At 31.8% G+C, this 144179-nt stretch overlaps 5 protein-coding genes across 6 annotated transcripts in view; 4 read left to right on the top strand and 1 right to left on the bottom strand.

Annotated features, from left to right (window-relative positions):
• Positions 1–9144: 9144 nt before the first annotated feature.
• LOC137836165 (protein ACCELERATED CELL DEATH 6-like) lies at positions 9145–18067 on the top strand. Its single transcript, XM_068645021.1, has 7 exons — positions 9145–9281; positions 9378–10118; positions 12297–12377; positions 14437–14538; positions 15601–16073; positions 16487–17093; positions 17732–18067. Exons 2-7 carry the CDS (start codon positions 9419–9421, stop codon positions 17761–17763), a joined length of 1995 nt encoding a protein of 664 aa, XP_068501122.1. The 5' UTR covers positions 9145–9281; positions 9378–9418; the 3' UTR covers positions 17764–18067.
• Positions 18068–50502: 32435 nt separating this feature from the next.
• LOC137834967 (ankyrin repeat-containing protein P16F5.05c-like) lies at positions 50503–72586 on the top strand. Of its 2 annotated transcripts, none has more exons than XM_068643242.1 (2): positions 50503–50598; positions 71669–72586. In XM_068643242.1, exon 2 carries the CDS (start codon positions 71723–71725, stop codon positions 72410–72412), a length of 690 nt encoding a protein of 229 aa, XP_068499343.1. In that variant the 5' UTR covers positions 50503–50598; positions 71669–71722; the 3' UTR covers positions 72413–72586. The 2 variants fall into 2 exon arrangements, with proteins under 2 accessions (XP_068499343.1, XP_068499342.1); XM_068643241.1 differs by having other exon boundaries at positions 50517–50598; positions 71762–72586.
• Positions 72587–73289: 703 nt separating this feature from the next.
• On the top strand, positions 73290–76209 carry LOC137836166 (protein ACCELERATED CELL DEATH 6-like). Its single transcript, XM_068645022.1, has 4 exons — positions 73290–73366; positions 74349–74471; positions 74689–75230; positions 75565–76209. The coding sequence occupies exons 2-4, from the start codon at positions 74366–74368 to the stop codon at positions 76207–76209; spliced, it is 1293 nt and encodes a 430-aa protein (XP_068501123.1). The 5' UTR covers positions 73290–73366; positions 74349–74365.
• Positions 76210–115331: 39122 nt separating this feature from the next.
• Positions 115332–117887, bottom strand: LOC137836167 (uncharacterized). The gene is made up of 4 exons (XM_068645023.1): positions 117403–117887; positions 116769–117153; positions 116384–116579; positions 115332–115465 (listed from the first exon to the last, which is right to left on the bottom strand). The coding sequence occupies exons 1-4, from the start codon at positions 117885–117887 to the stop codon at positions 115332–115334; spliced, it is 1200 nt and encodes a 399-aa protein (XP_068501124.1).
• Positions 117888–133528: 15641 nt separating this feature from the next.
• The window catches only part of LOC137834969 (protein ACCELERATED CELL DEATH 6-like), a 15354-nt gene continuing 4703 nt past the window's right edge, over positions 133529–144179 (top strand). Inside the window, exons 1-4 of the mRNA XM_068643246.1 lie at positions 133529–133653; positions 133765–134520; positions 135491–135529; positions 136831–136950. Of these exons, the coding sequence (XP_068499347.1) occupies positions 133833–134520; positions 135491–135529; positions 136831–136950 (847 nt within the window). The 5' untranslated portion in view covers positions 133529–133653; positions 133765–133832. The remainder of the gene's footprint in view (positions 133654–133764; positions 134521–135490; positions 135530–136830; positions 136951–144179) is intronic.

Below are 144179 nucleotides of genomic sequence, written 5' to 3' on the forward strand. Positions count from 1 at the left end.
CTTTTTCCTTTTGGCCTAGAACTACACATCCTTCAGACTGAGTCATATAAATTTCCTCTTCTAGTTCACCATTTAGAAAGGTTGTTTTAACATCCATTTGGTGAATTACTAACTTATGGATAGATGCTAAGACTAGCAACACACGGATAGAGGAAATCCTAGTAACAGGGGCAAAAGTATCAAAGTAATCTATGTTATGTTTTTTAGTAAAACCTTTAGCAACTAATCTTGCCTTATATTTCTCTATGGATCCATCGAGATGGTACTTCTTCTTAAAGATCCTCTTACAACCAATGGGTTTTGCTCCTTTAGGTAGATCTACAAAGGTCAACGTCTTATTTTTCTTAATTGAATCAAACTCAATTTTAATGGCTTTATCCCAATGTTTAGTATCAGGAGCACTAGTAACTTTTAAAAAACCTATTGGATCATTTTCAACTAGATAAGTGTAAAAGTCATCTCCAAATGAGGTTTCCTTTCTTTGTCTTTTACTTCTTCTAACATCCTCACTCATGGCATCACTAGTACTATTTATACGTTGTTCAGATGTACCACTACTCTTTAGAGGAAAGATATGTTCAAAGAACTCAACATTTTTCGTCTTTACTATAGTATTACGCTCAATTATATCACTATTAAGAACTAGAAACCTATAGGCAGCACTATGTTCCACATATCCTAAGAACATGCCATCAGATGTTTTAGAGCCTATTTTCCTTTTCTTAGGATCAGGTAACATCACTTTAGCTAAACATCCCCACACTCTTAGGTATTTCAGATTAGGTTGATAACCTTTCCACAACTCATAGGGTGTTTTACCAGTTTTCCTATGTGGTATCCTATTTTGCAAAAAACACACAGTAAGTAGAGATTCACCCCCATAAATTATTAGGAGCATTAGAACTAATAAGCATGAAATTCATCATTTCTTTAAGAGTCCTATTTTTCCTTTCAACTACTCCATTAGACTTAGGTGAAAACGGTGGGGTTACTTCATGAATAATACCTTCTTTTACACAATAATCATTAAATAAAACATATTCACCACCTCTATCTAATCTAATTCTTTTAATTTGCTTATTCAATTGATTGTCTACTTCCGCTTTATAAGTTAAGAACATGTCAAAAGTTTTATCCTTGTGTTTAATTAAATACACTTTGGTTTATCTAGAAAATTCATCTATAAAAGTTACAAAATAATTATTACCACCTCTAGACATGGTTTATTTTAAATCAGCAAGGTCAGTATGAATTAAACCAAGAAGTTCAGTTTGACGTTCTACAGAGTGACATGTTTTCTTCGTTATTTTAGATTCTAAGCATACATCACATTTACTATTTTGTTTGTCATGCATGTTGATTAATCCTAGTCGTTGCAATTTCATAACAGACGAAGATTTCACATGTCCTAGACTAGCATGCCATATATCATACGAGTCAACAATATAAGCAAAAGATTCAAATTCATTCATAACTTCATAAATGTTCAATACAAATAGACCTTGATCACAATATCTCTTCCCCACAAAAACATTGTTTTTTTGTCATAACAATCTTGTCATATTCAAATGGCACTTTAACCCCAACTTTGCTTAGCAATGCCACAGAGATCAAATTAAATCTAATTGATGGCACATGTAGCACATCACTCAAAGCCAGAGTTTTACCAGATCTGAGCTTCAGAAGAACTTTTCCTTTTCCTAGGACTGGAGTTGTCTTGGAGTCACCGAGATAAACTTTTTCTTCTCCATCCCCCACACTTGTGTAGGAGGTAAACCCAGAGTCTAACACTCATTTGCTCGCATTTGTCACAAGATTTACTTGTGAAACAACTGCCACAATAGTATCTTCCCCTTCGGCTAGATTTTCTTTAGGAGGATAGTCATTTTTGGCCCTATGTTTGCACTGAGGTGCACTGAGCTACCCTTTTCTTGAAAGTGGGGTTATTTCCATTGGGACGAGAGAATTTATTATTATATTTCTTTTTGTGATCATATTTTTTCTCGTACCTTTTTGGAGTTTGTTTGTCTTCTACCACGTTTGCTTTGGCGGACACAGTTTTGGCCTTTGCAGCAATGCACACCTTCATGTTTGTGTCTTCAATGATGATGTGGGTGATCAGATTTGATAGTGAAATTTGTTTGTGTCTGTGCTTCAGTTGTTGTTTGTAATTCGTCCAAGATTGCGGAAGCTTTTAGATCAAGTGTTCGGACACGAATTCATCCGGCAAGGTTATGCTTTTAGTTTTGATATCTTCAAGCAGCTTGTGATATTCGTTTATCTGGATTTTGATGTCTTTTCCTTCAATCATATCCCATCGGTAGTAGTTTTCGATTACGAACCTTTGTCTGACGATGTCTTCGGCAGTCTATTTGAGAATAAGAGAATCCCAAATATCTTTTGCATTCTTATAAGAAGCATAGATATGGAACAGATCGTTAGATAACACACTTGTTGAGCATGAGAGCTTTGATGTTTCAAATCCAAGTTAAATCTTGAAGATGTGCTGCTTTTTGTTTGGGTTTAGATTAGGATGTTTAGAATCTATGTTAAGATCAGACCTTAATCCTTGCACAAAGCTTAACCAATCTGCTTTAAAGAAACAAAGTGTTTTTCCAAGCAAAGGGAAAACAATCGGTTGATTTGTCGAGATAATTGGTTGTTTGTCACTTAGCTGGCTTAAAGGTTTTGAAACTATTTTTTGAATTAGTTATGTAACTACCTGACCCATTCAACCAGTTAAATTGTGGTTTCAATCGATTAAATTTGTGTTTTCATAACAGTTTTTTGAAAACCTTATTTAACTGTTTTTGAATGTGATCAAAACTATTTTAGCTCATTAATGTTGCCTTAAACATCTAGATTTCAAGTGCTATAAATATAACCTTTCTTTTAAAACAAAATAACGAGTTTAACAAGTTTTACATAGAGATTGAGATTTGATTTTGAAAGAAGTTTTCAAAGGTTTTGCAAGATTGATGTTAAAGTTTTGCACTGGTATAAGATCTGATCATAGGGCTTCCTGTGTTGTATAATCTCAACTGTTTTCTATCCCTTTCAAAGTTCTTGTAATTGTTCTTTCATTACAATTGTAAGTGTGTGAAATCCTGGAAAGTCATAGGGTGTTCTGACTTGAGGTGTGTAGTGTTGCAAAGAAGGTGACTGGGTCTTGTCGTTTTCAAGGGCACCTCTTTGTGGTGTGTGTGTAATCTGGATTTGATTACTAGTGGAACTCAGAGGTTGTTCTGAGAACTGGATGTAGCTCAAGGTTGAGTGAACTAGTATAAACCTGTTGTGTAAATTTCTCTTTCTCTAAACTCCTTATAACTGTTTGTGTTAATTCTGTTTATGTTGCTGGTATAAACAACCGATTAAAACGTAATTTCAATCGGTTAAAATTTTGTAACAATTTTTGTATCATTGTTTGATTTCTTTCCTTAAGTGCTTATCTGTGATTGCTTGATAAAGGTTCATTCTTAATCAAGTTTTGCGAAAATCTTTGACAAACAATTCACTTTCTCCCCCCTCTTGTTTAAGCCATATATTCTAACAACATTGAGTAATGTGTGAAGACATATCTTATTTGCATGGATCCAATCATCAAGTTGTTTCCCAGTCGTGCTTGAGTCAAGTTTAGAAGTTGTAAGTGCAAGAGCAACTCCGTACATGTCCAATAGGGTGGACACGCATTCTTGCCAAAGTCGAAAATTCTAACCGGTGATGACTTCATTTTTCGAGACATCTGGAAATGGTTTCGCAAAAATGGTATGCGTTGTGGAAACAACATTTGACGTTTCCGGAGCAATGCTGTTGTTGTCCGTATTTTCAGCCATAAGTTCGTACGATTGTAGTAAATGAGGCTTTAAAAATGAACATAATTGATTTCCCGAGGCGTGAGTAATCATTGTCCGTAAGGACTTATCCGCGGTGTATTGCGCAATTCCCCAAGGATACAACAGGAACTTCCCAGTAATGTCCGAGGATCAGAACTAGCAAGTTACTCTTAAAAGAGTAATACCCAATAGAACCCAAAAATATAATAATAATATAATAAAATAATGAATGAAGAGAGATAAAGAAAAAAGAAAGAAAAAAGGTGAAAATCAGAAGAAAAAGAAAGGGCACGGTGGTGGGTGATGGATTTGTGTCCTCCGGTTTTGGTGATGGTTTGCGGAAGCTCCATGGATTGAAGGTGGAACAAGATACTCCTAAGAATGATGGTGATCTTGAAGGTGCATGAGAAGTAGGATTTGAGAGTGGTGAGGCCAACTCTTCTTGGAAGGTGACAGTTTAGGAAGATTAAGAGCCTAACCTTAAGAGGTTTTTGGCAAAGAGTGAAAATGGCACAAATTTGGTAGCATTTCACTAATGTATTAATCTTGAAATTACATGAGGTAGGCTCCTCCTTTTATAGCAAAGGAGGACCGGAATTGGCCAAAGCAAATGGTGGGAAATTCAAAACCTAAAGGTTTGAATATTGGCGCCTAATTGTAGCTCACATGGGAAGTGTGACTAGGTGTGCTCCATGTGCTTCAATTAGGTCTAAATGACCGGCCATAGTTAGATTAGGTGTTTCTAGAAACCCTAATCTAACTTAGGTTGGTTTTTAGATGCCTACATTCAACCTAATTACAATTTACAAAAAAAAATTCCTATGCTACTTTTGACAAGAATTTAAAGACTATGCTACGCTTGAATTTGGACATTTTGGAACATGTACAGGTAAGTCTCTCTGTCATCAGTAGTAGTGTTTCAATCCTCTTCAAGCCTTTTAGCCATGGCCCTTATGGTTGGCCCAATATGTCTTGATGTTTGGCTCTCCTTTGGGTTGGTGCTTGGCCCTCTTCCATCAGTGGGTTTCAAGAGGATGAAGAACCGTGAGTGAGAGTTGTGTTTTGTGAAGTGGATGGAGCTCTCTTATATAGGGAGAGGAACCAACCAATTTCGCAACCGATTTGAATCTTCAGAAACCGCATTTGAACGTTTCAGGTTCTCAACTGCAGCAACGTTCTTCAACCTCCGAAAGACCCGACAGAGCAGGAGCGGAATGGCTTCTCCACTGCAGCCATGTTTCCAAAAGACCAGTGCAAGGGTGGAAACGGCTTCTCAACTTCCAAAAGACCAGATAAGATGAAGCGAAATGTGCACTTACAACGGTAAATTTTTTGTTTTGTCTTTTGCAATATCTTTCTACGCGTTCGATTAGATTAGGGTTTACAACAAATTTATGGTCCACTTTTTAATAGCATGCTAATATGAGAACTGTAAGTAACTGCTTCTGAAAATTAAGGCAACACTTTTCCATATAATCAAAACTAGTTTACAGTGATCAAAACGTGTTATTGGAGCTCTCTTTTTTTATAAAAAAAAAATGGTGAAAGATCAAGATTGTAGCATCTCTTTACTCATTCCTTGGCGTATTAAATATGATTTTCTCAACCGTTCCTAAATTCAATATTTAAGCCATGGGTTAATAAGTGAGTTTTTGCCCAAAAGGATATTTGATAAGCTTTTGTAGTACATCTTTGTATGCATTATTTTAAACTTATTCAACCTTTGATAGTGTCATATATTGATAAATTAACTATGATTTGTTTTGATGAGTCATATTAATCATAATTATTAGTTTTCATATTTTATTTCTCCTTTTAAGAATCAATCTTACAAATTTTGTATATTCAATTATTACTAAAAAAATTAATTTATATAATGATAAAAACCATAATTTTATTTAACTTTAAAAGAAAGAAAAAAAAATCAATTATAGACTTATTTCAAGAATAAAAGCAAATTTTCTTAAGAAAACTACATAATTTTAAAAAAAAACATTTATTATTATTATAGATTATAAATGCTAAATAGGCTTAAAGTAGCTAAGCTGGAATAGCTCAGTTGGTTAGACCGTGTGGCTGCTAACCACAAGTTTGGGTTCAAGCCCGCTCTCCTCCTAGAGTGTTTGATGATTTTTTTCTAATAAAAAATTTACATTTTTTATCATTTTGCTTTTAGCTATTTCTAATTATTTCATTTTTAATATGTCTATTTAATACTTATTTTAATTTATATTATTTTATTATTCTATATATCTCACCTATAATTTTATTTAATATAAATATATTTACTATATATTACACACATTTTATAAAATGTTATATTTATCAATATATTCACATATTTATATAAATTATATCTATAACACATTTTAATAATTATTATTAACAAAAAAATATTTTAAATTATATTTAATCATTTTTTATTTTTTTCCTTTAAAAATATTTTCACATTTTTTTTCTTAACAATAAATAAATTAAATAAAAATGTTTTCATATATAAAAGAAATGACAATCAACTAACATCATTATATACCAGTACAAGAAAAACATGAAATAGAAAAAAATTTTAGAGACTAAAATAATTAGTTGCAATAGTAACTAAATTAGAAACCATTTTAAAAACTAATAAAAAATCGGTTTCTAAATTAGTTTTTATTATTGTTAAATAGTTTCTAAATTGGTATCTAATTACATCCAAACTTTTATCTACCAATCATGTAGTTTCTAAATTTGGTCTCTAAAACCTTGGTTAATTAGATATCAATTTAGAAACTATTTAACAATAATAGAAATTAATATAAAAACCATTTTTTTAGTTTCTAAAATGGTATCTAATTTAGTTACTATTACAACTAATTATTTTGATCTCTAAAAATTGATTTCAATTTCATGATTTTCTTGTAGTGAAAAAATAATTTTTTTCTTCTTTTGATTTATCTAACAACAAATGAGAGACTCTAAATTATATTTTCTCTAGAAATTTTAAGTTGGCTCAATTAATTTTCAACTGTACTTAGATGTAACATTTTCATCTTTAATATTGTATTATTTAAGCAAATAGTTTAGAATTGTTTTATTTATGTACATTTAAATAAATACACAAGGTCTTAGTTAAAAATTTAAAATTATATTTCACACAAAAAAAATCAAAATTGGTTTACAAGAAAACTTTATATGAAAAAAATATCAATTTATTGATAGAGTCCGTAATCAGATATAAATTTAAAATGCACTAAGGTTTGAATGAAATCAAAGTCATTCTTCAAATAATTCAATTTTGCAAATTCAGAATCTCAGTTTTCAAATGTTGATGGAGAAAGAGAAATGAGAAATGGAAAAACGTGGTTTGTGCATTTATTGTTTCTCAAAATGGTGTTCTCAGTGAATCTTGACGGAGAAAGAGAAAGGGAAAAAAAGTAGTTGTACATTTATTGTTTCACAGAGGATGTCAGTAAAAATAATATAGTAAATATATAACTTTCAAACAATTTCATTAAAATAGTTTCATTATCTTTATAAATAAATTATTTTGAATAAAAAACCAAAATAATTGATTTGATGATGAGGAAAAATTAATCATTTATGAAAATATAAAATATTAGCAAGTTTTTTTTTTTTTTATATAGCTAGAATCACAGTATTATTTTTAAATGAATTTAGTAACATAATTTTTCAATATTTTGTGAGAGAAATTAACATGAAAGAGAACTACATGACTAAACTTGTATATAAATTTTTGAGAAGACAAATTTAAGAAATGAATAAATTAGAAGTAGTGTACTCTAACACAAACCTACCCACCCCAAAATTAAGAAAGCGAACGTTAATAAATAAGTAGTAATTTGATCTTAGGACAATAATCCAAGGCTTTTTACTTTCTCTATCTTTGATTTTTTCCCCTGCATCTATAATTTTTTTTCTTTATTTTTTTTGTTGCATTGTAAAATTTGAAAATCTTTTATATTCAAAACCATTCAAAATAGTAATTCAAATTTTAGTATTATTATACATTATATTTTTTGAATGATTACGCATAGCGTTTCAAATTTTGCAATCCATTTTCAGAATGAAATAATTTATATAATTTAAAACATTATTTTTAAATCACTGATGAGAAAATCCATAAACTATTTTTAAAAAATTTAATCTGAAAAATATAATTATTAATTTCAGATGTAAGAGTCCATAATAGTTTTTTTTTCTTCGAATGTAAAATTTTGTGTTTTAACTTATGAAGAATAACTTGCATGTGCGTGTTCGTGATGGAAGAGGAGTAATCATTTGGTCTGGTCGGCTCAAGTAGGGTTCATCATTTATTTGATGTCCGTTCTTTTTTTATTATACTAACTCCATATCTAAGTAATAAAAAATATTTCTTATTAATTCGTTGAAACATAATTAGCAATCCTCAACTTTAAATCAAGAGTACTGAACTCATAATCCTTCATTTAAAAACTTTCATGTCATTTATTCTATCATTTTTAAATATAAAATTATTGCTATGTTTTCAAATTTTTTAATTATTGTTATTTAAATAATTCTCCAAATTCTATTACTTGTTGGTAGCATTTAAGAAAGGAATTCTTTTATATATTAAGTGTGATTTCACATCAAAATATTAATCGTGCACACTCTCAACTAATTATAACACATCTTTCATATAAATTAAGTAATTTTATAATTAAAAAAAATATGATTTATAAAATTTTCTGCCACACCATATAAAATATATAGATTATTTAGTAAAACAACATCACGATTAAATAAATTATGATTGGTTGATAGTGCATTATGTAACACTCTCCAAACATTTATTTACATTTATTTGTGCATAAAATAAACTTTATTTTTCAAAATTGTTCAAAGATTAATCTAATTTATTTTGGTTCAATTTGATTTATATATTAATAAAAAATTTAATCAAATTTCTCAATTTAAAAACTGTAACAAAATATATTTTAATTAAAATTTTCAATTTTACAGATGTACCGATGTAATTTTTTAAAACTCTATCAAAATATTTTTAATTGACAGGTGGCACCTATATATAACATTGATGACAATTGACTTGACTTCAACTGACAGGTCAGTGGGTAACCTAGTTAATTGCGAGACAGCAAATGGTTATTCATGTTTCATAAATATGTCTCATGTGCAATTATACTTTCACCCCTATATACTACTTCCACTTTAAGATCTATACTTTAATAATATAATAAATTAATATTTTAATTATATTTATTTTATTTTTTAATTTAAAATATTATTATATTAGCATAAGAAGCTGTGAAGTATGTGATTTATAGTATTTGCACTATCAAAGAAAAGTTTTCCTTTTTTTTAACGGTATAACATCCCTCTTCTATAAAAGCTGTTTGTGTATGTTAGATTAGAATCACTGCTAAAACCTTTGAGCTTCGAAGTCTAGTGGAATCTGAAGAGTGGAAGGTAAGTTGAGTGAAGTTTAGAATTTTGTGTTGTGTATATTATGATTTATTTATTTTAATTATTCTATAAAACGGATAGATTGATGTTTGTGTGTAGTTTTGGTATTTTTAGAGACAGAAAAAGAAGTAGGTGGAAGCATGGTGGATTTTCGTGGTGGTGAGGAGATAAGTATGAAGAATGATGACTTGGAAAATAACCTCAAGGAAGGAGAACAGGCTTCAAGCAATGTGATTGAAGAAAACAGAATTGAAAGCTCAGAAGAAGGCAGTGATGAAGTTAAGGCACATGGTTGGTGTTTGTTGCCAAAGAGAACATACGATTCAATTAAACAAAATGAGGATGAATCTTGGAGAGAAATAGATGACCAGAGTTTAAAGCAAGAGAGCCCTAAGGGGAACACGGTGCTGCATGTAGCAGCTCTGTATGGAAATGATAGGTGTGTGGAAAGAATAGTTGAAATTGGTGGAGCAGAGCTTTTGAGAGCAAAAAATAGAAATGGTGACACCCCACTGCATGTTGCTGCAAGAGCTGGCAAGATCTCTACTCTACACAAGTTGGTGGCTCCACTTCTTCGTAATCCAAATTCTGAACAAGCCAAAGAGGCAATCCTAGTAACCAACAACCAAGGAAATACTTTGTTTCATGAAGCCTTCTTGAATGGCCACAAAGATGTAATGAGGATTCTAGATTCTTCACCAGACTTCAGGAACTTGGTTGAGGAAAATGCGTTTATTCTGAAAAACAAAGAAGGCAAATCAGTTTTGCACTTAGCATTTGAGAAAGGCTACGAGGACATTGTTGATGATCTATTGACCAGAATAATTCCACTTAACGAAGGTACAAAGTTGCTACATACCTTTAGACTTCTTCCTATTACTTTTATTCTATACCTTATTTTCTCTAATTTAAGGAATTTTTTAATAAGCTTTTTCGAAAATAATAAAATTATTTTAATTTATAAATAGGTTTATTTTAATTTGTAGAAAATTTAATTTACTATTTTTATAAAAATTTTGTAAGAACCTCATGCATACACACACATGTATAAAATTAAGTTAATCGCATTCATTGCTGAAACACTTGTTAATTCACGGTAAATAAGTTTGTTTAATAACTCTAACTGCTACGACATTTTAACAGGGAGCATTAATAAAATAATTTTTTAATGTGAAATTTATAGATTTAATTTATTTATATTTTAAAAAAATTGCTTATACTTTGAAATTTTACTTAATTAAATAGTTATGTATATTTTATAATTATTTTTTTATTTTAAACAATTAAGATATAAAGCATTTACGTTGAAATAATTTTTTTATTCATATATAATCTCATTTTTAGAAAACTAAAGATCATAATTACTTTTCATAATTTTCTGCTTCTCATGTCAATTTTAATTTGTCTGTTCCATATGTAACACTGACTGACACATATACTAATACGACACAGACTGACACGGAGATTATATATTATGAATAAGACAATGAGACACGAATCTATATATTATATAATTATGAATTATATAAATTAACAATAAAGATTTATGTGTACAAGTATGTTTCAAATTATTTTTTAGAGTATTAAAATGTTTTCATAATTGTTCACAAGAATTTGTTTTTTATTTTCATAATCATAATAATAATTTATACAACAAAGTTTAATATTTTAGAAAATTAATATATTTTTCTTTTTTAAAATTGTGTTAGATATATACTAAAATTGTCAGAAATCTAATAAATACTTTTTGAATTTAACACTTTACAAATAAATATTCTACCGATATCATACGAATGTCATGTCCAATATAAATATCGAATACCACACCATCTAAAAAAAGTGATTGAGTTTCCATCACAATTTTACATAATAATATGTTAAGATATAAAAAAAGTGTTTGATAATTATTTTATTAAAAAATTTATATAAACCTATATTGATAATGCTATATTGCATTACAGATTTATATTCATTCCTAGTCAAAGACGACAAAGCCGACGCAAGATTTGTACGGACGTTTCGAGGATTTAAAAACATTATGAAAACAGGTCTGAAAAAAATTGTTAAAATTTGTCCAATATTTATAGATAAAAAAGTTATAAATTTTTTTCAAAAATAATTTAAATTAATTAATTACAAGTTAGAAGTTTATTTTTTACTTTTACGGTATTTTATTTTTTTAAAAAAATATAATCATTTGACCGGGAGAAGCATAATAGTTAAAAATAAAGATATGAAAAATATTTGGTAAATTTATTAAGGGAAATCTTCCTAAATTAAGAAATTTGGTAAATTTATTAATAAATAAAACATATATTAGTAAAGTTTTTAAAATGATTATTTATGAAATTTAACTTAATAGTTAATTACAAATACTAGTAAGTTAGTCCTTTTCAATTTTGAAATTAATATTTTATTTTGAAATTGTATTTTAAATTAAAATTTCTCAAATGTACAACCTTTTTATTCTTCTCTCTCCATCCAATTAATACACAAATGTTTTTAAAGCATCTAAAAAAAAGGTTCAGGGGAGTTTTCTTAAGATGTAAAAAATTGGAATGTAAATTAATTGTTTAATAACTTTAATTGATACGACATTTTAACGGATGGCATAAATTTCAATGTAAATTTTACAGATATATATAATTTATATATATATATATATATTTATAAATTGAAAAAATTACTAAGTAAATAATTCCAATTCTCTATATTTTAGAAGTATTTTTTTTTTTTAATTTTAAACAACTATATATTAATTATTTACATTAAAATAATATTTTTATTCACATCTATCTCATTGTGGCTAAACTAAAAATCATAATTGCTACTTCATAATTCGGCAGTTCTCATATCAATTATAGTTTGTGCATCTTACATTTTTATATGATAATAATCATAATATGTTCCGATAAAAAAAATTGATATAATAACATTTTTATGAAAAGAAAAATCATCTAAACTTATATTGATATTTATTATGTTTATTTATATATTATTTTGATTTTGGTTACGAAGATGAAAATTTAGATGAAGATTTGGATGAATATGATGATGAAGATGAAGATAAAGATAAAGATAAAATAATAAAGCATGCAGGTTAGATTACTGTGAATATAATAACCGTCTCTAAATGGTATTTCAAATTTGTCCACATCTTTCGGAGTACATATATTTGTTGACAAATTTTCTTGTATGTTTTTTTTGAAAAATTAATTAATTACAGGTTAGAAATTTTTTTATTATTATTGTCTTACTGTATTTCATTTTTTCTAAAAAGTTTATAGTCAAATGAGATAAAAAAAACACTACAAAGACAATCATGAAATAACACTATAAGAAAATCATGAAATAGAAATTATTTAACAAAAATTTGATTGCTAATTAGATATTAATTTAGAAACTATTTAACAATAATAAAAACTAAATTAGAAACCAATTTTTTTTTTTGGTTATGGAATAATATCTAATTTAATAACTATTGCAATTAATTATTTTGGTTTCTAAAATTTGATTTTTATTTTATGATTTTCTTGTAATATAAAATCAATTTTAGAGATAAAACAATAATTAATTATTATATTAAATAAATTAAATATTATTTAGAAATTATAAAGATTATTGATATCTATGTTAGTTTTTATTATTAATAAATAATTTTTAAATTGATATTTAATTAGCTATCAAATTTAAATAATATTAGTAGTTAAAACCTTCATAATTAATTATATATCAATTTATAAATTACTTATCAATAATATCAATTAATTTATATACCAATAACACTTTTAATTTTTAAAATAATATTTAACTTAGTTAATATAATAATTTTTTATTTTTTATTTTTAAAATTAATTTTTATTTAATGATGTTGCATTGAAGAACATAGTGAAAAATGAAAATATGAACAATATTTAAACTTAGAATCTTATAGTTTTCAATTGTTATCTGCAATCATAATTCCGGTTATTGCTATTGGAAAGTTTCCTAACTACGAACTCTTCAATCGATGCATTGGTAATGAAGATGGACATAACTGCAACATACTTTTCCTTCATCTTCTTTTTCATAATAACTTATCCTCCTACTTTATATAGTTTTCCTTCACCTTCTTCTTCATAATAACTTATCCTCCTACTTTATATAGTTTTCCTTCTCCTTCTTCATGATAACTTATCCTCTTATATAGATGTCAGTTGTTTTCATTATTTTTTGTGAAAATATTTTTAGACTTGCCTCATGATAATGGTGCAAAGATAATTTGGTTTAGGGTTTAGGATTTATCCAAGTATACAATGCATAAAATGTTATGTATATTAAGTTTTTTATTGTTATAATACTTATTTAAGTTAATTATGATAAGATGATTTTTTTTATTGGTTGTTAGTGTAAAAGTAATATAAAACTAATATAAGTGAGTACAAATCTTACTTTGTAAATCGATTTTGTGAAGTTAAATTATACTTAAAATTTCTTTCTTAAGAGTTTTTATCATTTTTTACCAAAAGTTTTTATTATTTTTTCACAATATATTTTTGGACTTCTCTCATTATAATTGTACAAAGATAATCGGTCTTTTAATCTTAAAACAAATAATATATATCTTTTAATCTTAAAACAAATAATATATAGTCATTGGTGATGTAAAAGTTAAAGTTATCAAAGTGTTATCTAATCATAAAATTTAAGTTTAGTAAGTTTTTTATTGTTATAATACTTAAGTTAATTATGATAGATGGCTTTTTCAATTGGTCATTAGTGGAAAAGCTTTTACACTCATAAAATGTTAGTGAGCATTGAAATAGTAAACACTTGTTTATCTTTTGTTAACACGTATAACATGGAATTAATGTTGGAAAAATTAAAACTAATTTTTTCACTTTTGTATAGATAAAAAATAATACCAGGAGAAGTAATAAATAGATAAAAATAAAATAGCGTAAAATAGAACAATAACGCTAAGAATGTTTAAAGTGCGAAAACCTCGTCTACTTAATAAATAATGTCTCATAATTTATATATGAATTTAAAAATTATTTTATAATTTTTTATTAATAATAGAAATTATTTTAAATATTAATAATTTTTTAATATATGAAATAATTTTTAATTAATTATTTTAATTTTTAAAATTAATTTTTATTTAATAATTTTGTAGTACTCCTGGATATGGAAATGAGAAGAAGAGTAAGGGGGGAGATAATGCAAAATCAAGGAGTGCGGTCACCAGCCATTGTGGCAATATTAAAACAGAATAAAGGTAATTTTTGTTATATAATTATAAATTTTCTCTTATCATTATTATATTTGTTAACAGGATAGAAACTATTGGAGATCTGAATCACTATTTCTCCACTTTCTTTGCGTATAAATGGAGTAATCAAATTTTAATAAAATTAAATTAATAGGGTGGATCTTGAATTATTTAATAATATTTAATTAGGTCTATACAGTTTTTTAATTAGATGACTCAACTTTTATTTGTCTATGGACATTTTGTTTAACTGTTACGATTGTAAACATATCTCTTCCGATTGATTGAGAATAACAAGTTCAAAAGAATGACCCTTAAAAAGTGAGAATTTTCATAGACATAATAGATTGATAATCCAATGATTATTTCAAATTATAACGGTTAAAACTAAATAAAGAAATTATTTTAATAAATTTTGAAAAAATTATGAATTGGTGTATTTGACTATGTAGTTATTCAACAACATTTTTTTTATATATGTATAAAAATGTCAATATCACATTTGTAAACTATTTAAATATTTGTAGTTACTTTTTTATAACGAAAATTGTACAGAAATACTTAATTAAAAAACAAATAAAAGTTTAAAGATTCAATGAGAAAAATATTTTACAGAACTGATTAGAAACTTTTGTAGCTTAATTGAAATTTATTTTAATTTAAAATAAAATAATTAATTTTTTTTCAGTTTCAAAATTTTGTACTTACATCAAGTGAACGAAATTTTTTTATTATAAAGAAAATCTTTATAATAGAATCTTCAAAAATATGATGAAAGAAAGAGAGAAAATTTGCTATGCTATGGTATGCTTAATATTCAATTTTCTTTAAATTTTCTTTCTCAAGTAGTAGATTTCCTTTAAGAAACTATCAAATGGGATGAGCTCAAGAGAAAAAAAAAATATGTAACTGGTTAACTTGTTTCGTCATCAATATTTATTTATTGAACATGTTTTTTTTTCAATATTTCTTATTTCTTTTAAATAATTCATACATTCGATATTTATTAACGAGATTATGTTTAATTAACGAGATTATGTTTAATTGGTTATTCATAAAATATGACAGGTGTTTTAGAGAAAATAATAAACAAAAAGAAAGAATGGATTCATGTTAAGGATGACATAGGAAGAAATGCTCTTCATTATGCAACATTTACCGGTTACCTACATGGTGTTGAGTACTTGCTTCAAAATTGTCATACTTGCAATATGGAAAGAGACAAAGATGGTTTTTTCCCTCTTCATCTGGCTTCTGCATTTGGACATACAGAAGTGCTAAAGAAATTGCTAGCAGAATGTCCAAATCCCAGAGAAATAGTTGACAACAATGGTCGAAATATTGTTCACATTGCCGCGATAATGGGACGGTTTAATGTGGTAAGGTACATCTTGCAAGATGAAAATGATGGATTTAAAGATATGATAAATGCCAAGGATTACGATGGAAACACTCCGTTGCATTTGGCTGCCTCACACTCTCGTCCAAAAGTTGTGCAAGCCTTGACATGCATGGGACACAAGGGTGAATCCTCATTGCCTTAACAACAACAACCAAACAGCTCTCGATGCCTTTGAGCAATTTAAACAAGAAAATAATCCGCTCTTCCCCCAGGCAAGTATATATAAAATATTGTGTTTGCTAAAAAAAATCAAGATTTAATTATGGTATTTTAGTTTATAGTGATTGCTACTAAAATATATGTTCAACTAGGTTCTTAATTGATAAAAAATCCATCTCAGATGATTATGCTCAAGGAAGGTTTTTTGTTTTATTTCTCATTTACCCTCACTTTTTCTTTCTTTCTTAATTTGTGGTAAATTCCATGCACATAAATTGTCTAAAAATTGAGCATCATCATCGGTGATCTCCTTACACATTTGGACTACTTATTTTTCTACTTATTTTTTTATTGTTGTATTGTTGAATTTGTAACACAAACTTGTATATGCAGCGGCTAACATGGTGCCAACTAAAATCTGCTGGTGTACAAAATGCTAAAAGTGGGTCACACTATATCGAGATCCCTTCCCCTTGCAAACCAAAAGCCCAAAACACAGATTTTTATAAAGACAGAATCAACACCCTTATGTTGGTTTCAACCCTTATAACTACAGTAACATTTGCCACAGGTTTTACTTTGCCTGGTGGAAATAATAGTTCCACTCCAGGACAACAAGGCATGGCTGTTATGCTGAATCATGTGTGGTTTAAACCATTTATTTTTTGCATAGCATCCATGTATGGTGGCATTAGTGTTACTATTATACTCATTTGGGCTCAATTGCAAGATATAACTTTGGCTCTTTTAGCCCTTAATGTAGCAACACCCCTTTTAGGAGTCACTCTCGCAACCCTATCAGTGGCATTCTTGGCTGGTGTCCACCTCGTTATAAGCGATCTCAGTTGGTTGGCCACTACTGTTCTAATTTTGTGTGTGATCTTCATTTTCCTTCTTTTGTTAGTGTACATTCTTCTCTGGTTACCCTCACACTCAAGCAACATAATAATGCGATACATTTCTTTCTATCCTTTTCAGTTTCTCACATGGTTATTTGAAGGTAGGTAAATACGAACACATTCCTGAAGTCTCTACATCTTTGTAGATTTGTTTTCTTCTTTATCCTTTTTGATATGGAGATTGAACTTCGTTTTCATGTGCATCATAGTTGGAGTTCTGCTTCTTATATAATTGCATTCTCCTACTCATCATTTTCATGTGCAAAATCATTTGGCTTTGTGTGCTTTAAACTCCTTTATCGTTGTTTTTATAATAAGTATGTCATAATAATACTCTTAAAGGAGTTTTATATGTACATACATCATTAGAAATAGAAATAAACAATAGTTTTGTTTAAATATTAATAAATATTAAGTCTTGTATGGTGATGATGTACATTTTTTACCAATTAAAAGGATTTTTCTGTTCTGTTAGTCCCAATATTCTTATGTTGTAGCAAGAATGCTAATTCTTCTTGTTCTATAAAGTATACTAGTAACATGCTTATGCTGCAATGCCATGCTTATTTTTTTTTGTTGGTGTGATGAAACTCAATCATATGATTCATTTTTCTATGAATGATTTTCTTTATGTTTTCAAAATGAAGGACATGAATTTCATTAGTTATTATAGTTGGATAACTCTGTTCTTATTCTTTAGTATTTGTTTTTATTGATTATATGTGCTAACTTTTTTCAGATGAGATGAAAGGCCAAGAGTTTGGTGCATGAGTTTGAACTATGAGTTTTGGGCATGAGTTTGGGCTATGAGTTTGGTGCATGTTAATTAGCGTGTTTGATTTGTTATCCGATAGTATGATATTAACAAAATTTAAAGGACCTAATAACACACTCATTTGTTGTGGTATTTTATCTAAGTTATTTGATGTCATCTAGATATTATTATATGTGTTTGTAAGGCCAACATATTTTGAAGGAACACATGTAGTTTTACATAAATGGTTGATCATCTTTATACGTGTAAGATTCTATATTAGTTTGCTATGTATGCATTTATTTGGATAACTTTTTAGAAGATGTATACTTCTCTTAAGGGTGTACCTTTCTTATGTTCGTTCAGTCTAATTGGTACTACATGTTATTAGAAAATTTTCAAAGCAAATTAAATTAACAATTTTTCATTGCTTTCACGGTTACTTACTTGCTTATTTTTTTTATTAGAAGATAATTAATTAATTAATTAGAACACTTCAGAAATATCTCAATTCTTATAAAAAAAACTTACTACTCAACCATCTTATTTACAAGTCCGTAAACATAAACAATACAATCTTCACCAACAAACAAATATCATATCATTTTGAAGTTTATGCTACCCGAAGAATTATGCATTAAATTCTGCATTTAAGTTCTGCATAGTAATAGAACAGTAGGACTTCATGAAGTTGGCCCTTGGTGGTTTGGCATAGTTGCTTACAGAAAGAAACTGTTTTTGCCTAATTCCAGCTTCACATATTGCTATGCCGCATATTTGATGGGAAATTTCATCATTCTAAAATATCTAAATTTATTGAATTTTAAATTCATGTTATTTTAAATTATTTTCTAATTAGATCCACCAGACGAGAAACTCCAGTCGTCGAAAGATAGTATGAATGTGAAAAGTACATTAATAATATCTTAACTTATATATAATTTCTTATTTTTTTAAAATATTTTATTTTAATAAGATAAATTAATTTTTTTAAATTTAATTTATTTATTTGGATAAAGTATATTAAATAGTAAATAATTTAATAATTCAAAAATAGCAACAAGATTTTAGCTATCAATTTCTTTAAATTCTAAAGTTAGTAATAAAATCTTTGTAGTTAATTAAGTACTTAGTAACTAATTTATAAATTTTATTAGTAATATAAATTATTTTAAATACCAATAATTTTTTAATTTTTAAAATAATATTTAATTTAATCAGTGATTAATTATTTTTTTTTTATAATTTTTTTTTATTTAATGTTTGTATTGTATTGAAACCTTTTGAGAATTACCAAACAACTACTTAGTGATCTATGCATGAATTATATTATAAGAAGAAAATAATAATAATTTATAACTATAAAACTCTTTAACAATTTGTTTCCATCAAAATATTAAAGTCATTTAATAAATTTTAAATTAAATAAATAAAGTATTTTTATTTTCTTTAATTTTTTTCTTTAAATGCATTAAACTGAATTATTCAACAAAGCAAATTGAATCGGTCAAAATAAATTTTATGTTTAATTTTGAAGAAAGTGTTTAATTCTTTGGATATAAAGTAACATAGAAGTCAAGTAAATTTTACAAGATAGTTTAGAATTCATGCACTTTCTTTTAAAGATCAAAATAAGTAATGTTTTTTTTAAGAAAACAATCTATTAAAAGTAAGTTTACAATTACAAAATACAATTGAGTACTATTTGGTTAAGTTATTCTTGATTAACACTAAGTATTTTTTACCACTACAAGAAACAGTATATATAGCGTCCGTCAAATATGGACTCAAATGTTGGATTTTGGACGGTAAATGTTTTTAGCGTGGGCATAGCTTGGGTGGGTGAGGGAAAGCTAAAAGGTTGGACGCTAATCTTTATGCGTGGGGTTGCAACTACTGGTGTAGGCTTAACCATCTCTAGTTTGAAGCTAGTAGAGACAACCTAACTCTCATTGTTAGAGTAAGGTTTAGGGTCATTCTCTTCGTCGCTAAGAGCAAGCTTCCTCCTAAAATTCAAAGGGACAAACCCTCACTTAGTCTAACCTAGAGAGGGTTAGACCCTTACTAAATCACAACCCATTATGAACATGCATGGGTTAAGTCCTAGCTATAGCTCATTATGACTTAGAGAGGGCTAAACCCTAGCTATGGTAAAAGTGGACTTGGTGAGGGATTAACCCTCACTCCCATGCATATCATAAAAAAAAGAGTTGAAGTCTCACTACAAGAAAAACTTGGAATTACATACAACCAAAATCCCAAGTCCTTTTAGTGACCAAAAATACATTAACCACTAGATCAGACAAGTTCTTTAGTCATATTATCATTTTTATTATACTTATTATTATTAATATAATTTATACATATTAATAATAATAATAATAATAATAATAATAATATAAATTATATTCATATTATTAATATTATATTCATATTATTAATACTATATTCATACTATTAATATTATTCATACTATTAATATTATTCATATTATTCATATTATTAATATTATTCATATTATTATTATTAATAATAATAATAATAATAAGTATAATAAAAATCATAATAATATTAAAGAATTTGTTTGGGATAGTGGTTAAATTTTCTTTGGTCACTGAAGGAACATGGTGATCATCAAAGTTTTCGGCATAGTGGGGGTGGACCTGACTAGTACTTGTTGAAGTGTTTGCAACATGTTTTTCCATCATCATAGCTAATTGTTGTTGCATCAACCTCACTATGTTCTCTAATTGTGCACTCCTCTTATCAGCCATGTCTGCTTTTGCATTTGCTTCTAAGATTTGTTGTTTAAGTTGTGCATTCTTAGCTAGTTGATCATCATTATCAATACTAGAAGCTAATATAGAGGGTTGAGTGAGGGATGCGGCACCATGGCGGAAGTTAGCAGCCAAATCCCCAGTGCCATAAACTCTACCTCTACTCCTCCCTCCATCAACATCTTTCCACCACTGAAGCTTTATTTTTGCATCAATGGGAGAGATACCAGGAGTTGATCCTTTTGAACTCCCTGATCACATCATCCTCAACCGCTCATGATAGGTTTCCTAAGAGTAAAGGAAATAACAAATGTTAGTAATTTATATTTAAAAAATGAATGAAGTATTAAATTTAAAACAAAATAATTACTTACATAAGTCTCTCGGGAACGACCATCTACCCAATCACCCTTCTTGTTTGTGTGAGTGTCGAGGAATAATTCATCTGGTTCAATTGATCGTCCATATTTACGTTCCTGAGAAAGATATTATGGGTACAAAGAATTTATGTCTTATACATCTGAACTGAATTACATATAATTTCTAACACATAGGGAATGAGTAATATTTACCAGGCCTAATGCAATATCCAAGTGTGATTTTTGGCCACTTGAATGCAATGCTCCACCTTTAACTGAAGATCGATTGATTTTTTTCTGGGATGATTTGTCTTTGAACTTTTGGGTATCCTAATAGTTCAAAAGTTCACCTTATGCTTCTTCTCCTATCGAAGTAGGTCTAGAGCCCTTTGCGCAAGCTTTACTAAGCATGTCACATAGGCGTTTCCTGACTTTTGACTCGTAAATCTTTATAATTTGTTGTGTTCATGACTTTAAAAGGAACTATAAAAATTATACATCACCATATAATAGATTATAGTCAACATATATTTCTTTATTTCATTGTATTTATTGTATATAACAAAAAAAGTGATAATGATTTGATAAAATTACAAAGTGGACTTTAAGCCTAACTCAACCCCATAAAATCGGCTACTGTATTGATTTTCATGATGTTCATGGGTGTTATGGAGTTGGGTTTGGAGGTTAACTAATTTTTCTAGAATGGACTGTAAAGTTTCATCTAGGTCTTTGTTTGGTTTAGGAACCATGACAACTCTCAATGAAAGCACCAATTGATACGCGGTTGCTTAAAAACCAAAAAAGAGAAGACGATTGAACACCTGGGCGATGGACAGGGATGAAGACTCCCTGGAAAACAACTATTAAAATTTAAAACAAAAAACTCCTTGTCCTTTTCTTTTATCAATGGTCTTATAAAGACCATTTCTGGTAGACAGCTGGCCTAAGCTAACAGAATTCCAAAACAACAAAATCTTTTCAGATCCTCACAACCAGACAAAAACATAAATAACCCTAGATGATGGGCTGCTTCTTCCTGCACCTCCATACCTTCTTGTGCCACCCCCATATATTTTTTATATTCCAAAAATACCCTTTATTAATATTCCGGATTACATAATCCAGAAGTTTTTTTCTAGATCCAGAATTATCTTCTGGATTATGTAATCCGGAAGCCTTTTGTGATTAGCTTCCGGATTACATAGTCCGGAAGTCTTTTCTATACATAAAATTAGCTTTCGGATTATGTAATCCGGAAGCCTTTTTTTTCAGAGGAGTGATTAGCTTCTGGATTACATAATCCGGAAGTCTTCTCTAAATATGAGATTGACTTCCGGATTATGTAATCCAGAATATATCCGGATTACATAATCCATAGGCTTATTTCAAATGCAAAAAAGAGTTCCGGATTTTATAAATCTCAAGAACACTTCCGGATTTAAAAACAACTTCTGGATTATGTATGGAGGTGGCACAAAAAAGGAGAGAACCGAATTTTTACATTTAGTATGGGGGTGGCAGAAGAAGGTATGGAGGTGTAGGAAGAAAGAGTCTAGATGATGAAATCTTTTAACCATGTGGGCTTGGATATCTTTCTAATGGGCCTCTGTGGTATAAGGCCACTACCAATTGCTGTCCCCTGAAGATCAACCTTGTCCTCAAGGTTGTTGGACGTGGGTTTATGGCAGGCATTTGGAAGAAGTTGTGGGTCCGTGAAGGGTTCCTTGAGTGTAGAGTGGGGAGGTGTGGTTATTGATAAGTGTCTAATTTCAGTAATATTTCATATTAAAAATATAGGCACTTATGAGGATTTATTGCTAATTTACATATAAAATAATCCCTAATTTATGAATTCATACCTTTTTACATTTTTTATGATCTTTATTTGAATAAGAGTATTTTATTCCCAAATTTGGTGTTAATTGCAGATTTCTAAGGAAGATTGGAGATTTGGATTAAAGATGAATGATTTGAGCTAAAAAGATAAAGATAGAAGGTCCCAGAATGGAAAAGATGCAAAGAAAGATTGGGCCTTTTTTATGTTTTATCATTTAGCCCATTAGCGCGACATAGGAAACAAGCTAACCCTAGAAAACTAGGATAAATAGAGGGCCAGAGGCTCAACCTTAGTGTGCCAGATTGAGAGGAAAACACCATAGAGTGAATTGTAACCCAATTGGGAGAATAGAAGGTGCTAGAAGTATGCGTGGCTAGTTCTACCCTTTGGGGTTGGGAGTAATCTGCTCAAACTCTTATGTATTGAGGTGATATTTTATATATTAATATTCAGTTCTTGATTGATTATTGGTATTGTTTTTTTACTTTTAATTTTCCGTGACAAATTGAGAATCTTAAATCTGACCGGGAGGTATTTTTAGGGTTCGGACCTAAACAACAATACTTAACATATTTGAGTGCTAGGAATAGACTTGAAATGTTAATTGCTATTAAACGTTTGAGCTTCGTTCTAAGTTGTTCTTATAATTATGCGAGGGATCGATAGTTAGGGGACATTCTTAAGGATTTTATATGCGAGGAATCGATATAAATGATTTTTATACGGGCATCAATTTCAATCAAAGAACTTAATATTGACATGCTAATCAAAATACTTGAGAGTGAGAGAGATGAAACTAATCCTTATTTTTCCAATTGAAACAACTAATTCTTTGTTTGTTTTCTTATTGATCAGTGCCAACACAATTAATTCAAAACTCTTTTAATTGTTCTGTTTTTATATTTAGCGATTATTGTACTCGATAATTCACTGTTCCTTGTGGGATCGATATCCGTCCTTAGGGACAATTATTACTTTTGACAAACGCGGTGCACTTGCCGTAAAAAGTCATCAGTTATCAAAGGGCTAGGATTGGATAAGAAACTGTGGTCGGGTGGTGAATTTGGTTGGGCCGTGAGTGAGGAATTCGGAGCGGATGTTGGGATTGAATGTTGTTGGGCCGAGTAAGGTGTATTAGTGGAGGGAGCGTGTGTGGTTGGTGAGGCGGAAGTTGGTTTTGGTGTGGGCTGGATGATGTGAATGTAACTACAAGAACACATGATTCTTGACATTCTTAGGAACAACTTGAGCTGGATTTGAAAGGCACTTTACTTTAGAATTGGATCAATGTTCTAAATTCAAGAACTCACCAAAACTAAGCACCGACCAAGACTCATATTGAAGTCCATGTATTGTCAAATTGAATCAAAACAAAAGGAAAGAAGAACAAGAATTAAAACTGGACAGAATTAAGAAACTAGCTACTGAACCGAAAAAGAAACAAAGCACAAAGCTGGAAAACAGAATGTAAATGGTAGAAAATGAAGGAAACACATTAGGAAATGAAACTACCGAATGGAAAATTGAAGAAAGGAAAGAAGACACTTATATGAAGATGCTTGCTGGATTTTGAGGATTGGAAGAAGCCATTCACGCCACTTGGAACCTTGAACCAAGATAAGTGATGGAGTGCCACCACTTGAAGCTCACCATAGCTCACAAGATAAGGCAAAGAAGAGGAAGACTCAAAACTCACAAATTCTCTCCCAAATTGAGTATAGTCTCTCTACTATAAAATTCCAATCTGAATTGTGAAGGACCTAAGCCCTCCTTTTATAGGAGTAAGGGTTGGTCATTTACATAGCTTATTCCCTAAGCTACCCAAAAAACTCCTAAGATCACACCCCCCTTACTAAGCTCACTCCCCAAGCTTCTAGAATTTGCTAAACTAAAGCCTAAAGATGCTTTTACAAAAGAGGTGTCTCATGTTTCCCTCTAAGCACCTTTCTAAACATTATTCTATATTATTTACAATTTAAAAGAAACTATAAAGAGAGATATTTAATATGAAGCCTATTATTTGAGAGTTTGTAGACTTCTTTATCTTTAGGCTTGATCTTCTCTTTGACTTCTTTTAATTTGTGAGAAGACTAGAAGGAAGAACTTCAAATGTGTAGGTGAAAATCCTCTTCCTTCATTAATAAAATCCTCTCCTAGTGGATATCCATCACGGGACTGGTTTGTTTGAGTGGGTTAGGCTTGCATTAGGGTGGGTTTGGAGTGTTGGAAAGGGAAAATGGGTGACCGTTGTAGCATTAATGCCATATGGGTAGGTATTAATGGGGTGGTTGGCTGATGGGCTTATAGCTTTAGTGGAGTGTGGGTGGATTTTAATGTTCTTCTCTGCTGCATTTATGATATCAGAGGCACGTGGGTGGGTTAGTTGAGATGTGAAAGGTTGTGCGAGGTGGACACGTGTCGCTGGGAGAGGAATATGGCTGTTGTTAGGTGAAGAATCCGTGTGAGGGAGTGAAGTGTTAGAAGGGTTTAAGTTGTTTTGTCAGAGTTCAGAGTTGAGTTCTGAATCGTCTTGAGTGTCAGTAGGTGAGGAAAAATTGGGAGGGTTGGCACTCGGGTGGTGGGAGGTGGTATTTTTGTTGCCTGTGGTAAGGTTTAAGTAGCACGATGTGGAAGACCGGGTGGATTTTAGATGAGGGAGGGAGGTCGATTTCGTAAGCCACTTCTCCTATACGTTTGGTGATGCGGTATGGACCATAGTATTTTCGAGTGAGTTTGTGGTGAGGCTCGGAAGAGAGGGACCATTGTCGGTAAGCTTGGCGTCGCAACAACACCCAATCATTAACGTTGAAGATGTGATGGCGCCGTGATTTGTTTGCGATCTGAGCCATGCGACGTTGAGTTAGAGCAAGGGTGGTCTTCAACCGGTGCATTATCTGTGTGCGTTCTTCTAAGGTGGTGGCAAGAGCTGGTTCAGTTGTTGTGCCCGGAACGTAATCTGGTATGGAAGGTGGAGGTCGCCCATACAGTGCTTGGAAAGGAGTGGTATTGATGGCGGTGTGGTAGGAAGAATTATACCAAAACTCAACAAGGTGTAAGTACTTGTACCATGTCCTCGGATGGTCACTTGCGAAACAACGCAGGTAAATTTCTAATCCTCTGTTTATGACTTCTGTTTGCCCATCTGTTTGGGGATGATAGGCGGTGCTAAATTTCAGTTTGGTGCCTTGTACGTGAAAAAGTTGCTTCCAAAAATTGCTGAGAAAGAGTGGGTCTCTGTCGGAGATGATGGATTTGGGAACGCCATGCAACCTGCAAATCTCAACAGAAAAACGGTTAGCTAATTGGGTTGCGGTGAAGGAGGTGGGTAGTGCTATGAAGTGGGCAGATTTGGATAAACGGTCACATACAACCCATATGACCGTGTGGCCAAAAGATGAAGGTAATTGTGTTATGAAATCTGTGGTGAGCTCATCCCAAATTTGGGTGGGTGGGGGGATGGGTTGTAAAAGGCCTAAGGGTTTGGTGTTGATTGGTTTATTTTGTTGGCAAGGGAGGCATTGTTTGATGAAAGATTTAGCATCTCTATACATTCCAAGCCAGTAGAAGGATGCGGCTAGGCGAGCCATGGTGGCTTTAAGGCCCGAATGTCCAAAAGAAGGTGTGGCATGGAACTCGTGAAGCACGGTGGTCCGCAGAGATCCCAAGGCTGGCAAATAAGGTCTTCGGCCGTGATACAAAAGGTGGTTTTGAAAGGTATAGTCTCTGTTTTGAGTAGTTGTGACTTTCTGAACTTCTTGTTTCCCAGATTCTGATTGGTAATATGTTTTTAATTGCATGAGGATTTATGGGATTGGGGAAGAGATGGCCAAAAAAACAGAAGTGGGTGGCTGAGATAGGAAATCAGTTGCTTGATTGTGGCGGCCTGGGCGGTACAGTATCTCAAAACTATACCCAATGAGTTTGGTGGCCCATTTTTGCTGCTCTGGTGTAGAACATGCCTTGGTAAGTAACCCCTTAAGACTTTGTTGATCTGTGATAATTTGAAAATGAGTACCAATTAGGTAGTGTCTCCATTTTTTTACTGCTTCAGTGATTGCAAGCATTTCTTTGACATACACTGAACTATTCTGCATTTTGGGACAGAGCTTCTTGCTGAAGAAAGCAATGGGATGTCCAACTTGGGAAAGAACCGCGCCTATGGCAGAATTGGAGGCATCCGTTTCAACCACAAACTGAAGAGAGAAATCTGGAAGATGCAGTACAAGAGGTGTAGTTAGGAATTTCTTAAATTGTAAAAAGGCCTTTTGTGCCTCTTCATTCCATGTAAAAACTCTGAATTTTAGTAAATCCGTGAGTGGAGTGGCAAGAGTGGCATAACCGCGTATAAATTTGCGATAAAACTCGGTAATTCCTAAAAAAGCTCGGAGAGTGGTGAGGGAGGTGGGTTTGGGCCAAAGCAGGATGGCCTGGATTTTGTCTGGGTCAGGGGCCACAGTCCCTCCTTGAATGATATGGCCCAAATAGGAAACCCTAGGTGTTGCAAACATGCACTTGGATTCTTTGACAAAAAATTGGTTGTCTTGAAATAATTGGAGAATAATGGTGAGGTGTTGGATATGTTCGGGCATGAATTTTTACTGTAAATCAGAATGTCATCAAAGAAAACTAGCTCAAATTGCCTTAGATGTGGTCTTAAGAGGTCATTCATGGCCGCTTGAAAGGTAGAAGGGGCATTAGAAAGCCCAAACGGCATAACTAGAAACTCATAATGACCATCGAAGGTTCAAAAAGCATTTTTATGGCAATCAGTGGAGTGTACTTGGATCTGGTGATATCCAGACCTTAAATCCAACTTAGTTAACACTCTGGCTTCTCTTAGCTCATCCAGTAATTCATCAATAGTTGGAATGGGAAATCTATCTTTCACTGTAATAGCATTCAAAGCCCTGTAATCAACACAAAATCTCCACGACCCATCTTTTTTTTTATAAGGATAACCGGTGAAGAGAAAGGGCTATTGCTTGGGCGAATAAGCCCTTCTTCTAGCATTTCTTGGATGAGTGAAGTCATGGTATGTTTATGGGCATGTGGGTAACGGTAGGGCTTGATATTTACTGGTGGAGAATTTGGTAGTAGGGGTATTCGGTGGTTGTGTGGGCGGTCTGGGGGTAGGCCGTGGGGAGTGGAAAAAACTGATTGGTAAGTGTGAAGGAGGTTGGTAACGTGAGGGTTGATACTAGATGGTGGTGGAGCATGGGAAGGGGGGTCCGGTTGGAAGACTAAGAGATGAAAAGATGATACGGACTTGGTGTGTAATAGGTGACAAATGTTGGTGGCCGAAACATGGTTATTTAAAAGCTTAGTGGTACCTCGTAGAGTGATGGGGAGGCCATTGTGGGTGAAAGAGAGTTGAGGTGTGGAGAAATCTGCTTGTATGGGTCCCAGAGAACGTAACCAGTCCACGTCAAGGACTACATCAACACCTTCAATAGGGATTAAGTAGAAAGGTATGGAGAAACAATGTTGTTGAATGGAAACGGTGATGTTGGGGCATATAGATGAGCAATGTATTTTCTCACCATTGCCAACCATTATGGAGAAGGGTGTGATTGGGAGAGTATAAAGGTTAAGAAACAAGGCAAGGCGAGGTTGGAGGATATTATGAGAGCTGCCTGTGTCGATTAAGATAGTGACTGGAAGACTGGCAATGTGGCCTTGGAACTTAAATGTGTGTGTTGAAGGTGTACCTGATAATGCTTGAAGAGATAGGTGGATGTGAGAGGCGTCCATGGTTACTTGGTCATTATCTAAGGTGGAAAGGGTATCGGGTGGTGTATCTGATGGGCCTTCATCTCCCAGCAACAACAAAAAACATTTGGTTGCACATTTGTGACCAGGAAAAAACTTTTCATCACAATTGTAACACAGTCCCGCTGCTCTTCTCTCTTGAAGTTGGGCTGAAGTAAGTTTTTTTATAGGTAGAGGTGATGATGTGGATGGTGTAGCTGGTTGAAGAAAAGGGGGTCGGGGTGGGGGTAACAAGTGTTGTGATGGCTGAGGCAGAATGGTTGAGGAGCGTATAAAATGCTTGGTGTCATTATTCTTGGATTCCAAGAGTTTGGCAAGACCCATGGCTTGGGTGATGGAAGTAGGTTGGAGCACCGCTATCTCACGTCTGATTTCTGGAATAAGGCCTGAGATGAAACAGTTTAGGATCATTTCTGGAGTGAGACCTAAAACCCGATTGCATAGCTTTTCAAATGTTCTCTGGTACTCAGTAACAGTGCCATTTTGACGTAATTTGAACAGTTCTGCTTGATGATTAGCATAAGTGGAGGGCCCAAAACGTAGTTCTAGTGCACGGCCGAAGGAAATCCAATCACTGAGTTGGTGATTTTGATACATCCACTTGAACCAACTTAAAGCATCACCACGCATATAAAAAGTCGCCATGTTTAAGCGAGACTCCCAAGCTATGTTATAAAATTGGAAAAACTGATCAGCTTGAAAGAGCCAATCCAGGGGATCTGAGCCATCAAAAAATGAGAGTTGTAATTTGGGTGGTCTAGGCATGGTTGGGAGCAGAGGGGGAGAAGAATGTGGTGGGGGAAAGATGGTTGGAGTGGTAGATGTGGTAACGTTAGAGCCTGATGGTGGGATAGGTGATGTCGTCTCTACAGGAAAAGGTATAGGAGGGTTTGGAGCTTGGTCATTGTGTTGAAAAAGAGTTGTAGGTATGGCAGTTAAGAGGGTGTTGATGGTGTGGGTGAGAGTTTCATGTTTTGTTTCCAAAGCTATTTGGCGGTTTTCTAAGGATTGATGGAGGCTATTGTATTGATTTTCATGATGTTCATGGGTGTTATGGAGTTGGGTTTGGAGGTTAACTAATTTTTCTAGAATGGACTGTAAAGTTTCATCTAGGTCTTTGTTTGGTTTAGGAACCATGGCAACTCTCAATGAAAGCACCAATTGATACGCGGTTGCTTAAAAACCAAAAAAGAGAAGACGATTGAACACCTGGGTGATGGACAGGGATGAAGACTCCCTGGAAAACAACTATTAAAATTTAAAACAAAAAACTCCTTGTCCTTTTCTTTTATCAATGGTCTTATAAAGACCATTTCTGGTAGACAGCTGGCCTAAGCTAACAGAATTCCAAAACAACAAAATCTTTTCAGATCCTCACAACCAGACAAAAACATAAATAACCCTAGATGATGAAATCTTTTAACCATGTGGGCTTGGATATCTTTCCAGCAAGGTACAACTTAGACTAGAACAATAGACACCATTGCCTATGCTCCCCCTTAGTCCTGCACTTTGGCAGCTGCTAAACAACACCTAAGCCACAAAGAACAACAAAAAAACATGAAAACTGCAGCAGCAAAACTGGCTGGAAGAGAAACAAGCTCCCAAAAACAACCCAAAGAAAGAACAGATGCTCCAAAAGCCTCCTTAAAAAAAACTTTGCGCAGCTCACACCAGTTGGCACTCCAAATCATATAGATCCCATTCTGCATATAAGCATTGTTGTTTTGACAGCAAGGACTCAACAAAATAAGCAAGGCAACTGTTGGAAATTCTGTTTTTTTAACTGTATGTTATTCTGTTTTAATTCTGTTTTAATTGTTGATTTAATATTTCTATGTAACTACTCATAAAATTTGTTAAGAGTTTGTTACTGCAGTTATTTTAAATGTAATTGTTAGCAAAGATAATAAAATATCTTCCTCTGAAATATTCTAAAAAACCAACAATTGGTATCAGAGCTATCTTCTTGAGGGATCTGTGAGGTTAGTAGAGTGCATCAATGGAAGGAGGTTTCAATTTTTCAGCTATGGCACCACCTGTCTTTGATGGAGACAATTATCAAATGTGGGCTGTTCGTATGGAGACCTACCTAGAAGCATTGGATTTATGGGAAGCTGTAAAAGAGGAAATTCAGTCCCTTCCAGAAAACCCTACTGTGGCACAAATAAAATCACATAAGGAAAAGAAGATGAAAAGATCAAAGGCAAAAACATGTCTATTTGCAGTTGTATCTCCTATGGTATTCACAAGGATAATGTCCTTGAAGTCAACAAAAGAAATCTGGGATTACCTCAAGGCAGAATATGAAGGTGATGAGAGGATTCGTGGAATGCAAGTGCTGAATCTAATCAGGGAGTTTGAATTGCAGAGAATGGAGGAGTCAGAATCTGTAAAAGAGTACTCTGACAGACTTCTAAGCATTGCCAGCAAAGTGAGGTTGCTTGGATCTGTGTTAAAAGATTCAAGAATTGTGGAAAAACTGCTTGTAACTTTTCCAGAGAGGTTTGAAGCCACCATAACAACCCTAGAGAACACAAAGGACCTATCGAAAATTTCTCTTGCAGAGCTCTTAAATGCTTTACAAGCACAAGAACAAAGAAGAGCCATGAGACAAGATAGAGCAATAGAAGGAGCCTTAATAGCCAATCATAAAGGTGGCTGGAGAAACCAAGGTAGCCAGATCAAGCAGAACCAACAAGAAAATGGAGAAGTTGTTGCACATAATAACCACAAAAGGAGAAATTACCCTCCTTGTAAGCATTGCAACAAGTTAGGTCATCCACCGTTTAAGTGTTGGAGAAGACCTGATGCTAAGTGCAACAAGTGCAATCAACCTAGGCATGAAGCAGTCATTTGTAGAAACCAAAGTGAGCAACAAGAGGTAAACCAAAGTGAGCAACAAGATGTAAATGCTCAATTTGCAAATGAGGAGGAGGATGTACTTTTCGTTGCAACTGGTTTCGCCAACAATATTTCAAGTGCATCTTGGCTAATTGATAGTGGATGCACAAATCACATGACTTATGACAAAAAACTTTTCAAGGAGTTGAAGCCTTCAAAAATCACAAAGGTCAAGATAGGCCATGGGGGTCACATTTCAGTAAAAGGAATAGGAACCATTGCTGTAGCAACACATTCAGGTACTAAAACTATTACTGATGTGTTATATGTACCTAACATAGACCAAAATTTATTGAGTGTTGGTCAGTTGCTACAAAAAGGCTTCAAGGTGTTTTTAGAAGCTGTTTGATCAAGGATGCTATAGGACAAGATTTGTTCAAGGTACAAGTGAGAGGCAAAAGTTTCTCATTAGATCTATTTCAGGAGGAGCCGTCTAATCAAGGACTTCTCAAGATGCAAAAATCTGAAATAGAAGACGATCCACCAATTAAAGGCAATCGATTACTCTCTAACATATATCATAGATGTAACGTTGCAATATGTGAACCTGTGGATCACAAAGAAGCTGCGGATCACAAAGAACCTGTTGATCACAAAGAAGTTATCAATGACCCAAAGGCAGAAAAGGCAATGGAGGAAGAGGTATATATGATTGAGAAGAACAAAACTCGGGAGCTTGTTGACATACCTCGAGATAGAAAGGTACATCAAATGGATGTCAAGTCAACATTCCTAAATGAATTTCTTAAAGAGAAAATTTTTGTTGAGCAACCTAAAGCTTTCATTGTGGAAGGAAAAGAAGACAAAGTTTATAAGTTGTCTAAAGTTATTTATGGCTTAAAAGATGTTCCCAGAACATGGCATAACCGAATTGATGATTATCTTATCAGCTTAGGCTTTGACAAAAGTCTTTTAGAATCTGCACCTTATGTCAAATCAAAAGGTGTTGAATGGAGATTATGCAAAGCGAGGATGAAAAAAATAAAAATTGCAGATTTGTTTACCAAGCCACTTCCAGCCAACAAGTTTGAGTTCTCAAGACAGAAGATTGGAATTTGCAGTTCAAAAAATCAAGGAGGAGTGTTGGAAATTCTGTTTTTTTAACTGTTTGTTATTCTGTTTTAATTCTGTTTTAATTGTTGATTTAATATTTCTATGTAACTACTCATAAAATTTGTTAAGAGTTTGTTACTGCAGTTACTATAAATGTAATTGTTAGAAAAGATAATAAAATATCTTCCTCTGAAATATTCTAAAAAACCAACAGCAACCAAGGCAGAGTTGGCATGGGCTTGACCTGCAGTGTCTACTACTACACCCTGCATCATCCATACTTGTACCACTAGAGAACCTTTTATTTAACCAACCACTTAGAAACCTTCCAAAAGCAACAACATCCTACAAAACCCTTACCAATTACCTACAAAATTTTAATACAGTGTGGTTTAAATTCTATAAAGCAAGAAATTACGCAGATTAGTTACACAAATCTCCTTGTAAAACCAGTGAGGAAGTGCCAAACACCTAGCTTCTATCTACTTAAGTTCCATTTTGCTTAAAGATTCAATTCAATGTTGAATCCATTTATTATAATAATTCAAAATCCATATGGCACTTTTCTATTGACTCCTATTGCACTGAAATCAGATCACATGTTGTGGGCAGACGACTTGTTTGATTTAATTGTTCATATATTGTTGACTCCTTGTGCATTTGCATTTAACTAGAGTTGTTTAGCTTAGTTAAAGTCATATATCATATATTCACAAATTAATTAGGCTTAGCTGAAACTTCATTGGCTAAAGAAGATAGCAAGCCCCAACCACTTCACGGACTATTTCCATTGTCAGACTTAGAATGTATAAAATCCACAGTAAATACAATTGAACTAGCTCAAAATCAGAGCGAACTAAAACCACAAAAATAAACATAAACCTAAATGACAATTAAAAACTCCTAAACTAACCTTTCACTCACTGCGAAAATAGCAAAAGCGCTCTCATCTCAACTTTTACCACCACCGCCACTTCGAAAACCTACGACGCACCATTGAAAGCACAAAGAATGAAAATCAGAGACAATGAGATGAGAAGGATAGTGAAATGAGAGCAAAATTTTCTTACGATTTGCAATGGCACCAACTGAAATGCAAGAGTGAAATACGAGATTGATAGGGATTTAGGAAAAAAAATGAGAGAGTGAAATCAGATAGTGAAATGAGAGAGGGAAAACTTTTGGTAAAGTTAGTTTCAAAACCTGATCATTACGATGACTGTGCGCGTACCACACGCAACCAGTGACAATAAAGCAAGGGCTCAGACGTACCTGCCACCTAAGCTTAGAGACGGTAAAGCCCACTCCCAATGTTGGCTACTCCATTGTCATCGACGACCAAGCCCTTACTCCCTTTCTCAAGCTTCATGTGCACACCGTTGACACGATGGGTGCAGCTACGGTTGTAGAGTCCAATCCACTGTAGAGTCCGTCCAGCACTAGCAAAAACCTCTAGACGTTGGTTGTGCGTGCGTCAACTCCTTCAATTTTTTCTTCTTTGCATCTACTTTTGTCTGATTTGCTTCTCCATGGCCCACTCTTTGATGCATGTCCTTCTCGCATCCCTTTGTGGACGCCATAGTGAAGTCTAATAACGTTTATCACCTAAGGGAGGGACGCTTATATTTGGTCTCTATTTTATTGTTTTCTTGTAGTGCATGTTAGTCACTTATGGCTGAACACATTATTATTGACATTAGTCACTCTTGGTTTAACACTGAGTATTCTTGACACTAATCACTTCTAGGACAACACAGATATAAAATATGAGTGATCAATATATCACATGTTTTCGTTCACTAGAGAGGGTAACGAATTTTGACGTACACAAAGTTTAAGCTCTCTATTAGTAAGTAGGAATGAACACGAGCCATGTTCTTACAAAACTTTAGGGTACACAAAATTATAAGATTTCAACACTTGCAAAAGTATGACTCACTTTCTTAGACGTAGAAGACATTCTATGTTTCTTCAGGATTAAGCTTTGGAATATTTTCCATGTGTGTGTCAACATGAAGTCTTGGTGTGTAGTTATTATCTAAGTGATCTTCAATTAACTTATCAGACGGAGTGGAACTTGGTTTTCACTTCACGTATTGCAAACACTAGGCTTATTATTCTTCATATATTATAAGCATTAGTGATGGAGGACCATCCGGAATTACACATATTGGACCTTTAACTAGGGCCATGACTAGAAGCAGAATGGAAGAAGAAGAAGAAGTTTAGAAAATTCTATTTTTGTCGAGAATTAATTTTTAACTTTTCTTCCAAATTTCCTAGTCTGATAAAATTGTAAAGAATAGTATATGATTTTATTTGGGCTTTTATTTGGGCCATGTATTGGGCCTATTAGAATAGGAAGTAGAGAGTCTAGCTATGGTTATAGTTGGACCTCTTTAAGCTCATTTGCAACCCTAGACCTTTTGGAGAGGGTTCTAAAGAGGCATGAAAGGCAACTACATAGCAAGGGAAGTGTGAAGGGCCAGCTAGACAACCAACATGGGAACCATAACTGCAACATGGTTGCACCTCAATGGAGAGAATCCTCTCCACTCACAAGCCACCACTTGTCACTCCATGAATGGAGAATATTTGCTCCAATTAGAGAGTGCCATTTGTCAAGCTAGGAGTGAAGAGTATTTTTAGATTTTTGGCACCATTTAGGCTATAAATAGAGGTGCTCAACCCATGTCTTTTCTAGCTTTGATTGACTAATGAATTGCTGCATGAATTCAACCTTAATTGTCTCTTAGCTCTCTCCTAGTTAGCACTTTTGTAACAAGGATTCTCTTAGAAGTTTGCCTCACATCTTCTAAGCATATTTTCCCTATTTGATTTCACCTTCATCCATGGTTCAACTTCAACCATAGAACTCATAAATCTGCCCCACCTTCTACAACAAAGAACTAAACTAAAAGAAACAATACAAATCAAGCTAGAATTGCATCAACTAGATTTGTTTTATTTAGCACATAGTCATAATTACAATTAGGTAGACTATTTCCCTCTGGAAGCATATCCTTACACAACTGAAACAATTCCGTGAAGCTTTTGTCAGCCCATCCATTTATTGCCTTCAAATTCATCAATCTTAACACCGTCGACAACCGTGTGAAGTTAGTTGATCCAGGATACAATGGAGTTTCTGCATCACTTGACATACTTGCATATCCACGCGTTTCTACAAAAGACTCAACTCCCACATCACGAATAATGTCCTCTAATCGATCATCATCTACATCATCATGTACTGCATCATCCATGGTGGACCTCGCATATTCTTCAGTTACGGAAACACGTGGTAAATTTAATAATTCACCATGCCATGTCCAAGTTGTATAATATCGAAGAAATCCATCACATAGAAGGTGCTCCCTGATTATCTTAACATCCAATATCCTTCCATTCAAATAGTTAACACACGAACACCTGATCTTTGCTCCATCATGACCACTATTATTCGCGTTATGTTGCGCAAATTGTATAAATTCTTCTACTCCTCTTTTGTGCTCATCACTTATGCGAACAAAATTAATCCAATTTTGATCCATTATATTCTGTAATAGTCATTCATGTGTTTTCTAATAAGTGTTCTATCTCACACGTTTGTGGAGGGTCGAACACCCCCAGACTCAGTACCAGCACGTGTCAATTACCGAGGGTCGAACACCCTCGAACTCAATACCAACACGATAATTCTATTCTAAACTAACAACTAACATAATATAAATTAATAATAAATAGAAATTATAATAAATACTAAATAATATAAATTAAAAAACCTTAAATTAATTATAAATATTAAATAATATAAATCTATCTACCATCTAATGATTTAATAATTCTATTCTAACCTAAAAACCTAAATAATATAAGATTTAAAAAATACAAATTATAATAAATAAATAAAAAAAAATTAATAACATTAAAAAATGTAAAAAATTTAAAACACACAAACCTTGTGCGTGAAGTCAACGGTAGTAGTGAAGAGCGGCGCGGGACAGGCGCAACGACAGAGTAAGACGACAACAACGACGAACAAGGCACAGTAAAACCCAAATAAAAGCTTGCCATTGAAACAATGACCTTTTAGCAATGGTAGCAAACATACAAAAACCAATGGTGAAGAAGAAGACAGGAAGACAATGCTTACCAATGACACAAAGACAATGCACAGAAGAGATGAAGCACAAAATAGAAACGAAGCGCCAGAGAAAGTAAATTATGAAAATGTAAGTGGCGCACTTAAGAGTTAGGGTAAAAAATGTTTTACGAATGAGACTATTTGTAATAGCCGCATTCTTAAATCAAACACTTTGATTTAAGAATGCGGCTATTACAAATAGTCACATTCTTAAATAAAGTTAATTTAAAAAATATCACCGTATTTTGAATGACGGTGTCTGACTGTAAAAATGCATTAAATAAATAGTCATTATTTTTATATTTTGCACTAGTGTGTATTTAAGACATCATATTTTTGTTCTAACAAACTTTATTTATATTGTCATTATTGGTTATGATTCATGATAAAATTTGAGAGGTTGTTTGATTCGATTACAAAATTATTTTAATAATTATATTGTAAATTTTGAGATGTTATGAAAAAAATTTAGAGGTAAATGAAAGACTCACCATACTTTTTTTTTAGATGAATAAAATGAGGACACAAACTGTAATGATGACATTAATCCACTTACACTTTTTGTGTGGAGTATAACCTTTTGATTTTGTTGAATGAGAATTTGTGACTCATAGAGCTTAACTTATTTTTGTGATGTATTTTAAAATTTATTCCTATTTTCACTCTGTTGTAAATTTGCCAGCAAAATTTTCTTGACGTGGGAGATTAATTAGTATTATAATTATGTAAATATGATGTATGTTTTATAGATAAAGAGTAGATCAGTAACAAACTTCAATTTGCTTAGTGAGGATAAGTTATGAGCTTGTGCCTGATAGTCCGACAAATTTATAACATTATATGCTTTCGTCTCTGATGAAGTTTTGTGTTTAATTAACGTAATCTAACGTATATCTTCTTACTACCATAGTACGTATATCTTTTTACTACCATAGTTAATTAAGTTATTTCAATTACTTGTTTAAAATAAATAAAAAATGGAAATTATGATATTAAATACATTAATGACCTATTTTACATTAGTATAAATAAATAAATGTTTAACTCCTCAAATGAAGAATATTTCATGAAAGAAAATAAAATAAAAAACAAAGTTTATGTTTAGATACTATAAGAAATTTTTTATTTATCGACAAAAAGTACTGATAATTTTTTTAACAAATTTATGTTGGATGATAATTCTTTTATTACTGATAGATTTTTGTCCGTCACTAATTACAAATGGATTCTACCAACTGATATAAGAATTAAGAAAAATAAATATAAATTAATATTTATCAATAAAATCCGTTGACAATTGAGTGCGAACACAATTTGTAATATTAACAATATTAATAAAATTAACAATAATATTAATAATTACAATAATAATATTAATTTTAAAAAATATTAATAATAATTATAAATAATAAAGTAATAATAATAAAAGTGATGACAATAACAATAGTAATATTATTAATAATATTAATAATAAAATAATATTAATATTAGTAATAATAACATTAATAATTAAAATAATAATATTAATAGTAATATTATTATAAAGAATATTAAGAATAATAATATTATTATAAATAATTATATTAATAATAATAATAAAATAATAATAATAATAATTATTATTATTATTATTGTAGTAAGTGGACTGAGTTAAATTTTTATTATTTTTTAATAAAAAATTATAATATTAAAATTATAATATTAAATTATTTTTTAAGAAAATAATATATTAAAAGTAAATCTACCACTACGAAATACAATTGAATACTCTTTGATTAATTTATTTTTGGTTAAATATTTAGTATTATTGATATTAGTCATTCTTAACTTAACACAAATACAAAAATTGAATCACAAGTTTTTACTTGTTTGATAGGGTAGCGACTTTTGACATATACACACTAGTTCAAAATAACAATACCATGACCCATACAAAGACGATTAAAAGAAAACCATCGTTAATAAAAAAAGTGGTGGCAAAATTGTAATTATGCAACATTTTTAACGACAGTTATGTTTGGAATCGTTGTTAAAAACTAGTCAGGCTGAAAAATAACGGTGTTGTGCTTGAAATCGTCATTAATAAGCAAACAGATAGACAATTAACGACAATTATGCCCATAACCATCATTAATTATTTGTTTTTAAAATCCCGCCCACGCTTTTTCGTCCTCACTTCTTCATTCTCGGTTTCCTCTTCACTTGTTCACTTCAACTCACTTTTCACTCGCGATTCCGCTGCTATTCACCGCACCACCTCTGTTCTCCTTCAGCACCACTTCGTCACGCTCTCGCTTTGGGTTGCTGTGTTGTTGCACCCACAAAAAACCTACTCCTCCATTGTTGCCCTCGTGCCACTGCTCCTCTCGCACCGCTGCTGCTATTGCGCCATAGATCCAACACCACTCCTCCGCATGCCTCCACGCTTCTCTCACAGACTTCGTGTGCTCCCTGTTTCCCCGCAGCTCCAGCGGCCAACTCTTTTGTGCCTTGGAGCCCTGCACAGTTGCTCCACTAACGACCCAAGTAGTTTGATTTTTTGTTGTTGTTGTTGTTGTTTATTTGCGTTAATGATAACAATTTTTTTATATGTCGTTATAAACAGTTAACTTATAACGTTATCCCAAATAACGACAATTCCCAAACCGTCTTTATATGACCTTTTTGATCGTCGTTAAATCACTTTTCTGTAGTAGTGACAAGGTTTAAGCTCTCTACTAGTAAGCAATAATGAATATGAACAATGTTCTTACAACACTACAAAAAAACGTGTATGTGGTGACAGTTATTTTCGTATATCGTGACATTTATAACCGCCACATTATACATGTGTGGTGGTACCGCGTACCGTCACAGATCTAGCCGTCATAAAGTTTAATGTAGTGGTCAATTGAGAACCATCTTAGAGTTAAGCAGTGTCTAAGATCAAGAGGGGAGGGGTGAATTGAGATTATCAAATTTTTGCAAAACAATCTAGTTTACTGTGTAACAGAGGTGAAAAGAACAGATTGATATTAAATTGAACAAATTGTTTTTACAGATGAATCTAGCACAATTAAAACAAGATCAGCACAATTTAGATCAACCAACAGCAATACCAGAACCAAATTGATTAACTTTCACTGTTTATAAAGTTGCAGTTTAAGGTACATAATTTATCAATTTTTACTTAACATAAGCCATCTAGAGTAATGAACCAAATGTCACAGTTTAGTTAAAGGAACCAGTTCACCCTTCTTATCCTATTACAGATTCACACAGCAGCTTGATTTATGATTAGAGGATTGATTAACAAGTTAGAACAGCAGATCTATCCAGGTCCAGAATTAACAGATTTAGTTTCAATATAACAGATTCCTTTCTTGACAGATTATGTGAAATTACAGAATTAAGTGCAGGATGAGAAAAGAATCACACAAGAATTTTTATACTGGTTCACTCATCAAGAGCTACGTCCAGTTCACCTCACTCCAAGGTGTAATCCACTAAAAACTGATACAATCAATTACAAACACACAACAGTTCTTGAACCCTGCAAGAACATCAACTATCAAGGCTGAAAAACACTATTCCAGCATACCTTGCACTCCAAGAAACCCTATCTAGAGTGACTAACACTTAAAACCAATACAAGAATGAATAAGGAAAAGATTACACCTGAAACAATGTTGCAAGAACATAAACCAGTTGTTCTATTTGCTCCAAGACAGTACCAACACCTTCATCCAGCACAAGGTTCTTCAAGAACAAGCTCACATGTATTTCACTTTTGAAAAACCTTTGCAAAACCTTTCCAATTCACTTTCTCACACACAAAATGTTGTATCTCTGTTAAAACTGTGATTGTTCAGCATCCATTTACGTGAGAAGGGCATTTTATTTTATAGAGAACAGTTTCTAACTTCTTTTCAAAAAACAGTTGAAAAACTGTTACGAAAATAACAGATTCATTTTAAACTGAACAGATTTATTTTATGAAAACTGCCAACTCAGCTAACTGAAATAACTGTCTGAGTTGTACCTTTGGTGCCCTAACTAACTTTCGAAAATCCTTTCAGCAAACCAAAGAATAAACCTGTTCTTTTATAGAGAAACAGATTTATTTTTTGTGCATAGTTCTGATTTTTGAAGAAACCTCCAAAAGGCTTTTGGAAAAACTTTTAACCACTTCAAGTGCTTGATCTAAGCTTGGTTAGGCAACTGGGATAGGTCATGCAGCAAAAGGCAACCTTATACATACACAAGCCTAAATACAAAGATCATCTAAGCCTATTACAAACTTCAAAGCAAGCTAGTTATTTTCTACATCAAACACACACTAAAACTAGGTAGAGATGAGCTTCATCCATCTTCAACAAACCATTGTAGTAAACACTATATAATACATTGTATAAAGTGATGATTTTTTTGAGTGTGTAATTTATGTCAGTTATAAATGTTGTAATTTTGAAACTGGGTAAACCAATTTCAATGTAAATAACAACAGTTTTTAACGTCACTTAATACGGTATAGAATGACGTTTATAATAACCATTACAACTGTCATAATTCGAGTATTAAATATTTAATTTTATTTTTAATATTTGTAATAATTTATTTAATTCTGTTTTATGAGCTCTTCCCGACTTACAAGAAACTCCTTTGTTAGCTAGTTGAAAAACTGATTAATAGAAAAGTTGGATGATTGGTTCTACTTAATTTTGGAAAGTAATGAATTATCTCTTAATCCAATTTTATTTCAATAACCTAGATTACAAATGTTAAGTATTTAAGCTAATTCTATATATTGTTTTTGTTAGAATCGTTGTTGTGGTTGCAAAATGTTGATTGTCAAACATACATGTAAAATCATTTGAGTGTTTAAAGTATTAATTTATGTTATTTTTTATGATGCTGAACTCTTTCTTTTCATTCTATTTATGTTGCTTTTTATTCTGTTTTATGTTTATGTATCCATCCATTCTCTTAGTTTTTTTGTGAAGACAAATAGGGGAGAAATTTGTGGTTTCTTGGTTGTAATTTTGGCTAAACTATGGTGTGTTTAATTCTGTTTAAAACTGTTGCTGCCACACTCTAATATACCATGATTCTCCTACAAATGCCGCCACACTGTTTTGGACTGGTTTTTCTACTTATGGGTTATGCAAAAAACTTATTTTATGTGCCTTGTAAAACTTTTAAATCCTGGTGCTATACTTCCTTTGTATGTGTACAAATTCTATTGTGCAGGACCTCTCAATTTCAAAAACTACAACACAAACAAATCAGGGATTTGTCTTCATCAAATAGGGGGAGATTGTTGAACAAGATGCTTTGATGTCTCCAAATCTATGTGGAAAGCTTGAAGTCCCTGTTGATGTGTGTGTGTTGTGTAGTAGTTTTTAACTTGTTAATTCACTTCCTAAAATGATCCAAGTGCATTTGATCTTTATCTCTTTTGAAAGAAGTGTTTTATTAAAAGTTGATAAATTTTTATTCAGTTGTTTTTCAAATCAACCAGTTGAAAAAGCTGTTACTCAAGGGTTTGAGGCTAAAACAAGTTTTTCAACCTGTTAAATTGTCGAAACATAGTGGTTTTCAAAATGATTTGGAAAAACTTTGTTTACTTTGTCTTTGTTGTCAAATAAAAATAATCGGTTATTTCGATAAAACAACTGGTTGTTTTATGAAAACTTTAACAAAAAAATTATTTCAATCGAGTGTTTTGGAAAACAACTTGTTGTTTTTATAACAAAATTCTGTTAAGTGGTTTGAATTGGTTTTAAATGATTCCAACTACTTTTCGTTTTTGTTCTAACAGTTTTGACCACTTGATTAAGTTTATATAAAGGCTTTTTGATATTCTTTTTAAGACTCTAAGAAATAGAGATTATTAAAAACATTTTTCAAGAAATCAAGAGCTTTGGATCATTTCAAGTGTATGGAATAGGATTGAGTTTTGTATACTTCTGAACTATAGCTTTGTAATACCCTGGTGTATTCTATTCTCTTATTCTTAAACATTGTATTTATGTGTGTTCTTGTATAGGGCAGTTTCAGAAAAGTGTTTCTAAAAACCGTGGTGTCACTACAAGAAAATCATGAAATAGAAACCAATTTTTAGATACCAAAATAATTAGTTGTAATAGTAACTAAATTAGAGACCATTTTAGAATCTAAAAAAAATTGGTTTCTAAATTAGTTTCTATTATTGTTAAATAGTTTCTAAATTGGTATATAATTAGCAACCACGGTTTTAGAGATCAAATTTAGAAACTAAATAATTGGTAGTTAAAATCTTGGTTGCTAATTAGATACTAATTTTGAAACTATTTAACAATAATAGAAACTAATTTAGAAACCAATTTTTTTTTTTAGTTTCTAAATTGGTCTCTAATTTAGTTACTATTGCAACTAATTATTTTGGTCTCTAAAAATTGGTTTCTATTTCATGATTTTCTTGTAGTGTGTTGCCTGTGTGTTTTTGAGGGGTTCAAGGTCATCACTCTTGGTGTGTGTTTTGTAATCTATATTTGATTACATAGTGAATTCTCAATGGTTAGTTGAGGACTGGATGTAGCTCTTGGTTAAGAGTGAACTAGTATAAACTTCTTGTGTGATTCTCTCTATCTCTACTCTTATAAACTGTTTTAACTTGGTTTCATATTCTGCTAGTATAAACAACCGATTGTTTCGTGAAAACAACAGGTTGATTTTCTGTAAATAACCTTAAAACAAAAATTTTATTAAGTTAAATAGAAAATCAATTGGTTGATTTTTCAGAGCTTTTCACTCTATTTCTAAACTTTGCGAAAATATTGTGAAAACAATTCATCCCCCTCTCGTTTAGGCCACTAATTCTAACACTTGTAAGTATTGAAAGTTTGTCAGCTATGCCAAATACTTACAAGGATAATGTGTGGGAGAGTGCACTAAAGGTAATTGAACCAATTCTAGACATCTCCAGTCTTATTTGATTTATTCAATAGATCTGGACTAATTTTGTATTATTTGAAGTCTTAATTTTGTTTCAAGGTAAAAGAATACTTGGAAAAAATAGATATTATGTTAAGAATTGGAAAATCGTGGAAGGATTACAAATGCAAGCTTTGGAATGAATTTTATGATCCACTTATGAGCATAAATGACCTTATCAAGAATGCTTCGTAAGGTTTTAAGATGGATTAATGGACTGTATTTGTTGATTATCACCTCAAGCTTTCCACAATGGTACACACTTTTCGTTAGAATATTTGCAACAAGCTTGACTTTAAATTTGCAAAAACTAGTTTCATTTTCACTTTATAGAACTTGTATTATAGAAATAGAGATATAAAGAAAAGAGAAATTATTCTCCACACTGGTGGTGCTATGTCTTTGTCAAGACGAAGGATAATTTGATACTTTTTACTTATATTTTGTTATCAATTATAATATATTCTAAATTTTTACTTATATTATTTTTCTTGAAACATATAGAATATTGAGACTGGTTGAAATATTGAGGGTTTTAAAATGTGAAAGATTACACATAAGAAAAAAAATGACACTTATGTGAATGACGTGGCTATGGAGATTGAGATAACTTTATTCCTTCCATTCATTTGTTCAATATATATGGTGTGTTGGTGGTGCTATGTCGATTTAATGCATATTGAACTTTTCATTGTTTGCTTATAATGATTGTCATTATAATTTGAAATTAATATATGTGTTTGTTTTCTATAGTGGTAATTAGAGTGGTGTGTAAATATAAATAAGAAAAAAATGTTAGTTAGTTGGAAAACTATTGTTTGCTAAGATTTTATAATGGTACGCTGATTGATAACTACCAATGATTAAAGAATGGAGACTATACATTTTAGACAATAAATTGTCACTGCCAATTATTAAAGCATGGCGACCATACATTTAGACAATAAATTGACAATGAAGTGCAGTTTATAGTTTCTAGGATATTATACTTCCCACCTAAAATATTTTTTTTATATACTATTTGTTTTTATCAGCAAGAAAAAATAAAATAAATTTGAATCATTTCAGGGTAGTCCAACCCGTATACAAAACACTAACACAACCCCCTAAGAATAACCCTAACAAGAAAACCAGAACCTCCTACCAACTGCGGAGAGCACACAAACCAACACCCAACCAAGGAAAATAAAACTCAAGAACAACTCTAAATCTGAAACATACAAGCCAAAAGATCTAAAGACCAATTAGAATAAGAAAAACCAACTGAAGGTACCTTGGATACAACCCAAGACCAAACCTTTGGTTGAATAAGGGCAAACACTTACGAAGCATCCACCACTCCTCCTTTAAATAATACCTTATTCCTGAGCCTCCAAATCTCACTTATTATAGCAGTCCAGATAGTTCCCCATATCGCATTAACAAATTCATATGCATTACACATCCTAAACTGTAGGAAATGAAAGAAAGCATCAGAGTGGTCCACAGACGCCAAACATAACCAAGCGTAACACTAACTCCAGACAAACCAAGCGATTTTGCACTCATGACTCCTCTTCCACCCCGCACATACTACATAAACCATTCTCGAGCTTTTCCCCTTTCCTTACGAAATTTTCTTTGGTGGCTAACTTATTAACCAAGACCTTCCAAGCAGTAACTTGGGCCGAAGGCAAAGCCTTAGTCTTCCAAAACTTAACAAACCTAGTATTGATCCCCCCTACAGGCTTTCCCCTTAAGAGAACATAAGTAGAATTAACCGTGTACGTAGAGAACTCATTGTCCTTCCAGACCCAGCCATCATCCATATCCAAATCCAACCTCAGTCCTTGGAGCACCTCAAGAAGTTGTCTTTCCAAATGCTTTTCCCACTGCTGTGAAGGTGTTGTCTGGCCTTGACTGGGTTTTGCTGTAGGTTAGTGTGGTATGGGTTGTTGTTGGAACAATATAAGCTACTGCCTGATCTGGCGCTGTGATTCAGATGGTCGAGTGTATAGTGGCATAGGGTGAATGTGTCTTGCTATAGCTTTGAAGCAACATGCGACTTAAGCTAAGCACATCAGAAACTAAACTCTAGCCTGCAGCAGCTAATTAGACAGCTTTGAGGTAGTTGGTTTGTTGCTGCAGGAGCTTGTTTTTTGAATTTATGTGTGCAGATTTTTCCTACGTCGGAATTTTGAAGAGTGGATGCTTGTCCAGCACATCTAGGATTGGCGTGCTGCTGCTATCACATTGCCAATAGGCACTCGTGGGGAATCTTGGAATTTGGATGGGATGAATTGTCCTTTTGACCCCATCAAGCTTTGAAGCTATTACCAGCTTTTTTGGTCTTTTAGCTTAATGGCACTTTGCTGGAAAGTGTGCTTTTGTTCTCAAAAATTTTATAGGAAGTGTATCTGGTTTATTTAGCAGGTTTGTGTGAGCCTTGTATGTGCTATCTGGTGACTGATTTTATGTATACGGGTTGGGATACCCTTGAAGTGTCCATTTTTTTAATTTTATTAATTATTTGCTGATAAAAAAAAATGTTTTTCCCACTCAAACAAGTTCCTTCTCCAAACTAAATTTCATTTCTAGACAACATCAACCCAATTTCCACACTCAACCACTTTAGACTCAGTTTATACTAAAGTTAGAACAAGAGTAATGAGATTCCATACCTACACCTTCCATTTTTCTTAAATATGGAGGGATTCTAAACAAGAATTTTGTGTTGAAGATTGTCTTTTATTTGAAAAAAAGAAGACCAATGATAAAAAAAATGCAATATATATTCAATTACAAACTGTTCATACTAATTAATATTTAGATACCCATCTTGTAATATTTGCTAATAATGGAAAGAACTGGTAACATTACAAACAGATAAAGGACAAAAATAGTATTTCAACCTTTTCCGAATTAAATTATTTTCTTTTATTTTTAACCAAATATCTCTTTTTACTATAATTTCTACTTATTTCTTTCACCCATTTACTTTCATTGTTTCTATTTCTCCCTCAATCAACAAAGATGGAGAAGGTTAGGACGATAGAATCAGTGACTAGATTACATGTTATAAAGTTGTTGGGTAATTCTAGAATTTCTTACCTACCAGTTCCAATATATATTTAGGAACTGTTGTTTGTAAAACATGAAAAATGATTGCAACTCATTGAATGTTTCTTACCTCAATAAACTTGTGGAATCTGACGTTGGATTCCCTTTTCTGTAATATTTGTGAGATCAAACACCTAAATCTCCTTTCTTCTTCCCATCTGCTCAAAACCTAATCGCTTGTACCAAACAATAGGTCGATTCAATTTGGAATTTAATGGCCGAATCTACACGCCATGCGGTGGTCATGAAAGAATTGGAGGAATATCTTTCTCCACACTTGAGGCTTGTTTAGCCAAATTAGTTGGATCCATTCAATACACCTTTACTAATTCCTTGAAAGAAATTTTGTAAGAACTTATTAGCGAGTCTTCTTTCGTGATTTTTTTATATCAACAAGAAAAAATTAACAAATGTGTACTATTTTTTGGTGTTCCAACCCTTTTAGGTACTCTTAGACCAGACGCTGTTGTGAACAATAATGTAGTGAAAACCTGCTGTAAATTACACTCAGTCCCAACTAACAATCGAAAACCAGCAGGCTTACATAAAATGTAGCTCCCATCCTAACCCATCTAGCACAAACAACTATAACATTTGTTCCACATTAGATTTGCTATTCTACACCAACAAATAAATGTTGGACTTTCTTCCTTTTCTAGACACATAGGGCATAAGCTGGTGTTCACAATGACTCTTCTTCTTACTAAGTTGACTCTTGTAGGGATCTTGCATAGAAGGACCCTCCAAACAAGGGTTAAAACTCTTGGAAGCGTTTAAACCGACCACAAGTTCTCCTGGTTATCTTATTAATTATTGCATATGCAGACCTAATAGTGAATTCCTCTGGCCAAGGTGTTCATAAAACAACACCTTATCAAGATTAACAAGAATTGATTTTCCAAGGTTCAATGGTGATAATATGACGTGGTTATATCAGTGTGTGAAATTTTTGATAATTGAACATCCACTTGATGATATTTAATGAGCATAATTCTATTTAAATTTAATAACTTTTAGAAGTTTAGATTATAATCATAAATAAATTCACTATTTTAATTAATATTTTAATGTTGTCGGAGGCTTGGTCATTGGAAAAGGAGCCACAACGGTGGGAGGAGATGTCGCCGCCAACGATGCGGGGGTTACAGCCTTAGGAGACACTACTACTTGACACCTCATATCTCTCAATCTCACCTCTCTCTGTCACGTAAGTAGCACTTGACGCTGTAAGGTGTGACTTAACGGAAAGAACCAATTTGGATACATTTTAAAAAACATAGAGACCGAATTGAGTTTTTTAAAAACCATTGTACTAAATTGAATATTGACCTTAAATGTAAGGACAAAAAAAGTAATTATACCTTTAATATATTTTACCAGTTGTTTGGACCGACTCCTTAACACATAATTGGGTCGACTTCTTAACACATCATGGGACCTATTATCATTTTGTGCCGAGTTAAGTATTTGTCTTCTTAAACTAATCAGGTCAGGTCAAAATAACGTGCTTAAGTGCTTGGATCGAGTCTCAAGTACGTTCGACCAATACACCCTAATTTGAGTATTTTTCATATTTTAAATTGCAACATTCTTAAAACGCTATAAATTTATTCATTCTTTTGTTAATAAAAAAAATTTAAAACTATTTCTTGAGTCTTGAGTCTAGAGCCAGCCATTTTCTCACATCTTGTAACTTATAATGCTATCTACTTTTAGTAGTTTATGTTGCTAAGTGCTGGTTTTGATTCAACATTTGATTGATGACAAGTCTTGTAAAGTAAAAGTAGATCTTAGAAACCATAACTTATATATGGATCCCCTTTGTCCAACATCCACTAAGATCATAGCCACCGTTGTATAAAAGTAAAGTCAAAATACAATAATAATATTATCTAGTCGTATATTATACTTATAGCATGTACTCATTGATGAAATATGTGAAAGTTCAGGAAGGAATATTGCAATACACAGCTTTGGAAATAAACTATTAGCATTGTTGCAGCATGTCACTTTTTGCAACATACTCTATAATACTTTACTCTGCCACTTTAATTTTCTCTCTTTCATCCTATTTTAATACGCCTGCTTCACTTACACACATGATTTAGATATAGTTAACTTATTTATCCATATTTTATTTTTTTATAAACAAAAAAATAATTAAATAAAAAAACAAGAGCATGTTAAGGATGTTCTGAGTCTAAGTCCTTCATACATAAAGCTGCTGAAAGTCATCCAAAAACAAAAAAACATAGATATCATACCCATTAAACCTTACCTTGCATTCCCTAACCCTATTTACAATACATTGTTAATAATTAATTAATCCTTATTTGGTTTATATTAATTAATTTTTTTTGGTAGTCTCAAATCCAAACTCAAACTTGATCATTTCTCTCTTTCCCACACACAAAAGAGTAAAGCACTAATTTTCAAATTAAGTAATGTTCTTTTTATAATTATTTTTTCCATCTATTGATGTGGGCTACATAATTAGAGGTTACCCTGGCCTCTGCTTTAAATTTTGTATTCTTTCGTAAAGGCAAAGTGCAATCAAAGTTTATATTAGTGCAAAAATAAATACTAATTAATACTGTATTAAGACATGTGTTTAATTCACGAACGGATATTTGAGTTCGAGTGTCACAATTAAACTTGGATTTAGTCATTTAAATATATTACACATAGATGTGGGAGACACTTAAGACTCAAAAAAATCCACATGGCCTAATATGTTTTTTATATATCTATACATTGATGTCGGACTCATTAAGAACTAAAAGTACTCTTAGATAATAATTCTATAATCATTTGAGCTTTTCTAGTTTATCATCTAATCACTTTGGTTTAGATAATCTAATATAAAATTATTTGAATTGAATTGATTTGATTTCTTATTTAGTATTGTTTTGTTTACTTTTAAATAAAATGTTAAATAAATAACAAGATATGTAATAGAAAAATCAAATCTCATATCAATTAATATTTCTTTTATCGATAAAAAATAAATAAAATAAAATAAAAATAAAATGTTTTAAAAATATTTTAACCCTTATCCAAGATATTAATGTAATTAACATACTTAGTAAATTTAAGTATTTTTAATTAATTTTTTTATTTATTAAATATTTAAAAAATTTATTATTTCTGGTTGTATTTCTGTCATTTAATTTTTTCACCATAATATAATTGTTATATTATCCTATCATTTTACTTATTTATTTATATATATTAAAAAATATATAATTTTATAATTAATATAAAATGATATTTTCATTAATATAAAACAAAATAAATATTTTAAATATATTAGACATAATAATTATAACATTTTTTTTTATTATCTAACATATTTTCAATAAAAATGTCAGAATAAAATAATAATCATAATATGTTGATAAATGTCATAGTAAGATAGTAATCATAACAATTTCAATAAAATAGTATCATTATTTTTATAAATAAATAATTTTGAATAAAAAAACAAAATAATTGATTTGATGATAGGAAAAAAGTAATCATTTATTAAAATATGAAAATATTAGCCAATTTAAAATTTTTTATATAACTAAAATCACAATATTATTTTTTATATAAAAATAGTAACACATAAATTCTCAATATTTTGTGAGAGAAACGCACATGGAAGACAACTATATATAACTAAAGGTATATATATAACATTCTGACAACATAGAATATAGAAATGAATAATAAATCAGAAGTAGTGTGAACACAAACAAAATGACAGCGCATTAAAGAAAGGTAAAAGTGTAAAACGATTAAGGGGCAAAAATGTAAAAGTGTAAAAATTCTGAAAATCAAAATAAAGATGCCGAGAGAAGAAACGCTGTATCTTCCACAAACACACGAAGAGAAAAGCTTGATTGGCGTTGATGGAGATTGAAAAGCTGCAATCGGAGAAGAAGAGTGAAAGAGGCATGTACCAGGTACCAACAACTGAACTCAACATTTTTATTATTATGAAAAAAAGACAACAATTTACAACTCAAAACCTATTTCTATAGGTTTCGGAAAAATCCAAAACAAAGAGATACTGGTGATAACCGGTATGTCAACAGAAACCCACCCACCCAAAACTTAAGAAAGCCAATCTTCATAAATACGCAGTCATTGATGTTAGGACAAGAATCCAAGGTTTTTTTTTTTCCTTCATTCCTTCTTGCATTGTAAAATTTTAAAATCTTTTAAATTCAACCATTCAAAATAGTAATTTAAAGTTTAGTATTATTATAAATTATATTCTTTTGAAATGTTACACAGTCCATTTTCAGAAGGAAATGGATGCTAAATTGTACACAATCCATTTATTATCTTCTCTATCCTCATAAATATGAGTTTGGAAGATCAGATCTGTTGGTATATGCATTATAGTTTAAGTTTTCAGTGTGTTGATATATTAAAAATTATACTTTGAGAATCTGGAGTTGTAACGTGATAGTTTTAAAAAATATATATGATACAAAAAAAATTATAATTAAATAATGTGAAAAATTATTAAAATAATAATATTGATAATTGTATGGTTGATGTAGAAAAAAAGAATTTTCGATATATCATAGTCGTTTATATATAATATGATTTAAGATGGCGGCAGAGGAGAATAGAGAATTGTGATTTGGATGGTTCGGATTAGTTTAATAGAAGGATAAGAATAATGGTGTTCATTTAACTATTTTTTTTTTATAAAAGATTGAAAATATCCATGAAATACTTTTCTTTAATTTAATTATTTTTTGACGATAAAAAAAGTCTACACTTTGAATAAATAATTTATATAATTTAAAACAGTATTTTTTTAAATATGAGAAAATCCATAAACTATTTTTAAAATATTTAATATGAAAAATGTAATTATCAATTTATGATGTAAGAATCCGTTTTCTTCCAATATGAAAGTTTGTGTTTTAAGTTTTGAAGAATAAATTGAATTTGTCTGAATAAAAATGACAATGCGGAATGAGCTATGTAGAACGGACTCACGGACTCACTAATTTTGATTATTTCAAATTTCAAATTATATAATCCAATTTTTTTTTTTAAATTATGGGATAAAATATAAACCATAAAGGTGTTTGTTTGTAAGACAAAATTTGTTTTATAAACAACAAATTATATAAGGCATGAGTGTTTAATCAGGAAGACAATATAATCACTTATGTTTTACCTAATAAGTGAAATCTTCATCAAATGATAAGCACACAATCTTAAAACTTACATTGCACGTAACAAAAATATTTTTCAAGCTGATTATATGTTGCAACAAAAATATGAGAGTTGTTTTATTTTAATAAACATCCCAACACAAGCATATGTCAAGTCAGTCTAGCTATCTACTACATGCACTCTTCACTTTTACTCTAGTTTGAGTAAAAATTTCCATGACCTAGGACTAATAAGTACTATCATCTACCAGAATGTTGCTTGAAGAGGATATTAACATTTAACTTTTCATGTAGCACTAGTAATGCATCTCTACGATGCTATGAGATGTGATACCTGAATTTGAAGCTCTCAAATATCATAAAAGGATTTACAACGACTATTTCTTTCTAAGCCACATATAAAGCTAGATTTAAAAAAAAAAGGAAAATAAGAATGAACTTGAAGCGTTGAAATGTTGATAAAATCTAAGCTCAAAACCAAACCTTGTGGTTATTTAGATAATCCTGTTTTACAAATCCTATTTATTCAACCGAAAGTGCTTGTTGTCCGAAAAATACTATGGGTTGTTTAGCTGGGAGTGGTTGCTTTTCACAAATACTTAGGTTATTAACTAGGTGTTTCTAAGTTCCAAATAGTATTTGGTTAATTTTAACCAAGAGTGGTTGAGTTTCAAATATACTCATGTTATAACTTGCAACGATAATCTATGTAATTAAACTTAATCAATTGATTGAGAATTGAATGCATAGTAAGTTATCAGATAAATTAGTATAAAATTCTCAACATAACCTTTTGTTTTGAAGGCTTCAAAAGTAAACCAAATAAAAAAAAGAAAATTTCTCTTAAAAAATAAAATAAAATTTTAGATATTTTGACGGAATCAAGATTATAGTTTATAAAACCAATTCATCCAGGTATCAGATGAAGCAAAGACTAAAATATGTTTTTATTTGTGTTATATAGAATTTTTTATTTGTATAAAACTCTAATGAATTGTTAGTCGCATCTAGTTTTCAAAATAAAACTATGTTTTTTCCTAATGTAGTATATGATCAACCTATGTCAATCGAGAGACAACATGTCATACGGGAAGCATTGTATGTATTTTTTCTTTCAAATTAACAAGGCAAACAAATTTGAATTGAAATCAAAATGTAAAACCAACTAAAAGGTAAAGCAGATGACAAATAGTCTAACAAATTGTCTAACAACACTCATAATGTAAATACTAAAATGCAAATGACAAAATAGTAAAAACATGAAAGTAATGTAAACTAAAGATAAAAAGTAAAATGTTGTTGTCAAACTCGTCGAACTTTGGAGCTTGATTATTCTCCTTGAGACTTGTGTCTTTTTATAGGTTTTTTTGCACTAAGGATTTTGGAAAAATATTCTAATTTGGATTTTGTTAATAGTTTCTTAGTTTCCAACTTTTCAAAATTCTTAGATCTTGTTTCTAGTTTTATCACAATTTTGTTTCTTTATAGAAGATTTGTTTCCAATTCTTTTTTTGATATATTGTAGATTTCATTCTCTTATTCTTCTTCTCAAATTTCTTTTTTCGTTCTGATTCAAAGAAGTATCTTGAGATAAATGCACACCATTAATAGTTAAGGCAAAAATAAACCTAATTAGATAAATCTCAATTAAAACAGTGTATTTCTTCATGATTACAATCCAAGAATATATCATTAAAGCTATTAAGTGTGAATAAAATTGTTCAATATTGTCCTATTCAAAATACACTTTTTGGGTCTTTAACAATTCTAACATGTCCAACTTAATTTTAAAAGAGACAAATACAATAATTTTCTACAATTCATAAACTTTATTGTATAAGTTTCTATTATAATAATCAAAACAAGGAACAAATTCTATATATAATTAGGAATATTTAGATTATATATGTATTATTGAAAATATTTTTATTAATTTCCTATCAAATCTTCATATAGTGTGAAATTGTCTTTAAATGAATTTCAACTAAAGGTTTTTTTTTTAATGATGATGATCTCCTATCATATAATTCATAATGATGTAATATATAGATTTATGTCCTATATTTTAGAGATTATACATGTTGAAGTATCCTGTCCATGTAGTATTCGATATCCATATCGATATTTGTGCTACATAAGTAATAATACAATTTTGGTTACTATCCCAAGCTTTCTTTTGTACTTTGTGACAACTTCTCTCATGGTGGATTCCATATATAGAAGTTGTTAGTTTATGTTACGTTAGAATTGAGTCCTTTAAACTTTGGAAGGGTGGGGAACTTCTAGTCTAATGGAAATTGAAGAGTTAAAGGTACTTGAAGTTGAGGGTTTTGTCTCTTGTGTATATTATGATATGTTTATTTTAGGTATAATTACCTTATTTATTCCTATATTTAAAGCCAATATTCAATTTAGTACAATGGTTTTAAAAAAAATCAATTTGGTCCTTATGTTTTTTAAAATGTATACAAATTGGTCCTTTCTGTTAAGTCGCATCTTACGGCGTCAAAGGTTGCTTATGTGCCAGACAGAGGTGGCATTGAGAGATATAATGTGTCAAGGGGCGGTGTACCCTAGGCCTTAACACCGCATCGTCGCCGACATCAAGATCGGTTTCTTCAGTGGTGACGACGGCGACGGGGAGCCGTTCGACGACAGTTTGGGGACGCTGGCACACTCATTCCACTGCCACTGCAGCCACAATCGCAACCTTTAATTCCTCCATTTCTTCTTCCGCTTCTTCTTCTCCTTCATCCACCGCCTCTTCCACCTCTGCTTTCAATGCTGATGAAACCAATACAAATTTTAACAACCAAGAAACTATGGATGAATTTCCACCAATAAAAAGAGGGGGAAAATTCTTGAAAATTTAGGCCTGGCAATAATGGCTTTCCATTGGAGTAAATATCATCAAATCCTAATATTACAAGTTTAACGAGGGCAACGTTTTCCAATAAAAATTGTAAATATTCAATATACCACTTCCATAAGATAGACATAATTGCTTAAAGTGAAATGGTTGATATTGTTGATTCAGATGTCTCAATTTTGAACCTTTGATGGTTAAATTACCATACACTCAACACCTACCAAGAATATATAGGGAGGGGGAATGTTCTTTGACAGTGACACCAACATACCTCCATTTCAATGACCATTGACCTCGGTTCCTAGAAACTTGAGAAATTGGGAGGAGGATGAGGTGGGAGAGGTGATGGGTGAAGGTGGCGAAGCGACGGGGTGTTGAAGGGGCGGTGGTCGGGCGGCGGGGAGGAGATATTGGAGAGGGAGAAGCATATGTGTTAGAATGTATGGCGTTAAACGAGAGCGGGGGGGGGGGGGGGGGGGGGGTTGAATTGTTTAAAGGGGGTTTTCAAAAACTTTTTCAGCTAGAATGAAATTCTTTGCAAGAAACTAGATTAAGAATTCAGTTAGCCAAGAAACAAAGCACAATTCAACAATGCACCAGAAAAACAATCGGTTGTTTATACCAGTAAAAAGAGATGCACAAACAGTTTATATTGGTTCGCTCTTAAACCAAGAGCTACATCCAGTCCCTAGAATCCACTAGGTAATCCACTAAGCAATCAATTACAGATTACACACAAAACCTCCAAAGAAGTGACCTTGATCCCCTTAAGAAACACACTTCCTTTGGCTCAACACACACCAATAATGTTGATCTTGACAACCTCAAGAGCACACAACCCTTCTTGGCTTTACAACACCAGAATTTACAAAGTATTCAGAACGAATTACACTTCTTACAGAATGAACTGAAATCAATACAGATGTAATCCTATTCCACTCTCTCTTGAGAAAACCAAAGTTGAATAGTGAAATATCAAATCTTGAAAGCAATTTCTGAAAAACTCAAATATGTTTTTCTCTTTTCTTGTTTGTTATAAAACATTAACAAACTATTTATAGCTTTCAAATATTGGTCAAAGAATTTAAAACAGGAGCGCATTCAGTTTGAAAAACATTTAAAGCACACTCAACTAACAAAACTGATTTTGTTAGGATTTTCAAACAAACAATCGATTGATTGCACGAAACAATCAATTGTTTTGGTTTGGCAGCAAGTCAACCAACCAAAACAGTTTTCAACCTTTTCAAAAACACCTAAGAGTAAAACAATCGATTGTTTTGACAAAATAACAGGTTGTTTTTCACTTAGTTTGAAAAACACTTTAAACTTAAAAGATTTGAAAACACTTTAGCTTTAGATTCAACAAAGAGTGGATTACACAGATAAACTACCCAGATCCTACTCTAAAACACAGCAGCAACTTCAAGCAACTTCAGCCTTCCATCAAACACTAGGATTTAGATTCTTCAAAGCTTTTGATCACACTTGATTCAACAGGATGGACTGGAGAGAGCGCGACGAGGGCAGGGAATAGTTGATGGACATTGTACAATGGTGTCGTGCATGTGGAAGGAGAAATGGAACCGTCTATCAACAGTGGAGCAGGCGCGGCTGATGGCGAGGTAGGGAGTGAGGATGGTAGGGATAACACAAATTGACCGGACAGTGGTGGAGGTTGCGGTGGTAGCGCGACCGCACGAGTATTGGGGAGAGACATCGTGTGTGTTCGTGAGCTTGAAGACAGGGTTGAAAGAGAAAGAGAAACCCATCTCTCTCTGCCACATAAGCAACACTTGACGTAGTAAGCTGGAACTTAATGGAAAATACCGATTTGGATACATTTTGAAAAACATAGGGACCAAATTGATTTTTTTAAAACCCACTATACTAAATTGGATATTGACCCTAAATGTAGGGACGAATAAGGTAATTATACCTTTATTTTAATTATTCTTTAAAATTGATAGATTGATATTTATGTGTAGTTTTTGTAGTTTTAGACATAGAAAAAGAAGAAGGTGGTCTAAATTCAAATTCACATCATAAGGAACCTACAATTATGATTTTCATGTATCGTACATTCAATTATAATAGAGGTGGGTACTTACCATGATCCATGAGAGTCCCTATGTGAATAACCTTGGGTCCGCGCCCCGCCTCCGATTCATAGAATAAGTAAAATAACATTAAAAGTAGTGGTATTTCACTTTCGCTGTTTCCAGCTCCCACTTATCCTACACCTCTCAAGTCATTTCACAAAGTCGGACTAGAGTCAAGCTCAACAGGATCTTCTTTCCTCGTTGATTCCGCCAAGCCCGTTCCCTTGGCTATGGTTTCGCTACATAGTAGACATGGGCAGTGGGAATCTCGTTAATCCATTAATGTGTTTCTTCAGTTATATTTTCTCAATATTCTTTACAATTTTTTTCTTGTCACATTCCTTTTCGATGACCAATAATGAACAACCTTCTTCGTAGAGATAGAACCCTATTTTCTTAATGTTTCCCAATTTTCATCGGATTAAGTTTTCATCATTTTTCAAAAGATATATATACAATGGGCCATTTTATATTATTAAATCATATTTAGGCCCAAAGCCCAAAATCTCTATCACATGAATTACATTATCTAATTAATTTATGTAATTTTCTAACATGCTCTCACTTGACTCATGCGATGCTATAATACTTCATAATTCAATAATTACATAAATCATAATATGCATTAAAAGACCAATCATAAATTGGTTCCATCATTAATCATAATTAGAGATAAAAAAATAATAAGGGTCACGGTTGTTATATGTCATTTAATCAACAATCCTTTCATGTACTATTATATTATCCTTCTCCTTAATATGAATTTACAATGAGAAATTCATAATGGGTTAAAAAATAATGTTATTTTCATCAACAATAATATAATTTATTCACATCATAATTTACATACATATACATAAAGTAGAAAACATAAATTTCATAAACTTATATATCAATTAGCTCAGGGTGTCAAATAAGCATTAATAACAACATTCAACATTCACTAATAGACATAATGTCCATATTTTCAATATGATCTATAAATGTTTTGGGCGACAACTCTTTTGTTAAATGGTTAACAATCATAAGATCAATGGTAATATATTCTATTGACATTCTATGTTTCCAAAGTTCTTCCATAATGACAAAATATTTTAATTTTATATGCTTAACACCTTTGGAATACTTGACGTTTTTAGGAAAAAAATACTACAAAATTATCATAACAAATTCTCAGTAGGTTAACAATACTGACAACTAGTCCAAGTCCTGAAATAAAATTCTACAACCAATTTTCCTAAACGATAGCCTCAAAGCATGCCATAGATTTAATCTTCGTGGTGGATGCAACAATGACAGACTACTTTGCAATTTTTCCATGAAATTGCTCATTCGGCTAAAAGATACAAATAAAAAATGTAGACTTTCTTGTATCCATACAACTAGAAAAATCTAAATTTGTATATCTAATGACCTCAAGATGATCAAATCTACTATAAGTAAGCATGTGATTCTTTGTTGCTTGGAAGTGTCTTAAAACTTTCTTTGCAGCTTTCCAATGATCAAATTTTAGATTACTCTGGTATCTACCAACCATACCAACTGCAAAGTTAATATCTGGCCTTGTACATATTTAAGCAAATATCAAACTCTCAATAACAAATGCATAAGGGATATTCTCCATTTGTTTTCGTTTCAAATAATTGTTTGGACATTGCATGAGAATAAATTTGTCCCCTTTATATATTGGAATGGGAGATACTGAACATTTATTCATTCTGAATCTCTCTAAAACTTTATTAATACGTGCTTTCTTAGACAAGCCTAACAGTCCTTGTGATCTATCACGAAATATTTCTATTCCTATGATACAGTACGCCTTACCCATATCTTTCATTTCAAAGTTGTTAAAGAGAAATTTCTTAGTTTCACTTAATAGACCAAGATCATTAGTTGCAAACAAGATTTCATCAATATATAGAATAAAAAAATATAAACTTGCTTCCACTGACCTTCAAATATATGCACTAATCAACAATGTTTTCCTTAAATCCAAAGGACATAATAATATCATTGAACTTAAGATACCATGCCTGGAAGCTTGTTTAAGTCCGTATATTGATTTCTTAAGTTTATACACCATGTTCGTTTCCTTCTTCAAATGACCCGACTGGTTGGACCATAAAAACATCTTGTTCTATATTTCCATTCAAAAAGGCGATTTTAACATCCATCTGATGCAACTCAAGATCATAATAAGCTACTAATACCATGATAATTATAAAAGAATATTTCTTAGAAACAGGCGAACATATTTCCTTATAGTTTATGCCATCCTTTTGAGTAAAACATTTGGCAACAAGTCGATCCTTGTAACGTTCGATATGTTAGAATATATGACTTTAAACTAGAGGGGGGGTGAATTGTTTAAAGAGAGTTTTCGCAATCTATTGAGCCTTGAATGAAAATACTTCACAAATACCTTGATTAAGAAATCAGTTTTTCAAAACACAAAGCCAAAAGCACAACACTGGGAAAACAATCGGTTGTTTATACCAGTAAACAAATATCAAAGCTGAATTCTAAAGAGTTAGGGATAGAGAAAATGTACACAAATGTTTATACTGGTTCACTCCAAACCCAGAGCTACATCCAGTCTTCTCAGAAACCCTGAGGAAATCCACTAAGCAATCACACCTTGATCACTTACACAACAACCAAGAGAATGACCTTGAACACCTCAAGAAACACACTTTCCTTGGCCAACACACCAACACCAAGATTGCTGATCTTGATCCCCTCAAGAACACACAACCAATCTTAGCAAACACAGAAACGAAACTTGTTTCACAGAGTACAAGGATTAGACTTGTTACAGAAGTTAATCTGAAATCAATACAAGCAGAATCGTATTCCACAAACTTTGATCAATCACAAACTCTTAGCAATCTCAGCTCTTTGAAAAACTCAAAAACTCTTGGCAAAAACTTGTCAAAAGATTAATTCTGAAATTTGTTTTTCTGAATATATTCAAAGATGTAGTTTTTTTTATCAAATCTTAACAAACTCTTAAATTGCATTAAAAGATTGGTCAAAGCATTTAATGACTGGAGCGTAAGCAGTTAAATCATTTAAAGCTCAGTCAACGATAAAACAATTTTTCTGTTATGGTCCCAAAACAAACAATCGGTTGTTTCTTCGAATCAATCGGTTGTTTTGGTTCTTAACAGTTCAACCATTTGAAAAACAGTTTTCAATCTTTTTCTCAAAACACCTAAGTATAAACAATCGGTTGTTTCAACAAAACAATCTGTTGTTTTAACTTAGTTTGAAAACATTTTACTTTCACAAAGATTGAGAATGCCTATGCTTTAGATTTAATCAAAGGGTGGATTACAACACTCAAACTACCCCATAACTAAACTAAACCAGCACAGCAACACCAAGCACAGCCAAGGCTTCAACATCCTTCAAAGGGTTTGGATTCTTCAAAGCTTGAACACCACTTGGTTCAACAATCTCCCCCTATTTGATGAAGACAAATCTCTGGTGCTTGTGTTTGATCTGATTGAATCTGAAGCAGTACCTGCAAAAAAAAAACATTTATACTGTCCAAAGCTTCTTACAGCAGCAGGTTAGTTTATTACACATTCAAAGCATAAAACATGATAAACAATCGGTTGTTTACACGAAACAATCGGTTGTTTCTATCAGCAGCAGCAGAAAACACTTTTATATCAGAGATTTATACAGTATCAGATAAAGATATACAAGAACCAATTAATTCTCCCCCTATTTGTGTTCACAAATAGACTTTAGCATGTATTAAAAAAGATTTAGGAGAGATTATTAAGGTCAAGAATACTTAACTCATTTCTTAAGAAGAAAAACCTCTCTTTTGGTAAAGGTTTTGTGAAGATGTCAGCTAACTGCAGTTTGGTCTCCACAAACTTCACTTCATAGTTCCCATTGTTTACATGATCTCTGATGAAATGATGCCTTATCTCAATATGTTTGGTCTTTGAGTGCTGAATCTGATTTTTGGTAAGATTGATGGAACTTGTGTTATCACACATCAAAGGAACCTTGCTGATTTGTAATCCAAAGTCTGCAAGTTGTTATTTGAGCCACAAAATTTGTGCACAGCAGCTACCAACAACTATATATTCAGCCTCAGCAGTAAAGAGAGCAACACATGCTTGCTTCTTGCTATGTCATGAGATTAGGCTTGAGCCAAGAAGGTGGCAAGTGCCACTTGTGCTCTTTCTATCTAGCTTGCAACCTGTAAAGTCAGAATCTGAATAACCAATTAAATGAATTGGAGAGTGAGAAGGATACCATAATCCAACAGATGATGTTCCTTTGAGATATTTCAGAATTCTTTTTGCAGCTTTGAAGTGTGACTCTTTAGGATTTGCTTGATATCTTGCACATAGATGCACTGCAAACATGATGTCCGGCCTACTAGCTGTTAGATAAAGCAAAGATCCAATCAATCCTCTGTATTTTTTTTGATCTACACTCTTTCCAATAGCATCAGCATCCATGTAACAGCTTGATGGCATTGGAGCGCTGCTTCTTTGCAACTCTCCATTTCAAATTTCTTGAGAATCTCCTTGCAATACTTTGATTGACTTAAGAAGATCCCATTCTTTGTTTGCTTAACCTGCAATCCAAGAAAGAAAGACATTTCTCCCATCATAGACATTTCAAACTCACCTTTCATTGCAGCCACAAATTCTTCACACAAACTATCTTGTGTAGCACCAAAGATGATATCATCAACATAGATTTGCACAAGAATTATTTCTGCATTTGACTTTTTGATGAAAAGAGTCTTGTCTACCATTCCCCTTTCATATCCATGAGATAGCAGGAAGTTGCTAAGCCTCTCATACCACTGCCTTGGAGCTTGCTTCAGTCCATACAAAGCTTTCTTCAACTTGAAGACATGGTTGGGATACTTATGATCTTCAAAGCCCGGTGGTTGATCTACATAGACTTCCTCATTGATGTAGCCATTCAAGAAGGCACTCTTGACATCCATTTGGAAGAGCTTGAAACCACTCATACAAGCAAAATCCAGCAGCAGCCTCACAGCCTCCAATCTAGCAACAGGAGCAAAAGTTTCACCATAGTCTATACCCTCCTCTTGATTGTAGCCCTTGGCAACTAGCCTTGCTTTGTTTCTTGTGATCACACCATCTTCATCTAGCTTGTTCCTGAAAACCCATTTTGAACCAATAATATTCATTTCATTAGTGTTAGGGACAAGAAACCATACCTCATTCCTGGCAAACTGATTCAACTCTTCATGCATAGCTTCAACCCACTTCTCATCCTTGAGAGCTTCCTCAATTGATTTTGGTTCAATTTTAGAGACAAAAGTTGTGTGTCTGCAGAAGTTTGAGATGGAGCTACGTGTGGAAACACCTTCCTTTATCTGCCCTATGATGTTATCCACTGACAGATCTCTAGGAATCCTCCACTCCTTGGGCAGCTCACTCTGTTGCAGAATTTCAATCGGTTGTTTCTGCGAATCAACCAGTTGTTTTTCTGCACAGATTTCCAGCTTCTCCAAACTGATGCTCTGTTCGTCTTCTTCAGCATTGGTCTTTGTGATTTGATTGACTCTGCGATCTACCTCATCAAAGACAACGTGAACTGATTCTTCTACAGTCATCAACCTCTTGTTGTAGACTCTATATGCATGACTTGTGAGTGAATACCCTATGAAGATACCAAGGTCCGCTTTCTCATCAAACTTTCCCAAGTTTTCCTTTCCATTGTTGAGAACGAAACAGCTGCAGCCAAAGACTTTGAGATGACTGATGTTAGGCTTCCTTCCATTGAAGAGTTCATATGGAGTTTTCTTCAAAATAGGCCTTATAAGCACCCTATTCATCACATAACATGAGGTGCTCACTGCATCTGCCCAAAAGTACTTAGGAAGTGATGATCCACTAAGCATTGTCCTTGCTAGCTCTTCAAGAGACATGTTCTTCCCCTCTACCACTCCATTCTGCTGTGGTGTTCTTGGAGCAAAGAAATTATGCAGAATTCCCAATTTCTCACAAAATTTGCTAAAATTCTCATTCTGAAATTCTCCTCCATGATCACTCCTAATAGAACCTATGTTGTAGTTCTTTGTATTTTGTAGCCTTCTTGCTAGCTTTTTGAATGCAGAAAAGGCATCACTCTTTGATTCCAAGAAAAGAGTCCAAGTGTACCTAGAAAAGTCATCAACAATAACAAGAGCATAATAATTTCCACCAAGACTCATAGTTTTTGAGGGTCCAAAGAGATCCATGTGAAGAAGTTCAAGGGGTCTCAAAGATGAAACAACATTTTTAATTTTGAAAGGACTTTTCACTTGTTTCCCTTTTTTTTGGCATGCTTCACAAATGTGATCCCTCTCAAACTTGAGTTTTGGCAGCCCAATCAGAAGATCCTTTGAAATTAGCTTGTTCAAATGATTCATGTGAATATGAGAAATTCTTCTATGCCAAAGCCAAGATTCATCTTGCTTGGATAGTAGACATCTAATTGAACATGGTGAAGAGATATCTAGAAGATAAACATTATTAACTCTCTTACCTACCAACATTACCTCTTTGGTGTTGGGTAGACAGATTTCACATGTGTTTGACTTGAACATCACTTGATATCCCCTGTCACATAGTTGGCTAATGCTCAGCAGATTATGCTTTAGGCCTTCTACATAAAGCACATCATGGATTACCAAGATGTCTTTGTCTCCTATGGATCCTCTCCCAAGAATCCTTCCTTTGTTGTTGTCTCCATAGGTGACATGACCCTCTTGCTTAAAGGAGATACACAGGAACTTTGTTTTGTCCCCTGTCATGTGCTTGGAGCATCCACTATCCAAGTACCATAGTTGCTTGCTCTCCTCCAAGATTTCCTACAAAAGAGATTTTCAAGTACAAAGATTTGGTCCCCTTATGAATGTGGGTCCACTTGGTTTACACTCATCAATCAAAGCTTTATTACTCTTAGGAATCCACTTCATAAGACCTTTAGGAACAACAAATTTTTTGATTTTACAGAACCTCACAGAATGGCCTCTTTTCATGCAATAGAAGCATGTAACAATCGGTTGTTTCGATGGTCCAATCGATTATTTTTCTGGCATTTTTGAAAATGATTTTGAAAATCTATCTTGTTTGTTTTGTGGATTAAAACCCAATCCAGCTTTTCCAAAAACACAGTTTTGAGATGCTAGAACACTCTCAAAGTTGGATTGGCCTTTAGAAAGCTTATCCACAGTTTTAACAAGATAGTGAACCTTCTTTTCAAGATTTTCACAATTTTCACAAACTAGAGTATCACACTTGCACGAGGAGTTTTTGTAAATGATTTCAAGATTTTCACAATCTGTTTTTGAATTTTCTAATTCCTCTTCCAGTGTCTTTACTCTGTTTTCAAACCAGCTATTCTTTTCTTTTAACCGATTGTTCAAGAGAGCCAATCGATTGGCTTCATCATGTGTTTCTTGAAAGGCTTGAAGCAATTGACCATAATTTTCAGAGTTTGAGGAGTTTGATGAACTTACACTACTTGAGTCATCCTCCTTTCTGGCCATGAAGCAGAGGTTGAGGCTTTTCTTATTTTGCCTTCTTTTCCTTCTTGCTTGATTATTTGTCATTGCCTACTTTGGTTCATTGTGACCATGAGCAGCCTTGAGAGTGTCCCACATATCCTTAGCAGTTTTGCATTTTGATATCCTGAAAAACTCATCAGTATCTAATGCAGAGGCTATTATGTTTTGAGCAGCACAATCAAGCTTGGCCAACTTACATTCATCATTGGTCCATTGAGACCAAGGTTTTGTAATGAAAGAACCATTCTTTTTAAACTTTGGAATGTAAGAACCATTCTCAATTGAATCCCAAATTCCTTGATCAATAGATTCCATAAAGATTTTCATTCTTGCTTCCCAATATTTGTAATTCAATCCACATAATAAAGGTGGTTTGTAGATTGAGGCACCTTCCTCAAAAGATAGTTTTCCAGCCATAGAAAAAGATTTTTGGATCAACTTGAATAACTTTCAAGAACTTAGCTCTTGATGCCAATTGTTAGAATGGAAGGCTTTAAACTAGAGGGGGTGTGAATTGTTTAAAGAGAGTTTTCGCAATCTATTGAGCCTTGAATGAAAATACTTCACAAATACCTTGATTAAGAAATCAGTTTTTCAAAACACAAAGCCAAAAGCACAACACTGGGAAAACAATCGGTTGTTTCGCAGAAACAATCGGTTGTTTATACCAGTAAACAAATATCAAAGCTAAATTCTAAAGAATTAGGGATAGAGAAAATGTACACAGATGTTTATACTGGTTCACTCCAAACCCAGAGCTACATCCAGTCTTCTCAGAAATCCTGAGGAAATCCACTAAGCAATCACACCTTGATCACTTACACAACAACCAAGAGAATGACCTTGAACACCTCAAGAAACACACTCTCTTTGGCCAACACACCAACACCAAGATTGCTGATCTTGATCCCCTCAAGAACACACAACCAATCTTAGCAAACACAGAAACGAAACTTGTTTCACAAAGTACAAGGATTACACTTGTTACAGAAGATAATCTGAACTCAATACAAGCAGAATCCTTTTCCACAAACTTTGATCAATCACAAACTCTTAGCAATCTCAGCTCTTTGAAAAACTCAAAAACTCTTAGCAAAAACTTGTAAAAAGATTAATTCTCAAATTTTTTTTTTCTGAATATATTCAAAGATGTAGTTTTTTTATCAAATCTTAACAAACTTTTAAATTGCATTAAAAGATTGGTCAAAACATTTAATGACTAGAGCGTAAGCAGTTAAATCATTTAAAGCTCAGTCAAAGATAAAACAGTTTTTCTGTTATGGTCCCAAAACAAACAATCGGTTGTTTCCTCGAATCAATCAGTTGTTTTGGTTCTTAACAGTTCAACCATTTGAAAAACAGTTTTCAATCTTTTTCTCAAAACACCTAAGTATAAACAATCGGTTGTTTCGACAAAACAATCGTTTGTTTTAATTTAGTTTGAGAACATTTTACTTTCACAAAGATTGAGAATGCCTATGCTTTATATTTAATCAAAGGGTGGATTACAACACTCAAACTACCCCAGAACTAAACTAAACCAGCACAGCAACACCAAGCACAACCAAGGCTTCAACATCCTTCAAAGGGTTTGGATTCTTCAAAGCTTGAACACCACTTAGTTCAACACGATATTGCCATGAGAGTTACATTTACTCTTAAAGACCTATTTATACCCAACTCTATTACATCCTTCTTGCAATTCCATAAGGTCCTACACATAATTTCGTGTCATTGATTTAAGTTCATCTTTCGTAGCATATAATCTCTTATTAGAATTATCAACATTGATTGCTTCTGAAAATGAAACTGGATCATTATCAATGTCTAAGTCATTTTCTAACTCTTGTAGATAAATCACTTAAATCATTTAAAATAGTAGATTTCCTTTCTCTTTGAGATATTCTTAATAATATTTCTTGTGGTTGTTCTACTACAAATTCATTTTTAATCTCGAGATCATTAATTTGTTCTTCTTCTTCACCATTATGTGATTCAACGTGAGGAAAACAAATTCTTGAAGTAGGGGTACTAGTTAAAGGAACTTGTACTCGAACTTCCTTAATCTTCACATTTCATGAAGTTTCACTCCCACTGGTTTCACTATTCTAAATGAACCAGACATTTCTAGTTTCAACAATTCTTGTACTATGGGTAGGACGGTAAATTATATACCCTTTTGACTTTGTTGGATAATCAATGAAATATCCACTAATTATTCTCGCATCTAGTTTCTTTTCTTGCAGATTTTATATTCTAATTCTTTCTTCACAATCCCAAACATACAAGTGCCTCAAATTGGGTTTCCAACCTGTCTATAATTCAAAAGGTGTCTTTTGAACTGCCTTAATAGGAACTCTGTTCAACAAATACGTGACAATTTTTAAAGCATACATCCATAATGATATAGGCAAAGATGAATTACTTAACATGCTCCTAAACATATCCATCAAGGTTTGATTATGCCTTTTTGACACACCATTTTGTTATGGTGTACCTAACATTGTGGCTTGAGCACAAATACCATGTTTCGCAAGGAACTTAGCAAATGGTCCAAGGTGTTGTTCACTTTCATCATATTTTCCATAATTTCCACCACCTTTATCTGAACTAATGATGACTTTCTACGACAAGTGCACCGCGTTGTCAGAAGTAATAATTTATCCCGAAGGACGGATATCTATCCCACAAGGAACAGTGAATTATCAACTACAATACTCGCTAATATAAAACAAAACAATAAAAAGTGTGTTGAAAGTGATTGTATTGGCGATGATCAATAAGAAAACAGACAAATAATTAGTTGTTTCAAGTTGAAAAAATAGGGATTAGGTTTCATTTGTCTTACTTTTATGTATTTTGATTAGCATGTTAACATTATGTTCTTTGATTGAAATTGATGTCCGTATAAAAGTCATTTATATCGACTCCTCGCATATAAAATTCTTAAGAATATTCCCTAAATATCGATCCCTCACATATTTATAAGAACAACTTAGAATCAAGCTCAGACGTTAATAGCAATTAACATTTCAAGTCTATTCCTAGCACTCAAATATGTTAAGTATTATTGTTTAGGTCAACACCCTAAAAACACTTTTCAGTTAGATTTAAGATTCTCAAACATGTCACAAATATTTAGAAGCAAAACAACAATACCACTAATCAATCAATAACAGAATATTATATCATAATTAAATATCACCTCAATATATAAGAGTTTGAACAAATTACTCCCAATCCCAAAGGGTAAACTTAGCCACACATACTTTTAGCTTCTTCCATTCTCCCAATTGGTTACAATTCACTCAATGGTATTTTCCTCTCAATCTAGCACACTAGGTTTGTGCATCTAGCCCTCTATTTAAGCTAATTTGCTAGGGTTAGGTGACTTCCTACGATGCGCTTTGGGCTTGTTCATAAAAATATAAAATTAGTCCAATTAATCTGACGCATTATCGCTGTTGAGTTGGACTTTTTTCTCTCTTTTGTGTGTTTTGGACCTACCAGCTTTCTCCTTTTAGCATATATCATTTTTCTTTAGTCTAAATCTCTATTCTTCCCTAGAAACCTACAATTAACACCAAATTTGGGAATAAAATGTTCTTATTCAATTAAAGTCATAAAAAATATAAAAATGTATAAATTCATAAATTAGGGATTATTTTATATGTAAATTAGCAATTAATACTAATAAGTTTCTATATTTTAATATGAAATATTACTGAAATTAGGCACTTATCAACTAACAATTTTCACTTTTCTGTTTAATTGTCTTTTCACTTGTTTTATATAAATTTCCAAGGCATTCACTGCTTGAAATTTTTCTCATGCAATAAATAAACATAACGATAACATGAAAAATCATTAAAAGATGTGATAAAATACCTTTCTTTAATGAAAGAAATTACATGAAAAAGTCCACGTATATTAGTGTGTATAATTTCAAGAATCTAAGTGCTTATTGTGGCTTCTTTCTTTGTGTGTTTTGTTTGTTTGTCTTTAGTACAATCCACACATACATTCATATTAATAAAATCTAAATTCTGAAGTATTTCATTCTTTACTAATCTTTGCATCCTTTCTTTTGAAATGTGTCCCAAACATTTATGCCACAAGTAAACAAAACAATCATTCACTAAACTATGTTTAAAGCTAACATTATGATGCAATGTCATAAGAGTTTCAACATATAAATTATCAATATTCAATTTATATAAACCATCATAAAGTGTACTACATTCAATCATACAAGTATGCTTATACAAACTGAAAAAGCCATTCTCAAACAGAAAAGAATATCCAACAACATTAAGTTTAGACAAGGAAACTAAATTTCTAGAAATACTAGGTACATAAAAAGTTTCAAACAAGTTTGAATGAAATCTAGTGTTAAAGATTAAACAATAAGTCACGATAGTGATGACTTTCTTTCGGCAAGTTTATCGAGTCAAAAGTAATAAATTGTCCCTAAGGACGAATATCGAACCCACAAGGAACAATCCTTTTAAAATCACAAGGTATAGTGTTCACTAAATATCAAAAGATGTGCAAAAGTTTGATTGAAAAGGTATTAGTATCATAAATTTGTGTTAGAAGTTAAATGAAAGCAAAGTAAATGAATAAGATAATTCAATTGAGAAAATTGGGACTAGGATTAATCCTTCTCACTCGTCTATATTTTTGATGAATAAAAACATATAACATTTTAGGTTGATTGACATTGATGTACATATAAAAATCATTCATATCAATTTTTAGCATATAAAATTATTAAGAGTGTTTAATAAGTATTGATTCCTCACATATTTATAAAAACATTATTATCATTACGAATAGTTGTTATAAAGCAATTAACGTTTCAAATTTATTCATAGCGTTCAAATATGTTAAGCATTATCATTTAAGTCAGACACTAATAAGTATTTTTCAGTTAGATCTAAGGATCAACATTATGAATAAAGATTCAAGCTTTAAGAATAAAATGATAATATCAATATAAATCAAGAAAAAAATATTATAAATAAATATCACCTCAATACATCAGAGTTTGAACAAATTACTCCCAATCTCAAAGGGAAGACTTAGTCACTCATATTGGTTTACAAGCATTGAAAGCAAAAAAAGAAGATCTAAAATGTTTTGTCTTAACGGCTGCCTCCTTTAGGGTTTCCTACCACATAGAAAAATTTTCTCCCTGTCTTTACGTCTTCATTTAACTTAATTGGGTTTGAGCTAAGTGTCATCTTTATTCTTAATATGAATATGCTTCATCTCTACTTAAATTCCTAAAAATAACACAAAATTGTGAATAAATAATTCTATTAATCTCATAACTCTAAAATATATTATTAAATTCTAATTTTTCAAATTAGGTTTGAGTCATAGCTTAATCAAAAATTAAAATGAGTAAATGTATAACTTTTTGCATGGAATTTCACTAAATAACGGCACTTATTAGACAACTTCCACTGGAACTTTCACTCTATTCCCCATGAAGACAAAATTCTCATTTGAATTTATGGTTCAATTTGAAAGGAGTCCCTACATCATATTAGAAACATGAGTTGTACATCCAAAATCATTCCACCAAGTATTATGTGGAACTTTAGTTAAGTTTGAATCAAAACATATATAAGCATTATGCTCACTTTTCTTTTCGAACCAAGTTTAATGTTTAGGGTAGTCCTTCTGAAAATGTCCAAATTTCCTTCATAAATGACATTTGTCATTTTCTTCTGGATTTTAGTAGAGGACTCATTAATCTCTGATGGTCCTCTAGCCTTTCCATGTTTCTTATGAACTTTCTTTCCAACTCCCTGATTATTCACATGATGAATGGAGTGATTTCTTGATTCTTAAGTTTGATCTCTTCTTGCACTAACATGTGCAATTCATGCACATTTCATTTTTCTTTCATGGTATTATAGTTCATTTGGAAAGGCCATACTCAGATGGTAATGATTTCAAGATGAACTGCACAAGAAAATTCTCATTCACTGTCATTCCAAGATACTTAAGTCTTACTGCAACATTTGTTATCTCAATAACATGTTCATGTATAGTACAAGAACCATCAAACTCCATGGTGGTTAATGTACTCATTAATGTCCCGACAAAAGACTTATCAGCAGTTGGGGAGCACTCTTCCACAAATCTCAAATTCTTTTGCACTTTCAGTTTTGGGAAGAGTAGACTTAATGTTACTTTGTTATGCTCATTTGCATAAACATTAGGTTAGGCCTATTTGACTTTTCCTAAGCCCTATAATGGATTTTTTCTTCATTGTTGCTAGCATCAATAATAATAGTAGGTTTATCAACTTGAAAAGTCAAATGAAGATCCAATACACCTAACTGAACTTGGACTTGTTCACTCCAATCAGAAAAATTTAATTCATTAAAAACTGAAACAAACATAGCAAGCAGATATAAAGATACAGGGATCGATACTACAATTAGCATATGCTTAACATTAATACTTATAATCATAAATTAAACATACAATACAAATTCAGATAACAAACAAACATTTTATACATACTAGTGTTCTCTTTCTCCTTTGGGTGATACATTAATACACAAAACATAATGATACTAATAATATTAACATTCTTTAAGAAGATATATGCATAACTAAATATTTATTATCTTTTGATATATAAATAAAACTAATAACATACTCACTACCAACTTCCATATCCATTAATTATAAGAACAATTAATTAACCTTTAGTTAGTCCATAAATACCTTATAATAATGAATTTCAATTAAACCATAAACCAATAATTTATCATTCAACATTCATTATATAAATAATTAAAATAAAATTCATCATTATATAAATAAATAAAAATAAAAATTTGATCATTTTAACAATTACCAATCTACCATAAAATCAATTCCAAGAGAGAAAAAAAGCGTCATCACTTTTCATTCAATTATTTGACATACCATATATTTAACTATAATAAAGATAATCAATTACTTTCATCCATCTATATAAGTTTTTATGTAAATAATTTTTAATCTTCTTTTGTCGGTCTATCTTTCACAATTTTTTTCTTGTCACACTTTTTTTTACTATAATAATCTTATCTTTTCTTTTTTTTTCAATTTTGTACAAAGACAAAATTCTATGTTTTTAATTTTCATCATATTATATTTTTATCAGTTTTCAAAATATATATATAACCTCCTTAATTTATTAATGAACTTTTTTATATTATTAATTATATAATCATATTTAAGTTTAAAATAAAAAATTCAATTATTTAATTAATTTATATAATTTTATAATAGGTAAAAGAAGAGTAGAAAGACTAGGAACATATCTTAATATTTTTAAAGAAGAGCATGATGGATTTTCCTAATGGAGGGGAGATAAGTATGCAGGACGTGGAGAATAACTACATCGGAGGAGAAAACAATGATGAAGAAAACAGAATTGAAAGCTCAGAAGAACGCAGTGATGAAGTTCAGGCACATGGTTGGAGTTTGCTGCCAAAAAGAACATACGATGCAATAAAACAAAATAAGGCTGAGTCATGGAGAGAAATAGATTATCAGAGTTTACAGCAAGAGAGCCCTAAGGGGAACACGGTGCTGCATGTAGCAGCTCTCTATGGAAATGATAGGTGTGTGGAAAGAATAGTTGAAATTGGTGGAGCAGAGCTTTTGACAGCAAAAAATAGAAATGGTGACACCCCTCTGCATGTTGCTGCAAGAGCTGGCCACATCTATACTCTTCACAAGTTGTTGACTGCAGTTCTTCGTAATCCAAATTCTGAACAAGCCAAAGAGGCAATCCTAGTAACCAACAACCAAGGAAATACTTTGTTTCATGAAGCCTTCTTGAATGGTCACAAAGATGTAATGGAGATTCTAGATTCTTCACCAGGCTTCAGGGAATTGGTTGAGAAAACTGTGTTTACTTTTACAAACAAAGAAGGCAAATCAGTTTTGCACTTAGCATTTGAGAAAGGCTACGAGGACATTGTTGATGATGTGTTGACCAGAACAATTCCTGGTATGGAAGGTACATAGTTGCCACAACCTTTTAAACTTCCTCCTATTATTTTTGCTAATGCTCTATTTTCCTTAGTATGGAGGAACATATATTAATAATAAGTCAAGATAACAACATCTACCACTACTTTGGAATTCCATTTCTGTTAGCTTTTTTTTTTTTCTTATTAAGGGAAATTTATCCTTCCTAAATTAAGAAATTTTTGGTCAATTTATTAATAAATAAAACATATATTAGTAAAATTTAAAAAATGATTATTTTATGAAACTTAACTGAATAGTTAATTACAAAGTACTAATAAGTTAGGTTAGGCCTTTTCAATTTTGAGATTAATATTTTATTTCGAAGTTGTATTTTAAATTAAAATTTCTCAAATGTCCAACCTTTTTATTCTTATTAATACACAAATGTCTTTAAAGCATCTCCAAAAATTGTTCAGGGGAGTTTTCCTAAGATGTAAAAAATTGAAATGTAAATTAATTTTTTAATAACTTTAACTGATACGGCATTTTAACAGATGGCATACATTTCAATGGAATTATACAGATTTAATTTTTTAAATTTTTTTTATAAATTGAAAAAATTGCTTAGTAAATAATTCCAATTCTCTATATTTTATAAGTATTTTTTTTAGTTTTAAACAACTATATATTAGTAATTTACATTAAAATAATATTTTTATTCACATATATCTCACTGTGAGAAAACTAAAAATCATAATTGTTGCTTCATAATTCTGCAGTTATGATATGTTCGGATATAAAAGAATAGTTTATATAATAACATTTTTATCAAAACAAAAATCATCTAAACTTATATTTATATTTATTATGTCCTATCTATATATTATTTTTTAAAATATCTTATTGAGTTGATCGTTGTCGATGCAGGACCAGTATCTTCCCGCTCTTATTCAGATTCTAATAATGAAGATGAAGATGATGATGATAAAGAAAATGATGAAGATGAAGGTTAGAACACTGTAGAAATAATAACTGTTTCTAAACGGTAGTTCAAAATTGGCCACATTTTTTTTTTTTGAGTACATGCATTTATAGACAAATTTTCTAATAAGTTTTTTTTTAATAAATAATTTAAAATTAATTAATTACAAGTTAGAAGTTTTTCTCTTATTATTTTTTACTGCACTCTATTTTCTCAAAAGTTTCTAATCAGAGTGAGTTAGTAGGAGAAGGAGCACTATAATAAAATTATTAAATAAAAGTTAATTTAGATCTTAATAACTTTTTTAATTTTTAAAATAGTATTTAATTTAATTAATATAATAATTAATTTTTTAATTTTTAGAATTTATTTTTATTTAATGATTATTTGGTTTTTTTTTAAAAAAATAGAATGAATACAAAGGAATATTTGAGGTATCCCAACCCAATATACCATTATTTGGTAGTGGAAGAATATATTAGTCAGAATGAAGATATGAAAATATTTACACCTAGAATGTTATAGTTTTCAATTGTTATCTGCAATAGTAATTGCGGCTATTGCTATTGCAAAGTTTCCCTAATTAAGCACTCTTCAATTGATGCATTCGCAATGAAGATGGACATAACTGCAACATAGTTTTTATTTTCCTTCTTCTTCATAATAATCCTCCTACTTTATATAGATGTCATAGTTGTTTTTATTATTTTATTGTGGAGATATTTTTAGAATTTTCTCATGAGAATTGTGCAAAGATAATTTTATTTTGATCTTTAAATCTTAACTAAATAATATATAGTCACTAATAATGTAAAAATTAAAGTTACGAAAGTTTTATCTAAGCATAAAATGTTATGTATAGTAAGTTTTTTATTGTTATAATACTTACTTAAGTTAATTATGATAAGATGATTTTTTTAATTGGCTATTAGTGTAAAAGCTTCTACACTCTTGAAATGTTAATGGGCATTGAAATCGTAAACACCCCTTTTGTTAATACAATTTCAGAGGTGGTACAGGCGAAAATGAATCTGGATATTCGAATGAGAAGAAGGAGAAACATGTACAGGTTCATAAAAAAGGACCGAGCTCGATCACCACTCATTGTGACAATCTTAAAACAGAATAAAGGTAATTTTTGTTCTATAATTGTAATTTTTCTCTTATCATTCACTAATCAATTTATTTACAGGATACTAACTATTGGAGATCTGAACACTATCTCTCCACTGCATTTTCTTTCTGTGTAGATGGAGTAATTAAATTTTAATAAAACTTAAATATTTGATGCATTCGATATTTCTCAACCACATTCTACTTGTAATTGGTTATTTATAAAATATTACAGGTATTCTAGAGAAAATAGTAAAGAGAAAGAAAGAATGGATTCATGTTAAGGATGACATAGGAAGAAATGCTCTTCACTATGCAGCATCTATAGGCTACCTACATGGTGTTGACTACTTGCTTCAAAATTGTCATACCTGCAATATGGAAAGAGACAACAATGGTTTTTTTCCACTTCATCTGGCTTCTACATTTGGTCATATAGAAGTGCTAAAGAAATTGCTTGAAAATTGTCCAAATCCCAGAGAAATAGTTGATAACAAAGGTCGAAATATTGTTCACATTGCAGCTATAATGGGACAATTTAATGTTGTAAGGTACGTCTTGCGAGATGCAAATGATGGAGTTAAAGATATGATAAATGATAAGGATTACGATGGAAACACTCCGTTGCATTTGGCTGCCTCACACTCTCGTCCAAAAATTGTGCAAGCCTTGACATGGGACACAAGAGTGGATCTCCATTGCCTTAACAACAACAACCAAACAGCTCTTGATGCTTTTGAGCAATTTAAACAAGAAAATAATCCGCCCTACCCCCAGGCAAGTATATATAGAATAATGTATTTGCTCACAAATTCAATATTTAAATATGTTTTTTTTTTATTTATAGTGATTGCTACAAGAATATAAGTTCAATTGGGTTCTTAATTGATAAAATTTCATCTAGGATCATTATGTTGAGGGAATGAATTTTGTTTTATTTCTCATTAGTCCTCACTTTTTCTTTCTTTCTTTCTTAATTTGTGGTAAATTCCATGCACCTAAATTGTCTAAATTGTCTAAAAGATTAAGTAACATCATCAATGCTCTCCTTAAACACATGGATACTTATTTTTCTATTTGTTGAATTTGTAACACAAACTTGTATATGCAGCGACTGACATGGTGCCAACTAAAATCTGTTGGTGTACAAAATGCTAAAAGAGGGTTACACTCTATCGAGATCCCTTCCCCTTGGAAACCAGAACCTGAAAACACAGATTTTTATAAAGACAGAATCAACACCCTTATGGTGGTTTCAACCCTTATAACTACAGTAGCATTTGCTGGAGGTTTTACTTTGCCTGGTGGAAATAATAGTTGTACTCCAGGACAAGGCATGGCTGTTATGCTGAATCACATGTGGTTTAAACCATTTATTTTTTGCATCACAGCATCCATGTATGGTGGCATTAGTGTTACTATTATACTCATTTGGGCTCAATTGGGAGATATAACTTTGACTCTTTTGGCCCTTAATGTGGCAATGCCCCTTTTAGGAGTCACTCTCGCAACCCTATCAATGGCATTCTTGGCTGGTGTCCATCTTGTTATAAGCGATCTCAGTTGGCTGGCCACTACTGTTCTAATTTTGTGTGTGGTCTTCATTCTCCTACTTTTGTTACTGTACACTCTTCTTTGGTTCCCCTCAAAATCAAGCAACCTAATAATGCGATACATTTATTTCTATCCTTTTCGGTTTCTGACATGGTTATTTGAAGATTCAATTGAAGGTAGGCAATTTTGGATACACTACTGAAGTTTGTGCATCTTTGTTGACTTGTTTTCTTCTTTAATCCTCTTTGAGATGGAGATTGAACTTCATTTTGTGCATCTTATTTGGAGTTTTGCATCTTATAAAATTGCATGCTACTAGCTAATCATCGTTTTCATATACAAAATCATTTAGCTTTATGAGCTCTAAAATCCTTTATCAATGTTTTATAATCCAGAATGTGAGAATAGTGCTCTTTGAAAGGAATTTTATATGTACATACATCATTAAAATAAAAATAAAAAAATTATTGTGTCTAAGTATTAATAAATAAGTCTTGTATAGTGACTATGTACATTTTTTGCAAATTAAAAAGGATTTTTTTTTATCTTTTAATTCTTGTATTCTTATCCTTGTAGCAAGAATGTTCTTGTTCTATAAAAAGTATACTAGTAGCATGCTTATGCTGCAATGCCATTTTTTTTTTCATATAATGACTTTAATTATTTATTGAGTTTCAAAAATGAATATGAGATTCCTTAATTTGAATTCAAATGGACGAAGTTGTCAATGATGCTACATTATCAATTTCATAAGTTTACAATGAATTGTTAAGTGTCATGAAATTATGTTGGTGTGATGAAACTCAATTATTCATCTTTTATGAATGATTTGCTTTATGTTTTCAAAAAAAGACATGAATGATTATATTAGTTATTATAGTTGGATTTTGCTTTTATTGATTAAGAGAGCTATATCTCGCTTGAGCGAGATAGCACCAGTGAAGTTGGGTTGGACATCGTTTTGTTCAATCAAGTGAGCCCATTCTCGCTTGAGTGAGAATCCACTTAAGCCCATGAAAATTAGGTTAAATAGGGGGCTTGAGGAACAACCCTAATGTGCGAAATTGAGAGGAAGACACCATTGAGTGACTTGTAACCCAACTGGGAGAATAGAAGGTGTTAGAAGATGTGTGGCTAATTCTACCCTTTGGGATTGAGAGTAATTTGTTCAAACTCTTATGTATTGAGGTTATATTTAAATATAAATATTCTTTTCTTGATTGATTATTGGTACTATTGTTTTGCTTCTAATTCTTGATCTAGAATCTTGAATATGACTAGAAAGTATTTTTAGGGTTCTAACCTAAACAATAATACATAACATATTTGAGTGCTAGAAATAGACTTGAAATGTTAATTCTTATCAAGGTTTGATCTTAAAAGATAAGTTTTTTTTTTATATAATTATGTGAGGAATCGATATTTAGAAAGCATCTTAATAATTTTATATGCGAGACATTGATATAAATGATTTTTGAACGGGCATTAATATCAATCAAAGGGCACAATATTACTATGCTAATCAAAATACAAAAGAGTGAGAAAGATGAAATCCAATCCCTATTTTTCCAATCGAAGCAAAAAATCTTTACTTTTATTATTTTGTTTTATATGTAGTGAATATTTTACTTGATTATTCAACTGTTCTTTGTGGGTTCGATATTCGTCCTTAGGGACACATTATTATTTTTGACAATGCGGTGCATTTTCCGTAAAAAGTCATCAAACGCCTTAAATACACCCAAGAGAGACAAGTCAGGGAAAGCAGATGGGAGCCTAGAAGAGCTACTAGACATTATATGCACTATGGAAGTCAGGAAGAAGAAGAAGATTGGAGAGTGCAAAATTTTGAAGCTAGGCGCCATCAACCCCAACATCAACAAAAGAAGTCTATTCCTTTTGTAAAATTACCTAGTTTTAATGGGATAGTGACCCAAACATTTATCTAGGATGGAAAGCTAAAGTAGAACAAAGGTTTAATGTGTATGAGGTCGTAGATGACCAAAAGTTTAAGTTAGTTCCCTAGAATTTAAGAATTATGTCATGCAATGGTGGCATCAACTTGTAATGGAAATTGGGTTAAACAAGAAGTCAGTCGTGGTCTCTTGGCACAATCTAAAGTTATGCATGCACGTGGTTTGTTCCTCCTCTTTATAGGAAGGAACTCTTGTTGAAGTTCCCACAACTTCATCAAGGATCTAAGAGTGTAGACGAGTATTTCAAAGATTTAGAAGTAACCTTGACTAAAATTAATATGCATGAAAGTGGAAAGTCAAAGATTGCTAGATTTGTGAGTGGATAACGGCGAAAAATACAAGATGTTGTAGAATTATATGAGTATACTTCTTTGGAAAAATTTGTTCACCTAGCCAAGGTTGAATCACAAGTTTTGAAGAGAAATTCTTTTAAAAATACTCATAATGATGGCTTTTACAAATCATCTTGGAAGGACAAACTTAAATTTCAAAACCAAGACTCTCCTTCCAATTTCTCAAAAGAAACTACCCCACATCATAAAAATTATAAAGATAAACCTTTAAATCCTAAATCACCCACCAAAACCTCAAGCAAAAAATGCTTTAAATGTCTAGGTTTTGGGCACATTGCTGCTAATTACCCAAGTAAAAGAACAATGATGGTTAAAGGGGGGATAGTCGTGAGTGACCATAGTTCCTAATTATCTAGAGCTAGCTCTCCTTCCTCTTCAAAAACCCCAAGTGAGGACGAATGTGAAATACCGAGTGAAGGTGATTTGTTAGTAGTAAGGCGCATCTTAGAACAACTTCAAAAACCTTTTGATGAAAGTCAAAGAGAAAATATTTTCCACACCCGATACCTTATTAATGACAGATTATGTTCCTTGATAATTGAAGGGGGTAGTTGTACAAATGTGGCAAGTACAATAGTGGTGAAGAAACATGGATTACCCACCATTTCTTAAGGGTGGTCATGGATTGAATTTTTCAAAATCCAATCTAGATCCAATAAAATGGATTGGATTTAAAATTCATATCCATTTTAACTAGATCAAATTTATTTGGATTTTTTCAATTAGATTATATTAACTAGATCCACTTTGTAAATTAGATTAAATCAACTTTCTCAATTAGATTAAATCCACTTTGTTAATTAGATTCAATCCACCTTGAACTAAGCCTTGGCCGACTCAACTTGAGACGGTCACGGGCACACTCAAATCGACGTGGACTTAGGCCCACTCGACTCGACAACAACCTGGATCGACTAGGCTCGACATCGGACGGGGCCGACTCATCTCAAAATCGATCCAGGAAGACTCGACTCAACATTGATGTGGGCGGACTCGGCTTGACCTCAACCTGAGCCAACGTGGCTCGACATTGGCCTGGGTGGACTCGGCTCTACATCATCCAGGGTCGAATCAGCTCGACATCGACCCGGGTAAACTAAGCTCGTAATCAGCCTAGGCCGACTCGTCTCGACATCAGCCTGGGCCGACTCGGCTTGAGATCGATTCGGGCCGACTCGGCTTGTTATCATCCCCGGTCGACTCTACTCGATATCATCCCGGGCCGACTCGACTCGACATCGGCTTGACATGGGTCCAAGTTGACTTTGCTCGAAATCGACCTGGGTCGAAACGGATCGACATCGGCCTTGGCAGACTCAGCTCACCATCATTCCGGCCTGACTCGGCCCGACATCAGCTCGAACGAAGTCGGTTCAACATCAACCCGAATTGACTCGGCTTGACATCGGTCGGGCTGACTCCGCTCGACATGGGTTCGGGTCGGTCCGGGTGGACTCTGCTTAACACCGGCCTGGGTCAACTCAGATCGACATGGGTTCGGACCGACTCGGCTCGACTTGGGCCTGCTCTGACTCGACTCAACATGGGTTCTTCTCTGACTTGACTTGGTTAAACCTGGTCTTGGGGCAAGTCAAAATCCAACCCAAAATCCAATTTGGATAAGCAAAAAATTTATCCAATCTATATCTAATCCATATCCAATTAAATGGATTGGACTTAAAATAAAATAAAAAATATGGATTTGGATTTGAGATAAATCCATTTAAATGGATTAAAAGTTATAAGGATTTTGATCATTATGGATTGGATTTGACAATTTGTATTTTTTGCCCACCCTTACCATTTCTCATACACAACCCTACAAATGGCAATGGTTAAGTGAAGAGGGTGAAATAATTGTTAATAAACAAGTCCTCATATATATGTCAATTGGCAAATATAAAGATGAGGTGTTATGTGATGTTGTGCTCATGGAAGCAACCCATATTCTTTTAGGAAGTCCATGGCAATATGATAGGAAAACTTTACATGATGGCCTAACTAACAAGATTTTTGTTCACTTGCAAGGCCATAAGATCATATTGAAACCTCTATCTCCAAAAGAGGTAAATAAAGACCAAATAAAAATGAAACAAAAAAGAAAATTTGAAAAAGATGACGAAAAAAAAAAGGCGGCTCATCACCTCACCAAATGTGGTGAAAACCATAATGTTGATTCGTCCAAAAGTAAATATTGTCGGCTCACTTTGGTACTTTCCTTTTTTCTCTTGTTTATCTATTCATAACTCTATTTACATACAACATTTGTTAGAGAAATGTGGGAATATTTTTCAAAATCCTTCTAAAGGTTTACACCGTATAGGAAGCTTTTCATACCAAACTCCTAAAATTCAATAAACATAAGTTTTCTTCACAACTCACATAGAAATCAAGTGAACAAATTAACTACGTTATTTGCAGGAGTTCTAAATTCGAGGTCAAATTCTTTCCAACCTGGGGGATACAACTCAATTCGAAAAGCAGATGACTAAGGACACCACAAACACTTCACAATTAGGTCAATCATCTCAGTATCCAAGACAAGACCCTACCAAACATCAGAAGGACCTCAACAAAAGAAGAATTGGACATAGTGTTGGGTTTAATAGTGCCAAAGTTCAAGAGGGGGGGTGAATTGACCTTTTAAAACTTTCACGCAGAAACAGTGTTTAACACAGTTTTACAGAAAATAAATCGATTTATGTGAAAATGAATAGATTTATTTCAGCACTGTTTTTTTTTTTGAAAAATGTTTATATAGCAAGGTTAATCACAAGATTATGCAGATAGATTTTCCAGATGCACACACACAGATATCAAATTGAAAAGCAGTGAAACACAGAAAACAGCAAACCTTAATTCCAATTAATGTGATTTAGGTTCAGTTAAGGGCTTGACAATTAGTGAGACAATCTATCACACTCAACCTGTTTTATTAGCCTTTAACAGATTATCAGTGTTCTTATTGAAACCAGACAGTTTTCCAGAAATTAAGAACTGTATGCACAGCGCCCAGAAAGAACAGATTTATTTTCAATTGAACAGATTTATTTCTTTGCTGTTTTATCAATTATGCAGAAACGAAATTGCAGAGAGTGAGAGAGAATGAACACAAGCAGTTATACTGGTTCACTCAACTGAGCTACATCCAGTCTTCACCAAAACCAGGTGGAAATCACTAAAACACAGTACAACCAAGTACAATTCCCACTGTTCTTGAAACCTACAAGAACTTAGGTACTCTTGCTGAAAAAACCTATTTCAGCACACACACACTCTCCAAGAAAACCTATCAAGAATAGTGTTCAACCAAACTATTACAAAAAATGAGAAGTGAAACGACTACACCTGATTGAGGATACAAAGATCTGCCTTAAACCAGTAGGCAAGATTGCTAGAACAGTAGCTGCACCTCACACCAAGCTTTTGGAACCAAATCAAGAACAAGCACTTTGTGATTTTTGAAATCTTTGAAGAACAAATGCTAATCCTTTGTAAACACTTAATTCTCTGCTGTCAAAACTTGTTTTTGCAAATGTATGAATGAATATTAAACTCAGAAACAAGTTTTCATTTTATAGAAAACCAACTTATAACAAAATTTTGAAAAACAGTTAAAGCTGTTATAAAATGAACAGATTTATTTTCAAAAGCAGTTAGAGAATTTGTTAAGTGAGGAGACTTAGTCAACCCTTCTGGTGCTGAGATAAAACTGAAAAACGTTTAAGCTTGACATGGCACCAAAGACAAAAGGAATCTATTCATTTACAGATGAACAGATTTATTTTTCAAAATGAAAACAGAGAAAGTTTAACTATTTAAAACTCAGTCGTTTTGAAAGATAGAAGACTTAGTCAAAATACATGATGCACAAAATCTAATTTTTACAAGACTTAGCCAAGGCATCAGTGTAAAAATGAATCTGTTTATTTAGAAAAGAACAGATTTATTTTTATGCAGTAAACGTGTTTTTTTTTTTTAAACATGTGAAAAACAGTTTAAGAAAACTTATGCTTGTTCTTATCACATGGTCAGTGGTTATGAGGTGAGTTACTCAGCAAAAAGCCCACTCTTAGACAACCTCTAAGCACTACCTAAGACACACTTAAAGCAAAGCAAAATACAAATGAAATGTACATAGAAGTCTTCATCAAACACAATCTTGAAGGGGCAGCAACCATCTTCAACACATAGGTCAGAGCATAAAATGTTCTTTCTTCTAGTCTTTTTACAAGACAAGTTTATGTAAATAATTTTGTCTCTTTCTGGAGGTCCAAATAGAAGAATAAGCTAGAGTATGGTGTACTTAGTAAATTGGGATTGTGCCAAGTCCACCTATCATGACATGCACACTTAGGTTTAGGGTTTATTTGACCTACGTTCTAGAAGGTGTCTCACAAATTATGTCCCTACTCGTCTCACTCTTGCTCCCCGAGTCACTCTCTCCTTTATAATGTCTTGTCTCATGTATTTTAACACATTGAATTTTGAGTAGAAAAGAAACTTTGTCAGAGTGTTTAGTGAGTAGAGTCTCCTATTATCTTTGCGCCTTATCTTGAGAGCACAACACCTCAAGTGGCGGCTCTTCACTCATCGTGGAGTTTTCTCCCCCTCCAAGTGGCGCGACACACCTTCATCAACCTAAACTTCTCTTTCCTTTCATCTTTTTTTTCCATTCCTTTATGTTCTTGTGTTCATCTTTGCCTATTCAGTTTCCATTTTCTTTGTTTCCCCCATATGCTCTTTGATTTCGCACTTCTATCATCATCACTATATAATTGTGTTTTTTCTTTGCCATCTAAAAGTGAACTTTCACACTTAACCACTTGATTAAGTTCGAGTGCAGTTGGAATCTTCCTTGGGTTTCTCACGATAATTATCATAAAATGTGCAATCTTAAAATCAAATCACACCATAACCCAAGTTACTTCTTTTGAATTAAAACAGGAAACAAAATATAAGATAAAGAATTAGATAATTAAATATGCAAATATATCTCAAAAAAACAATTGAAAGCAAATCTTCTAAATTGATATTCTCTCAAAATCATGCAATTAAAATTCTTCTGCAAAATCCTTAAAAAAATAAAAAAAAAATATAGTTTGAAGATATTATTAAAAAAATCTTCCGTGAGTGTTTAAATCAATTACAATAAATGCGGAAATTTGAGAAAAATATTTAGAAACGTTTTAATTTTTTAATCTCTTTAAAAAGTGACTTTTATGAGAGATTGTACTTAGCATGATTATTTATTATTTATATTTTTACTAATGTTTATTACTATTTATTATTTCTATTTTATTATCATTATATTATTATTATAACATTATTAAAGTTAATATTATGATTTTTTTGCAGGGGAGGAGTTGGACCCAAGTCCACTAACTATAAAAGCTTGTAATTGCTATACCAGATACATTTAACTAGCAACTGATGATTATTATTATTAATATTAATATTATATTTATTAATATTATTAATGATAATATTATTATTATATTTATTAATATTATTAATGATAATATTATTATTATATTTATTAATATTATTATTGTTAATATTATTATTTTTATATTTATTAATATAACAAATAGTTGATAGACACATCACAAAGAGAATTTATGAAGTAGGAGATTAAGTTTACGTTAAACTACATCCCTCTAGACAAATTTATATGGCTCAAAGGGTGAATTTGAAACTTGTTATTTGGACATTTTAAATTGTTGAGAGAGAGAGAGCAATGACTTATGAATTGTACTTTCAAGTAACTCTCATATCCATAACATCTTTCACATATCACAACTTACAAAACATGTTGGAATAGTTGTAGTGGTCATTAACCGAATCGCTTGTACCTTGCATTATATATTTTTTTTTAATCAGCAATAAAATAATATATACAAGTGAATCACTTCGGAGGTGATCCAACCCATTTACAATAAACAATGATAATCTAACAACAAAACACCTCCCAGACAAATGCTCAAAAAACTAACCTTGTCAGAAAAAAAAAACTCCAACACCAATCTAAAACGAATAAAGAATGTTAAAGGATCAATACACCAGTCAGAAAAAGAAAAACAAGCAGAGGAATATTTAGAAGAGAGTCAAGACCAAACCTTCAGTTGAGCCAAAGAGAAGATCTCTTAATAATCCAAAACTCCACCTTTAAAAATAATCTTATTCCTATGACTCCATATCTCAATCCAAATGTTCCCCATCTCTAATAAGACCAACTTTGGAGCATTTCACAATCAGAACTGTAGAAAATGAGAGTGAGCATGGATGGGGGGGGGGGGGGGGCTACCGATGAAATGCCTAACCAACTATAACAAAGATTCCATACCAGCCAGGATATTTTGCATTCGAAAAACAAATGATTTACCTCCTCCTCTTTAACCCCACAAAAGCAGCAACACAAAACACTTTTGACCGCAATACCTCATCTATGTAATTCGACCTTAGTGCCAATCCTGTTTTTTTGCACCCTCCAAGTCGTAACCTGACCAGAGGGCAAAGCCTTAATCCTCCAAGATGAATTAAACATCCTCGAATCGTCCCCCTCATAAAGGCCTCTAAGAAGCCTATAAATCGAGTTAACTGAGAATTCTTGAAACTTATTGGCTTTCCATACCCACCTATCAACTTTCTCCAAGACCGGGCACGAGTCGTGCACTACCTTGAGAAGTTGACAAACCTGGGCCTTCTCCAAATCAAAAAGACTTCTTCTCCACACCAGACACCACTCCTAACCATTATTTGCCCAAAACCCACTACAAGCCAATGACATATCTTTCTCGACACTCAATGAAAACAATCTTGGGAACTTAGTCTTCAATGGATCGTTACCAACCCATCGGTCTTCCCATAACTTGATATCCCTTCCCATTTCCAATTTCCCAATTTAAACAGTCTCCAAAATTACTACCCCACATCTCCAACTTCCAAATCTTCTTCAAATCTTTCCACCAAAGGGAAGCACGGTAAATACACTTGTCCTCCTTCAGATTTCTCCAGTCTCCATATTTAGATTCTAAAACCTCCTTCCAAAGACCTCTCTCAAAAGACCCCAACCGCCAAATCCACTTATCCATCAAAGCCAGATTGAAATCCTTAATGTTAACAACTCTAAGTTCGCCCTTCTCCCGAGGCTGGCATACCTTTTTCTATGCGACCCAAGCGATCCTTCTCCCTTCGGAGCCCAACCCCCAAAGGAAGTTCCTCTTAATGCTCACTAACTTTTTTTTATCACTATAGCAAGCATAAAAAACATCGACATGTAAAAAGAGGGATAGACGACAGAATTGACTTGATGAGACAAATCCTTCCAGCCATAGACAAATTTTTACCTTCCCACCTTCCCAATCTGGATTTGATTTTAGCCACCACACCATCCTAGAACACTTCCCTCTTATGGCACCCTCTGATTGGCAACCCTAGGTATTTGAAAGGTACTTTCATTCCCTCCCAGTTAAGAATAGCAGCATAACCCTGGATAGAGAACGCATCAGTCCCTACTCCGCCAATGCTGTTTTTTCAAAAAATTTACCTTCAGACCCGAAGCCAGCTCAAAACAATTTAACATTGCCTTGATATTGAATACACCTTTTGAATTCGCTTGGCAAAAAAAGTATCATCTGCATATTGAAACATATTAATTCTAACCTTCTTACTTCCGATCTCCATACTATCAATCATTCCAAGTTCATCCGCGTTCCTAGAGACTTCTGCCAGACCTTCAGCCGACATAGCATTATATTTTATCATTAATTTGAATTTATAAAAGTTTCTAAATGAGAATCTTATCTAGAGTGGAGGTTTTTAATAGAAAAGACTTCACTAAAAAGTCACATAATTGTGAAAAATCATCGAAATCCAAAAAAATTCTGACTGTCCACATCATGGTCAAATTTTATTAAAAAACGACTATGAGAAACTTCTTCAATTGTTAAAATGAATGTCGTCAACAATATTATAAATTATCCATATAGGACTTTTCATATTTGTTGGGTTTAGAGAAATCTGATTGAACTTATGTAAGGAATGAAATGAGTGTATTTTTTTTAAAAGGTGTGTTTTCCATCTTTGGCTTAGTGTTGGACCTAATTTCACACACACTATTTCTTTTTTAAAAGGGTTGAAACACCCTAATGTTTCAATTTATTTATTGATTTTTCATTACCAATAATAAAAAAAAATTACACTCTTTCATATTATAAATCATAATGGATAATATTGATAATTTAGTGGCTAAATAATTTATTCACTAAAGCAAGTATTCACATATTCTATTTTTAGTATAATAAGAAAAAAACTATAGATAATAGCTTTAATTTTGTTAGCTTTATTTTAATTTCGTTAATGGTTAACATAATTGAGCATGTATTTGGTCTTTAGTAATTATTACATGTATTCATTAAACAATGTCTGAGAGTGGTCTTTGGCGTGGCAGAGAAGTCTTTTTGATTGGGAGAAGGATCAAGTTAGACAACTTCTTGAGGTCGTACACGACTCATGCCCTGCCTTGGAAAAAGCTGATAGGTGGGTTTGGAAAGACGTTAAGGTCAAAGAGTTCTCAGTTAAATCGGGTTATGAGATTCTAAGAGGGGTTTCTGAGGGGGACTGTTCGAGGATGTTTAAAATGTTTTGGAGGATTAAGGCTTTGCCTTTAGCTCATGTTACTGCTTGGATGGTGCTGGAAAATAAGGTTAATTTATTTAGACGAGGGATAGCGATCAGAAGCGTTCTTTATTGCTTTTGCGGGTTAAAAGAGAAGGAGTTAAATCATCTATTTTTTCTGTAAAATAGCCTGGTTGGTATGGAATCTTTGCTACGCGTGGTTAGGCATTTCTTCGGTTGCCCCCCTTAACTCTTACTCTCATTTTTTGTAGTTTAGGTTGTGTAATGCTCTTGAATTGGTCAACTTAGGGTCGGGGAACATTTGGATTGTGGTAATTAGTGAGATTTGATGTCACATAAGATTACTTTTACAGGTTGAGTGTTGGATTAGTCTGAGATTTTTTCTTTAGATCAATTGAAGGGTTGGTCTTGGATTACTTCTAAATTTCCCTCTGCTTCTCTTATTTTGATCGGTGTCTTGATCCTCTAGCTTGTCTTTTTTTGTTTTAGGTTGTATGTAGTTGATGTTTGGCAAGGTTAGGTGTGTAGTTTTCTAGAAGGTGTTGCGTTGTATGGTTGTGTTTGTATAAGGTTATATCACTCTTGAAGTGGTTCATGTGTATATATTATTTCTTGCTGATAAAAAAAATTATGTTCCTTAAAACAAATTAACATTAATATATAATTAACCTTGAAAGAACCACTAAGAACTTTAAATTTACAAAATAAATAAATAAATAAATAAAAGACTCTCTTCAAGTTAATTGCATATTAATAAATTTTCTTCTTATGACAATTATTAAATATAGCAAAAATGTATGTTCAACTTCCTTAATTAATTATTAATGGAATGTAAACAAAATTAACGGAATTAAAATTTATATACTAAGTCAATAATTTTGTTTCTTATTATACTTAAAACAATTTTAAACGAAATTTATTGAATCGACTATTTACCCTAATTTATTCTATAAACGAAATTACAATTAACTTGTTTTATTTATTCTATTTAACAAACAATAAACTTCCAATTTTCTTAACGTTAAACTTTAATTCAACGAGTATACGAATTGGAATATTTATAATAATTTTAAATAAACTTATGTCTTGTAAAAGAATAAAATATAATCAGATAGAGAAAGTTTATTAGGATTAAGTTAAGATTAATCATAAATTTAAAATTAGGTGTTGCCCAATTATTTATTAAAGGTGGTTGGAATGAGATTAATTACGTATCTGATAAAGAAAAAAAAATCAATTTTAAAAGAGAATTAAATATATATATAAAACATTTGTGAGCCTCGATATTTTATTTTCCAATTTTAATTCTCATAACAAAATTATTGGCTTTCATTTTTATTATTGATATTATATATCCTAGTGTTATTTTAAAAAAAAATACCAACCTGGTTAGAAGGCAAAATTTGCAACATTATAAACATAATAAAAATATATAATTCTATATTATAAAAAATAAAAGGTCATTTAATTCTATAAAACTATAGTGACTAGTTTGTTATTTGTTTTGCTGACCATAGTTTTGGGTTAATCTATCCTTGCAATTCATTGCTTAATTTATATATTATATAAAACGACTGAAAACACTTATACATAAGTAGATAAAGAAAATGTGAGGCCATAATGATGGGCATTCTGTGTGACCACTTTTTATCTGAAAAGGAAAGTATGATGTGAGCACTTGGTTAGGTTCCAAACTTCAGGTGAAATATGGTCCAAATTCCCGTCTTTCTCATCATAAGTTTCAGAAAAGGCTTCAAAACTCATTCTCTGCAACTTATCCTAATCACTTTTCTTCTGCTGCATGCCTCAAGTAAATAACAATCCAGCACTGTGGCACTGCAGAGATAAAAGCCCAAAAACCCTTGTTTCCATGGGAGAAGAGGGAGGGGGAGGAGGGAGGGGGTGTTTTTTGTGTTTGTTTCAAGGGTTTTGAGGGTGGGGGAGTGGATGGGGGAGAGGGTGAGTGCTTTTTTTCATTCTTCACAAAATGAAGAGATTTGTGGGAATTAAGTAGGATAGTTGTATTTTACCAAAATACCCTTAGACATGCATTTTATTAAAATATCAAAAATTAAATATTACATAAATTTATTTATAATTTCAAAAATATTTAATTATACTATTAATAACAACATACAATTATAAATAATAAAAATACAAAAAATTATAATATTAACAAAATATATATAGTTATATAAAATAATAAATGAATATAATAATAAATATTATTTTCATAAATTTTAATATATTTAATAATTTTATTTCAATTTAACACAAAAATAATTTCTATTATATTTATTATAAAATATAAGTAATTATGAATATTATATATTAAAAAATTAATTAATTCAAACCTACACACAAAAAGAATCATAATTCATTATTTTAATAACAAGGACAAATTTGTAAACTTACAATAAACTATCCTCACAAATCCACTCTATCATCCCTCAATCCAAACAACTTCACATATCCTCACTCATCCTCTCTAATTCTCACAAATCCACTTCCTCCCCTCCTCACAAATCCCCTCCTCAATCCAAACAGAGCCTAAAGTTTTCTAACATACATGGAGAAAGACACAAGAATCTGTCCAATTTTGTTGTCTTTTGTGCACAAACTAATATCATCAGTACCACACCGACCCAACTTTTAGGAATCTTATACTCCCTCAAATATTTATGCTCATATATCCAAAGCACACCACCGCTATACACAACTACACTTCATTCTTTATATGTTGTGTTCTTTGATAAAAAAAAAAATCATACAAGAGAAGAAATTCATATATGGATAAATAAAAATGAAGGGTTGTTAATAACTTTATCAAAATATGGAAGAAAAGATAATTTGGATAAAGGAATTGTTTATCAAATGTACCGAAAAAGAACTTGTCCAAATGAATATAACCGAAAACAAGTGCTCAAATAATTTCTATATATATAAAATTTATTTTTGTACATGAGGATATTATAATGAAGTTTTGTAAATGGAATGGGAAAAAATCATTGTTGTTGTTCTTGGTCACCAACTTTTACATCCTTTACAAATTCTTATTTTACCCATGATTTGTTCTCTTTTGTTTCTTGACTTTTTACTTATTCTTTGTATTTACATTTCTTGCTTGTTAATTTTAATTAAATTTATATGTGTTGTTTTTCGATCTTCCAAATAGCACTCTTTTATTGACTTGCTCCTTCTAATTTCTTCAAAGAATTTATGGCTTAGAATTTGTTTTTCATAATCTATAAAATATTTTTAAAATTATAGAATCGTTCCTTCTCCAATTTTCTTTTCTAGAAATACTTTAAACTAGCATTAACTATTTATTAATTATATGTTTTAGATTATTAATAGGTTATCACAATAAATGACTACAATTTTAAATCCTTTAGTCCAAACTACGAATGAATGCTTTAGATTATTAGTTGATCAAGTGGCACAAATATGAGGAAAGTGTTAGCAAACCATCTAAATGAGGTTTCTCATAACGAGTCACTGAATAATAATGCTCAATGATAAAAATTATTTCCATAACAATTATTCAAAATTTCCTTATTAATCAAAAAAAGGTAAGATGCAAATGAAAGGTTGCATCAAATGTAAAACCAGTGAGGAAAGGTTTAGTAGGCAGTGGTGTAGGTCGATGGAACAACCAAAATCATTTGAATCTAAATTTTTTTACAAAGGAATCAAGTGATGAAAGATGTGAAGAATCAATAAGGATAAAAATGGGATACTTACCAAGAAGGGAATAAAGTTCCAAAGTTTACAAAGTTCTCTATTGAAATGGGAGAATCAACAATCGAACACATAACTCAATATCAGATAGAATGTGCAGATATCACAACAAATTAAAATTTAAGAATGAAGTATTTCCGTAGTTTATTAAGAAAAGAATGTTTTAAGTTGGTTCACAACATTACCTCCAAACTTAATTAATAATTAGGCTAAATTGGAAAGGAATTTCCATAAACATTTTTTAGTGTAGAAACTCAATTAGTTAAGTCAAATTGACTTAATGAATATTAAGAGTATAGTAGTGAAATATCAATTTAGATAATTAAAAGCAAAGATGTTAAATTCAAATTCTTGAGCATGAATTGGTCTGTATGGCAACAAGTGAGTTACAATTTTCAACAAGAAAAAAGTTAGTAAACTTATTATTAAGAAACATGGCTCGAATGGACAATAAAGTTGGAAGAATTGAGCAAATAAGGTTTAAAAAAAGAAAGATATGAAACATTTGAAAGACCATTTAGCATATATAAAAGTATCAATTGAACACAGAATAAAGTAAAATGGACTAGAATGAAGATGCGTTATCGAAAATAAATATGTAAATAATGCAAAAATAAAAATTAGGGTTTTCTTAACTATGCACATTGTTGGAATAATGAAAAATTAAAGATATATAGAATGGCTAATCAAATATATAGTTTTAATGTAACAAAAACTAATAAGATTTTTAACATTTTGTTAAAAGATAAGGAAATTAAATCGACTCAATCATAAGTTTGACTCCTTGGAAAAAACAATGGAGAAAAAATATTGTACATATTATTTTTTATATAAGCAATAAACAATAAATTAATGAGAACCACTTCAGGGGTGGTTCAACCCTTATACAAAACATATAAACCCAACTTCTAAACTAAGACTGCTAACCTAACCAACAAAAGCATAACCTAAAACACAATCCTGAAACAATAAAGAGACCATCCTCATGCACGCTAGAGGTTCCAAACACCAATCAAAATAGGAAAACGAAGCAGAACGAGATTTCACAGAAAACCAAGATCAAACCTTTACTTGCACCAACACAAACACTTCCGACACATCAGCCACACCCCTTTTGAAAATGATAAAATTCCTGTGGTTCTAGATTTCACTCACAACCCCCGCCCAAATTGTACTCCACACACCGTTAACCGAATCAAAGCCTGACTCATCCTGAATTGAGCAAAGTTGGACTTGGGATCAATGTGAAATACAAACGACACACCAAGCCACTTAAAACACAAACACCAAACACGCCAAGAAAAACTGCAATCGAAGAACAAATGGCGGTGAGACTCTTCCTCCTTCCCACACAGACAACACAAATCATTTTCAACCATCATCCCTCGCCTTTCCAGTTTGACCCTAGTAGCGATCTTATTCTCCAGAACCCTCCAAGCAATAACCAAAACAGAAGGCACGACTTTACACCTCTATAGCTTACTAAAAACCGGAGAACCTTCCACCTCGTTATCCCTCATAATTTGGGTATAAGCATAACTAACTGAAAAAGTCTGAAAACCCCCGACCTTCCAAACCCAAATGTCTTCCTCCCCCTGAACCAACCTAACCTTTTGCAGAGCCGGCCAAAACTGATCCACCAAAGGCTTATCCAATTCGAAAAAAGGTCTTCCCCAGACTAAATTCCATACCCACTCACCCTTAGACCAAGACCACAGCTCTGCCACCTTTGCATCATTGGCCAAACACAGAGAGAACGGTCCATCTCCAACCCCATAAGGAAATATCCCTACCATCTCCAACTTTTCATTCAATCCCATCTTCAAAACTTTTTCCCCAACCCTCAGAGGCTCACACCTCTTTCAAGTCTTTCCACCAAAGAGAGCTCCTACGACTTTTTCCTTCCTCTCTCAAGCTTCTCCAACCTCCATATTTAGAGACAAGAATTTCCTTCCAAAGACCACCCTTATCTGAATCCAACCTCCAGGTCCACTTACCTAACAAAACCAAGTTAAAAATCTTTAAATCAATAATACCAAGTCCCCAAATTGTAAATATCATAATGTTTATGATCATTGGACCAATAATTGTATTCATTTTAGGAACAAATATAAAAGGGCTATTATAGATGCAATCCATACTTAAGTGTTGTATGTTGAGACAATCTCGATAGTTAATATCACTAGAAGTATCGAAATTATGATTGCAATGATAGTCAACGTTACTAAACACATCAAGGTATGCCAGGTCTGATTTTTCTAAAGAAAATTTGGATCAAGAGATAGAGAAATTTGAATAAGTGGAAAGCGAGATCTTTCCAAAGGTAAGTGAAATAATGATTATCTAAATCATAAAAAGAAAGGCGATGAAGATATTTTGTTATGCCCAAGGTGCAATATTGTGTTTGATTGATCGACATATAACTTTCAAGTTATTGAAGAATTAAAAGTTGAAATGCACCCAAAAAAAATAATGACTTCAAGGTCAAATAAATAGTGCATATGTTGATTAGGAGTAATAAAAAGTTTCCAAAAACATTTTTGAACTATGCAAAGGCACCAATAGGTGAGGAATGATGACTATCATCTGTCATAAAAAAATGAAAAATCAAGGTGTATTTGATCAATTATTCTATGGTGGAAATGAAAGATATGCTATGGCAACTTGATTGAGAAAGTTAGATGACAAAAACTCAATATTGAAGGGTGCAGAGAGAAGGAATTATTTAGTCATGGAACAACAAGGAGAACTTGTCAACTATGACAAATAAATGGGAAATGAAGCAATGGTGATTATGATATTAAGATCTTTTTATGATAAATAAATGAGCATTAAGAAAATGATTGTGAAACATGAGAAGCCTTAATCTAGAAGGTGGGTAATGGGAAGAAAGTTCGGTTCTGGGAAGACAATTGGGTGGGTAGGGGAGCGTTGAAAAGTATTTTTCCGAAGATGTTTACTTTAAGTGTCTTAAAAGCATCCTTGATAGCAGAATTTGGGTTTTGGAACAACAATCTCTGGGAGTGGAAGGTTGGTTGGAGAAGAAATCTTTTTGAGTGGGAAAAGAGTTTAGAGTGTCTCCTGTCTCAGAAAATTCAGGGAGTGAGCTTGAGGACGGGGGTGGAAGATAGTTGGAAGTGGAAGGAAGGGGAGGAGAAAGGGTATACGGTCAAATCAGGGTATCTTCGTCTTCGGGGGGTCGGGTTGGGGAGAGAAACAAGGAGTTTTCGAAGTTTTCGAAGTGTAGAGCTGCCTCTACTGCACAAGTTACTGCTTGGAGGGTGTTGGAAGATAGGTTGGCTACCAAGGTTAATTTGGGAAAACGTGGGATAAGGGTGGTAAGTTCAGTGTGCATTTTTTGCGGGATGGAGGAGGAGTCTTGTTCACATCTATTCTTTGAGTGTAGATTTGCGTGACTCTTGTGGAACCTTTGCAGTGCTTGGTTGGGAGTGCAAAGCGTGTTCCATAATGTTCCTATGTTAAATTTTTTCCCAGTTTATGAACTGTAATGTGACCGCTTCGGTAAATGGGGTTTGAGGGGCGATCTGGATCGCAGTTGTCAATGAGATTTGGAAGCATAGAAACAGAGTAATTTTTATGGGGGTGTTATAGATGTTTTAGAAGTATTTGCCTTGGTGCAACTAAAGGCTTGGTCTTGGGTTACTTCCAAGTCGAAGGATGCGATTTTTTCTTACTCTGCTTGGTGTATTGATCATTTGACCTGTATGGAGATGATGTCTTGAGTTTTTGTGGGGAGTAAGAGGGAGTGTTGTAGGCGTTTTTTTTGTTGGTCTTTAAGTAGTGGTTTTTTAGGCGGTGGTGGGGATGTGTCGTGAGGAATAGGTTATTGGTTGTGAGCTTTGTATATGGATTAGACCACCCTATAAGTGGCCCACATTTATTAATTGTTTATTGTTGATCAAAAAACAAAAAGTAGATGGAACCTGAAATTGTTTAGGTAACTTAAGTGACTGTTACATCACCAAGTCGAGATGTAACATTACTATAAGAAAATCATTAGATAAAGACTAATTTTAGAGACAAAAAATAATTAGTCATAATATTAACTAAATTAAATATTATTTTAAAGACTAAAAAATTTATTGATATCTAAATTAATTTTTATTATTAATAAATAATTTCTAAATTAGTATCTAATTAGTTACCAAAATTTGAGCTACCAACTTTAAAATCTAATTAGTAACTAGTTTTTTTTATCTCCAAAATTAGTCTCTACTTAATGATTTTCTTATAATGATTCATTGTTCTTTCACGAGAGAAAATGTGTTTTCACCTTAAATGACTCATGTTCACAATAGAAATTGAAGGTTTAAAGTTGGTAAGAATTTGATCAATGGTAAGAAACATCAACATATAAAAAAATGTCAAAATGAAATAAATAGATGAGGTTTAAAATCCTTTTGACCTTCCAATGTTCACTATAGATTTTTTCAACTCTATCAAGTCACTTTCAATAGTTTGTGCACTTAGTGTCTAGGCCTATTCCATAAAGCTTAAAGGTAAGTGAACACACATTTTTTGCACACATATAGCTTTATTGTACATTAAAAATATTTTAAGATTTAATTTTAATTTTTAAATTATTTTTTTAGTAGTAATAGATTGAACTCAATGAACATAGTTGTTTTACTTTTGTATTTTCATTTAATGTGACATTTGCTTACCCTTTATCATAACTATTTTTTTTTAAATATTATTTTTTATTAATCTTAGCTGCATCGGATTCTAAATTTTCAGGGCTTCAAAATAAACACATGGTTATCGAATTTGAAGTCTTGTGTTATTTTCTACAATTATCGAAAATTGAAGTAAATTTACTAGTCTTTTTATAGAAATACATACATATTTGACTTTCTTAGTTTTAACCTACAATTTTCTAATTATTACCTAAATAGAGCCAACAAATAAGTTTCATACTAAAAGTTGATTAGAGCTTAATTTTAACGATGGCATGAATTTCAATGTGAATTTTACAGATATAATTTATATTTTTTTTATAAATTGAAAAAATTACTTAGTAAATATTTCCAATTCTCTATATTTTAAAGTACTTTTTTTAAAAAAAATTTAAACAACTATATATTAATTATTTACATTAAAATAATATTTTTATTCACATCTATCTCATTGTGAGAAAACTAAAAATCATAATTGCTACTTCATAATTCTGCAGTTCTCATATCAATTATAGTTTGTCAGCATCTTACAGTTTTATGTGATAATAATCATAATATGTTCCGATAAAAAAAATAGTTGATATAATGAAAAATATATTGATATTTATTATGTCATAACTATATATTATTTTTTTAAATATCTTATTGAGTTACAGTATCCTTCTGCTCTGATTCTGATTTATTATTGTTATAATACATACTTAAATTAATTATGATAAGATGATTTTTTTAATTGGTTGTTAGTGTAAAAGCTTCTACATTCTTGAAATGTTAATGGGCATTGAAATCGTAAACACCCCTTATCTTTTGTTAATACAACTTCAGAGACAAATATGTTGGCTCTGGATATTGGAATGGCAAGAAGGAGAAGGAGAAACATGTGGAGGTTCATACCAAACGATCGAACTCGATCACCACTTATTATGACAATCTTAAAACTGAATAAAGGTAAATTTTTTCAGTAATTGTAAATTTTCTCTTATCATTCATTAATCAATTTATTAACAGGAATCTGAACACTATCTCTCCACTTTCTTTCTGTGTAAATGGAGTAATCAAATTTTAATAAAACTTAAATATTAATAAGGATCATTTTGAATTATTTAATAATTTTAAATTAGGTCCTTACAGTTTTCTATAATTAGATGATTCAACTTGTTCTATCTATTAATTGAACATTTTTTTAACCATAGTTACGGTTGTAAACATGTACTTTTGATTGAGAATTAATAACAAGTTCAAATAACCCTTAAAAAGTGAGAATTCTCTTTACATATATGCCAAAATGTCAATATCATATTAATAGACTATTTACATATATATTTGTAGTTAGTTTTCAATAATGAAAATTACACATAAATACTTAATTAAAAAAAATATTTTACAGAATAATTAGAAAAATGTTTTAGAGAATAAAAAATTCCGTAGTTTAATTGAAATTTATTTTAGTTTTAAAAATAATAATTAAATTCTTTCATTTTCAAAATTTTGTACTTACATCAAGTGAACAAATTTATTTATTATAAAGAAAATATTCATTGCTAAAGTTTCAAAAAATATGGTGAAAGAAGAGAGAGAAAATTTTGTATGTTATGTTAATTATTTTTTTCCCCTTTTAAATATTCAAATTTTTTTTAAAAAAAATCCCTTTTCAATTAGGAAATTTCTTTTAGGAAACTATGAAAGGGATGACATTTTTTTCAGCAATATTTATTTAATGGACATTTTTTTTCATCATTCCTTCTTTATGAAAACAAAAATCATCTAAACTTGATATAATAACATTTTTATGAAAAGAAAAATCATCTAAACTTATATTTATATTTATTATGTTCCATCTATATATTATTTTTTTTAAATATCTTATTAAGTTGATCGTTCAATATCCTCCCGCTCTACTTTTTTTAGTTATGGAGATGGTTACAACAATGTGGAAACAATAATTGTCTTTAAATGATAGTTCAAATTTTTCCACATCTTTTGAATGCATTTATAGATAAATTTTCTTATAAGTTCCTTTTGAAAAAATAATTTAAAATTAATTAATTACAGGTTAGAAGTTTTTCTCTTATTATTATGTACTGTATTTCATTTTCCTATAAATTTAATTTACAACCATTGGTTGGGAGAAGGAGAGCTACAAAAGCGAATCATTAAATAGAAATAAAGTAAGCTTAGAGGCAACAAAATAATTAGGTTGTTATATTGCTAAATTAAATATTATTTAAAAATTAAAAATTTTATTGTTATCTAAATTAGTTTTTATTATTGATAAATAACTTTTAAATTGAGATCTAATCAACTATTAACTTTAGAATTTAAATAATTGGTACTTAAAACCTTGGTAACTAATTAAATACTAATTTATAAACTATTTATCAATAATATAAATTAATTTAGATACTAATAATATTTTTAGTCTTTAAAATAATATTTAATTTAATAAAAATAATAGCTAATTATTTTTTATCTTTAATATTGATCTTTAATTATGTTCTAGTAATGGAGACATATTAGTGAGTAATGAAGATATGAATGATTGTGGTTATTGCTATTGTGAAGTTTCCCAAATTACGAACTCTTGAATTGATGCATTGACAATGAAAATGGACACATCTGCAACATAGTTTTCCTTCTCTTTCTTCTTCTTCATAATAACTTATTTTCCTACTTTATATAGATGCCATAGTTATTTTCATTATTTTGTTTCTGGACAAACATCTGAAATATCATTCTTAATATAATTTTACTTTTTGTTGATAAAAAAAGGAAGGACAAACATCTCAAGGTTCATACAAGATGACCAAGCTCTATCACCACTCATTTTGACAATCTTAAACCAGAATAAAGATAATTTTTATTCTATAATTGCTAATTTTTTCTTATCATCGACTAATAAATTTATTAACAGGATACTAACTACACTATCTCTCCACTTTCTTTCTACATTTTTACCATTGTAAACTTGTACTTTTGATTGAGAATTAATAACAACTTCAAAACGATGACGCTTAAAAAGTGAAAATCTTCATTACATATATACCAAAATGTCAATATGATATTTATAGACTATTTATATATATATATATATATATATATATATATATATATATTTGTAATTAGTTTTCTGTAATGAAAAGTACAGATAAATACTTCATTAAAAAAAATACAAGTTTAAAGATTCAATTAGAAAAATGTTTCACAGAATAAAAAATTCCATAGCTTAATTGAAATTTATTTTAATTTTAAAATAATAATTAAATTCTTTCATTTTCAAATTTATTTATTATAAAAAAAATATTCATTACTGAAGTTTCAAAAATATGAAAGAAGAGAGAGAAAATTTTGTATACTGTTACTTTTTTTTCTCTTTCAAATATTCAATTTAAAAAAAAAATCCTTTAGAGATTTATTTAAGGAAACTATGAAATGGATAAACTGAGGATAAGATGTAATGTAACTAGTTTATTTTCTCAGAAATGTTTATTCAATGGACATTTTTTTCATCATTCTTTCTTTCCTCTAAATAATTCATGCATTTTATATTTGTCAACGACATTCTACTTCTAATTGGTTATTCATAAAATATGGCAGGTATTCTAAAGAAAATAGTAAAGAAAAAGAAAGAATGGATTCATGTTAAGGGTGACATAGGAAGAAATGCTCTTCATTATGCAGCATGTACAAGTTACCTACATAGTGTTGAGTACTTGCTTCAACATTGTCATACCTGCAATATGGAAAGAGACAACAATGGCTTTTTTCCTCTTCATTTGGCTTCTGCATTTGGACATATAGAAGTGCTAAAGAAATTGCTTGAAAATTGTCCAGATCCCAGAGAAATAGTTGATAACAAAGGTAGAAATATTGTTCACATTGCAGCTATAATGAGAGAGTTTAATGTGGTAAGGTACGTCTTGCAAGACGCAAAGGATGGAGTTAAAGATATGATAAATGGTAAAGATTACGCTGGAAACACTCCGTTGCATTTGGCTGCCTCACACTCTCGTCCAAAAATTGTGCAAGCCTTGACATGGGACACAAAAGTGGATTTGCATTGCCTTAACAACAACAACCAAACAGCTCTCGATGCCTTTGAGCAATTTAAACAAGAAAATAATCTGCCCTTCCTCCAAGCAAGTATATATAGAATATTGTGTTTGCTCAAACATTCAAGATTTAAATATGCGTTTTTAGTTTATAGTAAATGATATGAGAATATATGTTCAATTGGGCTCTTAATTGATCAAAATTCATCTAGGATAATTATGTTGAGGAATGAATTTTTGTTTTATTTCTCATTAATCCTCACTTTTTCTTTCTTTCTTAATCTGTGGTAAATTTCATGCACATAAATTGTCTAAATTGTCCAAAAGATTAAGTAGTATCATTAGTGCTCTCCTTACACACTTGGACTACTTATTTTTCTATTGCCTGTGTTGTTGAATTTTTAACACAAACTTGTATATGCAGTGGCTAACATGGTGCCAACTAAAATCTGTTGGTGTACAAAATGCTAAAAGAGGGTTACACTCTATCGAGATCCCTTCCCCTTGCAAACCAGAAGCCAAAAACACAGATTTTTATAAAGATAGAATCAACACCCTTATGGTGGTTTCAACCCTTATAACTACAGTAGCATTTCCTGGAGGTTTTACTTTGCCTGGTGGAAATAATAGTTCTAGTCCAAGAAAACAAGGGATGACTGTTATGCTGAATCACATGTGGTTTAAACTATTTATTTTCTGCATAACAGCATCCATGTATGGTGGCATTAGTGTTACTATTATACTCCTTTGGGCTCAATTGGGAGATATAACTTTGGCTCTTTTGGCCCTTAAAGTGGCAACGCCCCTTTTAGGAGTCACTCTCGCAACCCTATCAGTGGCATTCTTGGCTGGTGTCCATCTTGTTATAAACGATCTCAGTTGGCTGGCCACTACTGTTCTAATTTTGTGTGTGGTTTTCATTCTCCTGCTTTTGTTACTATACACTCTTCTCTGGTTTCCCTCAGAATCAAGCAACCTAATAATGCGATACATTTCTTTCTATCCTTTTCGGTTTCTCACATGGTTATTTGAAGATTCAATTGAAGGTAGGTAGTTTCGGAAACATTACTGAAGTTTGTGCATCTTTGTTGATTTGTTTTCTTCTTTATCTTTTCCTTACACGAAAATCATTAAATAGAAACTAAATTTAAAGACCAAAATAATTAGTTACTATATTGAATAAAGTAGAAACCATTTTATAACCTAAAAAAAATGATTGATATTTAAAGTAGTTTTTATTTTTAAAAAAATTTATAAAGTAGTTTCTAAATTTGTATCTAACCATTAACTACCAATGTTTTACTTACTAACTACTTTATATTGTAATTTAGTCTCTATTAGTATTTTAAAGACTAATTTAGAATCTAAAATATTAGTAGTTAAAACCTTGGTAACTCATTTAGATACCAATTTAAGAACCATTTTATAAATTTTTTATTAATAATATAAATCACTGTAGATCTTATTAATTTTTTAATTTTTAAAATAATATTTAATTTAGTCGACATAGTGACTAATTATTTTTACTCTCTAAATTTAATTGTTATTTAATAATTTTTTTATAGTGTCTTTAAGACGGAGATTTAACTTCGTTTTCATCGTGGGCATCTTAATTGGAGTTTTGCATCTTATATAATTGCATGCTACTATAATCATCATTTTTATGTGCAAAATCATTTGAATTTATAAATGTTTTATAATCAAGTATATAATAATAATAATGCTCTCTGAAAAATAATTTTATATATACATGCATCATTAGAATAGAAATAAAAAAATTAGCTGTGTCTAAACAATAAATATTGATAAATATTTTTTTTATCAAGCAATAAATTAATAAATATTTAATTCTTGTATGGTGATTATGTACTTTTTTTAAGAATTAAAAGGATTTTTCTGATATGTTAGTCCTATACTGTTATCTTGTAGCATTCTTCCTGTTATAAATATACTAATAGCATGCTTATGCTGCAATTCCATGCTTATTATAATGAGTTTAATTATTTATTGAGTTTCATAAATGAATATGAGGTTCCTTAATTGAAATTCAAACGAACGAAGTTGTCAATGATCAATTTCATAAGTTTATAATGAATTGTTATAATAAGGTGTCATGAAATTATGTTGGTGTGATGAAACTTATTTTTATTTTTTTTTATGAATGATTTGCTTTATGTTTTCAAAAGGAAGGATATGATTGATTGCATTATAGTTATTATAGTTTAATTTTGTTTTTATTGATTACATAACCTAACTTTCTTTCAGATGAGATGAAAGGCCCCTCAGATCATTAGAGAGTATCCATGATCAATATCTGAAGTTATGAACTGAGTTTGGTGCATGTTATTTAACGTGTTTGAGTTATTATTCGACAAAATGGTATTATTAAAGGACCTAATAAGACACTTCCTTGTGGTATTTTATCGAAGTTATTTGATGTCATCTAGATATGATTATGTGTTTGTAATAAGGACAACATATGTTGAAGGAAACATGTAGTTTTACATAATCTGTTAATCTTTATACGTAATTAACATTCTATATTAATTTGGTTATGTATGCATTTATTTGGGTAACTTCAAAAGATGTATACTTCTCTGAAGGGTGAACCTTTCCTACGTTTGTTTAGTCTAACTGCTACTAAGTGTTATTTTAGAATTTTCAAAGCAAATTGATTTGACAATTTTTCACTGCTTTCACAGTTACTTGTCTTTGATTTGATGGGAAATTTCATTATTTAAAAATAATATTTAAATTTATTGAATTTTGAATCGATGTTATTTTAAATTATTATTATTTTTTAAATATTTTGTTTTAATAAGATAAACTAAATTTTTTGAATTAATTTTCTCATTTGTATAAGTATTTTAAATAGTAAATAATTTAATAATTCAAAAAATATGAACATTAATAAAAAAAAAATTCAGTTTTAATTGATGCTATTCTTTTGTCAAAAATTTATTAAGATTTTTTTAGTTGAATTAACATATTTTTTTTGGGTCAATGTTAATTTATGAAGCCAAACACTAAATAATGACTTTTAATGAATATAACTATATATAGTCTCTTATACTCATACTTTAAACATTCTTACTAACTTAAATATCCAAGTCTTTTATAGATGAACTTCATCATTTTCCTTATATATACACTACAAGAAAATCATTAAATACAAATTAATTTTAGAGATCAAAATAATTAGTTACTATATTGACCAAACTACAAACAATTTTAGAGACTAATTTTTTTGTTTTTAAATTAGTTTCTATTATTGTTAAATAGTTTCTAAATTGGTATCTAATTAGCTACCAAGGTTTTAACTACCAATTATTTAGATTCTAAATTTATAGCAAAAACCTTGGTAGCTAATTGGATACCAATTTAAAAACTATTTTACAATAATAGAAACTAATTTAGAAACCAATTTTTTTAGTTTCTAAAACGGTCTCTAATTTAGTCAATATAACAATTAATTAATTTTTATCTCTAAAATTGATTTCTATTTAATGATTTTCTTGTAGTCACACAAAGTTTGATACAAAGATAAATGTTCTAATTTTCATTTCGAAACTCTCTAAATCCATTTTCGGTAAGAATATTATTAAAAAAAAAATCTACCAAATGACAATTTTTTACTACCTTGATCGAGATTATTTTCTATTAAATTTTACACCATATTTAGGCTGATATCAAGTAAAGTTAATGTTAGAATGTAATGTAGTTGATTTAAGATTTTCTCTTAACGTTCCGCTCTATATTAGCTTAAAAAATGTCTTATAATTAAGTTGAGGACACTCAAAATTAACTTAATTAGAGAATAGGAAGAGAAGACGAAAAGAAGAGACATGAATTTTAGAATGTGGAGATTTTTACATTTTTATTTTTTTAGTCAAATTTAAAATTATCTAATTTTAAGTCATTCATTTTAGTAAAATTATAGAATTTCATTTTTTAGAATTCTATGTCTAAATAATATATTTTGTTATAAAATATTTTAATTCTTTTTATAAAATTGACTTATTTTATTAAAATTTCCTATCAAGCATGTCATTGAAATAACTACTTCTTTAAATGGAGAAAAACAAATATAAGATTTCCTTACTAATTATGACTCTCATAGATGTGTATGCTCCTATGCATTTGTATGTAAAAATTGTCTAAATCCTCAATGAGGTAGAAAAGTTTGAGGTTAGCCTAATAAATAACATTTACAAGATAAAAATGGAAAAATAGTTCAAATAAAAAAACCTAGATGTAGACATGACAAAAAATTAACATGCTCATGAGTGCTATAGACATATTAATGATGGATCTGAAACTAGTTTGTAGAGGTAAATGTTTGCTAAATTCACTTCATCTCCATGGATAGAGTATGATTGCAATTTTAACGAAATAGAGAGAAAATTACTTGGAATTATAAATGGGAGTAAATCTCATACAACGTGTTTTGAGTTTAAATATTTGGGTTCAATATTACAAAATGATGGAGAACGTAATGAAGATGTCACAGATAAGAAACAGACAAAGATGGTTAAAAGGGAAAAAAGTTATCGGGAAAGTTGGTGAAAAAGAACGGGATATGGCGGATACTTAGTCTTACCGGAAAAAACACTCCCTCACCGGAAAAAAACTCCCAGCCTCACCTGTTTCTCTCTTCAATCATGCTCACGAATAGGTTTGGTAAGAGATCTTTGTTTACAGGTTGAATCATATGTCAAAGGCTTTGTGCGTTTTAGAGGACTTTAATTCTATTAGACGGCAGGAGGAGAGGAAGAGTCTGATCTCTGTGTTAGATTACTCTAGAGAAATAAAAAGTTTTATCGCTTTTATTGAAAAATCTGAATTGGTGGATATATCGCTGGTTGACAAGAAGTTTACTTGGTATAAACCCAATGGTATGGTGAAGAGTAGGATTGATAGGTACTTGTGTCAAATGAATGACTCGATTTGTGACCACACTGTCAACAATTTGTTTTAAACATATCTGTATCTGATCATTGTGCAATTATATTAAAAGATGTGAATGTCGACTGGGGTCCGAAATCTTTTAGGTGTTTGTTGGATGTTTGGCAAAAAGATGGTAGATTTAAAGAGCTGGTGAGTTTGAAGTGGTCTAGCTACGAAGTTAAAGGAGGAGGGATATATATCTTCAAAGAAAAATTGAAAAAGCTCAAAGCAGACTTAAAAGTCTGGAACAAAGATGTTTTTGGGGATGTAAATCACATTAGTGAGAACTTGCAAAAGAAGATTATTGAGTTAGATGATCGAGATGATGAAAGAGGCTTAGCCGATTTAGAAAGAGAAGAAAAAATGTCTATGTTAGCTGACTTTAATAAGTTTTGTTTAAATAAGAGGCGATTATGCATCAGAAAGCAAGGAAAAAGTGGTTGAAACAAGGTGACCTTAATACAAAAGTTTTTCACTCGTCAATTAATTGGAGGAGGGCAAGGAACGCACTACATGGGATTTTCGTTAATGGCAGTTGGTGCAAGGATAAGGACGTGGTCAAGGACAAGGTTAGAGAATTTTTTGAAGATAGGTTTGCCAGGAATGATGTCTGTCAGGTTAGGTTGGACAATGTTATTTTCAATACCATCTCAGAGGCTGACAATGAGATGTTGATAGGTGAATTTTCTGAAGAAGAAATTAGGGTAGCTTTTTGGAGTTGTGACAGTTCGAAGAGTCCTGTCCCCGATGGTTTTAACTTTGGTTTCATAAAATTTAGCATGGATATTATTAAAAAGGACGTGGTGTTGGTGGTAAATGATTTTGCAACCAACGGTAAATGGCCTAGGGGATTTAATGCGTCGTTTTTATGCTTAATCCTAAAAGTTGACAATCCTTAGCAGCTCGGCGAGTTTAGACCCATTTCGTTGGTTGGTTGCTTATATAAAATTATCTCAAAAGCGTTGTCTTTATGTTTGAAGAAGGTGATTAGCAAAATTATTGACCTCAGATAGTCGGTTTTTCTTGAAGGAATGGGTTTGCAGGATAGTGAGTTAGTAGCTAATGAGGTTTTGGAAGAAGTAAAAAGTAAGAAGAAGAGTTGTGTTTTCTTCAAATTTGATTATGAGAAGGCTTACAACACAATCAGTTGGGAGTTTATTTATTATATGTTAGCAAGGTTAGGTTTTTATGGTAAATGGATCCTTTGGATAAATGGTTGCTTAGAATCTGCTTCTGTGTTAGTGCTCGTGAATGGAAGTCCTACTAAGGAATTTTTTCCCAAGAAGAGGCTACGTCAAAGAGATCAGTTAGCTCCGTTTTTGTTTCTTATAGTGGCAGAGGGAATGGTAGGGGTCTCATGATTGGCAGAAGAGAAAAATCTAATAGATAGTGTGGAGATTGGAAGGGTCAAAGTGAGGGTAAACATGTTACAATATTCTGATGACACATTGTTTTATTGTGAAGCCAACAATAAAAGTGTATTCAATATTAAGGCAATTCTGCTTTGTTTCGAGCTTGCATTTGGGCTTAGGGTTAATTTTTTTAAGAGTAAAATTGGTGGGACGGGGATAGACTAGCTTTCGCTCCAGCGGTTTGCTGCAATTTTGAACTGTGACATGACGGTAACTCCTTTTATCTACTTAGGGTTGTCGATCGGGGGGGGGGGGGGGGGGGGGGTGCCACAAGCGAGGTGTTTTTTGGAGTGGGGTGGTAGAGAGAGTTAAGTCTAGGCTGAGTAGGTAGAAGGGACGGTGTTTGTCGTTAGCTGGGAGAATTTGCTTGATCAAATATGTCCTTTCTTCTATTCGGCTATTTTTTATGTCTTTGTTCAAAATGCCCTTAGTAGTGGAGGAGAAGATAGTAAGAATTCAGAGGAATTTTCTTTGGGGTTGGGGTTCAGAAGGAATGAAGATAGCTTGGGCCTCTTGGAAAAAGGTTTGTGAGCCTCTTGAGATTGGGGGTCTTGGAATTATCAATTTAGGGATCTTTAACTTGGCTTTGTTGGGGAAATGGATTTGGAGATTGAGGTCGGATAAGGGTGGTTTGTGGAAGGAGATTCTTGAATCTAAATATGGTGGCTGGAGAAGTTTGAGAGAGAACAGGAAAATTTGTAGGGACTCACTTTGGTAGAAAGATTTAAAGGAGGTGTGGGCTTCAGAGGGCTGGGGAAGGAATTTTGAAGACACTTTCAAGTGGAAAGTTGGCGATGGAAGAGAGATCTCTTTCTGGGAGGACAATTGGCTGATTTGTGGTGCGTTGAAGAGGGTTTTCCCGAGGTTGCTTTCTTTGAGTTCGGCCAAAGATGCAAAGGTGGCACAACTTGGTCATTGGATTAATGGTGTTTTTGGCGTTTAGACTAGCGAAGGTCTTTCTTCAGTCTTTAGAGTGTCATCTTCTTCAGGAGTTGCAAGGGCGCGAGATTGGATTTGGAAGAGCAGGATCGTTGAGTTTGAAAGGTTGGAGAGCTTCAAACTTATTCGGTTAATTCTGCCTATGTTTTGTAAAGGCAGGATCGCAAGGAGGAGATGTCTTTTGTGTACAATAAGTTGTGGAGGTGTAAAGCTTTGCCTTCTGCACTTTTCACTGCCTGGAGGGTGTTGGAGAATAAGATTGCTACCTTGGTCAACTTGGAAAGGCGAGGAATTGTGGTCGACAACCTTTTGTGTTGTTTGTGCGAGAAGGAGGAGGAATCTCACCGTCATTTATTTTTTATTGCAGATTTTCTTGGCTTGTTTGGTGTCATTGCTTTGAGTGGCTTAGCGCGAAATTCGTGATTCACATTGAGCCCGTGCCAAAAAAATTTCAGTTCGGGTTGTGCAATGCTTCAGGTTTGGTTAATGACTTTTGGGGAGCAATTTGGGTTGGAGTGGTGAGTGAAATTTGGAAACACATGAACAATGTCATTTTAAAAAAAAAGGAAAGCTTAAAGTGTTTGCAATGGTTCAAGTCAAGGTTTGGTCTTGGATTTATTCAAAAACTCGAGGTAAGTCGTTCTCTTATTCCAATTGGTGTTTGGACCCCTTAGCTTGCATGAGGTTGGTTTCTTAATGCTCTTGTTGTCATTTTGTTTTTCTTTGTATCTTTGATTTTATCTGATTGGTAAGTGTTTCTTGGAAAGTAGGAGGAGGTTAAAGTGCAATTTGTATAATGGTTGGATCATTCCTGAAATGATTCTTATTTATTAATTCCTTGTTGTTGATAAAAAAAAAGGAAAAGTTATCAAGGATTAACTATGAATGCAAAGAACCAACCAAGCTTAATAGTCTTGTTATAATGCCATATGTTCGGCTATCTATACTCTAATATTGAATAGCAGGATTAGAAAAATTGAAAATGTTAAAAGGGTTGCGTAGTCACATAATAAAGGACAGAAGTGAAATAATTGTATACGAGTAATTAGGAGACATTGGTTATACTGATTAAAAAGAATAAAAAAATTATTTGAGGTGGTTTGGAGTATTTTTGTTCTCAGATTCTATTCAATCCTTTTAATCAATCAAATCAGTCTCTGGGTTTGTTTCTGAAATAGAAACTAACACAAACCAGCAATGGACATTAATATTAAGTCACTACTTTGTTTCAATCAATCAAATCAATCCAAGAGACTTGGCCTTTGGGTGTGGGCACATGGTGAGTTACTAAATTATTAGTCTCATTCCTCTTATTGTTATTATTAATTTATTATTATTATTATTATTATTATTATTATTAATTTATTATTAATTACAATATTTTGGAAAAACAGACTTGCAGGGAGTGTGGATACAAGAGGATCAATACTCGTCTTAGGGTGAACAGCGGGTGAATGTAATTAATAAAAATCAAGCACATTAATTTACACACTTTGCATAACATACCTTTCCAATTAGGATTCATTGTGTGGTTAAGAGTCTAAAATGAACATGCTTTCTGGTTGTATGAAGAGTACTGAAAATGTGGAGATAGATTGGCCACTTTCTCTGTATATGTATTATTTTAATTGTATTTTTCTCTCGGGATAAATTTTTAATTTTATAGTTTTTAATGATTTGATTTTTGGTTAAAAATATTTAAAAATTAAGTAACTTTCATATTTATAGTTTTAACAATTATGTGATTCTGATTTACACATAAAAAAAATTAGTTTACCTTTAATTAATGGTCCACTTTTTAATAGCATGCTAATATGATAACTATAAGGAAATGCTTTTGAAAATTAAGGCAACACTTTTCCATATAATCAAAACTAGTTTACAGTGATCAAAACATGTTATTGGAGCTCTCTTCTTCTTGTTTTTTCTTCAAAATTTGATGAAAGATCAAGATTGTAGCATCTCTTTACTCATTCCTTGACGTATTAACTACGATTTTCTCAACTTTCCTAAACTCAACATTTAAGTCATGGGTTAATAAGTGAGTTTTTGCCCCAAAAGGATATTTGATAGAGCTTTTATAGTACATCTTTGTATGCATTATTTTAAACTTATTCAACTTTTGATAGTGTCATATATTGATAAATTAACTATGATTTATTTTAATGAGTCTTATTAATCTTAATTATTAGTTTTCATATTTTATTTCTCATTTTAAGAATCAATCTTACAAATTTTGTATATTCAATTATTACTAAAAAAAATTATTTTATATAATGATAAAAACCATAATTATATTACGTCACTACATGTATAGGAAATTTATAGGGGTTTCTCTCTCCCAAATTACAATCTAATTAGGTAGGATACTAATAATGAGATTCTATAATTATTAAATTAATTGCATATAATTGGGTACAATATCATACAATAATTGCATATAATTTGATAATTATTATTTCCTTAATACTCCCCATCAAGTTGTTGGTAGGTGAAGATCAAGAACCCCCAATCTTGTGTCGTAGCGTAAAAAATCATTCCTTGCCTAGTGGCTTCGTAAAAATATCTGTGAGCTGATATTGTGTTGGTACATATGAAAGACTGATTATCCAGATTGTAATTTTTCTCGCACAATGTGGCAGTCTATCTCAATGTGTTTTGTGCGTTCATGAAATACTGGGTTTGCTGCTATATGTAATGCCGCTTGATTGTCACAAAAGAGTTGAGCTGGCAAGTTACATGGCACCTTTAAATCCTGCCACATATATCGCAACCAAACTATCTCCAAACAAGTATTGACCATTGCGCGGTATTCTGCCTCTGCTGATTATCTTGATACGTTTGTCTGTTTTTTTTACTTCCATGAGATAATAGAGGAACCAAGAAAAATGCAATACCCAGATATTGATCTCCGAGTTGTCTGACAACCTCCCCAGTCTGAGTCGCAATAAGCTGTCAATGTCAGATTGTTTTCGGATGGCAATAGCAATCCTTGTCCTGGTGATCCTTTTATGTACTTTAGGACTCGAATTGCGGCATCCCAATGAGGTTTCCGTGGATCCTGTATATATTGACTTAGGGTCCGAACCGAAAATGCTAAGTCAGGCCGAGTAACCGTGAGGTATATCAGTCGTCCCACGAGTCGACTGTATTTGATTGGATCCTTTAATAACTCTCCATCGTCTGGTGTGAGTTTTAGGTATTGTTCCATTGGAAATTTGTCTGGACAAGCACCTGTGAGTCCCGTATCCTACAAAATATCAAGCGCATATTTTATTTGGGACATGTAAATATCAGCTTTGGAACAGGAAAATTCAATCCCTAGAAAATATTTTAGGTCTCTCCAAGATCTTTAATGCGAAATTGTTGTAATCAACAATCTTTAACATGCTGAATTTTTGTCAAATCATTTCCTGTCAAAAGAATATCATCCACATAAATCAAAAGGGCAGTAAATGATGAGTTATTCTGTCTTGTGAATAGAGAGTAATCTGTCTTGGACTGTTAAAATCCTACAGATTTAATCACATGAGAAAATGTTGAAAACCATGTTCGAGATGCTTGTTTGAGACCATAAAGGGATTTGTTGAGTCGACATACAATGTTCTCCCCCTGTCGATGATGCCCGGGTGGCAAGTCCATGTAAATAATTTCATGCAATGTGCCATGTAAGAAGGCATTTTGCACATCTAGCTGGAACCAATTTCTGGATGTTGCAATGGTGAGGAGACACCTCAAAGTTGTTAATTTTGATGTTGGTGAAAAAGTTTCAGAATAGTCGACACCTTCAATCTGAGTGTACCCCTTTGCGACAAGGCGCGCCTTATATCTGTCGACGCTACCATCTAAGTTGTACTTGATTTTATAGACCCATTTGCATCCGATGGGTTTCTGTCCAGCGGGTAACGGTGTCAAGGTCCACGTTTGATTTAGCTACAAGGCGGAAAGCTCTTCGTCCATTGCTTTTTGCCAATTTGGATCAAGGATAGCTTGAGCATAAGTGTGAGGTTCTTTGGTGGCTGTGATGTTAAGATTGCTACCTTGGTCAACTTGGAAAGGTGAGGAATTGTGGTCGACAACCTTTTGTGTTGTTTGTGCGAGAAGGAGGAGGAATCTCACCGTCATTTTTTTTATTGTAGATTTTCTTTTGTTTGGTGTCATTGCTTTGAGTGGCTTAGCGTGAAGTTCGTGATTCACATTGAGCCCGTGCCAAATTTTTTTCAGTTCGGGTTGTGCAATGCTTCAGGTTTGGTTAATGACTTTTGGGGAGCAATTTGGGTTGGAGTGGTGAGTGAAATTTGGAAACACATGAACAATGTCATTTTTAAAAAAGGAAAGCTTAAAGTGTTTGTAATGGTTCAAGTCAAGGTTTGGTCTTGGATTTATGAAAAAACTCGAGGTAAGTCGTTCTCTTATTCTAATTGGTGTTTGGACCCCTTAGCTTGCATGAGGTTGGTTTCTTAATGCTCTTGTTGTCATTTTGTTTTTCTTTGTATCTTTAATTTTGTCTGTTTGGTAGGTGTTTCTTGGAAAGTAGGAGGAGGTTAAAGTGCAATTTGTATAAGGATTAGATCACCCTGAAGTGGTTCTTATTTATTAATTTCTTATTGTTGATAAAGAAAAAAGTAAAAAGCTATCGAGGATTAACTATGCAAAGAACCAACCAAGCTTAATAGTCTTGTTATAATCCCATATGTTCGGCTATCTATACTCTAATATTGAATAGCGGGATTAGCAAAATTGAAAAAATAAATAAAAAATAAAAAATGAAGAGTACTGAAAATGTGGAGATAGATTGGTCACTTTCTCTGTATATGTATTATTTTAATTGTATTTTTCTCTCGGGATAATTTTTTATTTTTATAGTTTTTAATGATTTGATTTTTGGTTAAAAATATTTAAAAATTTAGTAACTTTCATATTTATAGTTTTAACAATTATGTGATTCTGATTTACACATAAAAAAAATTTAGTTTACCGTTAATTAATGGTCCACTTTTTAATAGCATGCTAATATGATAACTATAAGGAACTGCTTTTGAAAATTAAGGCAACACTTTTCCATATAATCAAAACTAGTTTACAGGGATCAAACCATGTTATTGGAGCTCTCTTCTTCATGTTTTTTCTTAAAAATTTGGTGAAAGATCAAGATTGTAGCATCTCTTTACTCATTCCTTGGCATATTAACTATGATTTTCTCAACTTTCCTAAACTCAACATTTAAGCCATGGGTTAATAAGTGAGTTTTTGCCCCAAAAGGATATTTGATAGAGCTTTTATAGTACATCTTTGTATGCATTATTTTAAACTTATTCAACTTTTGATAGTGTCATATATTGATAAATTAACTATGATTTGTTTTAATGAGTCTTATTAATCCTAATTATTAGTTTTCATATTTTATTTCTCATTTTAAGAATCAATCTTACAAATTTTGTATATTCAATTATTACTAAAAAAAATATTTTATATAATGATAAAAACCATAATTTTATTTAAATTTAAAAGAAAGAAAAAAAATCAATTATAGACTTATTTCAAGAATAAAAGAAAATTTTCTTAAGAGAAAACTACACCATTTAAAAAAATACATTTATTATTTGTATAGATTATAAATGCTAAATAGGCTCAAAGTAGCAAAGATGGAATATTTATATAAATTAGAGCGTGTGGCCCTTAATCACAAGGTCGGAGGTTCAAACCACCCTCCTTCTAGCGCTTTTGATGTTTCTTAAAATATTAGCATTTTTTACTATTTTGCTTTTAGCTATTTCTAATTATTTTATTTTTAATATGTCTATTTAATACTTATTTTAATTTATAAATTTTTATATTATTTTATGATTCTATATATCTCACCTACATTTTATTTTATATAAATATATTTACTATATATTACCCACGTTTTAAAAAATGTTATATTTATCAATATATTCACATATTTATATAAATTATATGTATAACACATTTTAATAATTATTATTAAGTGTACTGGACAGGACGGGTTGGTGCATAGTGATCAGACTCTATACACCCAGCTTCACCCCCTCATTTCTACCTTTTTTTTATCATCTTTTTTTTAGTCCCTCCAAAAAAAGTAATTAAGATAAAAGATAAAGAAATATTTTATCTATTGTGATATTATTTTGAAGATGAAAGATATAATTGTTATTGTTTAAATCTGTTATCATATTATTTTGAAGATAAAGAGATATTTTATAATAAGCAAGTTTGTTATATATATTTTATCAGTTGTGATATTATTCTGATGAAAGATATAATTGTTATTGTTTAAATATGTTATCATATTATTCCGGAGATAAACAAATATTTGATCTCTTGTGATAATATGCAAGTTAGTTATATATTAATTAATACATGTTAGTTACATATTAATGAGCATCCATGGTGCACATGTTAAATAGAATGTTTCCATGCTATTAGCACATGAAAATAAGTGGTACCTGTTAGCAAGTGTTTTTTTTAGTTATGTATGTTTTCTATTGAGATTAGATTATCGTCAGTGAAAACTGTTACAAGAGTAGTTATAAAAGGGGCATGAGACCCTAGGTAAAGGTATGTTATTTCTTAATACAAGACTGAAACCGAATACTATCTTATTTTAGTAAGTTCTCACTGACTTGATCGTCGGAGTGTAATAAACAAGTAGAGCCCCTCTATCCTAACAAAGTCATGTTCCAGTGCAAGGAGAAGACGCAAAACATAGTCTAGAAAAGACAGGTTAGAAGATAAGTTTTCTACTCTAGCAAGAAAGTCAACTCGCAAGAACATTAACAAAAACATATTTGAAATTATATTTAGTCATTTTTATTTTTTTCTTTAAAAATGTTTTCACATTTTTTCCTAAACAATAAATAAATTAAATAATACAAAAATAATTTTGATCTTCTTTTGATTTATCTAACAACAATTAAGAGGCACTCAATTGTATTTTCTCTATAAATTTTAAGTGGCTCAATTAATTTTCAACTGAACTGGATGTAACATTTTCATCTTTAATATTGTATTATTTAAGCAAATAGTTTAGAATTATTTTATTTATGTACATTTAAATAAAAATACAAGGTGTTAGTTAAAAAATTTAAAAATTTAAAAATATATTTCACAAAAAAATCAAAATTGGTTTGAAAAAACTTTATATAAAAGAAATATCAATTTATTGATAGAGTCCCTAGTCAGATAATAAATTTAAGAAAAATGGTGATTTGATAATTCTTGAAATTGTATAAATTTTTATGTGATTAATTTAAAAACAAATATACATAATAAAAAATAAATTTATAATTAAATAATATAAAAAAATTAAAATAATAATATTAAGAATTTTAATATAATTATATAAAAAATTAAATTTAAAATGTATCATTAATTTGAATTTAAAATGCAATAAGATTTGAATGAAGTCAAAGTCATTCTTCAGATAATTCAATTTTGCAAATTCAGAATCTCAATCTCAATAATTGTTCCGGTATTCAAATCTTGATGGAGAAAGAGAAATGAGAAATGGAAAAAACGTGGTTTTTGTGCATTTATTGTTTCTCAAAAGGTGTTCTTAGTGAATCTTGATGGAGAAAGAGAAAGGGAAAAAACGTGGTTGTGCATTTATTGTTTCGAAGAAGATGTCATTAAAAATAATGGTAAATATATAACTTTCAAACAATTTCATTCAAATAGTTTCATTATATTTATAAATAAATTATTTTGAATAAAAAACCAAAATAATTGATTTGATGATGGGAAAAAATTAATCATTTATTAAAATATAAAATATTAGCAAGTTTTAATTTTTTTATATAGCTAAAATCACAGTATTATTTTTAAATGAAATTAATAACATAATTTTTCAAATTTTTTTTGTGAAATTAACATGAAAGAGAATTGTACATGAGTAAACTTATATATAGTTTTCTGACAAGACAAATTTAAGAAATGAATAAATTAGAAGTAGTGTACTCTAACACAAACCCACCCACCCTAAAATTAAGACAGCTAACGTTAATAATTAAGTTGTACTTGATCTTAGAACAAGAATTCAAGGCTTTTACTTTTTCTATCTTTGATTTTTTCCTCTACATCTATCATTTTTATTTTCTTTATTTTTTTTCATTGTAAAATTCGAAAAATATTTTATATTTAACCATTCAAAATAGTAATTCAAATTTAGTATTATTATACATTATATTTTTGAAATATTAAGCTTAGCGTTTCAAATTTTGCAATCCATTTTGAGAATGAAATAGATTATAAATTGTATAATTTCAATAAATAATTTATATAAATTTGTTCCTATGAACTAATTGAAGGAAATAAGAGAAAACAAAATGTTGTAGCAACTGATTGAATGTAATTGCACAAAATTGCAAAACTGATCTTATTCATTTTGATTTACTCAATCATATATATAATAAAATTACAATTACTGGAAGCTATATAGGAATACTAACATGCCTTTAAACTAACCATTAATGCAATATAACGGTAAAATAGTTTAAGGGTAATAAAATCAGAATTAATAATAATAAAATCTGAATAACCAACATCCTTCCTTAATTCTGATTTGGAACAACCTTCCCAATTTGAGTTATGATATTGTTTTTCTCAATCGCCATCAATTCTTCATTCATATCCTTTTGCCATTTGGGGTGTTGAATGACATCGACAAGTCTCACAGGTTCTGATTCTGCAAGAAAAGCAACGTGAATCAAATCTCCATTGTCATCAACTTCATCATCAAGATTTACTTTGCAATCTTGAAGATGTACAGGTTGTCGTTGCTGCCTTCTTGGTCGCTCCATCATAGTTGCAATTGGAGTTGCAACTTCAGGTTGAATTACTACTTCAGGTTGAACTGCAGCTTCAGGTTGAACTGTAGGTGCTTCAGAGTGATTTCATCTTCCATATCATCGTTCAAAACATAAATATATTGTTTTTTCAAATCTATTTCAGCTGCTGCATTCCATTGCCATTCGTCATCTTCGGCAAATGTAACATCACGACTAACAATCACTTTCTTTGTCATTGGATTGTCCAGTTTGTATCCCCCATGCTTATATCCAATGAAAATGGTCTTCATTGCCTTATCATCCAACTTCGATCTTGCTGCCTTGGGGACATGAGCATAAGTAATTGACCCAAATACCTTCAAGTGTTGCACATTGGGTTTGAATCCACTCCATGCCTCAATCGGAGTTGTGTTAGGAACACTCCGAGTGGGTGATCTGTTTATCAAATATACCGCACATGTTACGGCCTCAGCCCAAAAATAATTAGGCATACCTTTCGCTTTAAGCATGCTCCTCGCCATGTCCATGATTGTTCTATTCTTTCTCTCAGCAACTCCGTTGTGTGTTGTGTTGAGGTGTGTAGGGGCAAGTTATGTTATGTTGCAACCCAAGTTCTTCACAGTGCCTCTTGAATTCATTAGACTTGTACTCACCTCCTCCATTACTACGCACCATCTTAATTTGTCTGTCACTCTCTCTTTCAACAAATGCTTTAAATATTTTAAAGCAGTGGAATACCTCATCCTTGCTTTTCAATACATAAATCCAGGTTTTCCTTGAAAAATCATCAATAAAGGTTAAAAAATACTTATTACCTCCAACTGATGATATGTTCATCGGGCCACAAACATCTATATGAACAAGCTCTAAAGGAAATTTTGCACGCCAAGGCTCCTTAACAAATGGTATCCTGTGATTCTTTCCAAAAATGCAAGCCTCACACAATTGATCAGGGTGATGAATATGGGGTAAAGCATTCACTAAATTTCTTTTGGAAAGATTTTCCAAACTCTAAAAATTTAAGTGCTCAAAGCGTAAATGTCATAACCACGATTCATTATTCACTATTGCATTCAAGCACTTGAAATCACCCATATGAATATCTACTGGAAACATGCGGTTTTTTTATAAAAAGGATTTAAGAATCAAACTACCTTTTTTATCAAAAAATGATAATTTATTTTCAACTATGTGCATCACATAACCCTTCTCGGCCAGCTGCCCCATACTCAACAAATTACTTTTCATATCAGGTACATAGAAAACATCATAGATGTACCTGTGATCACCATTCTTCAATGTGATAAGAATTCGCCCTTTTCCAGTCATCGGAACGAACCTACCATCACCGAATTTCACTTTTGTGCGAAATGAGTCATACAAATCTGCAAACAACTCTTTCTTACCACACATGTGATTTGTGCAACCTGTATCCAAATACCAAGTCTGATTGTTTGGAGTTTCATTTGATGTGGCTGCCATTAGTACTACATGATCATCTTCATCTTGTTCGTGATTACTTTCTTCTTGAGTACAATTGGCAGCATGATTATCATCTTTTGATATGCACTCATTTGCATAATAGCTACGTTTATGGCAATTATAACACTCAACATTTGATTTATTATAAATGCCTCCTCGTCCTCCGCGACCACGTTCCCCACGCCAAGCGCCTCCATGATTTTGGCTACCACGACCTTTGCTGAAATAGCTACCATGTTCATGATAGGAGCTACCAATTGAGACTTGTGCTTGTAAAGCCTATTCAATTGGTTTTTCAATCTTATTGTCATTCATCCGTTGCTCATGCGCTCGTAGAGAACCAGACAATAACCTTACTGTCATTTTTGAAATTTCATTGGCCTCTTCAATTGCGGCAACAACATGTTCAAATCTAGGAGTTAAAGATCTGAAATTCTTCTCCATCTTTGCCTGCTCCGAATGTGTTTCACCATTGGTCTTCATCTGATTTGTCAAGGCAATAACCTTATTTATATAGACATCAATAGTCTCTGTGGTTTCCATTTGCAGCAATTCATATTGGCGTCTTAGGGTTTGAAGATGCACCCTCTTGATCTTGTCATCACCTTTATAATTGGTTGAAAAAATGATCCAAGCCTCACTAGCATTTGTTGCTCCTTCTATCTGCTCAAACGTCTCGTCATTCATCCCTTGATGGATGAGATATAAAGCCTTATTGTCCTTCTTCTTCTGATCACGATGTGCTACTCGTTGCGCCTCAGTTACATTATCACCTAATGCAGACACTCCACTCTCAACGACATCCCATAACTCATGATAATCAAACAAAACTCTCATTTGCACACACCACCGATTGTAATTTTTTCCATTAAGGATAGAGACTGATAATTGGGTAGAGTTCATGATAACAGACTAGCTCTTGATACCAGTTGTAGGAACTAATTGAAGGAAATAAGAGAAGACAAAATGTTGTAGCAACCGATTGAACGTAATTGCACAAAATTGCAAAACTGATCTTATTCATTTTGATTTACTCAATCATATATATAATAAAATTACAATTACTGGAAGCTATATAGGAATACTAACATGCCTTTAAACTAACCATTAATGCAATATAACGGTAAAATAGTTTAAGGGTAATAAAATCAAAATTAATAATAATAAAATCTGAATAACCAACATCCGTTACCACCCATAGTCCCACATCGTTTATGAGTCGAGGTCAATGACAGTTTAAATACACTTTCCTTCCTTCACCCTTCGAGACACCTTTTAAGGACAAAATCATGACATAGCACCGACTTCCAAAGTGGACAATACCTCGGATGCAGTGATTGAACCTAACGATGCTGTCCAACGGACTTGAGGTCAGAACATTGAAGTCGTCTGTGGGAACGAAAATGTGTCCCAAGCCCTTCAACTAGGGGGATCCACTCCCCTTAGACCTCGATTGGGGGGCTTGTTCCGGTACTGCCAATATAGTCATACATCATTTAGGAGTCAAGGTCAAGAGTAGTTTAAATACACCATCCTCCCTTCACCCTCTAAGGCGCCTTTTAAGGACAACCGTGACGGAGCACCGACCTCCAAAGGGGACAATACTTGTGATGCGGTGATTGACCCTTACGATGTTGTCCAACGAACTTGAGGTCGAAACATTGTGTACTGGGCAGGAGTTCGACCCTCGATTTTGGGCTGGTAGTAGCTTGATTCTCGGTTTGGACTGGGGTCAGCTCAGTTATTGGACCATGGGTAAGGGTTATGAGTTTGACCCAGTTTTAATTAATGAGCTCGTAAGATATAATGGGGCTGCCATTTGAGAAGGGTCCATTGTATATGCTTATAAATAAGTGTGCGCATAGTTATGATATGCGCGTGTTTGTTACTTGTTATGTGTCCATGTTTGTTATTTATTGCATGTTAATTACGTATTAATGTCTGTTGATAGTTGTTGTTAACCCTAAAAGATAGAGGCATGCAGTTAAAACAGAATGTTGGCCTGCGATTTAACACCTAAAGATCATTGGTGCCCGTGGTAGGTGGTTTTTCTGTTGAAGATAAAAGATTAATGTGAATATTTTCAATTAAGATTTGCTTCTCTCGGGATAAATTTTTATTTTTGTAGTTTTTAATGATTTGATTTTTGGTTAAAAATATTTAAAAATTAAGTAACTTTCATATTTATAGTTTTAACAATTATGTGATTCTGATTTACACATAAAAAATTTAGTTTACCGTTAATTAATGGTCCACTTTTTAACAGCATGCTAATATGATAATTATAAGGAACTGCTTTTGAAAATTAAGGCAACACTTTTCCATATAATCAAAACTAGTTTACAGTGATCAAAACATGTTATTGGAGCTCTCTTCTTATTTTTTCTTAAAAATTTGGTGAAAGATCAAGATTGTAGCATCTCTTTACTCATTCCTTGGCGTATTAACTATGGTTAATAACTGAGTTTTTGCCCCAAAAGGATAATTGATAGAGCTTTTGTAGTACATCTTTGTATGCATTATTTTAAACTTATTCAACCTTTGATAGTGCCATATATTGATAAATTAACTATGATTTGTTTTAATGAGTCTTATTAATCTCAATTATTATTTTTATTTTATTTCTCATTTTAAGAATCAATCTTACAAATTTTGTATATTCAATTATTACTAAAAAAAATTATTTTATATAATGATAAAAACAATAATTTTATTTCAATTTAAAAGAAAGAAAAAAAATCAATTATAGACTTATTTCAAGAATAAAAGCAGATTTTCTTAAGAAAACTACACAATTTAAAAAAAATACATTTATTATTTATATAGATTATAAATGCTAAATAGGCTCAAAGTAGCAATGCTGGAATATCTCAGTTGGTTAGAGCGTGTGACCCTTACCTGTTGTTAATATTATTCTGAAGATGGAAGATATAATTTTGAAGATGGAAGATATAATTGTTATTGGAGCATAATGAATAGTTGATTCTAAATTAGAACAAAAGAACCTGCTCAATTCTAAAAGAAAAGTAGTTATAAAAAAAAATAAAAAAAAAACTGAAAAAAGAAGAAAAGAAAAGAGGACTTGTAATTTCAGAGACAAATTGATTCGAACAAAACAATTTCTGATAGTAAAAGAATAGAATTTGAAAAAAAAAATTTGCAAATATTAAAAAGAATCAATATTGATTAACGAAAAAATCACATTCTTTTTTAAAAATTTCCATCAAAAAATATACCTAGATATCTTTCTATATATGATTTGTATTCTGAAGATCCATATACAACCTTTTATTGAATCAACAAAAAAAAATTAAATAAATGGATTTACGATAATGACACATTGTTATGGTTTAAATATGTTATCATATTATTCTGGAGATAAACAAATATTTTATCTCTTGTGATAATATGCAAGTTAGTTATATATTAATTAATACATGTTAGTTACATATTAATTAATAGTTGTTGAGAATAAAAGAGGACCATTCATGGTGCACATGTTAAATAGAATGTTTCCATGCTATTAGCACCTGAAGATAAGTGGTGTTGTTAGCAAGTCGTTTCTCTGTTAGTGAAAGTTGTTACAAGAGAAGTTATAAAAGGAATATGAGACCCTAGGTAAAGGTACGTTGTTTCTGAATACTATACTGAAACCTAATACTTATCTTATTTTAGTAAGTTCTCACTGACTTGATCGTGTCGAAGTGTAATCAACAAGTAGAGTTTCATTTATCCTAACAGAGTCATGTTCTAATGTAAGGAGAATACGCATAATAGAGTCTAGAGAAGATAAGTTAGAAGAGAAGTTTTCCACTCAAATCGACTGGCGAGAAGTCAACCAACAAAAACATTAAAAAGAATTATATTTGAAATTATATTTAGTCATTTTTATTTTTTTTCTTTAAAAATGTTTTCACATTTTTTTCTAAATAATAAAAAATTAAATAAAAAAAATTCACACCTGAAAGAAATGACAATCGACTAACCTTATTTAATACAAAAATAATTTTGATCTTCTTTTGACTTATCTAACAACAATTAAGACGCACTCGATTATATTTTCTCTAGAAATTTTAAGTTGGCTCAATTAATTTTCAACGGAACTTGATGTAACATTTTCATTTTTAATATTGTATTATTTAAGCAAATAGTTTAGAATTCTTTTATTTATGTACATTTAAATAAATATACAAGGTGTTAGTTAAAAAATATAAAAATTTAAAATTATATTTCACAAAAAAAATAAAAAATGGTTTGAAAAAACTTTATATAGAAGAAATATCAATTTATTGATAGAGTCCCTAGTCAGATAATAAATTTAAGAAAAATGGTGATTTGATAATTCTTGAAATTGTATAACTTTTTTATGTGATTAATTTAAAAACAAATATACATAATAAAAAATAAATTTATAATTAAATAATATAAAAAATATTAAAATAATAATATTAAGAATTTTAATATAATTATATAAAAAATTAAATTTAAAGTGTATCATTAATTTGAATTTAAAATGCAATAAGATTTGAATGAAGTCAAAGTCATTCTTCAGATAATTCAATTTTGCAAATTCAGAATCTTAATCTCAATAATTGTTCCGGTATTCAAATCTTGATGGAGAAAGAGAAATGAGAAATGGAAAAAACGTGGTTTTTGTGCATTTATTGTTTCTCAAAAGGTGTTCTTAGTGAATCTTGATGGAGAAAGAGAAAGGGAAAAAACGTGGTTGTGCATTTATTGTTTCACAGAAGATGTCATTAAAAATAATGGTAAATATATGACTTTCAAACAATTTCATTAAAATAGTTTCATTATATTTATAAATAAATTATTTTGAATAAAAAACCAAAATAATTGATTTGATGATGGGAAAAAATTAATCATTTATTAAAATATAAAATATTAGCAAGTGTTAAATTTTTTTATATAGCTAAAATCACAGTATTATTTTTAAATGAAATTAATAACATAATTTTTCAATTTTTTTGTGAGAAGCTAACATGAAAGAGAATTGTACATGAGTAAACTTATATATAGTTTTCTGACTAGACAAATTTAAGAAATGAATAAATTAGAAGTAGTGTAATCTAACACAAACCCACCCACCCTAAAATTAAGAAAGCGAACGTTAATAATTAAGTTGTACTTGATCTTAGAACAAGAATCCAAGGCTTTTACTTTCTCTATCTTTGATTTTTTCCCCTACATCTATCATTTTTTTTTTCTTTTTTTTTCCGTTGTAAAATTCGAAAAATATTTTATATTCAACCAATCAAAATAGTAATTCAAATTTAGTATTATTATACATTATATTTTTGAAATATTACGCATAGCGTTTCAAATTTTGCAATCCATTTTGAGAATGAAATAGATTATAAATTGTATACTTTCAATAAAAAATTTGTATAATTTTGTTCCGGTACCGCTTATAGTCTCACATCATTTATGAGTCGAGGTCAATGAAAGTTTAAATACACTTTCCTTCTTTCACTATTCGAGACACCTTTTAAGGACAAAATCGTGACAGAGCACCGACTTCCAAAGTGGACAATACCTCGGATGCGGTGATTGACCATAACAATGTTGTCCAACGGACTTGAGGTCAGAACACTGAAGTCGTCTGTGGGAACGAAAATGTGTCCCAAGCCCTTCACCTAGGGGGATCCACTCCCCTTAGACCTCGACTAGGGGCTTGTTCCAGTACCGCCAATATAGTCCTACATCGTTTAAGAGTCGAGGTCAAGAGCAGTTTAAATACACCATCCTCCCTTCACCCTCTGAGGTGCCTTTTAAGGACAAAATCATGACGGAGCACCGACCTCCAAAGTGGACAATACTTGTGATGCGGTGATTGACCCTAACGATGTTGTCCAACGAACTTGAGGTCGAAATATTGTGTACTGTGCAGGAGTTCGACCCTCAATTTTGGGCTGGTTGTAGCTTGATTCTCGGTTTGAACTGGGGTCAGCTCGGTTATTAGACCTTGGGTAAGGGTTACGAGTTTGACCCAATTTTAATTAATGAGCTCGTAAGATATAATGGGGCTGCCATTTGAGAAGGGCCCATTGTATATGCTTATAAATAAGTGTGCGCAAGTAGTTATGATATGCGCGTGTTTGTTAGTTGTTATGTGTGCATGTTTGTTATTTGTTGCATGTTAATTACGTATTAATGCCTGTTGATAGTTGTTGTTAATCCTAAAAGATAGGGGCATGCAGTTAAAACCGAATGTTGGCCTGCGATTTAGCACCTAAAGATCATTGGTGCCCGTGGTAGGTGGTTTTTCTGTTGAAGATAAAAGATTAATGTGCTTATTTTCAGTTAAGATTTGCTTCTCTCAGGTGAGAGCGATTGCATGTGCGGTTATAAAAGGGGCCTAAAACCCCAGATGAAGGTACATTCTTTTTGCACACTAAACTAAGAATTGTTACTTTTGTGAGTCCTCATTGACTTGATCGTCGGAGTGTAATCACTAGTGCAAAAAGGCAAAACAATGGCGCCTTATTAAGTGCGGTTTTACGAACAGACGCACTCGTAAAAAACGCAGTGGCTTTTTTAAATTAATTTCATTTACAAATACGGCTACACTAGTGCAAAAAGAAGAAAAGGATACGCTTTATTTAGTGCGGCTTTTGCGCTACCCGCTTTCGAAAAAAACGCGGTGGCATTTTTGAAATTATTTTGATTTACGAATGCGGTTATTTGAATAACCGCATTCTTAAATCAAAGCACTTGATTTACGAATGCGATTATTTGAATAACCGCACTTGTAAATCAAAGCGCTTGATTTACGAATGCGGTTATTTGAATAACCGCATTCGTAAATCAAAATTCTTTGATTTACGAATGCGGTTTTACCTTTAACCGCATTCGTAAATCCTTTTTTACCTTAAATTTTGAAGCGCGCCACACACAATTTCAAACTTTATTTCTCGTCTTTGCCTTCGTTTCGCGTTTGCACTCTGAGTTCGTCTCCTTCTACTGCATCTGCATTCCATTTGTGCAATGTAAGTTTCTTGAACTCTCTTTTTTCCTCTTCATCTTCACAAATATATACATAAATGTTTTACGTTTTTCTTATATATGTTTTTTTCTTTACATTAGTGGTCTCGAAGCACTCTTTCATTGTCTTCGTGGTTTCTTGTGGATTTTTTGGTTTGCTCCGTTGCTGCTTCCCTGTCCGTCGTCGCTTCTGCTGCTGCCACCGTTGTTCGCTCCCGTGACTCTTCATCAATCTTGGCTTCACACAAGATTGACGATGTTTTAAAATTTTTAATTTTTTTTAATGATTCGGCATATACAAGTGCGGTTAAAGCAAATAACCGCACTTGTAAATGGTATTTATAAATGCGGCTATATAGCCGCATTTATATTTCTTGATTTACAAGTGCGTGTTGATCAAATGCGGTTATAAAACCGCATTTATAAATTCAAAACAACCGCATTTGTTTTATGTTTCTGCACTAGTGCTATTTGTAATAGCTGCACTCGTAAAGCAAAACGTTTATTTTACAAGTGCGGATTTTACTTTAGCCGCACTTGTAAATTAAAGCGCGTGATTTACGAGTGCGGTTGTTACGAATAGCCGCCCTCATAAATCAGTTTTACCCTAACTTCACTTCAAAAGCGCACCATTCACTACTCTTTCTTTCTCTAGAAGCGTTTCGCATTTGCACAGTGCTCTCATTTGCGCTTCGCGTTCCTCTCTTCTTGAAGCGTTCTTGCCTTCGTGGTAAATTTGTGAGCTCTCTTTCTTCTTCACCGCTTATTTTTTGTTCATAAAGCGTTGGTACTGTTCATACTGTTGCATTGCCTTTCATTGACACTGTTGCATTGCCTTCGTAGGTTCCTCTCTTCTTGCTTGTGTGCTCCGTCACTGCTTCCGCGTCCACCCTTCGTCCGTTGTCGCCGCCGCGTCCACTACCTCCGCCGTGCCACCTTGGCAACTTTGCCTTCACACCCAAGGTTGGTTGTATTTTTTGAATTTTTTTTAATGTTATGAATTTTTTTATGTATTATAATTTATTTATTTTTTAAATTTATATTATTTAGTGTTTATTTTAATTTATATTATGTTAGTTATAATTTTATGTATTTGTTTTATATGATTTTAATTCAATGCAGATTAACTAATGTTTGTTACCTAATTTTTTTAACACAAATATGGATGACGATCAGACTCTAATCAGATCCCGATCCGGACGAGGCAGCATAGGACCTACTAGATTGAAGCGTCTTGCATTGAAACGTACTGTTGGTGAGAAGATATGTGTTGACATTGAGGTCAACACTAGAGTGGCTTTTGGTCCTCATGAAGATGGGTTTATGAGCTATCTTGGGGTTGTTTCTTGTGAGAGACTCTCCATTTTGATTAATTCATGGAATGAGGTGTCAGAGGTCGATCGGAACATGATCTGGGACGATGTTCTAGTAAGCTTTACATTATTATTGTTACCATATAATGTTTTCTAATATTCATTGATTAATTTTAATTTGGCGATGTGGCTTTTGCAAGAAAATTTTGAAATTCCTGATGTGGAACCGCTTCAATCAAATATTATATCCAATATCGGACTTAAATTTCGTCACTTTAAGTCAAGATTGACTTCGAGATACGTTTTTGGCGACCTTAAAGACGAAAATCCATGTTTAAAGTACAAACATATTGATGAAGAGACATGGCGTATTTTGAAAGAAAGCCATGAAAATGAGGCTTGGATGGTAAATGAAGTTACTTAACTATTTTTTTGTATATAACAGTAATAAGTTTATCTTATTTAATTCACTTTGTTTATTTCAATTATGACAGGATCGTCTGAAGAAAGTTCAAGAGATAGCTTTGAAGAATGTTACCCCGCATGTACTATCTCGTTCGAGGTATCGAAAGCTTGAGAAATCACTGATGGTGGAAAAGGAGCAATCTAGACAGGGGACGTCGTCTGAGAATGTGGATACAAGGTTCACTCTTCCTCCATCACCACCTTTTTGCCATGTAAAATGAAAGAGAGCCCGAATTAAAAAGTTGGGTGCACCAAGTTTTGAGCAATCTAGGGTTATCATCGAAAAAATTGTAAGTTATGCTTAACTTTTTTTCATTTACTTTAAAGCATTAATTATATTAAAAACTGATATGATTTTTGTCTATTGTAGGATTCCTTGGAATCCCAAGGCAATTTTGTTTCTGAAGGTTGGCACGATATCCTGGTTGAAGCAATTGGACGACCTGAGCACTGTGGTCGTGTTCGTGCAGCTCGACAAGGGGTTGAAATTAAACTATAGTTTAGAGTTTCACAACGACAATCATCCTCCTCCCCCAAAGAGAGCAAAGCAGAAATGAAGACTAAGATATGTGAAGAATTAATGGAGGAGATGAGAAAGGAGACTGATCAAATGCGGCTAGAGATGAGAAAGGAGAATGATCGGATGCGACAAGAGTTTCTATCGCAACAACTCTGTGTTGAGCTGATTCAACCCCTTGTTAGTCCCACTCCCAAGAGCACAAAGGGGAGTTGTGCAGCTCCTACAACATCAGGGGAGGATATCATTGAGCAGACGAGGGAATGTGAGCTACTGGTAGCGGGCGACAAGCTTCCTCAGGTGGTGGCCCTTGGAAAAGTCTATGAAGAGGCCACCACCTTACATAACGTTCATCTCTCCCCTGATGTGGTGAAGGTAACAGTTGAAAAAGTACGAGTACCTGATGCTCGTGTTCCACTACCTTCAGATGAGGTAACCATTGTGGCCGATGCATTTCAGACATTCGTTGCCTGGCCCAGACACCTCATTCGAATTATGGCAGAACCTCATCTAATAATTTCATTTCATTATATTAATTTATATTTATATATTACATATAATTTAATACAAATGTTCTTTATTTTGTAGATACCTCATTGGAAACTAAGTTTGGAAAAGAAGCATGAGGTTCCAGTTGACGATCCTATAGCTTCCTTAGCTTTAGCTGCTAGACAAATTGGTCATGATCCTTCTGAAGTTCCCTGGGATGATACGTTTTTTCAAATAAACACTGAACTGTCACTATACATGTACATGACAAATTTATTAGAATTTGTAGTTGTGGATCAGAAGCTCAATATAAATATAATTCAATATTTTATGACCCAATCATACATCACTAACACCCTAGAAAAAGAGGGCAAACAAATTTATTTATGCCCTTATATTAATGAGTAAGTTTAATTATATGTCGTCAATTATTACTATTTCATTTTTAAATATTTACTAACTCTTTTCATGGATGATATAGGCGTCATTGGTAGTTACTTGTCTTATCAATGATTGATAAGACTGTTGTGTGGTTTTGTTCCCTACACATAAGATACCCCCAAATCTTAAGAATATCATTGATACGTAAGTATACTAAAAACTTAACTTTATATGTTACCAATTAACCATCTACTAACGAGTTTTTTTGTATTAACCAGTTCATGGCGTTGATATAACATCCTAAAAGGTCGATCCAGTTCAAATTATTTGAAGTGGATAAGAATAAAAGTTTGTAATTTTTTTCTTTCTCTTTTCATTGTTTTTCAATATACTAACTTTTACTTTTTATTGAATTATAGTGTAATAAATAAACAAGAAGCTATGAGTGTGGCTATTACGTTATGCAATGGATGATTACCATTGTAAGACTAGGCATTAAAAGTGGTTGGAAAGAGGTAACATGATATGTTAAATTACTTTTGTAATTCTTGAACATATATGTATCTTAAAACTAATTTATGTCAATTATATTTTGAAATGCAGTTTTTCACGGAAGAAGTACCGATGAGTTCGAAAGCCATAACATATGTGAGACATTCTTGGTCCACATATTTCAAATTTTTATAACTCTAGGATAGTTGAGCAATAATGTAGGGATTATATGTAATTTGATTAGTGTTTGTAATGTACATTTTGATCAATATATATTTGATTCTCTGAATTTATCTATTTTTCTAGATGGGGGTATATATAATTGAACAGGTTAATTTATATGAGAATTAGCACTAAACAGATTGCACTAAAAAAACTACTATTTACAAGGGCGACTATTTACCAAAGCCGCACTTATAAATCCAGCGCAGGATTTACAAGTGCGGCTATTACCATAGCCGTACTCGTAAATGTGATTTACAAGGGCAGCTATTTACCAAAGCTGCCCTTGTAAATGCATTACCCCTAAACCCCTAACCTTGATTCAGAAGCATATACAAGTGCGGCTACCAGAAATAGCCGCCCTTATAAATAGTATTTACAAATGCGGCTATATAGCCGCACTTGTATCTCTTTGATTTACGAATGTGTGCTGGTCAAATGCAGCTCTATAGCCGCCCTTGTAGATGTAAAATAACCTCCCTTGTTTAGCCTTTCTGCACTAGTGAATCAACAGGCAGGGCGCCCTCTGTCACAACGAAGTCACGTTTCAGTTCAACAGAAAGACACAAGTCAATACTCAACTACGACAGATCCAATAGAATGCGTTCAACTTAGTCAACTGGCAAGAACAAATTTAAAACAACATTTTTAAATAAATGATGAGAAAATCCATAATCTATTTTTAAAACATTTAATATGGAAAATGTAATTACCAATTTCAGATGTAAGAATCCATAATAGTTGTTTTTTCGTTGAAATGAAAGTTTGTGTTTTAACTTTTGGAGAAAAACTTGCATGAGTCTCATGAGAGAGAGTAATCATTTAGTGTTGTCAGGTCAACTTGTATATATTACGCATAATGGATGATAATGTGGGTTGACCTGCCTCGTGCTTGATCTGTAAAATGTGGATTGGGTTGGCCCACCCTATATAATGAACACGGACTGATTTCTCTGTCTCGTATCGTATAAGGATAGTTTGTGAGTTGGCGGTCCAACTCAGTATAAGTTTTTTTTTTGTTTTTTTTAAAAGCCATCAAAATGTTTTATATAGAAGTGGAGGGCGTGCAAGTGAAGGTTGTGAACGGAGGAGTGCACAAAAGGGTGTGCAGAGACATGCACTGCAAATTTCGTGTGCAGAGGCGTGTGAAGATATGCACTAGCGAGGGCACGAAGGCTGTGTGTGGAGGCTATAGCAGAGGTAGAGTGGAGTGAATGCAATAGCAAACCTAATTAATTAGGTTTTAAATTGAGAAAAAATTGGGTAACTTATACAACTTGCTTTAATTTCTTTTTTCTTTTTTACAAGTCAGCGTGCCAACTCATCCTGTTGTTGGTACATACGGACTGCGACTTATGCAAGATAAATTTAAGTAAGTCAGAGAATTGGATTCCTAATTCCATCTTACACTTTTTGCCAGTGGATTGCGAGCTGGATAGCCCGACCCACATTACCATCCTTAATTCTCACATATTTTTCAGTTTTTAAAAATTAAATAATTATTAGCATAAATACCACAAAGTATAAATTTTAAGTGGTTCTCGCATAACTAAATACTGAAACACAACACTTATCTTCCTCTAACTTTTGTCAAATTGAAAATCAATTGTTGGCTGCCATTTACATGTATATCCTTACACGTCTGTAACTACTACTGTCACATCACCATCACATCTACAGTGAGAAGAAGAACTTAAATAAACAGTGTTAACAAAACATTTTCCTTTTAAAAAAAACATCAAATAAATGATGAGCCGATTATACAAGTTGACCTGATTGATAACACAATGAAATTGGCTCAATTAATTTTCAACTGTATTTGATGTAACATTTTTATCTTTCATATAACACCAAATAAGTTGGCTCAATTAATTTTCAACTGTACTTGTTGTAACATTTTCATCTTTAATATTGTATTATTTAAACAAATAGTTTAGAATTATTTTATTTATGTACATTTAAAAAATATACAATAATGGTATATTTATTGTTTCACAGAAGATGTCATTAAAAATAATAGTAAAAATATAACTTTCAAACAATTTCATTAAAATAGTTTCATTATTTTTATAAATAAATTATTTTGAATAAAAAACCAAAATAATTGATTTGATGATGGGAAAAATTTAATCATTTATGAAAATATAAAATGTTAGCAAGTTTTAATTTTTTTTTGTATAGCTAGAATCACAGTATTATTTTGAAATGAATTTAGTAACATAATTTTTCAATATTTTGTGAGAGAAGTTAACATGAATAAGAACTACATGAGTAAACTTATATATAAATTTTTGAGAAGACAAATTTAAGAAATGAATAAATTAGAAGTAGTGTACTCTAACACAAACCTACCCACCCCAAAATTAAGAAAGCGAACGTTAATAAATAAGTAGTACTTGATCTTAGGACAACAATCCAAGGCTTTTACTTTCTCTATCTTTGATTTTTTTTCCCTGCATCTATAATTTTTTTCTTTAATTTTTTTTCATTGTAAAATTTGAAACGCTATGCGTAATAATTCAAAAAATAGAATGTATAATAATACTAAAATTTGAATTATAATTTTGAATGGTCAGAATGAAATAATTTATATAATTTAAACAGTATTTTTAAATCACTGATGAGAAAAACCATAAACTATTTTTAAAACATTTAATCTGAAAAATGTAATTATCAATTTCAGATGTAAGAATCCATAATAGTTTTTTTTTTCTTCGACTGTAAAATTTTGTGTTTTAACTTATGAAGAATAACTTGCATGTGCGTGCGTGTGATGGAAGAGGGAGTAAATCATTTGGTGTTGTCGGCTCAACTAGTTGGTTCACATTTATTTGATGTCCGCTTCTCTTAATCCTTCAACTTCAAAACCTAAATCTTAAATAAAAATATTTTTTTTCTTGAACTAATAAATGTTAAAAGATTAACGAAACAAAATATTTTTACACAGATTAGTTTTGAAAATACATATTAACCAAATATTTAAAATCACATAACCTATATGATTTCTTTTAGTTCTTGCATATTTATAAAAAATAGTTTTGTATTTTCGACTCTTAAATAACACTGATAAATAAAAAAAATAGCAATGATTTGTTACGTGTAATGTACCATGATACAACTGAGAAAATTAAGAGTTTGATATTTAGAAGATAATAACTATTACAAGAAGAAGATAATAACTATTACAAGAAAATCATGAAATAGAAATCAATTTTTAGAGATCAAAATAATTACTTGCAATAGTAACTAAATTAGAGACTATTTTAAAAACTAAAAAGAAAATTGGTTTCTAAATTAGTTTATATTATTGTTAAATAGTTTCTAAATTAGTATCTAATTAGCAACCAAGGTTTTAACTACCAATTGTTTAGTTTCTAAATTTGGTCTCTAAAACTTTGGTTGCTAATTAGATACCAATTTAGAAACGATTTAACAATAATAGAAACTAATTTAGAAACCAAAATTTTGTTTAGTTTTTAAAATGGTTTCTAATTTAGTTACTATTACAACTAATTAGTGTGGTTTTTAAAATTTGGTTTCTATTTCATGATTTTCTTGTAGTAAACTTTTCAACTTTGGTGATGACCTATGTCATGCATAGTTAAATTAACTGAAATATGATGTGATTGGAGAGAGTTTCAAGCACTTTAGTTGCCTTCTCTTCATATTGCTGTTGTTTGTTAGTTTTGTCATTCACAACTAACAACATTTTTTTACTTTAATATACCGTTTCCACAATATTTATAAGGCTTATGAGATCCAATTTTAAAATAAAGATTATTAGTGTATTTTCCCGAGACCAAATTTGATGCCTAATGAAGAAGACCAATTAGGAATCATACCCATTTATAACTTCATTTTATCCCACTATCACACAAAATTATGAAACAAATATTAATATGTAAAACCTAATTTCCATGTCATCCCTAATCACAATCCTTATAACAATTTCTATATATTTTAATATAATTTATTTTTGTACCTATTAGTTTTATTTTTTTAATAATTATGTAGATAATAATTTTTACATTTTATAAATAATATTTTTATATAAACAATTAATATTAACTTATTAATATTCTTTTATGTAAAAACTATATTCATTAATATTAACATTATTAATAAAATCACATGAAAAAGTAGTGTAAACTCACCACAACTTTAGTTAAATATAAAAACAACTGGAGTTGTGTCATGTTAACATGACTTTATTTAAAATTAAAAAACAAATCTCAGTTTACATTAATCAAAGTTGTAACAATTTCTTCTTCAATATCAAAGTTGTGTCTAGTTGTCATAACTTCAATTTTACAATCTACGCTTTACGTTTTCTTCAACCTTCCACCTTTGAATTTCAACAAGGCTCATTTTCTTCATAGTAACTCTTCTCTCCTAGCAGACCAACCCAAGAACTTTGATCCTACATACACTCCACATTCTTTCTGCTCCAAAACATTTGATAATATTTTTCAAATTACAAACCGAAGAAATGAACTCCCCCAACCAACAAAACATAAACCAGAATCCTCCCGCATCCAACAACCTACAAGAAAAAAAGCAAACCATGGTCTTTTCTATAACAAGCTAGAAAATATTATTTCATAAAGCATAGCGGTAGAATAACACTCAATTACATTTTATAATATATCACATACATTCTAAAGGTTCCAAGCACCAATCTGAATAAGAAAAATCAATTACATGTTCCTTTGAAATCATCCATGACCAAACCTTCATTTGTGCAACCGCGAAAACTTCCATGTGATTGACTCTATCATTTTTAAATCTCCCTAATTATATCACATACAACCATTTCTATGTTTCCAAATCTCCCTAATTATTGTTATCCAAATACTTCTCCAAATTATATTGCTTGTAGCATTCAAGAATGATTAATTGTCGACACTCCCAACCAATAATAACACATCTCTCCCATATAATTCAAACAATTTTACAATTAAAAAATAAATGATTTATAAATTTTTCTTCCAGACCACATAAAACACATAGATTATTTAATAAAACAACACCATCGTCTAGACAAATTATCTTTTGGTGTTAATATCTTTTGTACACTCTCCAAAAGTTATTTGTGCAGATGGGATAAACTTTATTTTCCAAACATGTTCGAAGATTAAACTAATTTATTTTGGTTCAATTTGATTTATATATTAATAAAAAATTTAATCAAATTTCTCAATTTAAAAGCTCTAACAAAATCTATTTTAATTAAAATTTTCAATTTTAAAGATGTACCGATGTAATTTTTTAAAACTATCTATGAAAATATCTTTAACTGACAGGTGGCACCTATATATAACATTGACGACAATTGGCTTGACAGGTCAGTTTGTGACCTAGCTAATTGCGAGACAGCTAATGGTTATTCATGTTTCATAAATATGTACTTCTCTCATAAAGAAGAGGAAAATTATACTTTCACCCCTATATTCTACTTCCACTCTACGATCTATGCTTTAATAATATAATAAATTAATATTTTAATTATATTTATTTTATTTTTTAATTTAAAATATTATTATATTATCATAAGAAGGTTCGAAGTATGTGTTTTTTAGTATTTGCACTATCAAAGCAAAGTTTTCCTTTTTTTTTAACGGTATAACATCCCTCTTCTATAAAAGCTGTTTGTGTATGTTAGATTAGAATCACTGCTAAAACCTTTGAGCTTCGAAGTCCAGTGGAATCTGAAGAGTTGAAGGTAAGTTGAGTGAAGTTGAGAATTTTGTGTGTTGTGTATATTATGATTTATTTATTTTAATTATTCTATAAAATGGATAGATTGATATGTGTGTAGTTTATGTATTTTTAGACACAGAAAAAAAGTAGGTGGAAGCAGAGTTGAAAGGCCAGGAACATATATTGATACTGTTAAAGAAAATGAGCATGGTGGATTTTCCCCGTGGAGAGGAGACGAGTATGAACCATGATGACTTGGAAAATAACCATGTAGGAGTACAGCCTTCAAGGAATGTGGTTGAAGAAAACAGAATTGAAAGTGATGAAGTTAAGGCACATCATCCGTGTTTGTTGCCAAAGAGAACATACGATTCAATAAAAGAAAAAGAGGATGAATCTTGGAGAGAAATAATAGATGATCAGACTCTAAAGCAAAAGAGCCCTGGGGGAAACACGGTGCTGCATGTAGCAGCTCTCTATGGAAATAATAACTGTGTGGTAAGAATAGTTGAAATTGGTGGAGCAGAGCTTTTGACAGCAAAAAATATAAATGGTGACACCCCACTGCATGTTGCTGCAAGAGCTGGCCACATCTCTACTCTTCGCAAGTTGTTGACTGCAGTTCTCCGTAATCCAAATTCAGAACAAGCCAAAGAGGCAATCCTAGTAACCAACAACCAAGGAAATACTTTGTTTCATGAAGCCTTCTTGAATGGTCACAAAAATGTAATGCAGATTCAATATTCTTCACCACCACACTTCAGGAAATGGGTTGTGGAAACTGCGTTTACTATTACAAACAATAAAGACAAATCAGTTTTGCAGTTAGCATTTGAGAAAAACTACGAGGACATTGTTGACCAAGTGTTGTTCCCCAGTATTAGCGAAGGTACATGTTGCCACAAGCTTTAAACTTCTTCCTATTATTTTTGGGCTTTATTTTTCCTTAAGTTCGCAATCATTTGGTTGGGAATAAAGAACATATATTAATCATAAGTCAACATAACATCTACCACTACTTTGGAATTCCATTTCTGCTAGCTTTTTTTTTTGTTATTATCCTTCCTAAATTAAGAAATTTGGTAAATTTATTAATAAATAAAACATATATTAGTAAAATTTAAAAAAATGATTATTTATGAAACTTAACTGAATAGTTAATTACAGAGTAATAATAAGTTAGGCCTTTTCAATTTTGAAATTAATATTTTATTTCGAAATTGTATTTTTAAATTAAAATTTCTCAAATGTCCAACCCTTTTATTCTTCTCTCTCCATCCAATTAATACACAAATGTCTTTAAAGCATCTCAAAAAAATGTTCAGGGGAGTTTTTTTAAGATGTAAAAAATTGAAATGTTAATTATTTTTTTAATAACTTTAATTGATACGACATTTTAACGGATGGCATAAATTTCAATGTGAATTTTACATATATAATTTATAATTTTTTTATAAATTGAAAAAATTACTTAGTAAATATTTCCAATTCTCTATATTTTATAAGTATTTTTTTTTAAATTTTAAACAAATATATATATTAATTATTTACATTAAAATAATATTTTTACTCACATCTATCTCATTGTGAGAAAACTAAAAATCATAATTGCTACTTCATAATTTTGCAGTTCTCATATCAATTATAGTTTGTCAGCATCTTACAGTTTTATATGATAATAATGATAATATGTTCGGTTAAAAAAAAATAGTTGATATAATAACATTTTCAGGTAAAGAAAAATCGTCTAAACTTATATTGATATTTATTATGTCCTATCTATATATTACTTTTTAAAATATCTTATTGAGTTACAGTATCCTTCCGCTCTCATTCTAATTCTGATTTTGGTTATGAAGATGAAGATGAAGATGAAGATGAATATGAAGATGTATATGGTGAGGTCAATTAGGTTAGAACTCTGAAAATAATTACTGTTTTTAAACGGTATTTCAAATTTGTCCACTGGAGTACATGCATTTATTTATAGACAAATTTTCTTATAAGTTCTTTTTGAAAAACTAATTTAAAATTAATTAATAACAGGTTAGGAGTTTTTCTTTTATTATTATTTAATGTACTTCATTTTCTTAAAAATTTATAATCAATGTTCACGAGAATGAAACTACAAATAACACTACATTACAAGGTATTAAATAATAACTAAATTTAAAGATAAAAAATATTAATCACTATATTAAATAAATTAAATACTAAAATATTATTTATAGTGGTTTCTATGATTAATAAATCTTTTTATTTAAATTAATTACTTAAGTTTTAATGATTAATATTTTAAATTTTAAATAATTTAAAATATAAAATATAAAATAGTAAGCAGTTACAATTTTTGTTTTAAAAATTATTTTATAATTTTTTTATTAATAATATAAACTACTTTAAATACGGTAGTTTTTTAATTTATAAAATAATTTCTAATTTAATTAAATAGTAATTAATTATTTTGACCTCTAAATTTATTTTTATTTAATATTTTTTTTCGAGAAATGAAGATATAAATAATATTTACACCTGGAATCTTATAGTTTTCAATAGTTATCTGCAATCATAATTGCGGTTATTGCTATTCTTCAATTGATGCACTGACAATGAAGATTGACATAATTGCAACATATTTTTCTCCTTCTTCATAATAACTTATCCTCCTATTTTATATATAACTTATCCTCTTACTTTATATATAATTTACATAGATGCCATAGTTGTTTTCATTATTTTGTTGTGGAGATATTTTTAGACTTGTCTCATGAGAATTGTACAAAGATAATTTTATTTTTGGTCTTTATATCTTAGACTAAATAACATATAGTCACTAATAATGTAAAAATTAAGTTATGAAAATTGTATCTAAGCATAAAGTGTTATGTATAGTAAGTTTTTCATCGTTATAATACTTAAGTTAATTATGATAAGATGATTTTTTTAATTGGTTGTTAGTGTAAAAGCTTTTACACTCTTGAAATGTTAATTGGCATTGGAATCATAAACACCCCTTATCTTTTGTTAATACAACTTCAGTGCTCATTAAAGTGGTGGGATTCATTTTTGACCTTACTATCATTTTTAGTTTATCTTTTGGAAAGATGTTTGAGTATATGAAAATATGCATTTTTATATTTTATCCGAGGGTTAGATCCTGTTTATTTATTTGCTTTCTACTGATAAAAAAAAACTTCAGTACTACAATCAGCACTCAATTCGGATATTAAAATGACAAGAAGGAGAAACATGCGGAGGTTCATACCAAGCGACCGAGCTCGATCATCACTTATTATGACAATCTTTAAAAAAAATAAAGGTAATTTTTATTCTATAATTGTAAATTTTCTCTTATCATTTACTAATAAATTTATTAACAGGATACTAGATCTGCACACTATCTCTCCATTTTCTTTCTGTGTAGATGGAGTAATCAAATTTTAATAAAGTTTAAATATTCATAGGGATGATTTTGAATTATTTAATAATTTTTAATTAGGTCTTACAGTTTTTTAATTAGATGATTCAACTTGTTTTGTCTATTAATTGAACATTTTGTTAACCGTTGTTATGATTACTTTTCATTGAGAATTAATAACAAGTTCAAAACGATGACCTTAAAAAGTGAGAATTCTCGCTAAATATACGCTAAAATGTCAATATCATATTTATAGATTATTTAGATATTTATAGTTAGTTTTCTATAATGAAAATTACACATAAATACTTTTTTTTATCAGCAAAAAACAAATTAATAAATAAGAGATATTTTAAGGATACCTAAACCCTTATACAAAAATTCTATATGAGGTACAAAACTTCTAACCTCCATACAACCACTCAAGACCTAAAAACAAACACATTATAATCAAGTTAACTATCTCCTAGCACTATTGACAGACTTCATGCAAATTAAAGGCTCGACGCACCAGCCTGAAAACGAAAAACATATCCCACGCACTTTACACACAACCCACGACCAGGCCTTCATCTGAGTCAGAGTGAAGATTTATAAGTGATCTATCTTGCCACCTCTAAAAATCCTCTTGTTCATATGGAACTACGACTCACCTACAATTGCTATCAACACACCACCCCATATCTGATTAACACTATCCTTTACCCCGCTCATCCTGAAGCTTTTGAATTTTTTCTTTAGCTCCCTATGATCTGTCCCTGCCAACCCCTTCCACTCATAGCATTTAGACCACACAAGCCAGGCAATTCTACATGTACAAAAAAGATGGGACGTGGTTTCCCTTCCTCCCCGCATAAACAACATGTAATGGAAGTCATATTTAACCCCCTTCTAACTAGGTTTGCTTTAGACACTACTTTGTCTTCCAGAACCCTCCATGCTGTGAAATGTGAAGATGGTGGTGCGTTCATCCTCCAAAAACCCCATACAGCTCCCTCTCAGCCCCATGAACATCTTTTAGAGTATTGTATGCAGATTTGAACGTGAACACTGCTAACTCTTTGTCTTTCCAAGCCCAAGAATCCTCCTTATCAAATATTACCCTTTGTTCCTCCAAAATTTGCAACAACTGCTGTTCTTGATTCCACTCTCATTCAAACAGATTTCTTCTCCATTCGATCTTCCAAATCCACTATGAATTTTGTGACCACTCCCCCGCATGCCAAATAGTTGAATCCTTGGTGGAGCAGATAGTGAAGGGTCTCGGAAAGGCATCCTTGAGGTTTGTATTGCATACCCATCTATCCTCCCATAACCTTATCTCCCTCCCATTCCCAATCTCCCGTGAAAAAGTATCTTCAGAATTATCTTTCCACTCGTCAAGTGACTAGACCTCCTTTAGATCCCTCCACCAAGGTGAATTCATGTGAGTTGATTTTAGATTGATTCATTTAGATGACACTTTAGATTTAAGATTGAGATTGTTAAGCGATTAAGAGTGAAAAGCCTAAGGAAAATTCTCACTGGACATTAACTTAACAAGTGTTAAGTAGATGTGAAGGTTCATTTCCATAAGGCCAAAAGGAAAAACACAATTAAAGGTGAAGATGAATGCCAATATAGGTGCGATATTAAACCAAGGAAAGCTAAGCAAACATAAATGGCCGAATTGAATTCAAAGAGCAAAAACAAGAACAAGACATATTTTGGAATTGAAATTGGAATGGAAATGGAATGGAAAACGATGAGTGAAAGGAAACTTATGAGATGAATTTGAGAAGGTGAAACACGCCACTTGGATTGATGATTTGCTCCAAGATAAGTGTGAATGTTGCCACTTGAGAGCTCTCAATTTCTCATAAGATAAGACAAAGGTTTAGGGAGACAATACTCACACACTCTAACACAATTTGTGTATAGTAACTTTACTCTTAATTCAACTTGTGAATACATGAGATAGGCCTCCCTATTTATAGATTTAGGAGCCTTGGAAAAGAAGAAAAGAGAGTAGAATGGGAAAGGAAGAAGTGGTGCGATTTTAGGTCTTGACTTTGGTCAAAACCGCACCATCCTACGCATTCTAGAAACTAGGGTTTCCTTTCTAACCTAATGGACTTCTTATGGGCCAATTCTTATGTCTTCACCTCCTAATTATGCTATATGAACATACTCTTGCTTATTCTACTATTTGGACCCCTCATGTGAGCCCAACTTATTTACAACATTTTTCTAAATATTAAAAAGACTAGCAGGAAGAACTTTAAGTGCTCTGGTCTTTGTCCAATCCTCCCTCTAGTGAGGTATCTATTTTGAGATACCTCACCAGAGTGGGCTTGGTTTGCACCATGAATCATAATTACTTTTTCTTTGACTCCGGATATCCCTTCAACCTTTGTACTTTGAATCTAGAACCTTTTTCCCACAGACCCGTCTTTTCAAAGCCTAGGCGCCAAATCCACTTTCCCAACAAGGCAATGTTGAAACGCCTTAAGTTTATCATACCGAGCCCTCTCTCTTCTTTTGGCTCACAAACCTTTTTCCACGAAGTCCATGCTATTTTCATGCTTTCTGATCCCCACCCTCACAGAAAGTTCCTCTGCACCCTCATTATTTTCTTCATCACCATAACCAACATTTTATACAGAGACAAGAAAAACAGAGGAAGAGCGGACAACATCGATTTAATCAGGCGAAGTCTACCTGCCCTAGAGATGAACTTACCTTTCCATTTGCTTAACCTTCTTCTCACCTTTTCCACCACCTCTTCCCAGAACTTACTTCTTTTGTGGCATCCTCCTACCGGCAATCCCAAGTATTGAAACAGAGTCTTCATTATCTCGCAATTCAAAATAGCTGCAAACTATTGTACCAACAGAGAACTGAATCCTATCCCTCTGACTTTGCTCTTCTGAAAGTTAACCTTTAGGTCAGAAGCTAATTCAAAGCAGTTTAGAATGACCTTGATAACAAACATACAATGTGCTTCCGCCTTGCAGAAAAACAATGTGTCATCCGCGTACTGAAGCATATTAACTTTTATGAACCTGCCTCCGATCTCCAAGCTTTCTAACAAATCTTTCTTGACCGCCTCCCTTATAACTCCGGCTAAACCTTCAGCCACAATGAGGAAAAGAAATGGAGTTAGGGGATCTCCTTATCTCAACCCCTTCCTTGGTTTGAACACCTTATTAGGACTCCCGTTTATAAGCACTGACACTGAGGAGGAAACAAGACATACTCTTATCCAACCGATCCACTTGGTGCAAAAGCCTAGCCTCTCTAGCATGTAGAAAATAAACTCCCAAACAACAGAGTCATACACCTTCTCGTAGTCAACCTTTAAGAACATGCAACTGCTGCTTCTCCTCTTTACTTCTTCCATCATTTCATTTGCTACTAGAACACTATCGAGAATCCCTCTACCCTCCAGAAACGCGGATTGTCTAGTATCTATGACCTTATGCATCACGTTCTTCATCCTCATAGACATAATTTTTGCCACAATTTTGTATAAACATCCAACCAGGAAAATAGGTCTAAAATCATTCAGGGGTTATGGATTATCGACTTTAGGAATCAAGGAAATAAAAAAGGCATTCATCCCCCTTGGCCATCTTCCTTCATCCTCAAAATTATGAACTGCTCTTATGATGTCCTCCTTAATCTCTTCCCAACAGAACTTGATAAACCCGAAGTAGAAACCATCAGGACCCGGGCTTTTGTCGCTATCACAACTCCACACTGCCCTTTTAATTTCCTCCTCGGATATCCTTCCTACTAACAAGGCATTATCTTCGTCTGCAATTCTGTTGAACCTTGTGTTATCTAGCCTGACTCGTTGACAAACTACTCCATTAAACCTTTCTTCATAGAACTCTCTGACCTTCTCTTTTACCACTCCCTGATATTCGTACCAGTGACCCTTATCTTTCAACCCACACAAGCCATTCCTCATTCTTCTCCAATTAATGACCGAATGAAAGTACTCTTTATTCGAGTCTCCCTGCTTCAACCATCTAAGCTGAGTCTTTTTTTGTAGAATAACTTTCTGACTATGATTATTTCGTTTTAGTTCAGATAAAAGCCACATTCTCTCCTCCCTACCTACCTCATCCAACTCACTTTCATCATCCTTTGCATCAGGCTCTTGTATTCTCCTCTGAAGATCCTCCCCTTGCTGGAAAACATTGCCAAAGACCTCTCTTTTCCAAACTTTTAAATCAGATTTCAACTTCTTCATCTTTTTTTTTTAAAACGAAAATTCCGCTTCCTCGCACTTCATCACTAGCCCACTTATTGCGAACGAAATCCTTGAACCTGTTGTCTTTATGCCATACATCCAAACACTTGAATGGTTTCGGGCCTTAGTCCTTGATGGTTGTATTCAAAACCAAAGCACAGTGATCTGACACTGACCTGTCTACAACCTGATATCTGTTATCCAGCCACTTATCCAACCATTCCTTTGACACTAAGATTCGGTCTATTCTACTCTTAATTAGACCATTTGGATTATACCATGTATACTTTCTTCCCGTCATCGGAATATCAAACAACTCTGTATTTTCAATGAAATCATTAAACCTTCTTATCTCCTTTCAGTGGTTACCTTCCCTACCCGCATTCCTTCTTTATCCTGCTCTCATGATAGAATTAAAATCTCCGACCATTCACCAGGTCTTTGTATTAGTCACCCTTTTCTTTTCTCGAACCTCATCCCACACAACACTTCTAGCAGACAAAGGCCCAAAGTTGCATATATTGACAAACCAGCTACATCGCCCGTGCCTGCCTGCACTTGCCTCACGGTTTCTTCTCCTCCACACATACCGTTCATAAAAATGAGTAATACTTTTCCTTGCTTCTAATTATCCTCGCCGGAGACACCGCAGATGCCGTCATCGTTAGTTTTGCAGCCATCGTCGTCATCATTACCAGGAGACGTGACCTGAGGCAATGCTGCTTGTGGCACCCCCTATCTGTTCATCTTCCTTTTCCTTTGGGCCCAGACTCGAAAAAATGTTAAGAACACACCCTTGACTTGATTGGGCCTCAGTTGGCCCATCTTCAATTAGGTCAAATCCATTCCTCCTCTCACTATCTGTTGCCTCCCCCTTAGTTTCCCTATTATCCTTCTGCACTAACAGACTCCCAACATGCACCTCTCCCTTTCCCTCTTTTCTCATGCAGTCTACGTGTTCCTCCAAAAGGGGAAACCTACATTCACACCTAGAGCTCCTTCCACCATTCGAACTGGAAAGGCACGCGCCTCCGTTCTGGAACGCCGCCTCGTTCAGCAGAAATCTCACGGAGAACTCCTCACCTTGTTGCCCTTCTACACCATTTAGGCCATCGAATTCGGAGCCCTCTGACTCTAAAAGCTCGTCTCCAAACTTATCTTTTGAACCCTCGTTCGACACCCCATTGCTCTCTACCCCCTAATTGCATTGGAAGTAACCAGCACATGTGTACGACAAGAGGGGTTCCTCTTCGAAAATAACTCGGCACGAGGTTTCATTAAACCTCATGTTCTTCACCAAGCGAGGCTCTCCACCCACAGGGATTCTCACTCACAGCCTTGCATATTCAAGTATTTCATGTTCTGACGTTGTGACATCAACCTCTACCAACGACCCTACTTGAGTTGCGACTTGTTCAAAGCATGATCTGTTCCAAAACCTGAGGGGTTTGAACCTCAAAGTTGTCCTCCCACGGTACAACCGATTCAAATATTTCAGCCAACAACTTTTTATTCTCTTTTAGCGATTTTTGAAGAACCTCTTTCGAATCTCCTGGCAATAACACAAAAAGCCCCCCTAGGTACCTCACTTTGATGAAGTTGAACCCTCCATAAAAAAACTCTCATTCACTGTCTGTACCTTCTCTCCATCCACCACCTTTCCAATATAACAGTTCTTCAACCATCTTTTATCTTCCTCCTCAACTCTAATGTGAACCCTATTTTGTTCCTTGCCCCCTTGCACAGACGTTTCGTTTTCCTTCCTCGTGTTTTGGGCATGCATTTGACGGTTCACCCTACCCACCACCTGAGCGTATGTTTGATGAGGTTCCTTTTGTCTAAACCCTAAACCCACCACCTCTTGAAATCTTACCAAGCCAAACCTCTGATATTTGATATTCAATCTGCTTGAAATAAAGATATCCTTAATTCGTCCCCACTTCTAGAAAATCTTCCACATATCCATTTCATTGTGATCGTGAGGGAAGTTAGAGAAGAAAAACTAGCCTTCATCAAATCGTCTTTAGTGAGTGTGTCAATTATTGAATCATTACAAAATATGTTTGGTTTATGAAAAGAAGAAAAGAAATTTTATAAGATTTCTTAAAAATTACTGGACAATGCGCATGTGAATCTGACCTTACATTCTACACACCACACATGAGGGAGTGTGTACATAAATACTTAATTAAAAAAAAAATAAAGTTTAAAGATTCAATTAGAAAAATGTTTTATAGAATAAAAATTCCGTAGCTTAACTGAAATTTATTTTAATTTTAAAAATAATACTTAAATTCTTTCATTTTCAAAATTTTATACTTACACCAAGTGAACAAATTTATTTATTATAAAGAAAATATTCATTATTGAAGTTTCAAAATATGGTGAAAGAAGAGAGAGAAAACTTTGTATGCATGTTATTTTTTTTCCCTTTTAAATATTCATTTTTTTTTTAAATTTCCCTTTTTAATTAGGAAATTTCTTTTAGGAAACTATGAAACGGATGAAATGTAAGATGAAATGTAACTAGTTAACTTATTTTGGCAGTAATATTTATTTAATGGACATTTTTTTTTCATCATTCCTTCTTTATGAAAAGAAAAATCATCTAAACTTGATATAATAACATCTTTATGAAAAGAAAAATCATCTAAACTTATATTTATATTTATTATGTTCTATCTATATATTATTTTTTAAAATATCTTATTAAGTTGATCGTTGTCGATGACCAATATCCTCCCGCTCTACTTTTTCTAGTTATGGAGATGAAGGTTAGAACAATGTGGAAATAATAATTGTCATTTAAATGATAGTTCAAATTTGTCCACATATTTGGGAGTATATGCATTTATAGATAAATTTTCTTATAAGTTCTCTTATTATTCAA

The sequence above is a fragment of the Phaseolus vulgaris genome, chromosome 5, assembly GCF_000499845.2.
Source record: "Phaseolus vulgaris cultivar G19833 chromosome 5, P. vulgaris v2.0, whole genome shotgun sequence".
Classification (NCBI taxonomy): Eukaryota; Viridiplantae; Streptophyta; class Magnoliopsida; order Fabales; family Fabaceae; genus Phaseolus; species Phaseolus vulgaris.

Excerpts from the sequence above, each read along its gene's own strand:
- LOC137836165 (XM_068645021.1), top strand. The coding sequence starts at position 9,419 with ATGGTGGATTTTCGTGGTGGTGAGGAGATAAGTATGAAGAATGATGAC. Across the intron at positions 16,074-16,486 it reads AGGGTGAATCCTCATTGCCT|CGGCTAACATGGTGCCAACT; the intron begins TAACAACAACAA and ends TTGTATATGCAG. Across the intron at positions 17,094-17,731 it reads TCTCACATGGTTATTTGAAG|ATGAGATGAAAGGCCAAGAG; the intron begins GTAGGTAAATAC and ends AACTTTTTTCAG.
- LOC137834967 (XM_068643241.1), top strand. The coding sequence starts at position 50,545 with ATGGAGATTGAAAAGCTGCAATCGGAGAAGAAGAGTGAAAGAGGCATG. Across the intron at positions 50,599-71,761 it reads GTGAAAGAGGCATGTACCAG|GACGTGGAGAATAACTACAT; the intron begins GTACCAACAACT and ends ATAAGTATGCAG.
- LOC137836166 (XM_068645022.1), top strand. The coding sequence starts at position 74,366 with ATGAATCTGGATATTCGAATGAGAAGAAGGAGAAACATGTACAGGTTC. Across the intron at positions 74,472-74,688 it reads AATCTTAAAACAGAATAAAG|GTATTCTAGAGAAAATAGTA; the intron begins GTAATTTTTGTT and ends AAAATATTACAG. Across the intron at positions 75,231-75,564 it reads ATAATCCGCCCTACCCCCAG|CGACTGACATGGTGCCAACT; the intron begins GCAAGTATATAT and ends TTGTATATGCAG.
- LOC137836167 (XM_068645023.1), bottom strand. The coding sequence starts at position 117,887 with ATGAGAGTTTTGTTTGATTATCATGAGTTATGGGATGTCGTTGAGAGT. Across the intron at positions 117,154-117,402 it reads ATTTCAAAAATGACAGTAAG|CTATTATGCAAATGAGTGCA; the intron begins GTTATTGTCTGG and ends CCATAAACGTAG. Across the intron at positions 116,580-116,768 it reads AGCTGGCCGAGAAGGGTTAT|AGTTTGGAAAATCTTTCCAA; the intron begins GTGATGCACATA and ends TTAAATTTTTAG.